Genomic DNA, 144179 nt, shown 5'->3' on the forward strand with positions numbered 1-144179 from the left:
CTGACTGTCCGAAAAACGTATCTCCCTACGGGACTCAAAGGGGAAAGGCAGACCTAAAAACGGCCTTATCCCTCCAGTAGAGGAGAGCGAGTCTTGCCTTCAACGCGGTTCGAAGAACGTACCCTGTCACCTATCAAGGTGTAGAGCGGTCAGCCAATTGCTATATGAACTTACCTCCCTGCGGGATACCACATGGAAATGTAAGCCTTAAGGTTGCCCTATCCCTATCCCACCCACGACGGAGTGCGGGTTAGTCCTCAACTACCCAAAATCAGAAAATGTACCTTCTTTGTAAGTGTCAACAGGCGGGAGCGGGTACAGTAACAAACTGCCCAAATAACTTACCTCCCTGTGGAATACAAGGCGAAAGGTTGGCCCAAAGGTAGCCTTATCCCCCTAGCGGAGGAGAGCGGGATTGGCTCTTGTGGTAACTCAAAAACTTACCCCGACCTCCACTACGAGTGAAGAGTGGATCTAGCACCAATCTGGCTCAAAATGTTACATTTCTCTGTAATATCAACGAGCGGGAGCCGGTCTAATAACAGACTGCCGAATGACTTACCTCCTTATAGGACTCAACAGGAAAAGGCTGGCCTAAATGAGGCCTTATCTCTCCCGCAAAGAAGAGCGGGTCCTGCCCTGAAGGTGGCTTGAAGGACTTACCCCAACTCCTATCATGGCAAAAGAGCAGACTGCCCCAATGGTAGCCCGAAGAAGTTACCTCCTTGTGGAACCAAAATGGGCTGGCTAATTTGAGGTAGCCTGACCTCTCCCCAATGGAGTGTGAGTTTTAGTCTCATGACTGCATGAAGTAAGAAAAATCTATAGAAAGGAAGAAAAGTATCACAAAAAGGCCGCACAAGCATCAGTAAGCAAGAAATAGATAGATTGAGGTTATAAACGCTCCAAATACCAAGACAAAATATGCCAGCAAGAGCAACAATGACATGCAGCGAAAGGCCATAAGAGTGGAACGTTGCAAAAAAAAAAAAAAGAAGCCTGACTTGAGATCGTGAAATGGTTAGGAATAATCTAAAAGATCCAAAAGACCTCATGTTCTCGGACCCAAAAAAATCAGTGTGCTTTAGACAACGATGGCCACTGCAACACCACAGCAACAAAAACACTTCTCCACTGCTACCAACTAGGTAGCGAGTTCGGTGTAGGCAGCGAGTGAGGAGAAGAGTTTTGAAGTCGAGCCCCGTAAGCAAAAGAGTAAGAACGAGTGAGACACAATAAGAAAAATGGCAAGAATGAGAACAAAGAGTCTGGGACCCCAACAACAAAGGGTTGGCAGTTCCATCCTCTGATCTTCCAACAGCGACTTGAGCGTCACCAGAGGACTTGTCGCCCACTAGAGTGTAAAGGATTATCGGAATCATGAAAGACAGAAGAAAATACAAAGGAACTTTGGAAGGAAAACGGAGGAAAACAAAGGAATTGGGAACTCGAGCGGTAAAGCAAAAGTCACAGAATAAAAAAATAAAAAAATAAAAAAAAATGGCAGAAGTGAGTATAATGAAATTTCTAACAGGGAGAAGGGCCCTTATATAGGCAACGAGGATGCTTGGCCTGCCAAGGCATCATAACTCCACGAATCATCGTGAGTCGCCATGCGTCTCCCGTAGAGAACTAGAATCCCTTGATTATTGCAACCGCTACAAAACATATTTACTGATACGACGTGCATAATTAATGACAGTAAAGAACAGAGCGATAACGTAGAAATCAAAGGGAGACCATTCAATGCAAAAACATAACTAGCACTGGGTTGCCACGTACGTAAAATACAAATGGTCACTCAGAATGCGACCAGGCAAGTCGGGAACTTGAAGGGACATAAATGAAGGAGGAGATAAGAAGAATTCTTCCCAGACACGTCCAGAAAGAATTAGCGGGGTAACTATAAAGGATTTATTCCCATTACTCAAAATCCGATGGGTTTCTAACCATTACCTAGCCCGAGGGTGCTGAGTAGTCAACAAGGCAGGTCGGCCTAACAATCTGTGACCGCTTTCAGAACAAAAAAATTTGCACAAAAATAAAAGTGAAGAGTAAGGAAGGAATGTCAAAATCAAACAATAGCGAGCAAAAATCAGTCGCAGCGGCTAAACGCTCCGGTTTGTCTCTTTAAAAACTTGTGTGAATTCTGTTTTACTAACGTAATTATTTTATGTGGTGCGAAAATCGACTAATTTCAATCGATAAAGTCAACTCCACTAAACAGGAACCCTATCAATAATTACCTCCTCGTGAGGCAAAAAAGGAAAGGTAGGCCTAAAAGGTTGTTTTATCCCTCTCGTGTAGGAGTGTGGGTCAGCCTTTGGCAACCCGAAAATATAATGTCCACTAACAAAATCTCTACCAACGAAATCTCCATTGAAGAAATCTTCACCAACAGAAACTAACACTCTGACTATGCAGGAAAAAGCAAACAGAAAGAAAAGCAGAAAAGAAAAAATTGAAGGAAGCCAGCAGGGTGGGCCGAGAAACTTAAATGTTAAAGCAGTCAACGGGGTCAAAAAGGTTAAACCGGATGCCAGCAGGGTAGGCCAGGAAACCTCAAAGGCACGATTGGACACAGTCGCTCGAATAACGGTTAAAATGATGGCCGTACTCCAGAGTGACTATCTATAGAGGATAAACAAGTGCAGCGTGACCGGCCAACGAGGTAGGTAGGAGCTCTACGAACCCCTTTACCATGGTCCCCCAGGCCGACCACAAAAAAAACAAAAGAAGAAAGGAAAAAGAGGCAAAGACGAGACATGACAAACAAGATATGTATATTAGTTAGTGTGTATATATATACAAACTGCTGGGCAACAAAATGCAGATGCATGTGTAAAAAGACAAAAAAAACAAAGTCTCAGCATCAGGAACATTGGTCTCTACTGCAATAGGAGCAAGGTTGGTCTGCTCAAAGACAACAGGAACAAAGTTGGCCGGTTCTACTAATGCTGGCATAGGTACGGAAGGACCAGGGAAAGCATTCGGCATCTTTTCTTTCCCAGTCTGCTGTTGGCTTCAAATGATGCCTCATCGGTGGGAATTTTGGCAAGAGCGAGCCGTTGAAGGTACTTGGTGAAAGATCTCAAACGTAGCTTCAGACTCCCCATCCCTTGTCGTGAAGTTTCAGGAACAACCTTAGATGTCCTTGTAAGGAGAGGGTGGCATTCTGAAGACTTCAGTTCAGCTGCTCCAACCATTCCCTCTCCACCCGAGTTTGGGATAAGTCGCATTGGAAACTTTGGTTCAGCTGCTTGAACCGATCCCTCTCCTCATGCTCCAACCGAGTTTGAGATAGGTCGCCTTGGAGACTTTGATTAAGTCGCTCCAGTTTGGTTCTCTCATTTCCCAATTCTGCTTGCTTTTCCTCTGACGACGCTCCAACTTCTTCACTCTCTTACGCTTACTCGATAGGTTGAGTCTTGTCCTCTCGAGTTCACGCTTCACCTATTCTCTCTCCTCCAAGTTTTCCTAAACGGATGCCTCCTGACCATTCGCAATGGAGGCCGCAAGATGAGAGGTGCCTTGGCGACAAAACGAAAAGACTAAGAAAAAGGAGAAGAGAAGAAAGTAAAAGGCAGAAAAGAAGCGGTCGAACCTCTTGAAAAAAGCCCGATAAGTTCTTAGCAACCCGACCAATGGCTTCCTTTTAGCTCCCCTCCAGGGCCAGTTGAAACAGAGAAGGAAGGGCCTCCGCAAGGCCTACAGATTTAGGCAATCCCGCTAAGACTTCAGCACGAGCAGATGGGTCACGGCTCGAAACCCCCAGGCAGGAGCCGATTGCAGCATCCAGAAGAAAGTCGTCCCCTGCTGGACACTCAACCCGAGCGAGGGGTTCATCACTCGGACCCTCACCGGCTACATCACCTACGGAGTCGCCACCTTCAGGGAACTCCACCTGGACAGATGGGTCGATGACTGGGCTCCCTAGACTCCCCCTTTCTGGGAATGCAGCCTGGAAAGAAAAATCCATAGCAGGACTCTTCAAGACCCCAAGGAATGTATAGATCGGGACTAGCCCACAGCTACCCGAAGAACATATCTATGCTAAAAGAGGATGCGGTGAACGCCGACCTCTTTAAACAAAGTCACTAAGGCCCCAGGAGAATGACTACACAATAAAGGCCAATGAAAGGGGCGCGAACAGGAAGGCCGCAGGCTGGTGAGGTCGTTAGGCCTGGACTGGGCACTGATGGGGTGGACTGTATCCTCGCGGCCAAACTCCCCAGGCCAGCCACACATAAAAAAATGACCGAAGAGACAATCGGATACAATCAACAGAGGGTAATATTATTAATCATTGAGAGCTACAAAGAACAAGTTACAACATAAAGCCACAAAGCTACAAGGAGCAAGTTACAACATAAAGCAACAGAGCTACAAGGAACAAGTTACAACGTGAGACTGTAGAGCAGCCGAGAGCCAGATACAACGCAAGGCGACTCCTCACAATTAAGCTCAATCAAATCATATTTCATGAAAGTGGCAGATAGAGATCTCCATCACTACGACCTATCGATAATGCCCGAGGTTACCTTTAAAAAAATAATAGGGATGTAATGAGGCAACTAATTGAGTCGTATGGTGATAGCAATCGTTCAGGAGCTGCCTGAGACCATCCGCCAGTCGAGGAGAGGTATAAGAAACTGTTGGAGGAGGTGAAGTTGACGGGTAGGAATGGCCTCGAAGGAGAGCTCAATAAACAAAAGGGCGAGAACGAGGAGACCTCAATAAGCAAAAAGGCAAGAACGAAGGGAGCTTAATAAGTAAAAGGACAAGAACGAGGGGAGCTCAATAAGTAAGATGGCGATAACTAGAAGTGGAAGTGGAGGTCTGGGACAACAACAACAGAGAAGAGCAAGAAGATCAACCCAGAAAAGCTGTGAAGGAAGAGCGCAGGGGCCAAAACTGCAGCGAAGAGCAAGAAGATCTACTTGAAAAAAGTCATGGAAAGGAGGCTTGGGACAACAACAGCAGAGAAGAGTAAGAAGCTCTGCCCGGAAAATCCGCCCTTAGTGGGCCGAATCATTCTTCGCAAGGTCATTACCGAGGGCGCTCGAAACTAGACCTTCTCGAGAAGAGAGAAGAGCACCTCGCTTCAGAGACTCCTGATGTGGAGGAAAGTCCCCCACACACAAGACCCTGAGGTCGAATTGGGGGTTCTAAAGAATGTGAGTCTTCATTTGCTCTAAGCCGTCATTATAACTGAAGCGCCACGTGTCATCACGAACACCACGGGCATATGATAACTCCTCCCGCAAACTATAGATGGTAGCCTCACAAGCTTTTAGAACCTGCTTGGTTTCTTCCTGGGCAGCCTCTGCTTCTCTCCTTCGCTACCTTTCCTCCTCCAGGGCTTTCCTCTTCTTTGTCAGAGACTCATCGACGCCTTTAACCATCTTCGTCAGCCACTTGTTTGTTCGGTTGTCAGAGTCTCGTTGTTGGTGCAACTCCCGGTTCTTGGCCTGCAGCCGCTCAAGCTCCAACTGGTAGGTGTCGAGAGATTGTTGCACCACCTGCCTCACCTTGGAAGCGAGTGAGGCCTTAATGCAAAGAGTGTCGACTTCGTGCTGGGATCTTTCTTATGCTTCCGCTCCTTCGCTGCACAGTCTAGGGCCAACTGCGCAAGTGAACGAAGTGCCCGGTTCACACTCATCACCTCATCTCAGTTGTCCACAATGAAGGCCACCAGACGCACCAACTCTTATCACGCAAGGCAGAATCAAGATCAAGAAAGAAACAAATGAAGAGTCCGAGAAGTTTGCAAGTTAAAATTTTACCCTTGCGAAGTCTCTTGAGCCTACTCTCCATCTCGTGGATTTGGTCGGTGTGGCCCGCTTGAGCCTATCATCCAAAGATCTGTTGAAACTTCCTCGACGACCTCCTCGCCTTCCCCCTCGTCAAGAAGCCCGGGTGTTATCGACTCCTTGGCCAAAATAGCAATCCCCACCACTTCAACATCGTCGGAGGAAACAACCTCGTCCACGGGAGTGGCTTGACAATGAAACCTTGGACTGGCGACATCTTCTTGGGCGACGATGGTTTAGGAGCCTTCGCTATCATCGCTATCTTCTTGGGCACCGACGGTTCAGGCTGGATAACGAGCGCCATTATGGACGGATCCCCGGGGAATAGGAACATTTTCAGAATCATATCTAACGGGAGAGACCCTCAGGGGCTTCTTTCCTTTCCCCTCTACTGGCAGGCTAGGGGAGAGACTACGGGCACGCGACATGATCGGGTTTATGGGGAAGCCCACGTTGGAGTGCAAGTTGGCTGGGGGAGCCAGGTATCGACGAAGTCTATCCTCGGTCAGCATAGCCTCTGAAGAAACGTCTTCTAGGTGCGCCTCCACCTAGGCTCGAACGATCTTGAGCCTAAGTGCCTCCTCCGAGGTCTACTTAGGACGACAGTTCATGTCCCTGTCGACGATGCCCTATATAGTGTATATAGGAAACCGGCGCTTGAGGGCCTGCTTGACCGGGAACTCCCATCCATTGCTCGACAAGAAGAAGAACTAGCGGCTGTATCCTTTCACAATGGCATGCCATGCCTCCAACTGAACCAACTCCTGGACCGGCTGGAAGCCATAGAGGTGTTGACCCTTCCATAGAATGTTGTGGGTAATGAAGAACTCGCGCGCTGTGAGGTCCAGGAAGTCTGACCCGGCCTCTTCTAATGCATGATGCCAAATGACACAACACGAAACAAGAATCCTCTACGAGCTGGGAGGAAGCTGGGCAAGTGCCAACTCGAAGAAGGCCAACACTTCTCACAACGGCTGGCAAAAGAGCAACCTAAGGCCGCAGGTGAACTTGGCAGGGTACACTGCGACCTTGGTGCCAAAGCTCTCAGAGTGCACCATCCCTTCGGTGGAGGAAGGCACCACGAACTCCAACTTTGAAGGGGCCCTGTAAGCCTTCTTCAATGACTCCATTTTGGTAGGAGTCACCACCGATTGCCACATAAGACCGGTGAATTCCTCTAGGGTGGCACCACCATGGCCAACAGTGGCCCAAGCATCGCCAGAACCCAACCTGTCCAGAAGGGTGTAAAGATTTCTTCGGAGCCATGAGTGATCAAGAGGAAAGTAAAGGAATTTCGGGAGAAATCTGAAAGAAAACTAAGGAACGAAGGACTAAGCAGCTAGCAAGGAACGCAGAGAACAAAACAAAAGAAAGAATGAGTGAAATGAACTTTCGTAAGGGAGGAAGGGCCCTTATATAGGCAGGATTGGCGTTTGAACTCCAAAGGCAACATAACTCCACATGTCCCCCAAAGTACCAGAATCCCTCGATTGTTGCGACTTCCACAGAGTGTATCTACTAACATGATGTGCTTAATAAATGACTACGTGACACAAGGTCATGATGAAAGAACTGAATGGACATCATTCAATGCGAAGTGTAACCATCACAATACAACCACATAAATTGAAGACAAATCGTTGCTCGGCTCAGAACAAAAAAGGTTGGGTAGTCTTGCAGAGCAAAGGTTAAAGGAATAAAGAAAAAATTCTCCTCGAACTTGTTCGAGAGGAATTAGTGAGGTAATTGTAAGGGAATTTTTCCCACTTCACAAAGCCCACTGGGCCTCGGCCCAATACCTGGCTCAAGAGTCACTAGGACTGTACAGGGAGCAAGGTGTCTACCAGGGAAATGAGTCGAATAACTGATAGGATAGGTCAGCTTGACAACCCACGGCCGCGTTCAGAACCTGGGGACTTGCATGGGACACAACGGGAAATGCGGAAGACCCTTAATCCATTGACATAAGAACATCTACGGCTCACAAGGGATAAAAACAAAGTTTGGAAACCACCAGCATTAATGGTGCCACTATCGAGCTCCATGCCACATTTATGGTGTCGTTATAGAGCCACGCCACATTAAAAGACTTTGACAGCAGAAACAATAGAAGGGGCACAAACTCTGTGGAGACAAACACGATCTGCATCTCTCCCAACTCATTGTATAAATAGCAAGTTCCAGGTACGAGAAAACTCGCTGATCCGGATACTCTTTCACTTATTTACAAATTCTCAAAAATATTTACTAACTTTGACATCGAAGACTCCCCGGCCCCAAGGCCGCCCTATCCTAGTTGTCTTCCCTCATATCTTTTGCAGGCCCATTTCAAAAGACCTGAGTTGTCGGAGTTTGAGCCAAATATATGCGAAACATAACGTTAACACCTTGTATTAAAAGATAAGAAATAAATTAAAGTAACATATGTAGAAAAATCAATAAGAGACTTAAGGCTTGTCTCTTAAGTTTCAATAAGAGACTTAAGGCTTGTAATGATTAGATGAAAAAATTGAAGATTTGAAATTAAAAAAATATTTTTTTGTTTGAGTGATGCTTGTAAAGGAAATATTCGAGAATATTTTTTTACACAAACAAGGCCTTAAAAAATGCTACAAATGAGTAGAATTGTTTGCTCGAATGTAGATATGAATATCCAGCTATACCAAGAGCTGTTTTAAAATGCACAATGCTGTCCTAATATTGCCCGAGCTAGTTAGACTCTACCCAATGCAGATGTTGATCATATCCGGTATCGTCAACAACTTATGAAAGCCTAGATTAGGCAGCCCAAAGGGTACTTGAAATGGCGAAATTGTGAGTAGACCGACCTTAGCCACACCCACAAGCCATCCTTTCGAGGATGGCCTCTTCGTCTTCGTATTTTTGTTTTTTTAGATTTAGAAGAGGTTTGGATAATGAGTTAAGTTGAGATAATATACGATAAAAGTTGAATAAAATATTATTAAAATATTTTTTTTTAATATTATTTTTGTTTTGAGATTTGAAAATGTTAAATTGTTTATTATATTTTGTTTGAAAGTTTAGAAAAATTGTAATGATTAGATGAGATTAGATTAGAGTATTTAGATTGGAGTTTAATTTTTCTACTTTTATTTTTATTTTCATTTTTCTTTTCAAAAAGTAGCAAATAGCTAGCCCGCTAACCTGATCAGTTATCACCTGGGTGAAGGGGTGGGAGACAAATTTGGTTATCAGGCCCTACTAGGTAGCCGATTATCCGACCTTGATGTCCGGATTCCCAATATGGATTGGATAAAATTTGGCTGGCATGCAGAGTCTTACAAATGGTCAATATTGTTAAGTGCTGAAGTTTGTATGTAGGAGATGTAACTTGATCCCATATATAATAAAATGACATCAAGACTTCAAATTATCTAGGATGTTTGCTCGACCGAATCTCGAGCAAGTATCCTCAGAGGGACTCCCAACAGCAGAAAAGGACCCACGTAAGAAACGTATTGAGGCAATGTCATGCCCTGCTGTCGAGAACCACCATTTCTTGGCTTTTCCTTTCATTTGTGACCCAACCCAAAAAGGGGACTTATAAGCCATCCATCAAAAAAGCCGGCCGACCCAAGGCCGGAGAGAAAAGAAGTCATCTTCTTCCTTGGAAGGGCCAAACTTCCACCAGTACACCTGCACACACAACATCACAGACGGACTCATAATAGGTTGCACCAAATATGAAACTTTCTTGATTACTTCATCGTGGCTTATCTCGGCTCTCAAATGATTGGTTCCTTCAATTATAGGTGAAGCCCACGAAACTGTCTGATAAGAAAGGAATTTTTGTGGCCAAACCTAAGATCAAACTGTGACTAATAGCAATAACAAACCAGTCACCTCCAGCTCAGCTCCACCATGTCATGCAACTCAGCAACAACCCAAGATCATCTCCAGCTCAGCTCATAATGCTGAAAATGACTTTGTGTCTAAATCTGTAAATAAACCTTTGTGAGTTGTTTTTGTCTTATTGTAAAAAGGAATCTCTGTAACTGCTCCTCTGGTATAGCTGGCTCTAATGCGCTAATGCACGATAGGTGTTTGTTATACTGCCCGAATGTTCTGGGTCCTTCTCTGTAGTCTATATATACGACACTGTATTGAACAATTAATATATGAAAGAAAAGGAAGGAAGAAAGTTCTCCTGTTTTTACTTTATTTTAGCATGGTATCAAGAGCCACTCTAAAGACTAACGTCTATCCTCATGACCAAAGAAATGCCTAAGCAACAATCGTCTTCTTCCTCCCCTCCTCTTCCCAATCTTTCTCACCTGATCACAGTCAAACTTACTCATGAAAATTTTCTTCTTTGGCGTACCCAGATGGTGCCTTATCTTCGGGGTCAATGTCTTTTTCATTTTGTCGATGGTTCAACCTCCCCTCCCCCTCGTTTTCTTTCCGATAAAACCACCATCAACCCAGACTTTAAAACCTGGACTCAGACTGATCAAATGATCCTCATTGTCCTCATCTCTTCACTCTCAGAAAATCTTATAGCTCAAGTTGTTGGTTATTCCACCTCCCAGGAGGTCTGGTCTGCCATTAACAAATTATTCACATCTCAATCTCATTCTCGAGTGATTCAACTCAGATATCAGTTAGCTACCATCTGAAAAGGTGCTAGCTCTATTTCTGAGTATTTTCGAAAACTCAAACACTTATCTGATACCATTGGTGCTGCTGGCACACCGTTATCTTCCGAAGAATTCCTCTCTTACTTGCTTGCTAGTCTTAGCAGTGACTATGACCCTCTGGTTGCCTCTGTGACAGCTAGAATCGAGCCCATGGCTCCTGAAGAACTCTATAGCTTGCTACTTACTCATGAAAGCCGTTTGGCACATACCAATCATCTGCCTGCAACAACCCATCTCTTAGCCAACCTAAGCACTTCTACTCCTTTTCATGGTCGTGGTTCCTACCGAGGCAATTATCGTGGCAGTCATCGTGGTCGTGGCCGAGGTCGTGCCTTTCCACCTTCTCCCACTTTTCATACTAATCATTCACCCTCTTCTCAGTCTCCCTCTCTCCCTCACTCAAAACCCACTTGTCAAGTCTGTGGGAAGGTTGGCCATAGTGCTATTAAGTGTTACTACTGCTTCGATCATGCATATCAAAATGACCCTCCTCATTCCATCACTGTTAACTACTGCAGCTCCTTACCCTCCCCTGATTAGTCTTGGTATCCTGACACTGCAGCAACAAACCACATTACCTCAGATCTGGGTAACCTCAACATCACTTCAGGACCATATGGTGGTAGTGAACAAATACGAATTGGTGATGGCAGTGAGCTACCTATTGCCAATATTGGTGACTCTAAGTTCTCTGTTTCTTCACACTCATTTCTTCTTAAAAATCTTTTACATGTTCCTTCCATAACCAAAAATTTAATTTCTGTTCAGAAATTTTGTCTTGATAACTCTGTTGTTTTTGAATTTCACAGTACTCATTTTCTTGTGAAGGATGCAATAACAGGAACCCTACTTTGTCATGGTCCCATGCATAATGGGCTCTACTCCTCCAAGCTTTCAACTCCTTCAGCTCAGGCCTTTGTTGGTGAACGTATAACTCCTTCCCAATGGCACTCACGTCTTGGTCATCCATCTCTTCAGCTTGTGTCTCGGATTATCTCGGCTCATCATCTTCCAGTCTCCACTTAATCCTCGTCTTCAATTTGTCCAGCATGTCGTGTAGCAAAAAGCACTCATTTACCTTTTAATACCTCTCATTGCCACTCCACTAAACCTTTGCACTTAGTTTACTCAGATGTATGGGGCCCTGCCCCTGTTCTTTCACGAGAAGGTTTCAAGTATTATGTATCTTTTTTGGATGATTTTACTCGATACACTTGGTGGTACCCATTAGTGCAAAAATCAGATGTTATGTCCACTTTTATCAAATTTCAAACTCATGTTGAACGTCTTTTTAATTCCAAAATCATTTCTATCCAAAGTGATTGGGGTGGTGAATATCGTCCTTTACACAATTTACTTGAATCACAAGGAATTTTGCATCGAGTATCTTGTCCACACACGCATCAACAAAACGGGGCCTTGGAAAGGAAACATCGACACATTGTCGAAACGGGCCTTGCCCTCCTTGCCCATGCCTCCTTACCACAACTCTATTAAGCCGATGCATTTCACACAACCATTTTTCTCATAAATCGACTTCCTTCTCCAGTTCTACACAACATTTCTCCTTATGAAAAATTATTTCACTGACCACCAAATTACACTTTTCTAAAAGTTTTTGGCACTGCTTGTTGGCCTCATCTCCGTGCCTACAATCACCACAAACTTGATTTCAGATCTACTAAGTGCACTTTTATTGGTTACAGTGAATCCCATAAAGGATATTGTTGTCTTCATCTTCCTACTCAACGTCTCTACATCTCGCGTGATGTAGTATTTGATGAAAAAAAATTTCCCTTTGCAAAATCCCAGTCCACTTCTGAATCTCTATGTTCAACTCTTCCTTCTATCTTGGACCCACCACCCAACTCTACCTCACAAAATAATTGTTCTCCCTGGCCCACTAGTCCAGTACCACCTTCTGAGTCATTAAGTCTTCCCTTACCTAACCCAAGCCTAGTCAACTCCAGCTCAGCTTCTTCAGCAGAACCTTCTTCCTCATCCCGACAGATACCTTCATCCTCTATGCCTTCCATTGTTACTTGTTCTAAAACAAACTCTCTCAAATCTCGCCAATATAACGATGGCACGGTACTTTGGGCACCACCTCGAAGTTATTTGACCACTACATCCATTATTCCTGAAGAACCTACCTGCTACATTGAAGCTGTCAAACACCAGGAATGGCGCACGGCCATGGCAAACGAATTTCAAGCTCTCCTTCAAACAAATACCTGGACACTTGTTCCAGCTTCTGATAGCACTAATCTAGTTGGTTGTAAATGGGTTTTAAGGACTAAGCGTCTCTCGGATGGAACTGTTGAACGCCGAAAGGCACGCTTGGTGGCAAAAGGTTTCCACCAACAAGCTGGAGTAGACTACTTTGAGACCTTCAGTCCAGTTGTAAAACCTACAACCATTCGGACTATACTCTCCATTGCCGTTACTGAACATTGGTCCCTCAGACAGCTCGATATCAGTAATGCTTTCTTACATAGGGATCTCCATGAACAGGTTTATATGGCTCAACCCACTGGTTTCACAAATCCAAACTTTCCTCATCATGTGTGCAAATTGAACAAAGCTATCTACGGTTTAAAACAAGCCCCACGGGCTTGGTTTTCCAAGTTGAGCAATCGGCTGATGGAGCTTGGCTTCACCCCCTCAGGGTCTGACTCTTCTCTTTTTATATATCATCATGCCTCTATTACATTATTTTTTCTAGTGTACGTAGATGATATAATCCTCACTAGTTCTGACACTGATGCCATTACATGTATTCTGCAAGCTCTCAACCGTACCTTCCCTGTGAAAGATCTTGGACCACTTAAATTTTTTCTTGGACTTGAAATTCAAATACTTGCTTCTGGACTTCATCTTTCCCAGAACAAATACATCTGTGATCTTCTGAAGAAAACAAACATGGATCTTGCCAAGCCTGTGACTTCTCCTATGTCTGCCTCAGTTAAATTAACACTTGCAGATGGTCCTGATTTTGAGGACCCAACCTTTTATCGCAGCACGGTGGGAAGCCTCCAATACTTATCACTCACACGTCCGGATGTTGCCTATGCAGTCAACAAAGTGTGCCAGTTTATGCACACTCCCAAAGCTTCTCATTGGCAAGCTGTAAAGAGAATCCTCCGGTATCTCAAGCACACAGCACATCTGGGCCTTCACATTACGCCATCTTCAGATTACTCAATGCATGCCTTCACTGACGCCGACTAGGCAGGGTGCCCAGATGATCGTTGCTCAACGGGTGGCTTCTGTATATTTCTAGGTCCCAACCTTGTTTCATGGGGATCCAAGAAGCAAAGTACTATTGCACGTTCAAGTACAGAAGCTGAATACAAGGCGTTGGCTAACACCACAGCAGAACTTCTCTGGTTTCAATCTCTCCTCAAGGAACTTGGTGTTTTTCTTACCAAACCTCCAACCTTATGGTGTGATAATCTGGGGGCAACCTACCTCTCAGTCAGTCCTGTCATGCATTCTCGCACAAAGCACATCGAAATTGATTTTCATTTTGTGCGCTCTTTGGTTTCCTTTAAGTCTCTGCATGTTGCGTTTATCTCCTCCAAGGATCAAGTCGCAAATGTCTTTACAAAACCCTTGGTATCCACTCAGTTCCTTCTTCTACAATCGAGTCTCACCCTGATTCCCATGTTGGACTCGCGGGAGGCTAATAACAATAACAAACCAGTCACCTCTAGCTCAGCTCCACCATGTCATGCAACTCAGCAACAACCCGAGATCATCTCCAGCTCAGCTCATAATGCTGAAAATGACTGTGTCTAAATCTGTAAATAAACCTTTGTGATTTTTTGTCTTATTGTAAAAAGGAATCTCTGTAACTGCTCCTCTGGTATAGCTGGCTCTAATGCGCTAATGCACGATAAGTGTTTGTTATACTGCCCGAATGTTCTGGGTCCTTCTCTGTAGTCTATATATACGACACTGTATTGAACAATTAATATATGAAAGAAAAGGAAGTAAGAAAGTTCTCCTGTTTTTACTTTATTTTAGCAGTGACTAATCAACTCTCTTCATCATTTTCAAACAACCATTAATGATCAACTCTCTAAGCTCAAAGAACCTCGCTTATTGTGTTTTAAACTTTTAACCAAATGGTTTTTCATCCATTAGTAACCATATAAGAGGATACATGGATTAATATAAATTCCTACAAGGCTGGCAAGTGTTGTAAACCTCTTACATTATTTCTTGCTTCATTCCCCCCTTAAGAAACAAATCAGAAGTGGTAATTTTCTCTTGTAGTACTTCAAATGACAAATATATGTTGGTTTGAATGAAAATGTTTATCCACTGTGGAAGAAAACCAACGTAAAACATTCCATGGCACCCGAACACCACCATGCAACACACAATGCCACATGAAATCTTTGTTCTCATGTAAAAAACAATAATAAAAAAATAGGAAAATAGAATCTACTCTATTAATGCCAGATGGGGATGGGATTTCTGTTATATCATTTCTTGCTACGGAGAGTGGGGATGGGATTTCTGTTATATCATTTCTTGCTACGGAGAGTGGCGATGCCATATGTAAAAAGGAAGAGATTGTGGAAAGTGGGAATTGTGACGGGGTTGAGACCGGAACAGCAAGGGAGTAGTGGTTGGGGCGTTGTGCTGACAGGTTTATTTGTATAACCAATCCTTTCAAGCTGCACTTATCTATCTGTTAAGACTTGAAAAAATTAAATGAAGAAATATCTTTCAGCTCAAACTTTTCCTTGGTCCACAAGCCACGCTAGCCTTTTGTAATCCCAACAAATTGCTCTAAAAGGCGCTCAATGGTCTTCCTTGACGTAACCTTGTTAATCTCAAATGCTTGCATCTCATCTCTAAGACCTGCATAAGCACCGCGTGAAGATGGCTTAATTCTCTTCTGAATTGAAATTTTAATGACCCAAGGTACTCTAGATAAGCAGCATGCACGACATATAGGCTAGTGACAATTGGTTATTTTACTGTCATTTTTTTTTTTTTTTTTTAACAATTGATGGTGTTCCATTCAACTGAATAAAAAAGGAATCAGATTTTATGTGTTTGTGCACACACACACACATGACGTCTTCACACTCTTACCCTTTTGCAATATGATCTTCAACCTACAAATTTCGCACTTAACATCTCAACTAAAACAGTTGTGCTGTGCTCACTCAGATATGTATAGTTCTTGATGTTTTTGAACTATTACTCCCTTTAGTTCCTTTTGCAATTTGACCTCCAAGCTATCAATTTTAGCACTTTTTTTTTTGTAAGTAATTTTGGCACTTAACACCCAAACTTAAAACTGCAATTGTAATGTGTATCTCAAGGACCTGAAATGTTCAAATTGCCATTATATAAAAAAAGTCCAAGGGCCCTTGCTTTATTAGCTTTTTGGGCAAGGGAACTACAGATATTAGTTTAGATGAAGGGTAGTTCGGAAATTTCAAGACTTAAGAGGGTGTACGTTGCAAATGAAGTTTTGAATTGGGGTGCCAAGTGTTGAAACCAGTATTTTGGAGGTTACAGTGTAAAATAGGTGGTAGTTTGGCAGGTGGAGGGGGATTAAGTATTTCCCTTGGGAAATTAAATGCTCAAGCTGAGAGAACTTCCAGGCATGCCCAACCTATGACAGAAAAAATACTTACACCAGCTTGAACATGTCATTCATTATAGTGTAGTTCGGGGATAGACTAGGGCAAATCCAAAACTCCATCACACTTCTACTTCGGGGAAGATAATCCTAATGAGTCATAGTTGAGGATATTAACTTCGTCTAATCTCATTATCTCTTCTGTCATTTGAGCATCATTATTTAATAAATAGATCTAGAACTATGAAAAGCATGAAATAGTTCAATATACTAAAGCAGAAAAATTATCATGGATAATCATAATATATCTGCTGTGTACGAAGATAATTTGAGAACTTGTAGATGGGAAGCTTATCATAGGAAGTGGCTTTATGGAATGCTATTAGTTATTTGAATATTGGAGTAGATTGGAAGTACAAAAAGAATTTGATAACTTGTAGATCGGAAGCTTATCATAGGAGGTCGCTTTATGAATGTTTTTAGTATTTGAATATTGGGGTAGATTGGAAGATTATTTCTAGATTCCTGATAGAGATATCAATAATGACAAAGGGGCCTTGGGAAAAGTTCTGGGAAATCATGTGGGCAAAACATGTTTATGACAATGTTCATACTAATGCGCCTCTAACAGGTGTTTCATCATGCTACTGTGTTTATGACTATGTCACACTCTGAATGCAGCTAGTTACTAGGTTGCATGGCTGGGCTTGGCTTTAGTTAGGGCCAGGGCACTATGAATGCAGATAGTTATCGAAAGGGAGGCTACTATAATTCTTCTGACTAGTAACTCCATGAGTATGAAAGACATACTGTGACAAAAGACAAAAGTACCTTGGAGCGTGAAAGATGCAGTTGAAAAGATTGGGCATATTGTATAATTTTATGAGATGTGCACTGTAAACCATGAAGGTTTGAAGAATATATACTACTTTTTGCAAGATCATTGGCTTTTTATTCTTAATGAAAAACTGATTCTGTTTGGTGAAGGGAAAAACTTCAATGGAAATTATGAAATCTACACCCTTGGATATCTCTGATTACAAACCTCAATTCCTTATCATGCAACTCATTAAGGGCTAATATATACTTCAGCTTTTGCAAGATCATAGTGATTTATGAACCCTTAATGAGTTGCATGATATGGAATTGAGGCTTTTAATCAAAGATCTACAAGGGGCTAGAAAAAATAATTTCCATATAAGTTTTTACGTTACCAAAAAAAATCAGTTTTTCATTAAGAATAAAAAAATCCATCTATAGAAGGCTGACACTAAAAGTAGGTTCATTATGTACTTCTCTGAGTTAAGATGCAGTGTATTCTGATGCAAAATTTAGTTGACTTACAAGTGAACAGTTTACCAAGTTCCATGATATGAATAGCATTCCAACACAACTTACCTGGTTGATGGAGAACTTTGAGTGGCAGTTGGGAGGCAATTGAGTCGAAGAAAAGAATTAGGTTCCTCATAATCTCCATAGATTCAGCAGACACCAGGATCTCTCTCTAAATTACACCAGAGATTAACATGTGATGTTAGTATCTTCAAGATAAAACAGTGGTAACTACACAAACTTTAAAGGATCGAGACAACGATAGAAGTGTGTTGTTGGTAGGCATGACAAGTAAAGGACCAAAAATGTGACTCGCTGCCTGGATTGCACCCAAATATATATCAAAATATGTTCAGTGGATTGCATTACTGGGAGTGGGGGCTCGTATGTCATATTAAAAAAGAAGGGGGATAAGGAACCAGATAATGCCCATTGTTCATCCAAAGCTAAATTAAATTTCCATGCCCATGACTGAAAAGTAAATCAAATTTCCAGCCTAGCGGTGACATGATACTGCCAGTGTCAGCCCAGACATGAACAGAGAAAAACATGTGGAAAATAAGAACACATCCAAACCTTGAATTTCTTCTGTGAATCATAATACCCAGAAACAATCGTCAGTAGCCGAAGTTTCTCCAACTCTAAAATTTAGAGGAAACAAGGACAATTGTAAATGTCATTTCCAAAACTAAACTCCAAAAATTCATTCAGCCAGAAATACTGATGCAAATGATATAACCGAAAAGAAAAAGAAAACAAAAGAGAAATTTTAGCCTCAGTGAAACATGATTATATTTGTAATTAGAATTAATTTCTAGATCAATTGAGGGCTAGCAGATCATGACTACCATTATGTCAGAGATTATGTACACAGTATACTGAAAGGAGATGTGCAAGCAGAAAGCATAGGAGCAGAGAGCCTTTCAAAGGCTCTCCAGCAGATCCTCATCCTGTGTCTGCCACCACAGCTTTGCATCCCCAGAGAGACCATTGTTGCCATCGTGACTCGGTCTGTGTATTCTTTTTCTTTTAAAACTTTTTAAAAGCTGACAGCCAGCTAGATTTTCTGTGCAATTATAAAAAAAAAAAATTGTATGTGCAGTTCTTTTTTTGGTTTATTGAGGATCATACTTTTTTTCAGTTTAGAATGTAGGTTGATGAGCACCACAGACGATGAAATATATTTGGACAATCTACTTGAACCTATATAGGAAACTCTGAACAGTGACTAAGATGCTTAGGACTTGGTAGGGACGTACTTAAAGTTAGTTTAATGCAACAAAGAAATACTTTCCCAGTTCAAAGCCACCATGGAGAAAAACTGAAAAAAAATCGTGATACCGTCACAATTTGTTTGATTTCTTTGTGTGCTGATGGTATATATCTAAATTTGAATTTTTATATCTAATCAACTACTGACGCTGGAAACTTCTGATTTCTTGAAATGAGTAATCTTCACGAGTAAGAAGTTCGGCAATTGAAATTGCAATAGAACTCATCCCGATGTGTGACACCATCAGTCTTGACCCAGCAGCTTCTGGCTTTCCTGGAATTAAAATTTCTATGTCAATTAACTAAATTGAATAGCAGAATAAAGCTTCTATGTCTTGCACGAAAAGCATTTCATGCAATGCAGAATATGGATCGCATCAGTAACCTCAAGATACTAAATTTCCTTGAATTCAAATCGGTCTAAGCTAACAAAAGCTAAAAACAATAAAAGAGAGGTTCCAATTTCTATGGATTCTAACAGATCCAAGCTAAAGCAAACACATCAAAATATCTCTTAATCATATCTGTCCTTGTGCCATTAGGTGTATTCCTGATTTACAATGAGTAACATCCAAATATTTTGATTTAACACTACCTATCGTAACTTTATTTGATTCATAAGTAGAGTATATAAATAAGAACTTATCCAAATTACTAATTGACTAAATCTTACCAATGAACAATATGCACCACAGGAGCTTGTCCGTATTCTTGATTAGTGATTAAATAGCACAAAAAGATGGAAATTAATCAAGACCCTAGGATATGAACTAAATTTTGGCCTTCATATATACTTGACACAAGTTATTAGCTAATATTCTTCATATTATTTAAAGGAACGTGTGGTGTGTGTGAGTATTCTAGAATAGCTACATACCATTAGAAAAGCTCTTCTTCAACGAGTCTCGCAATATGAAAGCAATACTCTAACCGCTGAGTCAGGTAGGTCTCTGAAATAGTTTCTTGATGTAGATACATATGGGAAAGATCTTATCCATTTCATATTGATGTACAAACATATATATACACTACATACAATTGACACTTATACCCCACACACTTATACTAATTACAAACATGTCCTCTAACACTCTCCCTCAAGCTGGGGCATATATATCATATAAACCTAGCTTGAAACAAATAAGTTTTAACCGACTCCAACACAAAGACTTAAGTAAACACATCTGCGAGTTGATCGCTAGACTTCACAAAAGGTGTAGCAATGTCACCACTTAGTATCTTATCTCGAATGAAGTGGCAATCAAAATCAATCTCTATATGTTTAGTCCTCTCATGGAACACAGGATTAGAGGCAATATGCACTGCGGCTTGATTATCACAAAATAATTGAAGGGAGTAGGAGCTGGAAACCCCATCTCTTGAAGGAAGTGTTGCAACCATGTCAGCTCACTAATAGTGTGAGCCATTGCCCCATATTTAGCTTCTGCACTAGATCGTGCTACTACTGCTTGTTTCTTACTCTTCCATGTAATCAAGTTACCTCCTACAAAGGTACAATATCCAATAGTAGATCTTCTAGCTGAAGGGGATCCTGCCCAATCAGCATCTGAAAATGCTTCAACCCTAAGATGTCCATTTGGTCAATACAGTAATCCAAGGCCAAATGCTCGCTTTAGATAACAAAGAATATGAATTATTGCATCCCAATGTGAGACCCTAGGCGTTTGTAAAAATTGACTCAGTGCACTCACTGCATAAGAGATGTCTGGTCTAGTGATAGTGAGATAATTCAATTTCCCAACCAGTCTTTGATACCTACTTGGATCTCCAAACAACTCCCCTTCCTCTTTCAAGAATTTACGATTTGAGTCCATAGGGGTGTCAATAGGTTGTGCACCCAACATGCCGATTTCTTCCAGAAGATCAAGTACATATTTCCTCTGAGATAGGTTGATACCCTCTTTAGATCTACTGACTTCAATTCTAAGGAAATATCTAAGCTTACCCAAGTCTTTTGTCTGAAACTGATCATGTAAGCACTGTTTCATTCTAGCAATTCTAGCAGAGTCACTCCCAGTAATTACAATGTCGTCCACATATACAACCAACAAAATGTGACCTGCATCACTATGTAGGTGAAATACCGAATGATCTGTTTGGCATCTATGGAGACCAAATGCCAATACAACATCAGAAAACTTCCCAAACCATGCTCGAGGAGATTGTTTCAAACCATATAATGTTTTTTTTAACTTGCATACAGTACCTCGATACTCCCCCTGAGCAACAAACCCAGGTGGTTGCTCTATATAAACTTCTTCATGCAAGTTGCCATGCAGAAATGCATTCTTAACATCCAGTTGAAATAAGGGCCAATCTAAATTAGCAACAAGAGAGATCAACACTCGAACAGAGGAGATTTTGCAACTGGGGAGAAAGTCTCCTCGTGATCAATGGCATATGTTTGAGTGTAACCCTTAGCAACCAAGCAGGCTTTCAAACGTTCCACAAAACCATCAGGATGAAATTTGATTGTATATACCCATTTACAGCCAACAGGTTGCTTACCAAGTGGTAGTGGAACAAGATCCCATGTCTCATTATGGTGAAAGGCATCCATTTCATCTTTCATAGTTGTCCTCCATCCCAGATCAGATAAGGCATCCTGAACTGTCTTAGGAATAGAAAGTTTTGAAAGTTGGGAGGTAAAACATGAAAATGAAGGAGATAAGGCATGATATGAGACAAATTGATTAATCGGATGTTGAGTTACACAAGATCGAGTACCTTTGTGGAGAGCAATAGGTGGAGAGTCTGAAGTACTAGGTAACTCAGGATTCGAAGATGGAGACACGATTGGTGAAGGCATGGAAGCCGGTAGCCGCGAGCGACGTAAGTAAACCTGTAAAGGAACTGGGGGAGGGGGTGGAGGACTGGCGACCAAAGGGGAAAGTGTAAGATTAGGTAATGGTAGAGGATCACACTCAACACTCGAAGCTATGTCAAACAAATAGGGTATGGACTCAAAAAAGGTAACATCAGCACTCGTGAAGTAGCGTCTAAGAACGGGACTATAACAACAATATCCTTTTTGAGTCCAAGAATAACCAACAAAAAAACACTTGGTAGAACGTGGATCAAGTTTATCAAAACCTGGGCCAAGGTTATGAACATAGCAAACACACCCAAAATTTTTTTAAGGGTAAATGGTGGAGATGAAGGAAACAAGATGGAGAAATGAGAGGAACCATCGAGAACTGATGAAGGCATACGGTTAATAAGGTGACAAGCAGTAAGAACACCATCACTCCAAAATTGTTTAGGAACATGCATGTGCAGTAGAAGTGCTCGGGTTACATCTAACAAATGACGATTTTTGCGTTCAGCCACCCCATTCTGCTAGGGTGTATAAGAACATGAAGTTTGATGAACAATTCTTTTGCTACTTAAGTAAGTAGCAAAGGCACTAGATAGATATTCTCTAGCATTTATCAGAACGCAAAATCTGAACCCTTTTGTTAAATTGAGTTTTAATTTCTTTCCAAAACACTTTGAATATGGAAAGAAGTTCAGATCTTGCCTTCATCAAAAACACCCATATCACACGAGAGTAGTCATCAATAAATGTGACAAAATACTGAAATGTGTTTGATTCAATATTGATTGGTCCCCATATATCAGAGTGAACCAATTCAAAAGGACTTGAGGCTCATTTATCAACTTGAGGTATAAACGACACATGATGATGTTTACTAATTTGACATGCTTCACAAGGAAAGGGAGACACATTTCCTAGATTCTTAACCTGACGCTTTAAAAGGGAAAGAGGGGGATGACCAAGACGACAATGCCATTCATAAGCAGATGATGTGGATGTAAAGGCTCGAGTGGGTGACTGTTTAACATCAAGATAATACAGGCCATCAGCTTCATGCCATGTACCAATCTTGTTTCCCGTCTTGAGATCATGAAAGACACATGAAGAGGGATAAAATGTTACTGAACATTGAAGACTTTGAGTAATTTTACTGATGGACAGCAAACTAAAGGGACAACTAGGAGCATATAGAACAAATGACAAGGATATAAAGTCAGTGAGCTTAGTGGATCCAATGCCTGTAACTTTAGCAAAAGAACCATTAGTGAGGGTAACACTTTTTGGAGATGTTACAGTATCTAACTTAGATAAAACAAAGGACAAGCCAATCAGATGTTCATTAGCTCTTGAATCAATGATCCACGGATCTTGAGTGGATGAGGCAAGACATGCGGATGCTATACCTGAATGGGTAAGAGTAGCTGTGGAGGATGAAGCCCGTGTGTGACCCGAAAGCCACTCATACTCATCCTTCGATATACTAATCATACTTGAGTTAGTGCTAGTTGACTGTGATGTAGCATCTTGGCAAATGGCCTAATCAGCAGACCCAGATGATCTACCATATAGATCCCAACAATAGTCCACCGAATGGTTAGTGCGACCACAATGGATGCACTTACGAGGTTCTCGACCTCAAATGTGATTACCTTTGGCATCATGTTCCCCCCGTGCATCTCTACCACCTCGACTTCCATACCCACCAAGAGCATCATAAGAGGTAACTGCATCATATACTTGTGACTCAAATTTAGTTGTCATATTTGAGAAACTCCACACAATATTTGAGAAAAAACACAATTCAACTTGAAAAATCCGAGAAACACAATCTGAAAATGTAGATACTTAGCCCAAGTACCCGAAAAACAACTCGAATACCACAATTTCGTTCCTGTATCGGCCTGAATCAGTCTGTTTCGGATCTGAATTGGGATGTTTCGGGTTTGTATCGGGCTGAACCGGTATGAACCGGACTGTTTCGAGTCTGAACTGGGTTGTTTTGGGTCTGTATCGGTTGTGTTTTAGGTCTGGACCGGTACCGGTTTAAAACTAAGTTGAAATAGGAATAAGCTATCCTAAACAAGGATGAGAATACCGTATACGTGTTACCAAATAGGTGTTATCCGGATAGGAATACACTCTTACTCCAGGTTTTGGCTATTCAAACTCAAGGATTGGATAGCTTATACCTGCAACCAAACACTCCGGGTTTCAACCTTTTGCTGGCGACGGAGGCACTTCCCGGGGGCGACGACGATGCCGGTAACCACAGACAAGGCTGGGAAGTCCACCCCTGCTGCCTAGTACCAGAGAAGACGCCGGAGAATGGCCGAAAACCACCTCAAACACTTTTGGTCGCCGATGAAAAAGGGAACCACCGTATCGATTCTGGTGGCGGCGACGATGCCGGTAACCACAGACAAGGCCGGCGAGTCCACCCTTGGTGCCCAGTACTGGAGAAGACGTTGGAGAGTGGCCGAAAACCACTTCAAACACTTACGGTTGCTAACAACAAAGGGAACCACCGTATCGATTTGGGCGTGAACCACGATACACTACTGAGATCTATACAATGTACACTACGCTCTGATACCATGTAGATATATATGAGAAAGATCTTATCCATTTCATATTGATGCACAAACATATATATACACTACATGCAATTGACACTTATACCCTCACATACTTATACTAATTACAAACATGTCCTCTAACACTCCCCCTCAAGTCTAAACAGTAGACTGAAAGATGGTAATGCAGGGATCATTTGTAAGTTGGACATGGAGAAAGCATATGATCATGTTAACTGGGATTTCCTTCTTGACCTTCTTGGGAAGTGTGGTTTTGGGGAGAAATGGCGAGCTTGGATCCGTTGGTGTATATCTACGGTGAAATTTTCAGTCCTGATAAATGGTAGTCCAACAGGTTATTTCAATAGCTCACGAGGTCTAAGACAAGGAGATCCGCTGTCCCTTTTACTATTTGTTATTGTGATGGAGGCTTTGAGTCGGATGACCATAGCCTTGGTCACCAATGGGCGTGTGACTGGTTACTCGATCGGATCCTTGGGAGGGGAATTCATTAATATTTCTCATTTATTGTTTGTAGACGATACTCTTATATTTTGTGAGACAGACAATAATCAGGTGCGAGTATTGAAGGCTCTCTTACTGTGTTTTGAAGCGGCCTTGGGGTTGAAAGTGAACTTAGACAAGTCAGAGATGGTGCCTATTGGAGGGGTCCAGCATATCAGACAGCTGGCAAACACTCTGGGGTGTAAGATTGCCTCTCTCGCTTTGACATATCTTGGCCTTCCGTTGGGGGCTGCCTCGAGAGCGGTTTCTGTATGGGATACAGTCATTAAGAAAGTAGAGCGTCGTCTAGCAGGCTGCGGGATGGAAGAGAATGTACCTGTCAAAAGGTGGTAGGATTACCTTGATAAAGAGTATATTATCTAATCTACCGACCTATTTCTTGTCCTTGTTTCCCATTCCAGCAAGTGTGACGCTTCGTATTGAGAAACTACAGCGGGATTTCTTGTGGGGCGGAATTGGTTTAAATTCCACCTAGTCAAGTGGGAAAAGGTTTGTTGTCCTTTCCCTAATGGTGGTTTAGGCATTCGAAATCTGAGAATTTTTAATCGGGCATTGCTTGGTAAATGATTGTGGAGATACCATAAAGAATCAGAAGCTCTATGGAAGTTGGTGATTGAGAGCAAATATGGCGGTTTATGGGGGGATGGTGCACCAGTGAAGTGAGAGGGGCATATGGTGTGGGGTTGTGGAAACATATAAGAAGAGGATAAGGGGTCTTCTCGCGTCACTTACGATTATGCTTATGAGATAGGGCCAGGATCAAATTCTGGTATGATGCTTGGTGTGATAATGGTATTCTAAAGGATCTATTTCCTGATCTCTTCAGGGTTGCTAATGATACAGAGGTTTCAGTGGCGAATGTCATGGTGTTAGTAGGGGAACAAATCCAGTGGAACATCAATTTTAGCCGGGCGACAAATGATTGGGAAGTGGACAGCTTTGCAGCCTTTTTCAGACTTTTGTATTCTCTCAAACCGAATAACCAACATGCTGACTCATTGTGGTGGATATCTTCGGGTGGTGCGTTCTCGGTTCGCTCATTCTATAAATCCCTTTCACATGAGCTCCCTATTCAGTTTCCTTGGAAAAGAATTTGGAGACACAAGGCGCCTCTCAAAGTAGCTTTTTTTGTGTGGACAATTTCCTTGGGTAAGATCCTCACAACGAATAATTTGAGGAAACGAGGGGTGATCATCGTAGATTGGTGTTGCATGTGTAGGAATGGGGGCAAATCCTTGAACCATCTTCTACTACACTGTGAAGTAGCTTGAGGGTTATGGAACGAGGTTTTTAGAAGACTAGACTTGGGTTGGGTAATGCCCGAGTCAGTAATGGCGGTTTTGGCTAGTTGGACAGATCTAAGAGGAAATCAGTAGATCAAGGCTGTCTGGAAGTTGATTCCTATTTGCATCATGTGGAGTGTATGGCAGGAGCATAATGAACGGATGTTCAAAGACAAAGAGAGATCGATGGAGGAACTCATTGCTTTCTTTTTTAGAACCCTTTGTACTTGGGTCTCTTCCATTAATTTTAATGGACAAGATTTCCATGATTTCTAATGTCCCTACGTAGTTAGGGTTTTCTTTTGTACTACACATGGCTTTGCCTATTCTTTTATTAATATACTTTGATTACTTATAAAAAAAAACATGTCCTCTCACACTTGATAATCCGGATTTTAAAGCTTCATAATATGTAGTTAATTTATATTGATGAAATTTTAGTTCACACTTTAATCTGGACGTTAATTACTGCTACTAAAATAAAAGTTCCTGGATATCTCCATATTTTCATTAACATGCATTACTCCAGCAAATATAAGTCAAAACTGTTTAGTGATTGAGCTCAGATAACTTTAAAACTAGCTTCTATTTTTCTATTCCTATGAGAAATTGGTGAATAGGTGTGATCTGATCAATCTCGGGGTCACCTTTAAAACTGAAGAAGTTATTGTCATTGAAATATTGAAAAAACTTTATGGCAACATAAAAAATAACTCAGTACCATATTAGGTGGTAAAAACAAGGGTTAATACGAGTCCAGACCTACTCTTTTCCACTTTTTGAAATCCTTGCGCAAGATGTCAACTATTCTGAGATCAGACACATCATACATTTTGTATTTCACTGCAAATGATATATGTCGTTTCTTAGATAAGTTGTAGAAGATGTAATGAGAAAAATCTACAAATAAGTCCACTGAGATTATTAGGGGACAGCGAACATACATATGTAGTAGAGGCCTTTGCATCCAAAGTGACCAGCACCATGGAGTAATAGTGTAACCATGTACTTGTCTTTTGAGGTACAGTGAGGATGGGTAAGATTTCCAGTATCTGTGAGGATGCCAGCTAGCTACAGGTATATAGGAAGACCAGAAAAAATAAAATCCAAATTGAAGGAGAGTTAGGACCAAAATATAATTACTCTAGTTAGGCAAAAGGGTAAATAGAGAACTTAATTCAAAGCAATTGATCAGGGAAAATGTTGCTTGAAGTTGGTAAACACAATGAAATGAGAGAGTTAATTATCTGCAAACAGAATCTTGACTATATCACCAGAACAAAAGGAGAGAGAATAAACAAAAAGATAAGAAGTTGAGAGATAACATGGTACAATAAAAAAAGATGAAAAATATTTGGAAAACTTCAGAGCTAAATGGCACCCAGTACCAAAAGTCTACTGAATCCTTGTCCGGTCAAAATCTCAGGTGAAGTCAGTGCAAACTTCTCAGATATAAGCGTGCAGCATGAGCAATCCTGCATATAAATAAACAGAACGCCACCATACAATAGGGTTAAAAATACGGTATGAAGACGCTACTTTTTATATGCTAACCAGCATGCATCATCATATACAAATGTTTTTATGCATGTATTGAGGGTCAAGAGGCTACACACTCAACATCCGATTCCTAAACAAATACCTAAAATAAGGTTGTAATTCTTCCCCTCAAAAGCAATTTTGCATGGCTTGAATGTAGTCTACCCCAATCTTTCGCCTTATATACAGAAGAAACATACTCTTTCAGAAATGATGCTCCATATGTTTCTCTTGGAATAAATTGCCAAGAACAGGGATTGCAAAAGGTTGTTATTTTTTTCTGATGTTTGCATTTGATATTATACATGCAGTTATGGGGAAGATAGTTTATCAAATGCAACAGTGGGAAAATACAGTGAGAAAAAGTTTGTAGCAGTATCTGCCATGAAACTGTGGGAGCATGCTTGAGGTAGGTCCAAGTCTCCCAGGCGCCATCCCATCTCAAGCATAAAAAATGCATTTGGGGTAAGTATGCATAAGCTTCTTATTCCTTCCCGAATAGTCTTATGTCAGCTTCATGGTTCTTAAGAAACTAAATTGGGGTTGGAACCATATATCACATGGTTAATTTGTAGCTTCGATTATAAATAGATTATATCTGTTGTTTGCTATTTGCAAAATATTATAATAAAATAAAATTCATAAACATGGAGAGGGAAGCCTTATGGAAGATGGTGATTGATTTTAAATACGGGTGTGTGTGTGTGTGTGTGTGCCGGGGGGGGGGGGGGGGGGGGGGGGGGGGAGGAGTACTAGGGAGGTACAAGGGGTGAATGGAGTGGGAGTTTGGAAGCACATATGTAGAGGTTGGGAGGTGTTTGCTCGACACACTAGAATCGTGATGGGTAATGAATCTAGAATAGAATTCTGGCATGATTTATGATGTAGAGATTGAGCCCTTAAAGACACATTCCCTACAGTTTTTCAGGATTGCATGTGAACAGGAAGCATCAGTGGCGGATCTCATGGAGATGTTTGGTGGCTCAATCCACTGGAAGTGAACTTTATGGCCCATGATTGGGAAGTTGGCAGCTTTGCTCATTTTTTCAGAACCTTGTATGCCATGAGAGTGAGCACTCAAGGAATTGATAAGTTGTGGTGGTTGCCCGCTAGAAAAGGCACTTTTTCTGTCCTCTCTTTCTCTAAGACCCTCATCAATCCACAAAACAATAGCTTTCCATGGAAAAGTATTTGGACAAATAAGGCGCCTCTTAAGGCGTGGTTTTTTACTTGGACAGCTTTTCTGGGCAAGACTTTGACTATGGATAACTTACAGAAATGCCGGGTGATTGTTGCGGACTGGTGTTGTATGTGTAAAAAGAATAGTGAGACTATGGATCATATTCTACTGCATTGTGAGGTGGCTAGATCACTATGGGATGATGTCTTTAGAAGATTGGAGTTAGCTTGGATTATGCCCACTACGGTGGTTGAGCTCCTGGCCAATTGGAAGAATTTGGGTAAAATTCCACAAATCACAGCTGTGTGAAAGATGGTGCCTATATGCATTCTTTGGTGCCTATGGAAGGAACAAAATGATCGATCTTTTAAAGAGAATGAGACATTGGAGGAGATTAGATTGTTCTTTGTTAAAACTTTGTTTCTGAGGGCAAATGTTGTAGATTGCAATGACCTAGATTTTCATGATTTTCTTGTTTCTATATCTTCCTCTTAACTTGGTATAAACTCTTGTATACCCTCTGTGTATTTGGGCTACGCTTATTTTCATAAATTAGTCTGTTACTTATAAAAAAATAAAAAATAAATAAAGAGAGAGAGAGAGAGAGAGCCCAGAACGATTGGACCTAGCCATAATCCCACTCACGAAAGAGTAATATATCATCTACAAATAGAATATGGGAAAATTTGATAAAACCATTGTTTAAACATCCCACCGAAAATCCAGAGGAACCCCCTGCGCCCCCCCCCCCCCCCCCAAAGAAATAGTGGCCTCCACCATCCAACCAAGCGCATCTATCACAATAATAAAGACAAAAAGGGACAATGGGTCCCCTTGCCTCAATCCTCGTGAGCTATTAAAGAAGTCCACTAGGGTACCATTTACTGGAACAGAGAAACATGTTGTGGATACATAATGCTTAATCCACATACATCACATCTCCCAAGCAGATAAAAGAGGAGATTCCAATCCACATGATCATAAGCCTTCTCAATATCCAATTTGTATAGAATACCTCGTACTCCAGCTCTAATTCTACTCTCCAAACATTCATTGGCAATGAGTACCAAGTCTAGAATTTGCCTTCCTCTAAGAAAGGAATTTTGAGGCTTTGATATGATCTTCTCCATGACTATATTCAAATGATTGGCAAGGACCTTAGATATAATTTTATAAACCCCATTCACTAGACTAATAGGATGAAAATCTTTCACATCTGAGACCCATATTTTTTTTTCATAAGTACAAATATTATATATATTAATATCAATAGGAGTAACGAAGTACACTGAGTGTATACAAGAAACACCTAGCCTATACTAGAGAGCCCCTAATGACCGATAAGCTTGTGAAAATTAGAAATCTATCCAAAATACACCAAGCCTGAATGGGAACAGAACACACCTCCCCAATCCCAACCCCTTGTTTCCCGTAATACTAATACTCCACCTGAAACTCCCTGTACGACGAAATAATGCCCTCCCTTTAGTCTTCCCTCGACTTGAGCTACCTTCCTTAGTTTCGTAGTTGATTGCCAAGAAAGATGCTTTAACTCCTTGATTTTCTTAAATCTTGATTTGGTTTCAAGCGAGTGGCCCACCTCGATCGCAGTGTGTAGTACTGTAAATTGGTCATCACATCCTTCATATGAAATCCCCACACACTGTTGAATCTCGTTAACCTTATGCAGAACCGAATCCGATGATGAACCCGCTATATTGTTTATCAGAGGAAGAGATACTAGGGGAACAACATTTTCCCTAGACACAGCTCCCAACTGCACTCCCAACCCTAAACATTCCTCCTCACAAGTTTCTTCGGGATAAAAGCAATAATGTTGCATTAAGGCGTTTTTGGAACTTCCTGAAAGAATGGAATTCATGAAGTTAGCCATTTTACTCAACAAGTGAGTCTTCTTAGTTGAGAATATAGACCTCCCTCGAGTTGCACTTCCCTCATTCACATCATAATTTCTATTCTTTCGAACTTTCTGAAAGAATGGAAAGTTTTGCTTTATTTTCCCCTCTTTGGAATTACAGTTTTGGACGTTGAACATTTCTTGGGTTTGGTTTGAATTAGAAAATTCAATTTCATATTTTCATGAGTTAGCCTCGTTTGTTTTCGCAGATGAAATGAGATGAGTTGAGATGAAAGTTGAATAAAATATTGTTAAAATATATTTTTTTAATATTATATTTATTTTGGGATTTGAAAAAGTTGAATTGTTTATTTTATTTTATGTGTGAATTTGGAAAAGTTGTATTGATTAGATGAGATGAGATGAGTTAAGAATGGTTGTGAAAACAAACGAGGCTTAAATACATGTCAAAGGTGAAAATTGAAATTGAAATCTCTGAATTGGATCCGAATTGCAAGAATTTAAAGTTTGCATGGAATAAGTGATATAGGATCATGTTTTGAGGACAAAGAAGTTAATTTACCCATAATATTTTTAATCAATATTCCATAATAATGGATATCTAATATCTTTGTAAGTTTTATTAGATTTGTTTGCAGTTTCCTCTTCTTCTTTTTTCTATGTCAGTGGAAGTACCGTGGACGGGTCACTAGGTCTCCATATAATATAATACCAAAGTGGTTGCTATTTTCATAGCTTGTGGTGCAATGCTGGATATAGATAGCCTACATTACATCTACATTACATTGGATGCACCGAATGTGGCCATAAAGGCTTGGGTGCATTTTTTAGTTCAAAACAAATCCTATCGGCTTAACAATCATTATCGATAGCATCTGGGCATAGCCTATTTTTGTACATGCAATTAAGACCAACTTGAGGAATGAGGGCAACAAGCTGTGACAGCTCTAACCCTTTCCTCACTCTTTATCTACAAGTGGGGGTGGATTGTTCAAAGATGTTAGCTTTGACTTTAACATAAATCCTATTGGCCTAAGTCGCCAAGGGCACCTTATACCATATTCGGTTAAAAATTTCAACCTATCCCCCCCCCCCCCCCCCCCCGGGCCAAAAAAGAGTTATGCTCCATTGTACGCAAAAAAAAAATAGAATTTCCAATAATGTTTTTTTTTTTTTTTTGAAAAGTAAGAAGTAAGTTTCATTGATATGAATGAAAAATAGGCATAGCCCATGTACACAGGGAATATACAAAAGAAAACGCCTAAATACATTCTAAAAGTACTACATTAAAGATAAGAAATCATGCACATTGTTTCATTAAGGACAATAGCTGAAAACCATAGGAGTAAAGTGTGTAGAAAAAAATTATGAAGCTCCGCTATTGTTCACTCTCTATCTTTAAAGCACCTCGCGTTCCTCTCCATCCAAATTCACCACATAATGCATAAATGTATCATCATCCAAACTGCAACCACCTGGGGATAGCCTTGAATACCCTTCCAACAGGCAAGCATATCAGCCATCTTTGACGGCATAACCCAAGCAACATTCACTCTACTAAATATCCCATCTCACAGCTCTCTTGTCACCTCACAATGCAATAAAAGATGGTCTACTAATTCCCCGTGTTTTTTACACATATAACACCAATCCATCACAATGCGGCCCATCCTCCGTAAGTTGTCCGTGGTTAGAATATTCCCCAGGGCTGCAGTCCACACAAAGAAGGCCACTTTGAAGGGTACGCGAGACCTCCAAATGCTCTTTCACTGGAAAGGTACATTACCTTGTGAAGCCAGCATTTTATAATATGCCTTCACTGTGAACTTCTTGCTACTACTAGTTCTTCATTGTATTCTATCAACCTGTGCCATTGTCACTCCTGAGGAGTGTAGCAAGCTGAAAAATTCTGCAACGGTAGATAGCTCCCAGTCATGGTTATCCCAAGTGAATAGAATGTTCCATTGTAAGTACCATGAGCAAACATTGACACATCTGCCACCGCAGCCTCCCTATTAGCTGCAATGCTATAGAGAGCTAGGAAGGCCCTCTCCAAAGAGTGCTCACCACACCAAACATCTTATCAAAACCTGATTCTAGTACCTTGACCAAACGGATGTTGTTTTCGAAACATTGCCACCCCCCCCCCCCCCCCCCCAAATATATCTCCATAAACCCACGCCATATTGCCCCTCACTAAATTAGTGCACCAACACCCTAAGCACCTCCATGCCTAGAGTCAACAACTTCCTTCCACAATGACTCACCCTCCCAATGATACCTCCATAGCCATTTTCCCAATAATGCTTTGTTAAAAGTCCTTAGATTACACACTCCCAAACCTCCACTCGATATTGGAGAACAAACTTTATTCCAATTAACAAGATGAAATTTGTTTTCCTCCCCAAACCACCCCACAAGAAAGCCCGAAATAACTTCTCTATCCTATTCGCCACACCCCAGCAGGCAATGAAAATAAAGATAGGAAATAGAACGGGAGATTAGATAAAGTGTTTGTGATTAGTGTAATCCGCCCTCCCTTCGATAGATACAATCTTTTCCACCCAGCCAACCTTTTCTCTACTTTCTCAATAATCCCTTCCCAAATAGCTCTTGCTTTGAAAGTCGCCCCCAAGGGGAGGCCAAATATTTCATAGGCAGACAAGACACTTTACACCCGAAGAGATCTGCTAGGTTGCTGATTTGAGGCATCCCATCTACCACCACCATCTCAGATTTGCCAAAGTTGACTTTAAGCCCGACTCCGCTTCACAAAAAAGGAGTGTATCATCTGCAAATAAAATATGTGAGATCATAATAGAGCCATTTGTACCATTACCCACCGAAAATCCAGTTAAAAAACCACCCTCAACAGCAGCCTTCACCATCCGGCTAAGTGCCTCCATGACAATAACAAAAAGGAATAGAGACAAAGGGTCCTCTTGCCTCAATCCACGAGAATTGTTAAAGAAACCAGCAAGGGACCATTAACTAACACTGAGAATTCAGCAGTAGTAATACAATGATGAATCCATAAAATCCACCTATGACCAAAACCGCACCTTCCAAGAGAGTAAAGCCTCGTTTGTTTTCGTAGATAAGATGAAATGAGTTGAGATTATAGTTAAAAAGTTGAATAAAATATTGTTAGGACATATTTTTTAATATTATTTTTGTTTTGAGATTTGAAAAAGTTGAATTGTTTATTTTATTTTGTGTGAGAATTTGGGAAAGTTGTAATGATTAGATGAGATAAGTTAAAATGAACTTTGAAAACAAATGAGACCTAAAGGAGGAAATCCCAATTTACATGGTCATATGCTTTCTCCATATCAAGCTTACATAGGATGCCTGATGTGCTCTCCTTCAACCTGTGATCCAAGCACACATTGGCAATGAGAACTAAATCAAGCATCTACTGCCCCTATACAAAGGCATTTTGAGGTTTTGAAATAATTTGCTCCATCACCAAGCTTAACCGATTAGCAAGGACCTTCGAAATAATTTTGTAAACCCCACTCACCAGGCTTATAGGGTGGAAATCCTCCACTTCTATTGCCCCATGTTTCTTCGGTATGAGAGCTAAGAAGGTCGCATTAAGGCATTTCTCAAATTTTTTGAAGGCATGGAATTCAAGAAAAACCTGCATTACATCACCTTTCACAATCTCCCAACAATGTTGGGAGAAATCCATTGAAAAACCATCCGACCCAGGCACTTTGTCTTTAGTCATACTGCTGATAACCTTATACACCTCATCTTCTTCAAAAGATCTTTCCAGCCAATTCGCACTCTGTATGTCAATTGACTCAAAAGGCAAATCAAGCTTCGGCCTTCAACAAGTCGGTTCTGTGAGCAAGTTCTCATAGTAATTCACAATATGATCCTCTAGTTCAATAGGGGAAGAGAGAACTTGATTACCTATCTTGAGTGTCTCAATAGTGTTGTTGCACGCCTATGTGAGTTAGCCACTCTATGGAAGAACTTCGTATATTTATCCCTTTCTTTTAACCAAAGAGCCCTGGATTTTTGTCGCCACAAGATCTCTTCTATCAACAACACCCTCTCCAGTTCAATCTCTACCACATTTTCCTCAACAGTAACTCTTCGGAAGTATCTCCCATCAATACATGCCCCTCCAACTTCTGTAACTGTCATCTTCTGGTTGTCAATACTGCCAAAGACTTCCATGTTCCACCTCTTTAAATCTTGCTTTAAAGCCTTAAGCTTACCTGCAAGAATGAAGCTAGGGGTACCCGTGAGCTGATAAGAAGACCACTAAGAACGAACTTTCTCAACAAATCCTTCCACTGTTAACCACATATTTTCAAACTTGAAATACTAGCAGCCCCTATGAACTCCACCACAATCTAACAAGATAGGGAAATGATCCTAACAAACCCAGGCCAACTGCTTCTACCTCAGCTCCGAAAAGTGGGCTTCCCAAGAAGGAGAAATAATAAATCTATCAAGTCTCGACCATCCCCTGTACCATGTCAACTCACCCCCAATAGGGGGGAGATCCATAAGGTCCAAATCAAACATAAACTCTGAAAACTCCTCCATAGTTGTAGAAGTGCGAGAGTTACCTGATCTCTCACTCGGGATGTGAGTAATGTTGAAATCCCCACCCATATAGCACGACACATCCCATAGACAATATAAGCCCGCCAACTCCTCCCAAAGTCTTCTCCTCTCTCTATCCAAAGTAGGCCCATAAATGCCTACATAAGCCCATTCCCACCCATCTACTACATTTTTAAAAAGATTAGCAACCAAATAAGTCCCAATGCACTCCTCAGCCACCTCCACCACCCTTTTATCCCACATTAAGAGAACACCCCTAATCGCTCCTTCCGAAGGCAAATAAGACCAACCTACATACAAACACCCCTACAAGCTGCGAATAAGTCTTCTATCAATGATCCTCAAATTTGTTTCTTGAAAACACACCACATCAACCTTCCACGATCGCAGCAAAGATTTAATGCGGAGGCGCTTATTGCGATCATTAAGCCCCCGCACATTCCATGAGAGGATCTTAGGTATCATGGACAATAGCAACTCCCCTCCCTTTCATTCTATCCCTTCCGTCACTCCCCTCCTTCACATCATAATTTATAGAACATTTAAGCCTATTAAGTTCCCTATCTCTCTTAGTGGCGGACTTCGATCGGCTATCTTCAATGGCAACAATGAGAGCCTTGAATTGTTCTTCAAAACCTGGACAAGACACCCCAAGACAAGTTTGCAGGTCCTCCACTTTCTTAAACACCCAATTTGAAATGAACCGGTCTGAATTTGGATTTGGGGGAAGCATGCGTAAAGGTTTGGCGTCTCACCTATTAATCCACTCCCCTTCACAGATAGCTAACTGTAAATCTACCCCTTCTGGCTCCTTCACAGAAAGCTTATCATTTTTTTCATCATGTTCCACTACTCCGGATTCGACCATAACACCACTGTTTGAAGCCAAAAATTCTCCATATGCCACTTGTGAAGTCCACGACCTGTTTTGTGCAGGTCCCGTGGCGATGGGTGCTACAGAGGAAAACGACAAGGCCTTCCCAGTCAAAAAGTCACCATCCAACGTTGTCTATGTATGTCCAGGCACCGTTGTCGTTATCATCGGGGGGACAATAAAGGCAGTTGTCGTCGGAGAGAGAACAGAGACCGTCGTCGATTTGTTCTGTGTATGTCCTGTGACATTGGGGGCTACAGGAGCAACAGAACTACTCAACTCCACTCCCTTTTGCTCCGATACAACTTCAGCTGACAACAAGGCAACCGCCGCCACCTCCATGGCCTTTGGCGGGGTCGTCTGGGTCTTCGCCAACAACGGTGGCTTGGGTCTGTACTCCGATGGGCCCTCATTGTGCTAGGTCTTCTTGTGCCAGGAAAGGCCCGTCAACTTTGTCGTTCTCTTGGGTTGAAGCCCAGTTCCCCAGCCCACCACCTTTGCCTTACCTTTGGACTGAACCATAACTTGGGCTACAGGCCCACCCATCTGACCCTCCCACATTCTTTCCCGCATATGGGCCAGGGCCCTAGTCCATGCACCACTCCCCTTTAGAAAGTCCTTCAACGCAGCATTTCAACTTCACAAATTGATCAGACATGTCCTTCATCCTCCACTGCATATCGCGCAATCCCTTCAACACTCTTTCTACTTTATGCCCCAACCATGCTCTGTCATCTCCTTCACCATACTTATTTCCTACCGAAAGAAGGTTGCCGTCTAACTTTCATAAGTCTGTTTTCTCTGGTTTTCGCACGTCTCGAGACTACTCCAGAGCCTCCCTATACGACCGAGTTGGGGGTGGAAGGAAAGTTTTACCCCTTCACTGCCAACCTCCTGCAACACAACTGCAAGGTTTCTCCACCCCGCTTCATCCCTGTCCTCTGGGATAAAAATGAGATTGCGGCGGCCTCCCCACCGTACTCCACCAAAGCCATGTAAAAGCCACGAGAGTTTGAACACCGTTGTGCGATGAAAGCTCTGCCTCCTTCACAGTGAGCAGAGTAAAACTCCTTGCTTCCAGTTTTCGCGCATCCCTCCAGAGTTCTCGATAACCAACGGACAGTGTCTAAACCCAAGCTCAGGCTTTTCACCTTCTAGCCTTTCTCTGTGATAAGCACCTCACGTCCCTCTCTTCTCACTTGAAACACCTTCAATTCAATGACAATACTTTTCATGGAAGGCATCTTCTTACCAGCAGGAACACCGTCAAGAAGCCATAGCCACCATCTTAGACATGAAAATATTTTTGGAAGTTTTTACATACGGAGAGAAAAAAGGGAGGAGAGAGAATCCTCCAAAATTTCTCAGCAAACATGCTACAAAACTTTTCCAATAATGTTGAGGAGATAACCCATAAGATAAATAAATTCACTACGATTAGCTCATTAGAATAGTAAAAGCTATTATAACAACAAAGGACAATATTGCAAACCCAACAAAAAAAATTAGATTTTTGTCTTTGGTGTCATAGATAAGTTTTAGGCCTCATTTGAATAATCAGATGAGATGAGATGAAAAATCTGTAAATAGTAGTCAGATGGTTTGTGAATAGTAGTGAAATAGTTTGAGTTAAGATTTTTATTGGGTTTTGGTAAATGAGAGAAAAAGTTGAACAAAAATATTATAAAGTTAAAATATTGTTAGAATATAATTTTTATTTTGGAATTTGAAAAAGTTGAATTGTTTTTTGTGTTTTATATAGAAGTTTGAGAAAATTGTAATGATTAGATGAAAAAGGATTAAAGAGAAATTGAAAAGTGTTTGTGTTTGAGTAGTGTTTTGATGTTGAGAAGAGACCAACTGCTTATCCAAACGAGGCCTTAGTTGCTGATAAATAGTGGATGACTGAAAACAGAGATGCATTCACTACTTCCTGTGTACTTGGCTATGCCTACTCTTTTATCAATAAAATTTATGCTTTAAAAAAGAGAGAAACATATATGCATTCTAAATTACAAAATGATACCTGTCCCACAGTAACAGTCTCAACCCAAGGATATGTAGATTCACCCTGTGATAGAGAGATACAATCAATGAAACTAAACCCTCATTCTAAAGATGTTTAGAAGTACCAAGTTAAAAATGAGAAAGCCAACCATACTGAAGCAACAAAATATACCTTTCTGCAACTGAAGGTTTCAACTACCGCCTCCTTTAATGCCTGTTTCAGGAAGAAACTTACAAAATACCAATCATTTCCCACAGTTTGGAGTAAAAGTAAAAAGATATTCTAAGACATTACCTCTTGTTTAATTGAAAGCGTGTGGCTGTTTACTAGAACTAGCTTAAGACTCCCAAAAAGGTCATAATATGACAGGTCAATCTGCTCAATATTCAGCATTCAGGAACAAAGTTTCAGTCAAACATTGAGGCCAGATTTGAAAATAATAACTACAGGACCTTACTAGTCTTCACTGGTAGGAAAAAAGGGGAAAACTTACAGAATGAGTTAATCACCTTATTGAGACTTGAAAGAATCTGAGATTTATAACATAACTATCTATTTGAGGAAAAAACATTTACGGGGGATTTCACAGCAAAGGAATCAGTTTGCTAGGTCACAGACTGCTTGAGCTCAGGCAGTTGAAGATTATATATAACAGCTTCCATTTTTTTCTCTCAACTAATGCAATGAATAAGTTTAATTATTCTATTTAACAAATCAAATAGTTGCCCACCAAAAAAAAAAAAAAACAAAAAAAAGATCAAATAGTAACCACAAAAGTTGATCAAAATACATTAACAAACCACATTAGAACATGTAGCATGATTACTCCATGAAATACTTTAAAAGCTAAGGACTTAACGATATAGAACACACCTCATCTATAAAAAATAAGGATGACTGATCAATTTGGCATGATTCAATCAACCATTTAATTTCAGCGTGAGAACCCAGGTCTGCCCTCTTCATGTTGATGACAGGCACAGTGCACAACTGGTCGCTCTTGCATGTTTCATTCAAGTAGAAGGCATACATGATTGTTGAAGCAATTAGTCCAACATCTGTAAATAGTCAGACTATGTTAAATTAGACTGACATGATTTTTTATAATTGGTTCACATGGTGGTTTCCATTCTTGAAGAAATCATAAGGACCTTACAGCACATATATTCTTTATGTTTCATTTCTTTTCCTTTTCAGAACCTTTTTTTTTTTTTAACAAAATAGAATGAACTTGCATTTGTACTGATCCTGACTCCAGTATCTAGTATCAAGAACCTTAAGCCTTGTGACTGAGATCTTAGTAAAGTATCATACTCACTAATCTCAGGTAAAAAAGAAGCATCCTGTGTATTTAAGTAGCAAATTTCATAATAAAACTAATGATTTTCATCAAATGAAATTACTTGATTTTATGCAATGCTGAAAATTGTATTTATATATTTCAAAAGAAAATTTACGACAATTCTGGAATTTGTTAACTCAACTGTAAGAGCACTACATGCAATACTTTCTGCAAAAAAGGTTACCAGGATATTTGGGGCACAACTAGAAATGAGCAGGTATGTGGCAGGTTTTTGATTGGTAAATACAACTGATGCATCCATATGGATTTAACCCATGACCACACTAAAATACCCTGGATTGAATATAGGAAGGTGCCCATGTGGCTCGGGTACTCTTTCAGTTGTTCTACACGCCCTTTCTTTTAGACACAAAGAGATGCCAGTTGGTCCAAAACAAGGGCAGTCAATTCCTCTGGTCATACCACTTGGTCCAAAAACAATTGGCACACAACCTAGTGCTAGTCAATTTGTCCAGTAATGCCCGAAGTTTGAAATTTAATGCAAGTCTTGAATAGGTGTCAGTGCTTTGTGATTTGCGAACTTTTGGGAGTTATTTTACACATTCATGAAATAAAACATCATGCAAAAGCAGAATTAAAGCCTCAATGAATTATGAATTGATGGGAAAACACCACCTAAAATGAAATTTGTATCCTTATGTAATAGGCATGTCACTATGAAATGATTATCCAACACATAATTGAATGCCACTTCTCTGTTGGCCACACGCTACTTCAAGTAGTTAACCAAATATTGGGCATGACCTTTATGAAACATCCTAGCTGAGTATAATTACAATTTCTGAAATTTCAAGAGGTGAAATATAACACATAATTGTATTGCCTCATCACAAACACTATGCTGAAGGATAGTCACAGAAAAGCCCAGGATTGAATAAGAATATAAACTTTCAGACTCTGTGTATAAGCATATCCAACAATAGAAAGCAAGGCAGTTCAGCTTCATAATGAGTCACCATGACAAGTTAAATAAGAGTTGAAAAGGGGGATTACCAGATAGATCTTGCCCCATTACTGCATGTAAGAATTTTCCTGGCACACCAGCATTGACATCATCCCTTCTGGCTTTCAAATATATATTTAACAAATTGACACTTTCACATGATTCAACAATTTCCATTTCTGGTGAGGACCCATTATAAAACATAGCAGCAGACTGAGGAAGCGGAATCCTTGAGAGGTCTGGCTTCCTTTTTTCCATGCGGTATGATTTTTCAAATACTGGCCTTTCCAGATAATTTAAAGCATGGTACTCATCATTTCCTTCAAAGGTTGTAGGACTAGCATCAAGCATTGAATCATTTTGTACAGCCAGGTCAAAGTTTAACTCTGGTTGAACACTTGGGGGTACAAATGAAGTTGTTTTGAAATTATTTGACCTTGACCACCTCTCAGATGAAGGCTGATCAAACTTTTCAAGAATAATACCTGAGACTGAATTTTCTAGAGGTGAATCCATGACCTTCTCAGATATTCTTGAAACATTCCTTTTGTTTCTTGTGTCACCAATATCGGATATGGGCTGAGAAAAGCTCTGGCTGTCAGAACTTACTTGAAAGTCAAAGTCAAGGGGTCCAAGAATAATATCTGAGATTGAATCTTCGTATGGTGAGTCCATGACCTTTCCAGACATATTTGAAATGAGTCCATGTCTGAAGTCACCAATATCTGATGGGGACCGAGAAATGTTTCGGCTGCTGATACTCCCTTGAGAGTCAAAGGTAGCCAGATCATCTCCTTTTAACAGACCATTGAAATATGGGTTCTCTCGGGTCCGAACATATGGTTCCTAAAATCATAGGGAAAAGTAGAATAACTAAAGGGGGAAATTAAAAAAGAAAAAAAGAAAGGAAAAGTGACTAGAAAGAACTTCTTAAATCAACTAAATGCCATTTTACTACAATAAAAGAGATGATAAATATTGGGTCATTATTCAAGGAAAATGTAAGCAGAAGTATGAATGAGAAGTGATGATGGGACTGATATTGCTACCACTAACATGACAAGGAGAAGGATAACACAACCATAGGACTCATGCAAAATGGTGATAATAAATCAATGGGAATTTTCAATTCATATTAGCTCAAAGGGAGAAAAAGAAGTACAAGAAATAGGAGTCATTGCAGGTGTAAAAGCCACTATTCTGAAAAACTCATCGAGACTGTTAAATAACCAATTGTTTCAAAAGATTATGTTGAATGAAAAGCTGAATTTAATCATTAAAATTTATATTCTAAAAACTCCCTTATGGGTGGGCTAAACTCTCCCTTAACAAGTGAGTCCAACACATGAACATTTAATTGAAATGGGGAATCATAGTTCATACTCAGGATCACTGCACTAAAAGCATGTTCAATCACCGATTGCCTAAAAGTTCAGATTGATGGGGAAGATGTCAACTAAATTGTTTAGTTTGGGTTCTAACCAGGGGAAGCTAAGGTTTAAAATCAAATCCAAATACTAAAGATGGGAAAGCTGTCAAGTTTTGAAGTAATTACCAATGCTTCATGTCTTTTTCTCGTAAAGGCTAACATTCATTATTCTAATGGGATGAATAAATAACACTTTTTTTACGGTAAGTAACAACAGGAACAATTTTCTATAGACTTCTTTGTTTGTTTCTCTAAAATCTAAGCAAGTGAAGTTGAGGACTTGGCAATTGAATACTAAGGGAAGTGAAGATCTTATGATCATGCTCATTGGCATGACATGACTTTAAAAACCTAAATTCCAGTATTTCTAAACTGGAAAACCCATAATGATGTTGGAGCATCAACTCAAATTTTACTCCTATACCTTGGCCTCATAATTTGATGCAAAACCCATTGTTGTTAAAAGCAAGCTTATGTGTAAAACACAAAGTGCGAAGGGTAAAGCACTTTGCTCACCAAAATCCAAGTGCATTTACAAAAGGGCAATTTAAGCGCCTTTTTTTGCACTTTTACTAGTGGGCTTAAAGCGCAAAAAACACACTTTATAAGTTTCAAAGAAAAATTATACAAATTTTTTATACTTAAGAAAGAATACAATATATAAAATATCTGTTAGCATGGAAAACTGGAAGAGAAAAATTTCTCCTTAAATATATAAAGCTTCAATGGAAGAAGACAAAATCACTTTTCTCTAGAATACAGTTGCTAGAGTTGTTGGAGTTGAAGAAGAATGATTCAACATGAGATAACGAGTGAGGTCACTAGGGAAGGAGAATGGTTCAAATTATTGTTCACATGTACTCCTAATGAAGTTGAGGCTATTAATTTAGACGAAGTAGAAGAGGAAGATGACGAAAATTACAAATCCTCTAATGAAAATGATGATGGTTTTATGCTTAAGGTGTAACTAAGTCTGAGCAAAAATCCAACTCCGCACCGTTAGATTAGGATTTTTTTTTTAATTTTTCGTCAGAGTCGGCGGTGTCATCGGACTGACTCCGATATTATACATATGTTATAAAAATATGTATTATTTATATATTGATCATATAAAGTAGTTATATAGTTATATAACTAGAACTTATATAGTTAAATTCAATAATATACTAATATGAGCTAATTATTATAAAATAATATACTTATACTATAATATAAATAGACTAATAGTTTAGTATATGTAAACATCATAGTATTACAACCATACATAATCAAGTACATAAATAAGTCTAGTATAGAAATAAGTTATAAATAAAGTAGACACTAGTATAATATAATAATATGTATACTATAGTATAATAACATGTAATTAGTCACTATAGTATAAGTCTACTATAGAAATAAGTTAGACGCTACTATATAAATGAGTCTAATATAATAAGTTCATAATACATAATACTATAGAATAATAATATGTAATACTATAGTATAATAACACGTAATTAGACACTATAGTATAAGTATAGTATAAAAATAGGTTAGAGTTATGTATTTTTCTTAGGATGTGTTTTCTTATGATTTCTGGTGCTTAACTACGAGATTATCATGGGTTTCATGAAGCAAATTCCTATAGTATCTAAAGTTTCTGAACCGTCTGAGGAAGGTAGCTGATGGATTCGCATAATCGAGAGAAGTTGAAAGGTTACGAAAGCATTGGTCCTAGAGATGTTCACGGTGAACTAGTTCATTAGAGCCCTTGAGGAATGTTCACATGGTGATAAAAAGGGAGTTCTTTGCAAACTCAAGGGATGGTCATAGAAGTTACATTGCTCAGAGATGTTCCAATGCTCAAGGTCGATATATGGCGTTAGTGGGATATGGCAATGGTGGTAGACGGAATTTTGTTTTTATACCGGAAGAAATGGAGGGGAAAAGGGTGGAAAAAAATGGTGGTTGCACTGCAGGAAGCTTACGGCAACTTGGCAAAGGGTAGAAAGGTTGGGTTGTCGATGTCTCAAAACTCAAACCAAAAAGGGTCAATGAACACTCTGCCTAAGTCCTATGCAGAGGTGGTCCGGTCATCGAGACTTGTTGCCGACAATCAAGAAATGGTAATGAGTGCTTGAGGATGCAGTAGCAGTGACACCACGGGTGGAGGGTAATTCTGGGTATTCAAAAGTAAAGGAGATAGCCGTTGGGGGAGAAAGACGGAGATGTGCACCACATGCTCAAGTCTGCAGAAATAACATTGAAATCGTAAGAAGCTCTCTGACCGAGAGAGGACGCAAGGAGAAGGGAAGAAGATCTTTCCCTTCTCAGACAAGATATGCTACAGTTAAGAAGTTTGGTCAACAACATGATTCAACAAGTGGATAATAATTGACTGGGCTTGGGCCTAAGCCCATCAGCCTCAGGCTTGGGCAAAGGTGGGCTGAGTAAAAACAAGCTGGGTCAGGAGAGGCATTACACTCGGGCAAAGAAAGGCAAAGCTACAACCTAGCCCAAAAAACTTGCGGGCTAAACATCCAAGGCCTCTCGAAATGGGCCTTGTGCTTGTTAACAGCAATGACCTATCGAAGTCATCCAATCACCGGCCAGTGACCACACAGAACCTATCGTCGGATTTGATGCCATCGACAAAGATCGAAGACGAGATTGGTTGTTTTAGATGTACGAGGGGCCTGCGAGTAAAGAAAAAGAGACAGACCCATCATTGGGACCAGTCGACCTGGAAGGTGGGCCTCTGGTCAACCCATCGCTAGAGTTGACGCCGAAGACGAAGATCGAAGCCGAGACTGCTTGTTTCAGATGTACGAGGGGCTTGAGAGTAACGGAAAACAGACAAAACCCACCCCCTAGACCAGGCGACCTAGTGGGTAGGCCTCTGATCGACGGCGTACTAGAGTTGATGTCGCCAATGGTGTTAAAAGCCAAAAATGTCCATTTTGAATGTACGAAGGGTTCCCAAAGTTGACTTTGTCCATTGAAATTTGGGGCATCACATAAGATGAGGATGATTATATACTTCAGGATTGCATTGTGCTTTTTTGGTCATTTCCATTTAGGTGTATTTTGATTAAACCATGTACTTTTATTTTGATTATGGCTATCAAATATCATGGTTGTGTATATTTTGTAAACAACAGTAGAAGTATATAAAATGTTATGTGCGAATTTTATGTAATTAATTGATCACTTGATTGTCATGTCGCACAATAGGCTAAATATACTGCTATATTTCATTTTTAAAACATTTTTTATATTATATTTTATGGAAATTTTGTTATTTTACAACATTTTTAAAACCTACACTCAAGTCCATGCTTGCACTTGGGCTCCAGGTGGCTTATGCGCTTAAGTGCAGCTTTTGCACTTAAGTGCACATATCGCTTTCACCTACTTTGGAAAGGCAACAAACAATGGAGGTGAGATATTTGTTAGAACGCCAACTTGAATCACCAAACTTCCAACACAAATTTTTTTTTTTTTATGAGTAAAAGTATTATATATATATATATCAAGAGGAGTAACCAAGTACACTGGATGTATACGAGAAAATCCTAACCCAAAAATAATGGGATCTAAGGGAAACTTCCAACACAAATTGCTAACACAACATGATCAACTCTCAAGTGGTTGGTGGAAAGCTTTCTTCGACAACACCAAAATAAGGAAGCATACTTTGAAATTTGACACCCATCTCTATTCTGAACAATTTTCCTGGAGGCCCTAGTTGGATGGTCTTAGTTTGATTCTTTTGATAGAGAGGATGTGACGTGACTAGAAAGAAGATTTGAGGAGACAACCATGTTTGGTAATACTTTAGAATTTTGGGAATTTGTTTGAGATTAGGTTTTGGGAAATGAGAGAAATTTTGAATAAAAATCTTTTTTAAAATAAGTATAGTATTGGAGTTTGTGAAATTGGATATATAAAGTTGAAAAGTTGTTTGAATATAATATTTTTAAGATGAAATTTGTATTGATTTTTGTGTTTGAGTAATGATTAGATGAAAATTTGAAAATTTAAAATAGAAAAGTTTTTGTGTTTGAGTGTGAATGAAGTTATGAGAAAGGCTGAGAAGTGTTGAATTTTTTTTTTTAAACTACTTGGTTGCCAAACAAGGTTTGAGGTTTTGGGGGTGGTGAAAGCACTAAATGGTGACAAGGCCTCAGGCTTTGATGGTTTCTCATTAGGCTCTTTTTCGGACTTGTTGGGAGATTCTTAGAGCAGTTTTGATGAATGCGCTTCATGAGTTCAATGCTCGAGGCAAGTTCGAAGAGTCTTAACGCTGTCTTTACCACACATACCACAAGATAGCAAGGGCGGTGGAGATCAAGGACTTTCTTCCTATTAGCTTGGTAGGTTCTTCATACAATCATCTCTCCAAAGTTCTTGCAAATCAACTGAAACAAATGTTGTTGAAGATTATTTCTAGCTCCCATAATGTTTTCATGGCTTCATCACAGGCCAACAAAGTCTAGAATCGGTGCTTATAACTAACGAGTGTCAGGATAGTAGGATTAGATAAGGGATTTTGGACTTGGAGAAGGCGTATGGCCATATGAATTGGTGCTTCTTGTTGTATCCACTCATCAAAAGCAACCTCAACGAGAGATGGTGTGCATGGATAGAACGTTGTATCTCTGAAGTATGCAGCTCAATTTTGATAAAAAGTACATCTGCTGGTTTCTTTTATAGCTCTCATGAATTGCGACAAAGAGATCCTTTATCCCTAACTCCTTGTGGTGGTAATAGAGGCTTTGAGTAGAATGATGCCAACTACTATGAATAGGGAACTTTTATCAGGCTTCTTGATGGGGACTAGAAATAATGAAGAGTTTATCTTGTCTCATTTCTTGTCTGCTGATGATATGCTGATTTTTGTGAGGCTAAGCAGGAGCATTTCCATCATTTGTTGTAACGCCCCAATAGAATGTCCAAGCCACATAGCCTATACTCTTAAAGGACTAGTCAATGATACAATTAGAGCTCTATTAGAACCATTATAAAGAACAAGAATTTCTCCTTACCAAATAATGTTGGATCCTATACACCACCTACTATTATCACTTATTATATGGGTATCACAGTCTCCCCCCCTTAAATTACCAACATTCTCATCGGGCTAGTCTATTGTAGTTGGCATGACTCAAGTCCCACATTTCTGGTTGGGATAGGCTCTGATACCATTTGTAACGTTCCAACGGAAGACTCAAACTACATGGCCTATACTCTAAAAGGACTAGTCAATGACACAATTAGAGTCTCTCATTGGAACCATTATATAGAGCAAGAACATCTCCTTCCCAAGTAATGTAGGATCTAATATACCACCTACTCTTATCACTTATCATATAGGGTATCGCATCTGCATAGTATCTTCTTTTTTTTTTTTTTTTTTTTTTTGAAGCTGTCTTTGGACCAAAAAAATTTTTGATAGGTATCTCTGGATTAAAATTTCATTTGGGCAAGTATGAATTAGTATTAGTTGGTGTAGTGGACAGCATTGGTGGCTTGCCATGCATTCTTGGGTGTAGGGTGTCATCTCTGCCCATAAAGTATCTAGGTCTTCAGTTGGAGGTTCCCTTTAAGGAAAAATCAAATTGGGATGGTGTCTTGGAAACAATGGAACATCATTTAGCTAGGTGGAAGCGGCAATATTTATCTAAAGGTGGGAGGCCTACTTTGATCAAAAGTATCCTCTAAAATCTCCCAATTCATTTCTTGTCTCTTTTCCCCTCCCTGTTGGTCTAGGCTAGCATTTTGAAAAGCTTCAAAGGGATTTCCTATGGGGAGGAATTGGTGATGAGTTAAAAAACTCCCTAAACAATGCTGTCCTAGAACTTGATAAGCAAGTTCCAAACTCATCCTCCCCCCCCCCCCCCCCCCCACCAACTCAATCAATACTCTCTTTCCAAGTGTCTCGTAGCTCTCTAATCTATGTCTGATCTTTGCTCTCCATCACCATTGTTGTCTCCATCTCTCTCAAGTCTCCACTCTCTCTTGCCATAAGACCTATAAGTAGCTCAAAACTAGCTCTCTCTCCCTCTCTATCTCACCTGACGCGACTAAATATAATGGTTTATGGTTGGACTTGGATTATTATGGAGGTTGGGATTTGTTTGATTGGGTTTCGGTTTGAAACCATAAATCTTTTAATTCAAAACCCCAACATAATTTTGGGTTTCTAATCTAATACAATTAGGCTTATAGCCCATTCAGGGGGCAGGGTGACTGAGCGACTTGCGAGGCTGTCCACCTGCCCAACACTAGGATGGGGCCCACATATGTTGAGCCAATGCCAAGGTGCAAAGGCACTTTTGTGCCCTTTTGTGCATTCAATAAAATTGGATTACTTAAAAAAAAAAAAAAAAAAAAAAAAAAAAAAGATATTTGTTAGAAAGCAAACAAGATCCCCAGTTTGAACAGAAAGGAGCTAGTTCTTTCTTTTAATTAAAAGGGAATAACTTCTAGAGAATCCAAAATGAAGTTGTTTAATCACATAAATAAATTGTGTGCATTTTTTGTTGCTTTGGCAGCAAAAATGGCGTAGGATAACAGAATGACTTGAAAGGATAGGTTAGACTTTGGTTCTAGTTTGAAAACTTCACAACCTAAAGTATGCTATTGAGAAAGGTACAGGTAAAACCAAGAAAAATTGGCAGTTTTGACCTTTGACACAACAATGGTTTGCAAAAGGAATGCAACCAGATATTGATCCTTCAAAGTCTACTCTTAAGACATCAAGTTTTCTTTGTAAGCAATGAAACCTAGGAAAATAGGTCCTCTTAAGAAATTGCTAATGTTAATGTGAAGTAATATGGGGAGGATGTTGCTCAAATGAGGTACACAGTCCATATGGGATGGGTTTGTGGAAATATATTAGGAGACATTGGGAGATCTTCCGAAGACATGAGCATATTGTGGTGGGCACGGCTCTCGTGTCAGAATTTAGTATGACAAATGGTGTGATGAACGAAGTCTCCAAGACACCTTCCCTTCCATTTTTGAGCTCGCATGAGAAAAGGATGCAACGATAGCCGATCTCTTGGTCTTTTCCAGTGGCTCCCCTCAATGGAATGTTGATTTCATTAGGGCAGCCCAAGATTGGGAGTTGGAGACTATCATAGAGTTCTATGCGGCATTGTATTCCGTAAGCATAACAGAGGGAACCAGCGATAAGATGAACCGGAGCCCCTCCAAGAAAAGTAGATTCACTATCAAATCGTTTTCCAAGTTCTAACAAGGCCTAGAATGACCAGGTTCCCATGGAAGAGTATATGGCAAACAAAAGCTCCTTCAAAAGAAGCTTTTTTCGTATGAACAACATCATTGGACAAGATCCTCACTACAAATAATTTAAGGAAATATCGGGTAATGGTGTTGTATGTTTAAGAAGAATGATGAATCAGTAGATCATTTGCTTTTACATTACGAGGTGGTCAGGACCATGTGGGATGATTTTTTCGCGAGAATTGGATTGTCATGGGTCATTCCTCTTAGACTGGCGGACTTCCTTGCAAGCTGGAGAGGCCTTCAAGGTAACTCACAAGTGGCAGGAGAATGGTTCCTATATGTATGTGTTTGTGTATTTGGTGGGAGAGAAATAATATAAGGTTTAAAGATCACGAGAGAACAAGGGATGAGCTCAAAGTTTTTTTTTTTTTTAAATCATTGTTCTTATTGGCGGGGGCCATTGTTTGTAATGGGCTAAATGTCCATAATTTTCTCCTTTCAATTGTGAACTCTAATTAGGTACTTCTCATGTATACTCCATGTGTACTTGAGCTTTCTCTATTTCCATGAATAAAACTTCTTGATGACCTATCAAAAAAAATGTGAAGGAATAACCCCTAAGGGGTTGACTCAAGTGGTAAGAGCCTTGGTGTTGGTGGTATGCTCCCTCTAGATCTAAGGTTCAAATCCTTGGGCGCAAACTATTTCTAGGGGCCATCAGATTGGAAAATTTTCCCTTTGAATTACTTAATGTGCACTTGTAGAAAACTCATTGACCAGGGCCCATGAACCCTAAGGATTTAGTTGGGACTTCGTTCCGGACACCCAGTATCAATAAAAAAAATTGCAGGAATGACTCCACTAGCCAACAATTTTGTGTTTGTTTTAATCATGTTTGTTGGTTGGTTGTAAAAAATAAAACTACACTTTTGGGGAAAAAACACAAACTATAATGAAAGAAGAAACATGGGGAGATTACATGGGGAGTACTTCTTCAATGTAATCTCACATTATATGGTATATTGTTTGCCTTTTTGCCTTTTTTGGGTTTATATATAATAAAACACACACACACACACACACACACATTAACCTCTTCCATTACTAATTCCAGAAGATAATTGAAAGACTAGAAAACAACCGTAAGCTGTATCAGAGTAGTATGGCTGCAAAAACTAAAAAGAAAAGGAGAAATAACTAGTAGTCACCTGGTGGCCTTGCGCAACTGCTCTGGAAGGCCTCATGTTGAAGACGAGAATGAAGAGGTGGAAAAACCGAGAGACTCTGGCGATTTTGAGGGCATGCTCGGACGTCGGAGTCGAAGATAAAACCAGGTGGAAAGAACGACAGCACGGGAATCATTGGGGACTCCGCCATTCGTACAAGCGGACTCTTCGAAGTTCACATATGACCAACGACGAGCAGAGCAATGCAAGCCTCCCGAGTAGAAACAAATTATACTTATATGGCCGCGTTTTCAAGGATTTTAAAATTGGGGTCATCTTTGGTTGGTACCGGTTTTGAATAGTGAAAATATATGAGAAGTAATAGTATTGATAATATTTACGAATAATAATAGAAAAGTAATAATAAAATATTAAATAATAGTAAAAAGTATGTGAAAAATAATAAATAATAATAAATAGATAAAAAATAATAATAAAGTAAAGAATAGTAATAAGAGTACTTAAGATATTCTCACTTGTCAAACCTGGATTAGTTAAAGTTAAATGATATTTTTTTATCTAATGTGAGATCAATTTAGTTTGGCTATTTCAATCTCTAAATTGAAATAATTATTTTTTTATTATATAACAATAAAATAATATGAGATAAATTTAACTTTTAGCTATTTCATTCACATCAAATTTTTACATTAGATTATTCATTTATTTATTATATAGTAATAAAATAATATTATTTTTAAAAATATTTAATTTTTTTAATTATTAATTTTTTTAATTTTATCATATTTTATAATTCTACATATTATATGTAAATTAGTAATCATATTCTAATTAAATTAGTTTTGTTTCATATGAAGTAGATAAAAAAGAGGAAAGAGAAATAATTGATAAAATATGTATTTGATCTATCTACAGTAACCTTCAAATTCGAAAAATATTTTAAAAGTCACCGTAGCTAAAGTCCAATTATTTGGGATTTAGCTAATCCATTGTGATTATATTTTGTTCTCTAACAACTAAATATTCAATGAATTTACCTTTTAGCCAATCCATTGAAGATGCTTCTATCACTAGTAGAAAGTTTGGCAAAATTTTAATTAGGAAATTCCCTTTTATAAATTTAGTTAGTCTTTTTTTAACAATATTAAATAACAACTATTTAAATTTATCATTATTCTATTAAAGTATTGATTTTGATATTTTTATTTATTTTAATTTTAATTTTAATTATTATTCTATTAAAATAACAAACTCTTTAGTTTTCACTGTGATATATTTACCTTGCTCGATTCTTATTATATTCACCTCCAAATTTGTATACCTTATAGTGGGAACACTGGTTTGTGAATTATTTTTAGAATAGTTTGGATTTTTATACCCTACGGTGGGAACACTTGAATGGAAGAAGTAGACGTTTTTTTTTAAAATGGTGTGGATTTTTCTGCAGTTTTTGTTTGCTATGCGACGAAGATTTACTGAGAAGGAATATTTTATGTCTAAAATTTAATTTGGCTAACAACTTTGGTTGGCCAAACTTGGCCAGTAACTTTGGTGTTGGTTAAAAATATTATAGATTTATTGAGTTTGATGTAGATAAAATTTGTGCAACTTAGTTAAATTTTGGCCAAATTTTAACTATAGTCATCTTACTACTAGTGCTCTAAGATCATTAGCATTGGTGTAGGTAAAGGTAAAGGTAAAGATCACATTTGGTTAAAATCACATGTTTTGAATTTTATCTATTTCATTCAAGAGAAATTTTTATATTAGATTATCCATTTGTTAGCTAAAATAATAATAAAATATTATTAATTTAATAATAATAATAATTTTTTTCTTAATTTTTTTTCATATTTTGAAATTACACTGACTATATGTTAATTAATAATTTAATTTATAATTAAATTATTGTTTGTCAACTATCTTTTTTTGTCACCCTAATAATATTTTGGAGGAGAGAAGTAATTCATAAAATTTTTAATAGATGGGGAATAGTAACCCTCTAAATATGTAGATTTATTGTACTTTGTAAGAAAAAAAAAATGCATTTGCCTCTTTCAATATGTACAATTTAGTGGGATTGTTAGCAAAATCTTGATTTACATTTACATTTGCTTACACCAATGCTAGTACTCTTAAGAACTGATTTATAGTTTATACCCTGCACCACCTTCCCATAATTTTATCAATTTTATAATTAATTAAACCTCGATTTGGATATTTAGAATATCTCAATATATATGTGAGTAGTAGTAAAATGGTTTGAATTAAAGTATTTTATTGATTTTTAGAAAATAAGAAAGAAAAAGTTGAATAAAAATATTATAGTTATATTGTTTGAATATAATATTTTAGTATTATTTTTGTTTTGAAATTTGAAAAAATTATATTATTTTTTGTATTTTATTTGGGAGTTTGGATAAGTTATAATGATTAGATAAAAAAAGTTAAAGATTTGGAAATAAAATATTTGAGAATGCTTGAGATTTTGAGAATAGGTGTGTTCTTTCATGTTTAGCTTCATTAAAAGAAGAAAAAATTCTACTCATCATCCTCACACCACATACTACACATAATTTTTTATTATTTTTCTCTTACCAAATATATAGTGTATGAATGATGAGTAGAAGAGCTCAATCAATTTAGGAAGAATAAATAAAAAAAATTAAAAAAACTAAAAACAAATAAAAACAAATATAGTGTGTGGTGTGTGGAGGTGATGAGTAGCAAAATTCTTTATAGAGATCTTGTCTTCAATCACTCCTAGAACCATGCTGCCAGGGTCTTCTTTTCCTCCGAGACTTTTGTCTGCACATTCTCTCTTTTGTAGCTAAATTGTGACTTTCCATACGAGGATCTCTTCCATTTGGAGAATTGATAGTAGTAGGATATGAAAAGAATCCCCTATTTTACCAAAATTACTAGCTTGCTGAGTCTTCTCGAGGTGATCTACAGAATCAACACATACTGCATCCATCAAAGTTGCCTTTGACTGTGCATCAAAATGTGGTGATTGATCATTCTTTTGATTTGTGGTTTTGCTACTCTCTCTCCCTCATCGAAGCTACATTGCCTGCGAGTCTTTATTTGGGTATTTTTCAATCTACCTCCATATTTTATGCCTCCATGCACACTCAGATTGACTGAAGATGCTTGCAGCCACTGGCCATACTTTGATCAACCTGCCTCAATTGGTTGGTTTCTTTAGCTTTTTATTACATACACCCTCTCCTTATGCTCAAGGACACCACACTGAAAACAGAAAACTAGCGACCTTTTGTACTTGAAATCAATCCATAATTGCTTCCCTCCTATGTTTAATAGCCTCCGTCGTGTCGGTGGTTTTGTAATGTCAATATTAACTATGTTCCTTAAGAATCTACCCCCAACCAGTGCCTTCCCTGTCAACATCCACCGATACTACTTCACCATTAATGTCAAAGCCTATCCTTTCTCCAACTTCTTTTGTCATTACAGTCAATGACTTATTGTGAAATTGGACCCAAAAAGGTAAATTAATAAAAAGAATTTCTTTAGGAGGAGTACCATCTTCAAAACCACCCTTCTGGACTCCATATCTTTGACATAGAGGAACCGGAAGCTAGCTTCTTTGTTCACACCTTTTTCCACAATTATGAAATGCTAGTAGACATTGCTTTCCTCTGGTGATGGATTCTTTAACAAATTCTTCTGGTAGAGAGATCTCCACTCTCTGTTCTTCCGTGAGTTTGAGGCCTTCACAAGAGAGAGAGTTCTTCCGTCATATTGAACAATCACCTCTTCAAACAAATGTCTAAGCAAAAGACATACACCTTATCCTTTAGAGAAAGAAAGGACCCCGGAACCCAGCTATAAAACTATCTTAATTTTGGGTAGTTGGCTTCTTTTTATTTTTTAAATCTACTATTTATTTCAATAAGATTACAGGCCTCCTGCGAGTAGTTGCTAGATTCACGCTGAAATCATGTGTCTTTGAGTTTTAGTCGATATCTTCTTCTATAATCTTGTAGGAATATTTGTTGATTTTGTACAAATACATTATCATTTTTGACAAAATTACGAACTGCTACTGCTTTCATTTATTATATTGACTTCATCTTCTTCTAAATCTGAGTTTATAAATAACTGTAATATATAGCTTTTCTTTTGTTTCTTCATCACCATAAGTGATGCTTTAACCTTTTATCAATACGGTAAGATAATCCTGCCACAAACTTTTCTTCTCAGTAAATCTGCATGTTGTCATTTCTTACTAATACTTTGTGTGAGGGAGTAATCCCTAGACCTAGGCTGGACTGAACGGGCATGGCCAAAGCAGCACGAGTAACATGGGCCAAGACTAGGCCAAAGAGGAACAGGCCGACCTAGAAGGCCTATAGTAGGAAAAGGTAGTAGACACACCTTGCATGGGGTCTGGTCAGAAGTACGGGTTGCTCCTAACCACCCATGATAAGCCGTTAGGGTCAAATTAAGGTGTCAAAAATGACCCTAACACCCAAGCACTAAAAGCAGCGCAGACGGAGGCGCCAACAACTCAAGAGCAGGATGCCAGGAACAATCTTTGTACTCAAGTACTGACGGCGGGCTTGCCTGACCATGGCCAAGCCGTATTAAATGGAAGACAACACTAAGCACGACATGACACAGAATGAGGTGTCAGTGGTCACCACGATCAGGCGTGGGGCCCTACCACTTGACAAAAGGCTGACACAGAATGGGTCGGAGGGGATGCTGGCGACACCCCCATGATCCGGTTGACAAGCATGAAAGACACCTCCTCGAATCCCTACATTAGAAGATCACACTGCCCAGGTATATAAATACCCTCACACACCCTTTAAGGGCTCTCTCTCTCTCTGATTGAGCGTTTTTTCTCCTACACCCACTTTGTTACCCTCTCCTTATAACTAACTTAAGCATCGGAGGTACCACGGCGCCCTAAGCCCCTCATTCTCTATCTCAACAGGATCTAAACCGAGCTTAGCAGCGCTGAGTTGCCCAGACAGTGAAACACGACCTCAACACTCTTTGGATAAAAATACATCTTTATCCCATGTATTTTTATCCAAATTCATTATTATTAGCCCTTTTAGATGAATTACAAAGGCTTTTCAATCATCATACGGTAGGGACCTTGTCAAACTCATTTTATAATAATAGCACCAAGGAATAAAACCATTCATAAATAGTTGTTTTAATTTACCCCAATAACATTATATTAATTTAATAATAAATTACATTTGGGCCAGATTAAGGAAATGTTAGACAAACACAAACCCCTCAAAGTCAAAGATAGTTTTTATGTAAAAGATGGCTATAAACATGTGTTACAAGCCTAATTTTCAAAAACACCAAAATAATTAGTCAAATAATTGTTATTAAAAAAAATTTTAAAAATTTTCGGGCCACCCCTCGGTGGTTGCTAGGCAACTTGATTTGAGCTGTTCAACAATGGTCAGGGTCTCTAGCCGTCATGGGCAACTAAATCTGGGCCACTCCTACACTAACGGTGGTCCAAATCGAACCAACATGGTGAATAGTGGTAGCTTGCCATACACCGTACCCGGAGGTGAACCCTTTTAACAAAAATCTACAACTCTTAAGTAAATTTTGAACAAAAATCCTCAATAACCATTTGTCGCAAAAATCATTCCAAACAAAATAAACTAAACACTAACAAAATTTCTCTTAACTCAGACTAATCTACTTATTCCTCCTGTCATTTATCTTACTTTCTTCTTCAAACTTGTCACATATCATCTATTACAACTGTCACAATTATCAAAATCATCTAAGAAATAATAGAGATAAGTGGGTGTGTTATCAACAATTCAGTAAGCATAGAATCTGTACTAGTGTGTAAACATGATTCAGTTATAGAATACAATCTAAAAATAATATAGTGGTATTTCAGAAGCATTTAATTACAATAATAATTAGACAAAAGACCTTTGACATAAGCGTAGTTGAAATAACATCAAAAATTGAAATAAATGTCATGTTTATTCCCATGGCAAGATTGTGCATATCTACGGTTAACCAAACTAAACAGAAACATTTGTCTTCAAAATGAGTACACTCATAACAGAGGCCACATTTTATGCTCGTGGTAGTGCCAGTAACCAAAGCAAAATAGAATCCTATGCTTCAGGGTTTTAAATACACAAAGTGATAACAAAACAGTATACTGAACATATAATACCATATAATTAGATAAATATTTCAGACTTCATATTTATGTTTTATGTAATAGAGAAATAGAATATAAAAATGAAAATCGCTAGTATGCCACATGAGTTTGTCTCCTCATTTTGACCCATCATGTGTTTTTTTTAATTGTTAAGGAAGTGACTTTTAGTGTCTTGATGTGTTTTTTTATTATTTTTTTAAAATATTTAAAGATGTTTACAAAAATATGAAATAAATAAATAAATATGAAATTTGTATTAGTGGGCACGACCAGCCGTCAAAGTTGGGTGGCACACTAGCACCATTCTATAAAAATTGCTCGTCTATACCACTCATAACAAGATTTCACATTTCAATGTTAAGATACTGAAGAGGATGAAAATGAGCAGCGTGGGTACTATAGAGAGAGTAATGATATATACAGTTATAGAGTGTACAAGCGATGTGTAATTATTTTGAAAAAGAGTATAATATACTATTAAAATTAATTTTTTTATATAAATATTATATTTATTTATTTTTTTTAAATCGATTACGTGATGTTCGCGTACTTTATTATTAGAGATATAATTTTTCCTACGGAAAACGCAAAGGATGAAAGAGAGACGTAAGAGAGAACGCGAGAGAGACGTTGGGGGGCCGGTCCCAGAGGTTCAGAAGAAAAGGGAGTGAAACAAGGGATTTGATGAAATTGTGAATTTTGAACCTTCTTATAACAGGCGGGCTGGGCTTGTTTTCAGATCGGGCTTGGACCTAAAATAGGCGAGTTAATGACACAGCCACCACAGCTGGCTACTGCGATTTCCTCTTTCTTTTTTTTATTTTATTTTATTCTTTAATTTATTTTCTTAATAATTTATTATATCATTGAAAAGATACTTTAAACATCACCTAAAAAAATTTACAATTATTTACGAATACTTTTAAACTATTCATGAAACAGTCCAGTATCCAAACATCTTTAATATATGATATATCGATCTTAAGGTCACTTCCCAATAAAACAAGAAGAGCAAGCCATCTCACACAAATATGACTAGGGAATTCTTTTATGGAAGGTGTTTATAATAGAAAAATCTTGTCATCAAGTAGAAAAATTCCAAAAATCTTAATTTTTTTTTTTGGTCTTTGAGAATGAAGCTAGGTCACATCTCAATGATCTCCCTCTTGCCTTTGATTCGATTGAGTCTTAAAGATATGAATTTGATCCTCAATATGCCTCCTCCAAAACCGTTGCGATTGATGCAAAGCGTAAAAACTAATCAAGCCCAAAAGATTGCTTGGATTTGAACACAAGAACATTCGAAACTCCATCTAATTGGGACAACGAAATCATTATATGCATTCTCTTAAGTTCTACTACATTTTTAGGTGAGGTTTGGATGGTAAGATGATATAAGATATTTTTAGATGAAAGTTGAAAGTTGAATAAAATATTATTTTTTAATATTATTATTGTTTTGAGATTTAAAAAAGTTGAATTATTTATTATATTTTGTACGAGAATTTAAAAAAATTGTAATAATGAAATGAAATGATGAGATGGGTTTGAGTGATTCTTGAATCCAAACCATTTTTCAAAGTTGATGGTGCATTGTCATCCAAAATCTTCTCCAATTCTAGTTGGAACATAACATTTTTTTTTTTATTTTAAGGAAGAGCCGAAAGCCACCCACATAGCAGTCTTGTCCTAAGTTTATTAATAGCTATCACTTATGGCGGAAGAATACCGTGGTAACAAATAAGGCACTTGGGATCTACAAAAATAGAAAATAAAAATAAAAATCCCAAGTATAAAAAAACAACTAAAGCAAAAAATAACGAAACAAAAGCCGCAAAACATCTAACAGGCCTAGAATCAATCTAAACAGGCCTATAAAAAGGACAAAAGAGCATTAACAGATTCTGATATGAGGCATGCCACTCTGATCTGTACATAATAATCCTCTTAGAAGAAAAGGAATATTGCTTTGTGCATTCCAGTAACAATTGCAACTACTATTCCCTAATCTGGCAAGAAAGTCAAATGACTTAATACCTTCCATGTAGACATGTTGAACACAAAATTGTATACCCTTGAGCTAACTTTGTACGTCATCCCAATAGTCTTCCAAATACCAAAGACTACACATCCCATTATTCAACCAATTGACAACCAACAAAGAATCCAATTCAATGATAATATCATTAGGACCCAACTTCTTACATTTTTTTAATGCCTATCCGAATTGGCATAAGTTCTGCACAATTATTGATTCCCCAACCAGTAGTAAAAACCAAATTCTAGAGATCATCCCTCACCAGACCACCTGCTCCCATCTCACCAGGCACTTGGAACATAACATGCATCTTGATATGCCATATATTAAAGTCATTGCGATTAAACTTTCTATTTCAAATTTTAGTGTAACTATAGAGAAAAAGTCCCCAATAGAAAAGTTCTGGTCCCCAAATAGATATTTAAAGATCTCAAGAACGTAGAAAATTGGAAAAAAAAAAAAAAGAGCAATTAATTACATTCGACATAAAATGTAAGCGATTCAGCTTAATTAAAAGGGACTGGTTCTAGTACTAGAGGAGACAATACAATAAAAACCACTCATTAAAAGATATAATGACAAGAAAATGAGATAAAATCACTCAAAATCTCAAAATCTTAATACATCCACTTCATTAACCCCGAAAAAAAATTAAACAAATTTTGTGTCAACAAAATACTTCAAACTCTTTTTCTGAAGTGGGATTAAGCTCAATTTGGATTAAAAAATACTCCCAATTTATCTCATTTAATGATTACAATTTTCATAAATTCTAACATAAAATATAATACATAATTCAACTTTTTCACATTTCAAAATAAAAATAATATTAAAAAATAATATTTTATTTAATTTTAACTTTAATTTCCATTCATCTCATTTCCATTCACTAGGGGTGTAACCGGTCCGGTTCGGTTTTGGACAAAATTTAAGATTGAAACGGTATGTACCGATTTTATATTTTTCAAAACTGATTACGCCCCGGTTACCCTCCTAAACCGGTATCTCCGGTTTTACCGGTTTCCAGTCCGGCCCGGTCAGGTCCAATTTTTCCTTTTTTTAAAATGTAAAAATATATAATAAAGTGTTACCTCTTATGATAAAATGTTATTAATAATTTAATATATATTTTTTATGTTTAAAACATATGATCAATTAAATTTTCATCTTTAAGATTAAACTTTGATTTTATAAATTATCATAACATTATCGTATATATAATTATATTAATAAAATATAATCAAACAAATTATAAATGTTCATATTTAATATTAACATTTCATGTTATAATTTATAAATTATAATATTAAATTATTTTATATATGATATATAATTATATATAAAAATTTAATATATAATTATATATTATATATAAAACTTATATATATATATAATATTTTGTATAATATATAAAATTAATTTTTATATATATTTTTTAATCAGTTTGGTTTGGTCCGATCCGATCTCAGAAATTACAGAATCAAAACTGGAATGATTCCGACTGATTTTCAAAATATAAAAACCAATTTCACACCAGATCGGTTTAAAAATTGGACCAACCGATCTGATTCAATTCGATCATATCCAATTTTTCAGTTTACTAATTTAAATTTACATCCCTACCGTTCACTGTCTAAACTGCAATAAAAAGAAAAAGTTACATCCGAACCTAACTTAAATAAAACCCCTCTGGACATAAAGCAACCAATAGGATATTGTAGTACTCTTCTCGCCCTTCAATGAATGAATGGATGGCCGTGCTTCACTTTCCCTCAATCAATCAAAAGAAGTCCTTTCCTAATAAAAAGCAAAGAAGAACACGCAGTCAACCAAAGGACTCCAACAGCTTCGTTGGCACCTTCCTAGGTCGGGGAACACAAATATGACTAGGAAAAATTCTTCGTGGAAACATTGCACTGATAGCACATGTGAATCACTTGCCAAGTTAAAGAATTCTATAAAACAAAACTCACATTTTTTAATATTTTTTATGAAGGAAGCCAAGACATACCTCTATACATTTTTGTTTGCATAATAATATTTAGGGTAGAAAAGAAACTAATAAGTTTAATTTATTTTGAGAGTCTAATTTTTTTTTTAAACAAAACACATCATTTTTATATTATATTAAGGCTACGTTTAGATATTGAACTGAACTGAACTGAGTTCTTTATAAATAATAATGAATTGAATAGGTGAAGTGAGTTATATGGGGTCCATCTAAAATGAGTTTAGATATGTTTAGATGTTAAGATAAATTTAGTATTATTTATAAAAAAATTAAAAAAAATTGTAGGCCCCATGTATAAAGATGTGTTGTGTTGAAAAATATTGTGAGTCCCATGTGTAAGGAGATTTTGAGTTAAGATGAGTTAGTAATTTGAAAGTTTGGTGCTTGGATGTTAGACTCAAGTTAAAATTAAACTGAACTGAGTTGATCTCAGTTAAGTCTTGCAACCAAACGGGGCCTAAGAATCAACCAATATGTTGTTTATCATGTATTACAAGACTGTAAATACCCGTTGGCCTATCTTTCATTCATACCTGTTCTTCACTTATAGTAAGTGCTAACTTAGCAAGAGTATGAGCTGCTTTGTTACTTTCCCTATACGTATGTTGAATTTTCCAATCCTCTTTGTTATGAAGTATCCCTTTTATATCTTCAACTATTTGTCCATGCCACTCCCCCATAGCTTTGCCCTCCAAAACGCTTGGATCTTAGCAAGAATGGGGTTACAGACAAATTTCATAGGCTTGCACAGAGATGCCAACACTTCTCTCTCTGCATCTCTAATGACTACTCCAATCCCCATCCTCTTCTTCTTTGGGTCTAAAGTTGCATCCCAATTAACTTTCACAAAACCAACCCCTGGAGCTTTCCATCTAGCTTCCCTTCTTTCCTCTACCCTGACAGCTTGCTCCCTACTTGTGTCTTCTTGTGCTTGCTGAAAGTCAATTAGATTTTCCTGAGCTTGTTTAAAAACCTCAATAGGCCCCATGAACCTTCCCTAAAAAATGTAAGTGTTTCTTCTTAGCCACATATTCCTTAGGATTATTGTTGTTAGCTCTAGCTCTTCACGTTGTAGACTCGGTACCATCTTCTCCCATATAGAATAAAACTCCACTTATTCGAGACCATTTTTTAACTGGATTGGAATTTCTTTGCCCACACATCCGCAGCTGCACTACAACTCCATAACACATGACAGATAGATTCCTCCTCCATTCCACATGCTGAACAATATGGATTTTCTACCACCTTCCTTCTAGCAAGATTTTGTTTTGTTGGCAAACTGTTACTAACTGCTTTCCACATAAACGTTTTCACTACCTCTGGAATATTCAAACTCCACAACATCTTCCAACCATCCTTTCTAGCCTTGGTATTAGATGGGCCCCCTTTCCCCTTCTATTTCTGCACATTTCTAGATGATATTCACTCTTCGCACTATAAATCCCATCTTTAGTATGAGCACAAATCATTTTATCTTGGGAGTTTGCTTGACTAATGGGAAGTTCACAAACAATCTCTGCTTCCTCTTCCAAAAGTGTATCCCTTACCAACTTGTGATTCCAGTTGCCACTCTCAACATCAATCAGCTCCCTTACTTTTGCATCTGCATTAAAATCCTTTACTAGGGATTGAGTGCTAAATAATGAAGACTCTGGAATCCATTTGTCACTCCAGATCCTTATCTTCTTACCATTCTCAACCCTCCATACTAACCTCTCCTTTAATAACTCTAAAGAACCCTAGAGACTTCTCCAAATTTTTAATGGGCCTCCTCCAAGTTTTGCATTTGGAATCCCATTCTGCTTGAAGTATTTGTCCATAAGAGCCTTAGCTACAATAGAGTTAGGTGTAGTGAAGACTCTCCAACATTGTTTAGCTAGTAAAGCTTGATTGAAGCTCTCAAGCTCTTTGAATCCCAAACCCTCCAAACTTAGAAATCCCCATCTTTGTCCAGCTTTTCCAATGAATTTTCTTGTCATTATGTTTAAAACCCCACCAGAACCTGGCCATCAATGCTACTATCTCCTTGCATAACCTCTTAGATAATTTAAAAACATTCATATGATAGTGTGGAGATGACTTGTATGACTACTTTCAACAAAACTTCCTTCCTCGAGGGAGAGAGGAACTGGTTTTTCAAGTTATTGATTTTATTCCATACTATATCTTTGATTCCTCTAGAAGTATTATGTTGTGACCTCTTCACCATTATGGCTAGACCCAGGTATTTCTCACAATTAGTTTGCACCCCTGCTCTAACATCTTTCTCTATCTTATTTGTCTCAGCTCTACAAGTATTAGAACTAAAGAACACAGTTGTCTTTTGCTTATTTAAACTATGCCCTGAAGCTTGTTCATAAAGCTCAAGGAAACTCTTGATTCTTCTCCATTCCTCCCAATTATCCTTCCAAAAAATAATACAATTATCCGCAAAGAGAAGATGAGTGATTATGATTCCTCCTCTAGCCACTGAAATACCATTTATTTTCTCTCTAGCTTCAGCCTAATTTATCATTGTACTTAATTCCTTAGCACAAATAAAGAATAGATAAGGAGATAGTAGGTCCCCCTGCCTCAAACCCCTTGTAAGTAGAATTGTTTCTCCTAATTTCCTATTAACCATTATGGCATACGACACAAAAGTGTCACAGTCCATTATCAACTCCACTCATCTATCCCTAAATCCCATCTTCATCATTAATGCCTTTAGGTATCCCCACTCTACTTTATCATATGCTTTTGAGATGTTTAGCTTTAAGGCCATACTTCATGTTCTACCCTTATGCTTTGTTTTCATATAATGAAGTACTTCATAAGCAGCTATTATATTGTCAATGATGAGCCTCCAAGGAATAAAAGCACTTGATTTTTAGAAATGACTTCATTGAGCACCAGTTCTGGTTTGTTAGATAGAATCCTAGCAATAATTTTATAAGATCTATTGCACAAACTAATTAGCCTATAATCACCAACTAATCTAGGCACTTTAACTTAGGGGATCAACGCAACAAAAGTGTGGTTAATAGACTGTTTCATACCTCCTCCTCTCAAGAAGTTAAGGGCAACAGCACACACATCCTCTAGTAAGTTTGATAAAAACATGCCCCATAACCATCTGGCTCTGGAGATTTCAAAGGACCAATCTGACTTAGAGCAGCTTCCACTTCCCATCTTGTGAATTCTTTCTGTAAAGCCTCATTCATACCCCTTGTCACTCTAGGTTCCATAAATTGCAGACAAGACTCTCTATTCTCGAAGGTTTTGCTATCCTATACACTATTGAGTAATGTTCTTTAAAAGTATCTGCTATACCTCCTGAGTAGTGTATAGGACAGCAAAACCTTCGAGAATCAGATCCATTCAGTATCTCTACTTCATCTTCACACTTCCACATTAATGCTAGATCCCCTCGTTTCCCCATAGGGTCAACCACAAAACATCCATCCATCCCCATTCCACATTAATCCTTCCATCCTTCTTGCCTTTATCATAATTTCAATTGAAAGTACTAGCTTGGGCTTATTTTCCTTTACCAAAATGCAAAGGTCTTAAATTGTCCGAAGGTTCCCTAGCCTTCGGCAGTCTAGCTTAGAAGACTCATAATGTCTGGTAGGGCTGTCTAGCAACCTCTGCCATCCTCATCATCTCAACATACTCCACTCTCGTCCCCTTCCTTGCTTTTTTCTTCATGCCACCTATTGTGTTAACCCTTCTCCACTACCATATGCACGCTTTGATAATGAGAGAATAAGAGTTAACTCACCTTCACTGATTTTTCTTCCGGCTCTTATTTTCCAGCTCCCTGACCTCCCCTTCTTGATAACCACTTGGAATCTACTTCAGCTTCTAGTCCAGACTCTTTCACCATAATAATCTCCTCAGAAATTGAAACTGGCTTCCCATAAACTTTCCCAATGTTCAAAGACTCGATGCTGCTTGTTATAGGACTAATACCCTCTGATTCCCATTCACCACCCCTATTCTTGTCAATTAGACCAACCTTTTGCATCCCTCCCGTTTCTTGACTACTCATCCCCTCTGTTCTACACTTCACCACCCCTTCATCTTCACATGCAGGTCTCTCTGGATCTACTTCTCAAAATGCATCCCAATCCTCATCCATTGATGTATGTCCTTCCATAGCCTTTTCATACCCAATATCTACCGTTTGTTCAATTGACAATCTCTTTCCTTCACTTCTCCTTCTACTAGCGGACTTCGCTTTCAACCATGGGCCTATTTGGGACCCACTCTCAACATTTTGAGTACATCCCTGTTCTCCATGAATAATACACCCACACCGAAAATACATTTTCGGTAGTTTTTTATATTGTAAGGGCACCCACATCCTTTTTCCTTGCATATTAACCATCCTTCCTCTGGCTATTGCCTCCCTCAAGTCACATTCAATCTTCACTCATAAAAATCGACCCCAAGCTACATCTCCTTCCTGGACCACCACCTCCAAAACTTTCCCTATCGTGTTTTCAATTAGCTCTCTCATCTTTCAATTCATACAATCTAGAGGTAAATTAAACATCTGAACCCAAAAACTCTGATGAGCAAAATCCACTGAGTGCAACTGAGTGTTCCCTACATAAGGTTTCAAGACAAACAGATGGTTATCAAATAACCATGGACATCCCCCCAACACCTTGTTCTTATCATCCACATTAGCAAAGGTAATGAGGTAACAATTAAAGGCAATGTCCTAAAAGGACATCGGTCTACTAACCTTCCAAATCTTTTCCATTGTAGACCTAACAATGTCCTTCCCAATAATCTGATCAGAGAATACTTTGCTAATCAGACTCCTCTCCCCCTTCTTTCTTACCCCTTCCAGATCAATGGATTGTAGCTCGATCGGTATACTATTGGTGCAGGTTTATTAACGGGAAAAAAGAAGAAAGAATATTGTCATCTATATAATATATATATATATAAAGAGTAATAATATACTTACATTTTTTTATAATGTTTTATAGAATTATATTTTAAAGTGAATGTATTTTTATAAAATGATGCTATTTTATATATTTCATTTAAAACAAGATTGTATAAAGAATTTTAAAAAAATATATTTGTATGTAATCAAAGAGCAATTGGACTTCCAAAGTACCACGAAAAACATAAATTGAAGTGTGAAATCCCGTGGCAACAACGATCCAACAACATATAGCATGAATGATTATAATACATACATACATACATACATATATATATATATATATATCACCGTGCTTAATTTGATGATTGAATAAATTAACATTAGTAGGTTTCGGCCTTGTACTCTCATAAACTCTCCTTTAGTGGACACATGCACTTCTTTCACGTCCCCCTCCCTCCTTGCCTTCTCCCACATATCTGATATGATCCCCTCCTCTCACCTCTCCAAGCAATCATGTTGTCCGGCCCGACCAGCCCCATGTCTAATATGTGTGCATGGCAACTCAACGATCTTTCTTCGATAAAGAAAATTATTAAGTATTCTCAATATATATATATATATATATATATATCACTACAAGAAAGTTAGTCTATACCGGCGAGTTATTAGTCGCCGCAAAACAATTCGTTGGGAAAAGTATTATTTAGCGGCGAGTTAAAAACCACCACTAGTTTTTAAATGAAATACGACCGATGGTATACTGGGTCCATAGAAGATGGCTATTGCAACGATTTATGGTCTATAGGGGCGGTTAAAGTCGCTGGTAGAAAAATTTTCTGTAACAACGCTCTACCCCGCAACACATTGTCTGGGCGCCAAATCGACATCCAGGTTTGGGGTCTTAATTATTTTCCCCCCAAACACATTTCCCCCCAACACCCACCTTCTGCACTTCAACAAAGCCGGCGACTATTGCACCTGCTCCGCTGCCCTAACCAGTGTTTGCCCACGGCGTCAGCTCCTTCGCGTTCACCGAAAGCGGGTTTTCACTATCCCATTTTTCGACAATTTTCTCCCTTCCGTTGTTGGTTCTTGATTTTCAGCTAGTAAAATGAAAAAATCCACCCCCCTTCATTTCCACTAGTAACAAGCCGAATCCCTACGTTTCCTTCCCTTACAATATTCATTCTCTGCCTCCATTTCGTTTCCCAAGTTGAAGATTTACCGTAGTCAAGCATAATTGTTGGCGGCTCCAGGGAAGGGAACTACCGTATAGGTATCTGTCGTTGCTAATTTATCTGTTTTCCTCCTTTCAATGAAATCTAAAATTCATTTTTGTGCTTATTCCAAAATTCGTCATTTGCCAAATGCACTCTGATCATGTAATTAGTTTAGTCTTGACTATGTATTTGGTTGGAAATGGTTATTTCTCATGAACACTGGACATGCAAAATTTGTGTTTTTTTTTTTTTTGGTCAATACTTTTCTTTAACTTGCGAAACAAATGTGCATGTTCCTATGTAACTTGAATTTGGAGGAAGGCGGAGCGTTTACGTTCAGTGGGATTGAGGATATTCTCAAAGCTCTTTGAATCTGGTCAGCTTGCAACCCCTTATTCTCTATCTCTCTGATGTTTTTTTGTCGTCATTTTAGGGACTTACTTGTTCCTTGTTGGTTCAGTGGCTGGACTTGTTTTTGGTAATAAAACTCATGGGACCTGAGAATGTGATTTATGCCATTGATGGCATTGATTAATTACAGGTTATATGCACGGAATTAGTAGGATTTAACCTTATTATACGACACATTTGAGTTGTGCGTGCTAGATATTGCAACCCATTGCCAAACCTTAAGATGCGTATAGTGCAGTCGGTATATTCTGAACATGAATCACATAATGTGCTCTGTTTTCAAACAATAGCTTAATACGAGGCAAAGCAATTCTTGGAACAACGTTCAATCATGCAAGCTACATTAACTAGTTAAGCGCCCACAACAAATGTCCCTCCCTCTGAATTTTGGCTGCAACAAAGGAAAGTTGGGTTTTGCGCTAACTATGGATAGCGCAAAACATGGTTTGATGTTGTGTTTTGTAGTTGATTTTCCCTAAGTTAAGAGGATGTAAGGAAAGTGCTTTGTACTTGAAATTATATAGTTGGTAAAGGTCTTTGATATTGTGATTAAATCCTCTAGCTCCTACATTTTTTGGCTTTTATTAGTATATATATATATATTTTTTTTTTGTTTCTTGATTTTGTTTGTGTTATATTTTGGTATTGAGATTTGTTCTGAAAATTACTCGATACTGTTGGGTGCAGATTGTAAGGCGGACGTGTTGTGCTTTTGATTAAAAAACACTTGACTCAGACAACAAGCTTGTTGAGGAGCCATTTCACTCTTGTGTGAGCTGAAATTCCTTTAGTTGGGGATTGAAGGTAATAAATACCCATACACAGCTTCAAGACGATATTTTATCTATTTTGCTCATTCTCAAAACATAGATGGATGTTTTTTTTGTGAGTGTTATTATATATGCTAGACCTTCTGAGTTTGCATATTTTTATGGATTATGTTTAGATAATCACTCTAAGTCAAGTGTATTCTACTTACCAAACTCTCTTGTAATTGGTTTTTTGTTTTGGGTGATGTTGTTCATTTTCAAGTCTATATATATCATGTGTATATCTCAAGCATACCCACACACACACACATAATCCATATATATATATATATATACATGAGAGTGAAGGGGCTTAGACATGTAGTTGGTCATCGACGGTTATTACTGTCACAATCAAACATTATTGGTCCAGTATTGATAAATACATATATATAATATATATATATATATCAATACACATTACAACCTTAAGAGGGGACAACTAGGGACTACGTAGCTAGCGTCCTCATCGATACTTGGCTCACGTTAATTCATTTGATGAATCCCCCCGGTTTAAAATTTTTTTGGGACATATGGCATCATATGATGTCATAAACATTGTAGCTCCCAATAAAGTTTTGTTAGCCAATTATCCTTGAAAATTTGTGGGAGTTTAAACCTTCTGAGATGCCTAGCTAGCCAATCTCATAAATCATCTTCAATTTAAACATTTATTTTCCTATCTCAACATTTGGCCTATGGTGAGTTTTTCATCGAACTTATATATTTAAAGTCTCTGCTGACCTAACTTTCTTGCCCACCATGTCTTTGTTTAGATGGACAAAAGTTGGATTAATGACCCCGATAGGCTTGTATCACCTGCATACGCCGAAGGCGTTAAATATTTCCTCACACAAGCACGAAACCATGCAAGTGGAAGGGCTTGCATTCGGTGTCCATGTCGTGCATGCCTTAACAATCTGTGGCTGCCTATACCTGAGGTGGAAACCCATTTGTTTATTAAAGGGATCAACCCAAATTACACCCAGTGGATATTTCATGGGGAGGAGGAGACAACATTGTACGTCAGTGATGATGATCTTGATGACGATATCATCCAAGAAGACGATTACATACATGACATGCAGCATATGTTAGATGACATCCGGGCAGGCACCTTCGTTGATGTGCCTCAAGATAGCACTCCTATGCCAAACAGGCCATCAATACATGTAGATGGATCAACCCCATCTTTTGACCAGCTACTAGAGGATGCCCGACGTCCTCTTTTCGATGGGTGTACAGAATTTTCAAAGTTGTCATTCGTTGTGAAGTTGTTACACATCAAATCAATCGGTGGATGGTCAATTAAGTCGTTTGACATGCTCCTTGATTTGTTGAGGTCTGCCTTTCCTAATGCCCTATTGCCACAATCATATGAGGAGTCAAGGTCTTTGGAGCGCGGTTTGGGCTTCAAGTATCACAAAATCCATGCGTGCCCCAATGACTGTATCTTATATTGGAAGGAAAATGCTGCTCTTAATGAATGCCCTGTATGTAAGGCTTCGAGGTGGATACCAAATACAAACGGACCACGCGCGATACCTCAAAAAGTGTTGCGTCACTTTCCTTTGAAACCGAGATTGCAGCGTCTCTTCATGTCTGCCAAGATAGCAGGTGATATGCGATGGCACAAAGAGCAACAGACGAAAGAAGATACTTGTATGAGACATCCGGCCGACTCTGAGTGCTAGAAGAAATTTGATGAAGATCATGGTTGGTTCGCTTCAAATCCTCGCAATGTTAGGCTCGGTCTGGCAAGTGATGGCTTCACTCCATTCAACAACTTGGCTAAACCTCATAGCATTTGGCCAGTGATCCTTGTCCCCTATAACTTGCCACCATGGTCATGCATGAAAGACCAATTCTTCATGACATCTCTGATTATTCCTGGCCCAAGGTCACCAGGAAATGAGATTGATGTATACTTGCAGCCGTTGATCGATGAACTGCTTGAATTGTCGGAAGATGGGGTACCTACATATGATGCCTCAACTAAGGAGACGTTTATGTTGCATGCTGCCTTATTGTGGACGATCAATGATTTTCCTGCCTATGGGAATCTGTCTGGCTGGTCAACAAAGGGAAAATTGGCTTGTCCGTCTTGCAATGCAGACACAGACTCTAATTGGTTGAAATATGGCCGAAAACATTGTTACATGGGACATCGACGTTTCTTACCCCCAGATCACATATGGAGAAGGAGGAAAGGGTTGTTCAACGGTAGAGAAGATCATCGCATGCCACCAAGGGATGTAGGAGCTGAAGAGATTCAAAATCAATTGCAGATGATTGGGGATGTTCAGTTTGGCAAATCTCATACGAAGAAAAAACGCACTGCTGAAGAGTTGAACTGGACAAAGTGTAGCATATTCTTCGTGTTACCTTATTGGTCAACAGTTCGACTTCGGCATAATTTAGATATTATGCATATTGAGAAGAATATTGCCGACAACATCTTATTTACTTTAGTGAACAATCCAGGGAAAAGTAAGGATAACATCAATTCAAGGCGTGACTTAGAGCTTTTGGGCTATAGAAAAGAATTACACTTGAGGCGTGATGGTGATCGTGTAACAATACCACATGCACAGTACACATTAAACGTCGAGCAAAGGAATAAATTTTGTGAGTGGTTGTCTGATATCAAATTTTCAGATGGGTTCGCTTCCAATATCTCAAACTGTGTCTCTCAACGTGAGTGCAAAATCTCAAGGTTGAAAAGCCATGACTGTCACGTTTTCCTTCAAAGGCTACTCCCCATTGCTGCTGGGGGGTATTTAAGAAGTGATATTGGCTTGGCTTTGACTGAACTTGGTACTTTCTTCAAAGAGTTGTGCGCTCGAACACTTGATGTCAACCGCCTGGCCCAACTCCAAACTGATGTTGTCACCATTCTATGCAAACTGGAGATGATATTTTCTCCTTCCTTTTTCGATGTTACGGTCCACCTAGCTGTCCATTTACCCCATGAGGCCAGACTTGGGGGTCCTGTACAATATAGGTGGATGTACCCATTTGAGAGGTATCTCAGCAAATTCAAGCGGTATGTTAAGAATAAAGCCCGCCCAGAAGGTTCAATAGCCGAGGCCTACATTCACACCGAATGCTTGACATTTTGCTCCATGTACCTCAAAGACATTGAGACGAGGTTTAGTCGACCGGACCGCAACATTGATGCTGACGAAGAGGAAACGTTAGATGGGTTCAAAATTTTCAACCAGAAAGTCCGTCCCTTGGGCATGCCTTCTAACGTGCAATTAGAAGATAAACTATTTAGGGCAGCCATCTGGTACGTGCTCAATAATTGTGCGGAGATTGGACCTTATATAGAGTAAGCATTAACGAGTCTACTTAAAAATCATCTTTCATTCTATACAAGTTGTTATGAATCCAATACCATCTAACTTCAATATGTTGCTTCGCCTCGATGCACGAAATGCAGGGAACACTACGAGAAATGTAAGGTGCAACACCCAGATTGCATCGATCGCACGCACCAAACTGAGTTTCCAACTTGGTTTAAGCAACGTGTAAGTTCTTATCGATTCCTATCTAAGATGCGCTGCTATAGGTTTCATTTTATATGATTTGGATCTAATCGACAATAAACGTTACGAAATTTGGTTTTTTAAATATATAGATCCAGGAACATCGTACCTTGCATGCACTTGATGTGTCCGCTGATCTGTATGCGTTAGCTTGCGGGCCTGACCGTTGGGTTGCAACATATTCTGCTTGCATAATAAATGGAAAAAGGTTTCATACGAAACAACGTGAACTTCGCCGGCGTACACAAAATTTTGGAGTCGTGGTAACTGGTGATGAGGCCACAAATAACTTGGACTTCTATGGAGTTATTAATAATATTGTAGAGTTACGCTACATGGAATGGCATCAGGTGTACTTGTTTGAATGTGATTGGTTTGACGTTGGTGATCGAAAACGAGGGGTGCGGGTGGATGACCATATGATTAGTGTCAACATGAATAGGAATTGGTACAAGGATGAACCATTCGTGTTGGCGAGTCAGGTTGATCAATGCTTCTACATAAGAGATTTAAGGGCGAAAGGGAATTGGGGTGTTGTGCAGAACTATGCAAATAGGAATGTATACAACATTCCGCCACTCCCGAGAGTTCTTGAAGATATTGATGGGGAATCAAGTACTCCTGATGCCGATCAAGAAAACGAGCCATCATATTATTATGAACCATTGCAGTGTGATAACACAGATCAAGTGGCAACTCAACTGAATAGGCCTGATATACTACCTAGCCATGTAGATGCACGAGAAATCATGGATCCGGTTGGTCAATGCATAGATTCAACAGGCTTTATTAATGATGACATGATTACTTCTGATTCTGGAAATGCGGCCAGTGAGGGAGAATATTCAGATGAAGATGACCTATCAACAAATGAGGGGGTACATTCAGATGAGGATGTCCACTCAACATCTGATGAGTCTGGTAACCTATAAGTACAACCCAGGAACTTCGTTCATTTAAGGTTGAGATATTAGGTTTCTTGTTCGAAATTTCCATTTGTATATAGACATCTGACAATATGAGATTGACTTTGAAATTGGTATGTGTATATAGACAGTTCAATATGAGTTTGGCTGAAATATATGTTCTGATTTATTTCTTACCACCATGAAGAATTTCATTTTACCTGGCTCGAACTATTTTTTATGCAAGTAGCAAACAATCTTGAGAGTAGTATTCAAGATTTACAACATCCATACCTAAATTAAATAGTATCTAACATGTGATGTTTATTGCTTCAGGTTACGTTCAATACCGGGAGGCTGTGTGAGGAGCACTATGCATTATCAAGGTATATATACGGCCGACTCTCAGTTATTCGTTTCTCTATTTAAAGTCTCATAGTGTAAGGGTTAGTCTACCTAAAAGTAACTGAAAATGGTAGATAAATGACCTTGCTTACGAACCTGTCTGTGCATATTGAGATTATTTTGTATCAATTATGTTCTGAATTTTATCCCACTATGTTATTAACTTGTACTCGTGCAGGTACCCAGCCGGGGCCCAGTTCAAGAGGCGGAGGCAGACTTCGCGGTCTTCGAGGTGCAAGGCGTTATATCCCATACTCAGGTCGTCACATCCGACCCCGTGGTGCGAAATTATCTTCATATCACAGCACGGAGGAGTGTAATCAATCCTCCTCGGATGATTCGACACAGCCCTAAGTCCCCCACCATGCGTTGTGCCAAGTCACGCGCCAAAACCTATTCAAGAACCCCCACCAAATACAGTGGAACAATCACCTACACGAGAACAAACTGGTGAGTATTTTTCCAATACTTTAATTTTGAAAGCAACATCATGTTTGTATGTGTTATTAAGTGTGAATATTCCAATTGATGTTAAAAATACTAATATATTGCACCTTAAAATACAGCTGCAGATGCCCCAATGGAGACTGAAGGAACGACTCAACAGAGCTCAAGAACTCGTGGGCCATCTAGATGCATTTTCTTTGACAAGCTAAGGAAGAATGAGAAAGTGCAGTTGAAGATAAATGATGGTGAGACAGCCCCATGTTGTGAACACGCTTCTATGTTCACAACACGAGTATCGTGGATTGTTAAACAATACTGTGACATGAGTTACAAGCGTTGGTCGGATGTCCCACCAGCGATTAAAGAGGAGCTCATCGACCGTGTTCGGGTATATATACAAATTTGTTCTTGTGATTGTTTGGAAGTTGTTTATGTAGTATAATCATCACCTAAATAACGAGATGACACATTGATTGTTTGCATGCTGCCTTATGTAGAGTGACTTTGTGTTGGACTGGGATCGCGAAAACCACCGATTGACGGTGACAAAGGCCTTACGTAAGCGCTTCAACTCCTTCCACCACGACTTGCACAAGATTTATGAATCCTATGGAAGCCACGTAGAAGCGTTGGCTAATGGAACTAGTCTAGTGGACCCCATTGTATGGGTGAAGTTGTGTGAAAGGTGGGGCAGCGATGCCTTCAAGGTACAGATGATCTTTCTCACATACAACCATATAATATGCATCAATTTAATATGTCTAAATATTGTTGTGGCAAATATGTTTGTCTATTATAAGTAATTGTTCCCTAATGTGTATGACAGAAAATTTTAGCTCAAAATCGGGAGAACCGAAACAAGCAGGCCATTAACCACACATCAGGACGTAAATCATTCGTCCGATTACTTGAGCAAAATGTATGTCTAAGGGAAAACAATCTTTTCATTTCAATAGAATAGTGAAAATGCACTTTACTTGGAGATTTTAGTAACAATATTACATTACTATCACTAAAGGTGGTTACTCATAGCTTTTGTTGTTCAAATGTCACATGGTTCATCCACAGAATAACGTTTTCTTATATTAAATGAGTATTCTTATACTCATTTGTCACACATGACAGCGCAATGAGAATGGAAATTTGGTCGACTTTTACAAAGAGACGCGTTGGTCGAAGAAAAAGAATGCATTTGTCACAGAAGCTACAGAAAGTACTTATGTGAGTAGTGCAGAAACAGCCGTTGGGGTCTATGTTTCTTTCTATACGTGATAATTTTATTAACATAGCACTAGCTGATTATTTCTTTCTAATCGTTGCTTTGTCAATGTGCAGAAGGAGATGCAAGGTAGGTTGGATGGCCTAGGACCAGAGCAATGTAGTGATGAGGCAGCAGCGATTGTCTTTAGGGAGGTTCTTGGCCATCGACCTGGATATGCACGGGGACTTGGGGAAATGGTCATCCCCGAGTCAAGTAGACAACGTGACAAACTTCAAATGCAACAATACATGTCTGAGGCTGAAAAGCACAAGAAAGATTCTGAACAATATAGGAAGGATGCTGAACAATATAAGAAGGATGCTGAAGCTTACAAGAGTCAGCTGGATGAAATGAGGACATAGTTACGGGAGCTGAGGGAGCATCAGATACAAAATGACAATCTGATGCAGTCTTTCTTTAGGGCTTTCCCATCGTTCACTGAGTCAGTTCGACAGACTCAGTGTAACGATTCCCCCGGCCCATAAGGGGCTTCTCATAAAAGGGCACATTTTTTGGGTGGTTTTTTGTGACACCGGGGAGATATGAAGTTAGGGTGTCGACGTGTTGTGCTTTTGGGTGGTTTTTGGACTTAGTCTATACGACACTGGGTTATATATATATATATAGTATTATATATATATTTATATAAATCTTGGATCTATGTCTACACCGGGGATGTGCATGGATCTCTCATGGTTTGAAAATGGGGTTAGTATCATTTGGAGTTATCCACCATAAAATGTACTTGTACAAATGAAGTTCTCAAATATATTTCTAGCAACTTGGTTTCCCAAATAGAGCATATTAATGCTATTTTTGGTGTTTGCCACAGTTGCTCCTGTCGTCCTCTGTCGAGAAGAATATCTACGTACACTCAGCTAGTGGGATGTGACAGCTGCCTAAGGATCTTTTCTCAAAATATTCTATGGTGAGCCTCTTGCTGATTGTTTGCTTGTATCTTTTAAGTGTACTAGTTCGATATGGGTGATTTTATGGTTATTTGAGTCGACGATAGATTCCCAGTGTTTACTGATATGATTGGTGTTGTGACAATGAAAAGCTAGGCTAAAAACCTACGTAAGGATAAAGTTGGTTTAGTTAGAACTTGTCTCGCATACCACCTTTCACAAGAGTTATTGGTTGAAGCTGTTAGCTTAGGATGGGAAAATGTCTAGGGAGAGTGATCTTGATCCTTGGTTGCAGGCCCTGCTGGTTTTTCCGTCTTATTTGAACCATTAACTGGTTATGGTTGTGTTTAACGAAGAAAACTTAGTTTAGTTAGAAAGCTGAAAAGTCGGCATAAATGCCCTTTTTGCAAAGTGCTATGCCACACTATATACGGGCATCTATAGCACTCTGTTGTATTCTGGTGTGCATACTTTGAAACATGAATTTTTCATGTTTGCCAACTTTTCATGAATTTTTCTATACGTTTTACAAGTTGACAAACCTTTTACTTTGTTGTTTTGAATATGTTAGTTGATCTTATTTAGAGATTAGCCCAATGTCTGTAAATATAACTGAGCTCAAGAAAAATGAAGTTGGAAGGCAGCTGAAAGAGACACACATGAATAATCTGAAGTGGTCAATAATATAGTAGCAATCTCTTATTTGTGGAAGCGAAACCTTTAACTTTATGTAATGTTGAGGAGATTTATTAATCTGTGCATTGTGCCATAACCACTTCACCAAAAGTGTTCATCTTGTAATAAGGTGCAAAGCTTTTTTTGGTAAAAAAATCTGTAACATCAGTAGGAAACACCAACAGCTAATATGAACACTTGGATAACCACAATGCCAGACTCCATCTTGGACTTGTAAAATATACTTTCCCATTTTTCTTCTCTTGGATTGATCACAGCTCCAGAAATTGATAGCTTTTATAAATATAGGAACTAGATAAATTAATGGTTCAAATTGAGTTTGCAAAGGTATACTTCTTTGACGGTAAATTGAAATCACTTATAAAAGAATTGCAAAGAATATTGTATATTAATCTTTCTTATATCCATGGTGAGAAATTTTGACCATAGAGGTGGCACAATTAAATAATAAAGTTTCTGGAGGGAATATAAGATATATGTCAAAGATGAGGAAATAAATCATTTTTACGATCGAGGGGTCTTTCTCATTGAGAACAAGTTCAAATGATTAGGGGAATATCCTCTGATCCATCCATTAGAATTTTCTATTCACTCTTATATTTCTTATTCTATATTACATTTGCAAGGTCCTATTTGGCATGGACTATTACTTATGCTTTCTTTGGTGATTTATGCAGATGAGTTGAGGAAGTTGGTTAATTTTCCAGTCATTTTCAAGCTAAGCTAAGCCTAATTTGTTTTACAGACCACCTATATAATATATATTATTAGTCCCTGCCTATGGATATAAGGAGATATTAACTCTTAATTAAGTTCCAGAGCTGATGAAGGACTCATGGCGCCAATCCTCTAATACCATGATCATATAGCTAGCTAGCCAGATTTGCACCATTCTCTGCGAAATTATAAGAAATAATATTTTTCGTATAATTATATATACGATTAATGTTTCTAATTTGGTTATTCCAGAATTTAAACCTTCTGAGAATGAGACGTGATCCTACATTGGATATTCAGCATGCCTCTCACTGGGATAATTTACTTTTACAGGGAGGAAGAGGTGGGCATTATGACCGGAAACATTGTTTGAGGGTCTATTCGTTGGGATATCACAGGTATGCATGAGTTCAGGCCATGTGCAGTTGCATCTAATTTATTTGGGTTAAAATTTGCTTCCATAAACATAAGTAAAGAACACAAAAAGCTGCCCCATTTGGAGTGCAAAAACTGGTCTTAGTTGTAAGCTTGGTTTACTATTTATTCTTGTTAGCCATGCTCATTGGGAAAACCCAAGGGTACCCTAATTATCTTAAATGTTCTACTGCAGTCTGTTGCAACATATTTTCGGTCATGTTATGGCTGCAATTGGAGGAAACAGTGCTGGTCCAGGTATTTTGGTGCTTGAGTTCGATTTGTCTTCATAAGCTACCACCTATGTATTAGTTGGATGGGTTAGTACATGACATGGGACTGATGCCTTTCATTGTTTCTAATTTTTCCAAGGTGCCCCTATTAAGGTGAGGAGACCTAGTGCTTACAACCCATCCCGTGCTGCAACACTTGGTCCAAGCCAGCCCAATCCAGTACTGAACCTGGCCGTTGTTGGGTTAAAGTCGCAGGATCTGTACATGGGCATGAGGGCCCATATATATAGCATTTTTGTGGGGGGGGGGGGGGGGGCTTCCCTATTACTTTACAGAGACGACGCTTAGGGCTTTGTTTGATATTGGTAATTTTATTCTCAGTGGATAGTAGAGTTGAATACAAAATAAGAAATGACTGTGATGGTTATTTAATATGAATGGATATAGCTCAGTTTGTATATGAGAATACAATACACCACCCCATTGTAATACATATGAGTTTGGATTTGTTGATGGGCTTGGATGTTTGTTGATGGGATTTTATTTTGCATGTTATATCGATGTTCAACTCTCATTTCTTGGCAGCCATTAATTATGAATGTTGCATTTAGGAACAACTAAAAACCAGGCCTAGAAAGAAAATCAAGCCCAGGAAATTTAAGCACGAAACATCTTTTGCGGCGAATTAAAGCCTTCGCCGGCGACTAATTTATCGCCGCTAAATCACTTTCACTTTACTAAGTCTACACCAGCGATGTACATATCGCTACTATAACCTTATACCAGCGATATAACATTCGCCGCAAAAAAATTTAAATACAAATGACTAAATTACGGCGAAACTCAAAATCACTGTCTATAATTAAAAAGCGGCGATATTCACATCGCCGCTAAAGGGACATCTCCAATTAACGGCGATCAGAAAGTCGCCGTAAGTTATCATTTGGCAGCGATCTCGTGTTCGCTGGTAAAAGTGACATCTCCAATCTCAGCGATAAAAAAATTGCGGGTATTAATAAAACCCGGCGACTATTAATCGATGCCAAATGCACCTACACAGTTGAAGTTATATTACGGCGATTTTGATTGGTCGCTGGTAAATATAATTGGCAGCGATATTTTCACTTTTGGCGTCAAAAATTAGTCGCTGCTATATATCTTTCCCAGCGTTTAACAACTAAATCATATATTGAGTTTGCGGCGATTAAGTACATTAATCGGCGAATAAAATTTCGCCGGTAACAACAAAAATATGGCGGCGAGTTTTTGGTTCCGTTGGACTAGATCTAAAGTGGGGCTTTAATACCGGCGAAATAGCAGCGACTTATTTGTCGCTGGCATAGACGTACGCCAGCGATTTTGTGGGTATAGCCAGCGATACATAATCGCTGGTAAAAGTCTTTAACCTTGTAGTGTATATATATACACGAGTGACATGGTACTCTCTTTTTATCACAACATGTTATGTAATACTTAACATGCATGAATGTGAATTTTAAGTACGTATTTATACTTTGAAAATACTTAATAATTACTGATCCAATTATAACTCTCATCCACAATTTTACAAATTATACCAGTAGTACCCCAATTGCTAATTTGTTATTATTTCTTCTTGGCTGCTAGTAGTGCTTCTTGATATATATGTTACACACGATCTCCGGCCGATTGTATTCTTAAATCCTTCCAATGCCCGAATTGCAGGCCAATTTTTTCCGCTGCAATTTGGGTTAAAATCGCTACAAAAGGTATTTCCAAAAAGTTTCTGTTTGGAGGCTGCATCGACAAACAAATCGCCGAGATTATTGCGATTTTATTTCTGACAAACAAGAAATATCCACAACAGGCATCATTTCTTGTAGTGATTTTAACACCCTTTAAAATTCAAAATCGTCCTCTTGGATGTGTTACTTCATTATTCTCTTTTGTTAGTCTAGTACTTTTTTGTCCAAATCCAATGTTTAGGCCTCGTTTGGATTCAGAGATGAGTTAAGATAAATTGATATGGTTTTAGATGGGTTGAATAAAATATTATTAGAATATTATTTTTAATATTATTATTGTTTTGAGATTTGAAAAAATTGAATTGTTTCTTATATTTTACGTAAAAATTTGAAAAATTTATAATGATTAGATGAGATGAGTTAATGTGAATTTCGAATCCAAACAGGGCACAAGTTCCAAAATCCAGATCAATTCTTACTTACTATTCTCCAGCGGGCCGGGTACTAATTGTTTAATTGTTTACTATTTGTAAACTCCTGCATTAATTTCAACTCGTTTATTTTTTTTTTTAAAATTTCATAAAACATTTTAACTTTAACAATTTTTAATTAATTTCATCTCAATTCAAATATCTTATTACTATTCATAAATTATGGTCTTAATTTATTTTATATCAACTTCCCATCTAAACCAAACCTTAAATTATAAGTTCATCCATTCAGTTTTAGGTTCTTGTAATAGATAGAAATATTCCATTTCACCCTAAAAAAATAGAGATAGACAATTAAATATTGGGTGATATTCCGACCCAATAAATTATATGCACCTCCCCGGGCGGTATATAGTACTACTTCAGAATCTTTCACTTATCGACTGTTGCTGAGCATGCAGTTTTTGGGTACCGAATGGAGATTTAATTATTTTGGTACGTGCATTGATCATGTTGCTACTAAACAATTATATGTAGATACTTAATTATAATTAGACGTGAATATATAGTATTAATCACTTTTCATACAATCCATGCAGTTCCCTACGGGATAAACGTGATAAACAAATATATTATAACTAATCATCATCAATTAGGATAAAACTATATGTTTAAATATATAGTTTAGAGTGTTTTTTAAGTGATATTCTTAGCCCTTAATGGGTGTTAATTAAAGAGTTCTTTGAGTCAAATTGTACCGTTAATGTAAGGCTATCTATTAGCTACACTACTCGATCTTAGATAGATGCAATATGGGCAATGTCTAATTAAGCTTAATTAGAGAGAATAATGACTAATTGTATATAATAAGTTACTTACCATTAAAGGATTAATTTGGATCGCAAGAGTTTTTATCAAAATTCTATGAAGTAGGGCTACAATAATGAGAGAGCGATCGATAGCATGTAATATAATGCAAGAGAGCTAGATTTACGAGTATAGTAATCAATACGTATTGTGAGACTCCCCTTTTGTATCTATTGCCATTACAACAAATTTTATTTATTGTGACAGATGAAATCTTCACAAAAAATAAGAAAACCTTTACTTCAAATTTTGGTGATGGTTTGAAACCGTCCCCACAACCGTCACCGAAAAGGTGTCACGGAAAGTATTTTGTGATGATTTACTATACGACCGTCACTAATTTTTTTTTTTTTTTTTTTTTGTGACGGTTGGAAGTATGCCGTGAGATGCAACGTTCAAACGTATCAAATAACATTTGAATGTTAACCCGATCAATTAACATTCTAACGTTCGATATTTTTCATTCAAACGTTTGATTTTTATGTTCGAACGTACACACATTCGAACGTTAGTGATGAGGCATTTGAATTTTGCATTCGAATGTTATTGGGAAATTGTTCGAACATCAAAGATTAAATATTCAAATGGTTAATAAATATGTTCGAACATATATTTTTTAATAATTCGAACATTAAGAAATATTCGTTCGATCGTAATAAAATAAGTTCGAACATTTGTGGAGTATATACGCTCAAACGTATATATTGCATGCCTGTGAAATTATGTTCGAACGTAAAATCATGTTCGAACGTTCTTTGTTTACATTCGAACATACTGATTAGAATTAATAATTTCATAAAAACAAATTGTATCATATTATACCACAAATAGTATCATCTCATGAAAATATTTTAGAGAGTTGCAAAAATTAGATGACAAAAGTTTTGAACAATGATAAGGTTTATTTCTTCTTCTTTCCTCGCCCACCACGATCTTGCTGCAGTGACATAACACATTCCATTTGGACCAGCATCTCTATCTGTACTTGTTCTTGAACTTCAATGCTAATTTTTTTCTTCTGGTCTCTTTGTTGTTCCTGCAAACGTATCTCTAAATCAGACTATCGCGATAAAAGAGCCCCCAACTCCTGCTGTCTCGACTTCATCTACTCAATTTCTTGCGTGCGACTTCAAAATTCTTGGTAAGATTATTTACTTCTAAAGTTGAGGCCGTGAAGTATGAACTGACATGCTTGAAAAAAGGTCCCAAACCTCCTACCAAATCAGACTTGGTCCCAAGGACCTGCGTAAATATGTTCATGTCACTAGAAGAAGATTCCTCAGAGGCTGACTTTATCTCAATCATTTTTTCTTACAATTAGGGAAAAAACACACAATAAGTAACATATTAAAAGAAACAGTAACATGTTTTAGAGAGTTGCATAATTTCCATGCTTGTTTCACACAATAAGTAACATATTAAAAGAAATAGTAATATGTTTTAGAGAGTTGCATAATTTCCATGCTTGTTTCATAATCTCCCTCATCATCATATTCTTCTTTGTCTTCTTAATTGACTACTTCTTTAAATGAATGATCATTTAACACGAATGGGTCGAGATGTACGGGTGTGACGTCATCTCTAAATAAGGTGATTAGTTCGAGTGCACCAAGATCAATAAATTAATTAACATCCTCTCCATCTTCCTAGTAGGCATCTTTAATCGTAGTGTCATCTTCATCTCCACAATAATGGTCATCCACTACTAATCCTGCATCATAAATATTTCAAGGAACAAACTTCTGTACAACTCACCAAGTTATCTCTCCACAAGCTTCATCAGTCCATTTCATTGGATCAATAAAGTAATAGACTTGAGTTGCTTGAAAAGCCAATACGAACAGATCATTTTCGTACCATTTACATGTAGTATTGACACTCATAAAGCGACTATTCCTATGTATCGATACCTAACTACCGCCTAGATCCCACCAATCACATTTAAAATACATATGTCACATTCTCGCCCAAGTATTTTAGTTCGATAATGTCACGTATGGCATCATAGTAGTCAATATATTTTGTTCCATGACTTTCCTCGACAACCACACCATAGTTTTGCATTTTTCGATTACGTTCACGGTCCATAATATGAAACCTATAACCTCGAACCATACATGTAGTGTACCAAAGTGCTTGATTTGAAGGACCACGGACCAATGCATGCAATTCAGAAGAAACTGATTCAAGATTATGAACACGTTGCTCCAAAATCTAACAAGTGAAATGGTAACAAAATTATATAAAGTTACTATAAATTAAAATGATTTACAAATATTCTACTGTACGGGACATTTAAATGTATACGCATTGTTCAAACCATCCTGAAAATTTTTCTTCGTATCTCGCATCTATATATTCTCTATGTCTTATATCCTAAATTTGTCCATGTGCTTACTGTATAGAAGTAAAAAGAATAGAATATTTGAACACCTTGGATATAGTAGTACTTTAATATAATATATATTAATTATAATTATTCTAATTATAGATCGACATACCTAAAATAGTCATCAATCTCACCACAACTATTCAACACATACCATCGAGTTTTTTCTAACTCTCCACTGATTAAGTCGTATCCCATTTGTGCACCCAAGGGCCATACATTTTGAGAAAACACGGATAGCTCACAAGAGTAATGGGCAACAAAATCAGCATTCCGCTTTTCACGATTAAAGCATGTCTCAACCCCACGGAGATATAGAAAGAAAAATATCAACTATTCATCGTGTATATAAGCCTCTGCTATTGACCTCACAGCTCGGACTTTATTCCTAACAGTGCGTTTTAGTCTACCCAAAAATCTCTCAACCGGATAAATCCAACGAAACTACACTGGTCCACCTGACAGTACCTCTCGAGGTAAATGCATTGCTAAATGGACCATTACGTCAAAAAATGATGGTAGAAATATCTGCTCGAATTTAAATAGTATTATTGCAATGTCGTCTTCCATCTTCTGCAACACATCTCAATTTAGTACCCGAGAACACAAATCATTACAAACATGCATAGTTTAGTTATGGCAACACGTACATTAGAAATTAGCTTCCCACAAATTCCGACCGATAATAATTTCTGCAAAAATACGTGATAATCATGATTTTTTTTAATCCACTTATTTTTTATTCATCAAGGCTCAAGCATATACCGAGATTTGAAGCACAACCGTCTGAAAATTTCACACCTTTCAACTATTTGAAAAAGTTTATCCTCTCATCCATTGTCATCGTAAAAAATGCATGCGGCATAATTACCCATTGCCTTCCACCAGCAAATGAAGATTATGTTTAATTCTTATTCTCTCAAGATCTTTCATTGTCTTGATCGTGTCTTTCGTCTTTTTGTTAATGCTCATCAATGTCTCCAGTAGATTATCACAAATATTCTTCTATATATGCATTGCATCCAAACTATGTCGCAATATACATGACGACCAATATGGAAAGTCAAAAAAAATATTCCGCTTTGTCCAATTCAATTCCATTGCACCTCATTTTCACTTACTGTTTCCTCGACCTCTGCCAAAATTGTTCATTCCAAGTTCCATTAATTGTTCCACTATCTCATCCCAGACAACTCCTTTGGTGCAATTCTATCCTCCACTCTCCCATCAAATTTAGCACATTCCCTTCACCATTCATGATTTGCTGATAAATACCGTTGATGACCAATGAGACATATCTTCTGTGAATATTTTAGCCACTTACTTGCAGTTTCCTTATTACAAGTGAGACAAGCCAACTTCCCATTATTACTCTAACCCGAAAAATTATCATATCCTGAAAAATCATTTATCATCCATAATATTACAACATGCATTTGAAAAGATGTCGACGTGTATGCATCAAAATTTCCGAGCCATTTCTCCATAGATCTTTCAACTCTTCAATTAACGGCTACATGAATAAGTCAATATCATTCCCAGGTGATCTTGGGCCAGGGATAAACAAAGTTAACAAAAAGTTTGGCACCTTCATGCACTTCCATTGTGGAAGATTATATGGAATAAACACTACAGGTCACGTACTGTAACTTGTACTCATGTTACCAAATGGATTGAATCTATCTGTTGTTAGTCCTAGACGCACGTTATGAGCTTTGTTGCCAAAATCTGGATATTTATTATCAAAACAATGCCACGCAATTAAGTCAGCTAGGTGCCTTATATATTTGTCATCCTTAACTTGTTTTTCCTCGTGCCACCTCATATCTTGAGTTGTTTTGCTACACATATATTGCCTTTGCAATCTTGGTTTGAGAGGAAAATAACACAAAATTTTTATTGAAATATTTTTATTAACCTTTCATCTCGACTCTCCACATACGGGACAAGCCTGTTTTTCCTCATTCTCATTTCAAAACAACATACAATCATTCTTACATGTATGTATCGGTTGGTACTCAAACCCTAACCCATTTCTCAACTGTTTCGCTCCATAAAATTTTTTCAGCAATGAAGAACCTTCAGGGAGCACCTCATTAAATAAGTCTAATACTATGTTGATTGCTTTCGTCGATATCCCACACAACGACTTAATGTGCAGTAACATTACAATAAACGATATTTTGCTGTGTTTTGTATAGCCAAGATAAAGCTCACACTTTGCATCTTCCCACATTCTAGAAAAATTCTTTGACTCAGTCCCTCTACCACTGCAGACATCATCGTCAATTTCATTCATAAACATCATAACTCCAATGTCACCCAACATCTTCTCTATCTCATCCCACTCATTATCGTCATCCAAGTGCTTTATTTCAATGCCATCACCGAAGAGAATATCGACAGATTGTTCATATAGTTCACCATGCAATACCCATCGACTATATCCCAAATCCATAACATTCAGAAATATATGATTTTCTACTTCTTCCAATCCTAAAACACATATTTTTGCATCCTTGACATGGACATTTTATGTAACCTCAACTATCGGCAGAGACCCGAACAAAATCAATAAAGTTTCTCAATCCACATGCATATTAAACGTAATCTATTCCAAGTCTATTGTCAATACGCATCTAACTTTTATCCATTTCTAAAAAAAAACCTATGGATTAGTATAATGACAACTTATTTCACATATATCACATGCTCCAATTCAATTTCTCATGTTCTTTAGATAAAGGTAGTTGATCATATCCCATTCGAGATAGGATCATCCATATTGCACAAGTTTTGTCGCTCTTGTACTCTCCACGACAATAGAAATTTCGACAACACCTCTCCTTAGTTCTTCAAGTATACATAATCGTAGAGAGAGATTGTCACCCTGCGAATAATATACATGAAAAACAAATGAAGAAAACACTGAAATTCTCATCTTGAACATGTAAATAAAGAGTAATGAAAATGTGCAATATAGATAATATAATCTCAAACTGTCCACATTGGACAATTAAGAAATTAGTGAACACCTGAGTGTGTACACTAATTCTCAAACGGGTCTAAGATTATTCATGCAATGTCATACACACAAGCTATAACATATAAGTAATTTATATTCATACTAAAATTCTTTGAAACCCTCAGTAAAGAATCCATTGTTGGGTCTTCACTGAGAATTCTGAAGAAGCTTAGTATGCTTTGTCCTAAATAAAGAATGTAGAGTTGGTTATTTGTATTGTTACAATTTCCTAGCATTTTAAAGTTACCATTAATTAAATTAGATATAATTATTTGTCAATCTAAGATGAAGATTTAAATTAGATATGTAAGAACCGTCGCACTCAACCTTCAAATCCATCACACACCGGCATCAATCACCACCACAACCGTCACATAAAAGGTTAGTGTCCATCTTTCTCTCTTTTATTGGGTTTTTTTAAACATTTTTAGGGGGTTTCAGTAAATCCATTTGAGGCTGAATTTGTAACTTAATTTGTAAGCCAAATGGCCACTGTAGATAATCTACACTCAATATATACTTCATTTCTACGGTGACCATTACAAGATTAACGTTCTATTTGAAGAAATCAGAAATGGCTGAGTCTGGGTTTAAACGTCTAAATGTCCCATTGGCAACATTTGAATGATCATCTGTACTCTGAACGTATGTTAATCTATGTTCAAATGTAGTGTTACGTTCAAACGTTTATACCTAAAACGTTCGAATCTAATGTTTTCCTGACTGTTTGAATCCTAATGTTCGAACGTAACATTTCTATAGTTTGAATGTTTATATTTATATTCGAACTGTATACATCAAACGTTCGAATGTAAGGTCTCAAGGGATGTTTTAGTCCTAACGTTCGAACTTATACCTCTATAAGTTCAAACGTTAAGTTAAATACGTTCAAATGCACTCGCACGTTTGAACGTGATTACCTACACGTTCGTATGTCATCCTTTTATGTTTGAACATTTCTATGTTTGAATGTATTTCAAGACAGATTTAATTTGTTCCGCTTTATATATATATATATACTAATTTTTTTTTTGTTTTTGCAGAATATGTCTCATCCTTTGACAACTAGGAAACATGAGAGGGAGGGAAGCTAGGACACTTCTCAGATAGGCTGTAGAACTGTTATGGTCGAACACAAGGTGTATAACAATGAATTCGACAAGCTGACATGGGAGGAGAAGAGTCTGAGGTCCATCTTTATTTCCAGAGGTTGGACAAACATTTGTGTGCGTTGAGAAGGAGGATATACCTCTCTATAGTCCGCGAGTTTTACATGGAGATGTCGTCCATGCCTCAAGATGCATCATTTCACACCATAACTATACTAGGTGTTCAGTTCGAGGTTTGGCGGATGTCATTGCCGAGCTACTCGAGGTCCGTCACATATCTGAGGCATCGACTACAGTGGATGCTCAGGCTGAGGACACACCAGATGTAAGCACATCTGCATCATCTACTAACCCAGTCGAGTTTATGGCCATAGATGTAGATTGGTCGGAGGGCGACGGGACTGATCAACATTTGGATGACGACCGCGATAAGGATTTCTTCGACCTCACTAGGAGATACCGCACACCGTTCGATGAGAAGAACACGTTCTCCCAGACGTTGCTGCTACTATTTTTTTGCATGTTGCGTCTCATAGTTGCAACAAACATGGATTCTGTAACATATAAGGCCACCTTCAGTCGGACTCGCGCACAGTTCCTCGTACGAGTGGCACGTGTTAAACGCATTGACTTGCCACTGCGGATATTTGAGAGATCCGTTACGATGCGAGTATCATCTCCATTGACAACCTACCATATAGGGTGATCATTACTCGGCTATTACTGGACTAAAGAGTGTCACCCTAAGCGGAGGAGTGGTTGACTGAGCAGATGAACCCTCTAGACATGACCTCACATCTTCGGAGCATTGGATAAGGAAGGGGGTGTGCTTAGCGTGAGCCTAGGCCTACACCAAATCTTGTTCATTCGACCTAGTTTGGGGCTAATGTTGCACTCTATAGTGTGAGTACTAGTCAGCAACTGATGGGTACATCTGTAGGGGATGCGCACCTGCTTGGCTCGATACGCCCCCTGCTTGGATTGATACAATGGTCTCAAATATTATTGCACACATCGACCGACAGATCGCGGTAGTACAATAAAGTGTTACCAATGTTGGCCATCGTTTAGATATTCTGAAGGAAAAGGTCAACACATTGACTGAGAAATTTCATATATTTGTAAATGAGTGTTTTGCACTTTTATCGTATTTTGTATTTATATTTTAATATATTTTATGTAATGAATAATATCATTTAATATATCTAGTATTTTTGTATTTCAATTTTCAATCTTTTTTAATTTGAAATTCTATTTCTAATTTTAAAATAGTTCACGTTCGAACATTAATAATTATCGTTCAAGTGAATAACTTACACGTTCGAACGTAAGTGGGCTTATTGTTTGAACGTACATGAACCGTTCAAACGTAACATTTTATACGTTCGCACGTACTCATTCAAAAATGACATCGTTTGAGTAACGTTCGAACCTATAACCATTTCTCCTCCATCTTTAGTACTAACAGTTTCTTGAAACTGTCACCATCACAAAAAATGATTTTTAGTGACAATTTCAAGACTGTCACAAATTCAAAATCGCCACAAAAACTCAGTTGTGTTGTAGTGTGCTCTCCTACTCAAATCTCCCAATGCTTGAAAAGAAACACTAGGTATTTCTTGTATTAAACATGCAGCAAAATGTTATTAATTTTGTCCCTTTGATCATCTTTACCTCGCTGGCAAATATACCTCTATATAGCCAAGTGATCTAACTGTTCATGATATATATGCTCGTAGAGAGAAGGTGGTACTGATGAATATAGCCAAGTGATATATCTATCTGATCATGATCTTTACTACGTAGTAGTACTGATGAATACGTACCGTAAGTTGAGATTTATAGAATCCTCTTCTGATTCAAACAAGTTGATAATTTCATGCCACAAAAGCACTAATAAATAAATAGATGATCTCTTGAAAAAGAGATCAAAGAATAGAGAAAAGAAAATTTTACTTTGCTTGACCATGCCTCGAGAGGCTCCCCATCAACGCTTAAAAAAGCTAAAAACAACACATGCAGCGCGCGCATGTGGTCCAACTTTAAAGGAACAAAATTCAAAGATGAACACCATAGCATCACATCATGTGAAAAAAGAAAACATAATAATCAAACAAAAAGAGTGTACCTGCGATAAAGAAACTGGAAAAGGAAAAGAGACGAGCACAATATCGGCGTAAATTAATGGAGCTTGTGTTAGATGGATGACCATTGAAATCATGCATGCATGGGTCCTACGGACATGAAGTAAGGTATGCGCCTGCCTCATGTCTAAATTCAGATGTGTTTTAGAAGATAATTATGATAAGCATGCAGTGAGGAATGAAGCTATAATCATCACGACGTTGGTTGATATCTTTGACCCTAGAAAAATCGCCCTATGAAAGAGGTTTGTCTGCCACGTGAAACCCTTTGTACTTTGACACTTCGTCTGCCATATAAAAATGTACCAAGCCCTCAAATCTTGTCTACCAACCAGAGACTTAACCAGCAATATTGCTTTTTTATTTTTTATTTTTTTTTTGTCCGTCTTCAATAAAAACAAGCTGGTGCACCCCAACTATGTATGTGTATGTGTGTGTATATATATATATATATATATATAATATGTCATGTTATTTAGATTAAGATCATGATTGTCTCCAGTAAGAATATATAATATGGACCCAAATTGCCATGCCACGTATATGTATTAATACGAGGATCAAGTAATGTCTCTCATAAGCCAACCTTCCAACCATGTCATCTCTCTCTCTCTCGCTCTCCAAAACTAGAAAATATATGCCATTCTGATCATGAGCGAGTGCAACACCAAGTATTCTCACGTCTTAGCCTGAATATATACTATAGTTGCATGATAACAATATTTAAGTCATGATGTCTAGAATTATTAATTCAAATGGAGATTGTATGTGCAAATTTAGTCAATTTTATCTTTAAAATATTTTAAAATTACAATAATATATTTCTCAAAATGATTTTTTTTATTTAATAAAGAATTTGCACATATAATCTTTAATAGAGACTCTAAATAAAATTACTCCATATATTCACACATCATGTATATGTACGAAGAAACAGGAAAAGCAAAATAGTGGAGGCAAAAGGAGTTTGGTTCCTCCAAGAGTACCCGGAAACCTGAATCCAGGAGCGAAAAGCAATTGCTTTTTTCAGTGTGAAATGAAAGGCGCAGGGTATGAGAGAGGCCCATAAGGTGTCCATTCATTCAAACCTACTACTTAGCTGGGATAAAGAAAATACTGAGAGACACAGTCATGAGAGGCAGAGGGATCAGGCCGGCCCTAGCTAAGGGTTGATCTTTCTGTCATGAATAATCTAATTAGTTATTATTATCTCGAATATAAATGGCCATGGAAAATTAAAAGAAAAAACCAAATCAAGATGCATGTTATTATTATTTTATGTGATCGATAAGCAAAAGAAAATTAGAAAAAAAAATGATATTTACAGTATCAGATATATTAGCAGCGGTTGGTGTGGCGGTAATGGTGATAATTAGTGAAATATCACATTTATCGACAATTAAAATCACTTTTGAATATTCTACCATTAAATGTTTTGTGCTCCAAGGAAAGTGCGTTAAAATTGAATTTCTCTACATGGTAAGACAATCATCTCTAACTCTTTAAAAAGGAAAAACAAATTAGAATCTTCAAAGTTCCCTCCTATTTAAGGTCTAGACCTAATGAGCCTTCTAGGGTCAGTTCTAGTCTGTGAGTTTGCCCCCCTCCCCTTCTTTCTTTCTGAAGCTCTACATATAACGAATCTTTTACGGTCTCGTACAAAGTCAGTGATCTGTCTATGTCTCCCCCCTCCCCACCCTTTCCCCCTCTCCCTGCATTTCTTTTGTGATTACAATTTGTTCCCAGGCACTGGGTTGCAGTGCATACAAGAAGGTTTTGACGTTGATGAAGAAGAAGATGGAAAAGGTGAAAAATTAAATGGGTTATGCCTGGCTCCCTGTATGCCACAAGCATAAAACCGATCCGTATGCTGATTGTCTAATGCCGGTGGCGTGCGAGGAGCCAAGCATACCCTCTCTCTCTCTCTCTCTCTCTCTCTCTCTGTGTACTTTTGTTGGATTTTCTTCTTCTCCTCCTGCTAATAATTTATTGCTCGGCCAGTTGATAATATGAAGTTTTTTGTTACAAACTTTTTGGGGGTCTTGATTCTTGAATGTTTCATATCATGTGACATGAAAATCATGAAAGTACTGATCCTTTTCCACCCTCTCCTCGTTGCTGAAAGAAATCATGTATTGAAACCATGTACTGCAGCACTACTGCAACATAACCATATATATGGTTGTTGAGTCAAGCCTTTTGGTTGATTGAAAGTTGATCCCTGCCCTCCAGTCCCACAAGTTTAGAATTAGTTTGATCTGTTCTTTAGAACTAGTTTGATCTGTTTTTCTGTGAAAATAAGTGATCAGATGCTTGATCTCTGTGTATGAGTAATGTTTCTAAGCAAGGAACTGAATCAAGCAAAGATGATTTCTTCAACCACAGATCAGTTAATGTTTCCTTCTCATTTAAAAGTATTATAAAGGTATAAGATTTTCAATCCTCCATCGTAAATTTCTCGAAGTAATTTATATTATACGTTAAAAAGTATGATTGAGGATGACAAATCTGATGATATTTGCTAGCTCTAAGGTTTTTTGTTCTCCATCAATTAATTATCTCGACATTTATACTCTTGAGTATTGTTTACGTAGACTTCCTCCGTGAAACAAAAATTAATGGTACGTACTATATAATTAATATACATGTGTTTGATTTTCTATCAACAGTTACCCCTTCTACCTTTAGCATTAATAATTATGTATTTTTTTTTTACTATATAGTATAAGTATTTTATTTCCCTTTTAAGTGGACTAAAATCCCCTAGATTCCAAGGTAGATAGATTATCAAGAAATTAAATTATTTTTAGAAGTCAACCATTAACAATTTCAAATAAAAAAAGCTATGTTTTTATGCCAGTACTATTTATAAAATGTACTAAATACGATAAGAATATAGATAATTTAGAGTATGTGTATTTTTTTTACATGTATTCATTTTTTAAAATAAATTATACGAGATTTATATTTTCTAAAACTAAAATATTATTTGTCACGAAATAATTAAATATTAAAACAAAACAAGATTAGATTAGATTGGTAAAAGTAATTATAAATACTGCTGCTACTATATATATATATATATATATATAGCAATAGTATTCTTAATCATTTATGAGTAAAGTACTGCTTTTTGTGGATCCTGTCTGTGGATTTTTTGTTTTTTCCCCCCCTGAGATTTCGTTTGGTCGTGTTTGAAAAGGATGAAAGGGACTCATCTATCAAATAGGATGCTCAAACTTAGATTAGAATCTCAAAAATGTCTTGGCTGTGGCTATCTCATGTGTCTTTAAGATAATTCCCGTTCCGCGATTTCCGCAACCAAGAAAGACAAAATAACTTTTAATTATGTTTTAAAATTGCTACAGTTTTCTCTTTTTGACTAAATAGGACATTGACATTAGATTAGCTAAATGTCGTTAAAATTAAAATCTAGAATAAAGGTAAATATATTAATTGGTCTTATATTAATAATAATTATTATTCATTTCATGTTATTCAAAATATTTATAGCAGCAACTATAAATAAATTCGTATAAGAATTGAAGGGACCAAAAATAACAACACAATGCATTCTAATACAACACGTTATATAGATAAAAATTCTACTCATTATCTTCACATCACATACTATATAATTTTTTAATTTTTTTTCTCTTACAAAATATATGGTGTATGGATGATGAGTAGAAAAACTCAATTAGTTTAGAAAGAATAAAGGAAAAAAATTAAATAAAAAAATAAAAAATAAAAGTGGTATATAGTACTGTCTGAGGATAATGAATAGCAAAATTCTATATAGATAGTCTGAAGCCTGCCTCATGCATCAAACGAGTGAATTAAGTCTCGTATTCACTAAGAGCATGTTTGGAAGCCTAGAGAATATAATTGAAATGATTTGAGTAAAATTGTTTTATTGGAATTTGGAAAAGGCCAGAAACTAAAAGTTGAATGAATATAATTATAAAACTAAAAAATTGTATGAATATAATTTTTTAATATAATTTTTATTTTGATGTTTGTAAAAGTCTTATTGATTTTTATATTTAAATAATGATTAGGTGAAAATGTTGAAAATTTAAAATTAAAAATTGTTTTGTGTTAGAGTAGTGTTTCAGAATGAAATTATGAAAATTTTTTAAATTTTTTTAAAATTTTGAAAATTCTATAATTCTCATAGTATCCAAACATTCGTTCTAGTAAATTCATGCATTCCATAGATGCTTAACACTCATACGTAACCAAGCTAGGTCATTTAAAAAAAAAAGTAATTTTTTTTTTTAAATTTTAACTTAGAATATAGTGATTATCATCCGACCAGCCAATTCAAGATATCATTAAATTGCTCAAAAAAACGAAGATATCAATAAACCCGAATATATTTAAGGTATATATGTTTGGTTAAGAGAAATTTTGAGAATTTAATGCTTGGGAATTTTTGAGATTTTTTTACATGTATTGTTAATAGATTTTGTGATCAAATAGCTAGATAGAAAAGTCTGAATAAAAAATTCTTTTGAGATATGTGTTTTGTATTGAGATTTGTGAATGCGGATAAATAAAATTAAAAAGTTGTTTGAATATGATTTTTTATGAGTAGCTTTGTTATGGCCGTTTTTGTAACGTTTGTTTTCATTTTCATGTTCTTTACCTTTTTACCAAAATCAAGGAAACTAATTAGATTAAAAGTTGAAATATATTTTTTTTTTTACCAAATTCAAAATTCTGGCCCATCATTTTTGTCTAATGTATTAGAATAATTCTTTGAGTAAGAGAGAGATCTTTAATTAATTTCTATATGTTTAGACAACCCAGAAAATTCACCTAAATGAGTTCTACTTTTTAAGGTAATATTCTTGTTTTATTTGGTGACAAGGGCTAAGTGATCAAATTTATATATATATATATATATATATAAAATATAATATAATACGAATCATTGGGATCCTCTTTAATTTGTTATTCGAATTAAATGATCTAATTTCGAGAGGGAAAATGATAATCCTTTTAGAGGTATTTACATTGTTTTAAAATCCAAATGGTCCAAATTATAAACATCAATGTACGTACGTAGATGGTACATTTCTTAGTGGTTTCCTGACCACCAAAAATAAATTAAAACAATAGATCAAACCCAATTACGAATAGGGTTTATTGACACTAGCATCACTATAGGGAGGTATGTGGAGTGGGGAGGGACCTCGTTGGGGTTAGCCGCCCCCCCACCCCAGCTAGGGGTCTTCCATGTGGGGTAGTCCGCTCGCCCATTTGGGGGCAGGGTAGATGGGAGTGGGCCCCCGCTGTCCACCCCTACATCATTATGAATTTTCATAATTGCCTAATTACTTCAATGAGTTATCTTAATAAAAATGTTGGTTTTCCACATTTTTAATGGGCAAGGTTTTTCTATTTCTGATCAAGTTAGTTCTTGATCTGTTTCACATTTTATAATAATTCTCAAAGAATTAAGAAACTGAAGCAATAAATAATGATTTTTTTTCTATTGTCGTGATCTTCTAATTTTTTCTTCTTCTTCTTCTTCTTCTTTTTTTTTTTTTTTTTTTTTTTTTTTTTTTTTTTTTTTAATCTATCTATCTATCTATAGACTCATTCTCATCACAAATGCGATCATTTTTATTGTAAATTATTGATCATAAATATCAATTTTTCTTAGATCGACAAGCTTTAAAAACTTCCATCGATCCCCCACTGTGATTTTGCTCTCTTAATTTACAACTTTATAGAACTTAATTTCTTCGGAGTTTTTTTATTTTTTATTTATTTTTAATCAAGTAAGTTACAAAGGAATATTATTGGGTCTTGAACCCGTTGTCCCATTCTCCGGTAACTTATCGTGGTGACAGAAGCGTTCTTTATATTGCATCTTGCACAAACTAGTCTAAATTGATAATTTGGTATAAAAAAAGCAACTATATATAAGATAAAGTTTATTTGAGTTTGAAGTGCGTTTGCATTTTTTTAATAGAGAATGTTAAAAACTCTTGCCTCTTAAAACTTTTATCCATGGGTTGTCCTTAATTACCAGAAGAATTGCTATAAAATTAAGAAATATTTTAGTCATAGAGATATATTATAAAAATAAATTTATAAACTAACTAACATAACTTCATGCGTTATGTAAAATGCTAAATTGAAATTATTTTTATTATAAAATAAATTTATCATATTATATAATATCATGTCAATTTATAAATTTATTTTATATGATTGTTGTGTTAGTAACACTTTTAGATTAGGCTACTAAAATCTTGTCTAATTTTTAAAATGCCATGGGCTTATATGGAAAGAAAAATTTTACTTATTATTTATATATATATATATATATATTACATATTATATATAATTTTTTTTAATAAATATATCATATAGGGGGATGAAGAGTAGAAGAATACAGAATAAAAAAAATGGTGTGGAAAATGATGAATAACAAGGAAGATAAAGGAAGTTTAATCAAAGTCCAATCCTTCGCTCTGTAGCCTCTTGTCTGTCCTCGTGCAGAGAACGGGAAATGACGCTCTGTGTTCACTTTCAATTTTGCTTTACCTTTTGCTCGTTCCTTTTATTATCATTTTTGGTGTTTTACAGCATTAATCACGGCTAATCGTGTTTGGTTTAAAAATGAAATCAATTACAAGTAATTTAGCAAAAGTCATAAAAAATTATATAATAATATTTCATGTACTAATGAGATGTTTTTAATTCCCTAGTACTGCGCGCATGCATGCACTACTCCTGGATTAATCTTGCTAGGTATAAAACGTTAGAATATTGTTATACGACTAGATTCATTTTAGAGTGTATAAATTTTGTGGATATATTTTATTTAAAAAAAGTAGGATCTAATATTTAAAAAAATAATTTTATTTTATGTAAATCTTAAATTTATCTATTTTTTTTTTAAAAAGAGTTTAAGTATGAACTTGACTTACACATCGTAAATTGTAAATATCATTCATATTCTTGTTCCGTGAAATATGCATGGATGAATATAAATGAAATCAAGGTTTTGGTCATGATCATGATTAGAAAATCAATTAGCTAGGTCTGATCTACTCGTGTTAATCCAGTGAAAAATCCCAGTAAATATATCATGCGAGCAATGCTATACAACCTTCTCAACCTCCACACATCATATTTTTTTAAATTTTTAAATTTTTAAATATTTTTTTTGAGTTTATTCTTTTTAAATTATTTCAATTCTTCTATTCATTATTTATATACTATATATTTGATAAAAGAAAAAAAAAATTAAAAAAATATGATATGTAAAAATTATGTGAATAATAAAAAATTGTGTAGATTTTTTCATGCCCTCTAATTTCTAAATACGATAACATATATATATATATATATATATTTAGGGAAGTAATTTGCATGTGAGAAAAAGTTTCATGAAAACCCTAGCAACCCCTGATCAGGTTTTAACTTTGACTTTGACCGAGGAGATCCAATAGGAAAAAAAGGACACAGAAAATTTATGCAAGGGCAGGGCCTACGTACGTACGTACCATGGGTGTGTATAGTCCTAGAAGGAGTAGGACGTCTTATAATTTTGAGGATCACCATCTCCCACGTAGAAAAAAGCTACGTGCCTAGCTAGCTAGCTAGCTACCTAGTCTCTTACAAAAACAGTACAAGAGAAGGCCAGTTTCCTAAATAATTCGTAGATAGCCGCCTCTCCATCCCTTAATAGCTAGAAAACCTCAATAATACTTTCAATTTGCTTCCGTGGTGGTATATATATATATATATATATATATATATATATATATAGATAATTGCTGTAATTATAAGAGTAATTTTATATATAATAATGAAGTATATAAATGTCGCGTAATTATATTGAAGAAGAGTAAAATTTACTATTAAAAAATTAATTCTTTTCATATAGATTTTATGTTTTATTTATTTCTTTAAAATGATTATGCGACGATTGTACAATTCACAGTTATAAATATCTTTTTTCTAATTATATAAGAATTACATAAAAATAATCTCATAAATTGACGTGATTTCATGTGATCTATTAAATTTATTTTATAATAAAAATAATTTTATAATTTGATTAATTATATTAAGTTATATCAATTTAAGAAATTAACTTTGTATAATCTTTTTATTACTGAAGTATTTAGCATATAGATATAATGAAACCCTAACTAGCTCTTAGAGGATGCATGATCAATTCTAACCCTTCGAGGCAGTACTTGGAGTGGTACTCACTCCCCTTTTAATATGGATATCATGAAAATGATCTCTCAAGGACTCTGTGAAAACGAGACAAGGTCTCTTTAATTTTGACATAGCAGCTAGCTAGCTAGAGCAACCCAAGACAATTACTTAGTTAGCTAGGTAGTAATGGAGATAGATAGGCCGTACGTGTTTAGATCATAACCATATTAACACTAGGCTAGTGATCTTCTCTATCGGTGAGAAGTACACAAAGCTAATTATTAATTTATTTAAGTTGATTATATTAAGTTGTGTTTCTAATAGTAACTAGTGATGCGTATGTATTATAAAAAAAGACAAAATATTATATACATTAGAGATAAGAAGAGTATTTTACGTGCATCTGATATATTAATATCATCATGAGATTGTAAGTATCATTTGAAAAATTCACAAAAAACTTGTCTCGTAAATGATCAACTACATATGAGGCGGTTTCTCTTATGACCTATGGCCGGGTTCTTGTGATGAGAATTGCTAGAGCACTGGTCCTATATATATATATAAACAATATATATATATATATATATATTATATATATAGCTTTACAGATGCGGCGATTGTGTAAACTGCTTGTCCAAATCTGTATAAATAACAGTTTTTCAAACAAAAACAAAATCTGTATAAACAGTAGGGCCCAGATTGACCAACGTTTGGTTACACAAAACAAAACTATCTCATCTTATCTTATCTTATCTCATATAATCATTATAATTTTCTTAAACTCTCATATAAAATATAATAAATAATTCAACTTTTTCAAATCTTAAAACAAAAATTATTTTATAATAATATTTTATTCAACTTTAAATAAAACATACCGTATCTTTGTTTTTCAATTCTTTCAACAATTAATCCAGTTTTCAAATTAAAATCGTGATTATTAATATAGAGATATAGTCATCATTAAATATGACGTATACAATTAAGGGCGTGCTGCATAGTGCATGCATGCAATGCCTCACATTTTACCCTTCAACAGTACTACTCAAATATAAAATGGATCTAATAACACCTCTAAATCCAGAACATTTGGGCCAGTACTACTGGCGAAAGGGGACAAAATAGATATATGTCAAAGGAAAAGAACTTATAAATAAGGAGTACTTATAATACGTGTAATCTTTTTACAAAAAAGTAAGTGACGTGTTGATTTGGTCATAATAACGTCTCATGTTTTGATTAAGCAAAAAATTAAATAAAAACTCTAAGATCAGTGACTGACAAATCAGCTTGTAAGATCACTTTTATAAGATTTATGTGTAGACCAAATAATGTAGCACTAGACACTGAAAAGCAAGCAAGCAACCATGAGAAACACGTTCATTAGGGTTAGAATATAAATTAAATGATTAACTTAATCCCTTATTATCGGTTTTAAGTTTTGAGACAAATAATGATTTAATATGATATCAGAGAGATGATACTTAGTTTGAGTCCTGATTCCACATTTCATTCAATATATATAATTATATATTTTATACGTTCAATCTATTTATAACCGAAGAGAGAGTTTAGTTCACAAATAAGAGATAAAATAGAGTGTTAGAATATAAAATTAACGAGTCCTTTAGAAACTTATAATTATGATGATCAGTACTAGATATATCACTAGCTAGCTAGCTAGCTGTTACGTACTAAATACTTGTAACTTCTGTCTGAATAACGGTCGACTTGCATGGATGTTAGGAGCTGCCAAATCTAGAACATCATGTAGAGAAAAAAGCCTATGATCTATAATACGAAACTTAGCCGGCAATATTATTGTTGATATAATATTATTATAAAACTAGATATAATATAGTACTAACTAGCTTCGTTCCTTTGTCTCAGGAAAAGACACGACCATTTATGATGCTCTTGATCAATAATTTCTTCGATCGGCCTTCAGATCTCTAGCTAGGCATATTCATTAATTTGTAACTCCATTAATTATATGATCAATTATATATATAATGTGATTGACCTCGAACACTAGCTCATTTGGCAGGAAAAGCTCATCTTAAGAAGCAGTACTAGATATATAGGTCATGTACTTTAAGAAACAGAGGTTATTAAATGGTTTATTTTTTGTACTATTCTCTTGCCGGGACAATGCAGTAATTGCAGAAACCTTACTTTCAATAATATATCACGAACTTCGTACGTTAAACGATCGCCAGACATTGATGCATATCGAAGCCAACCTTAATGGACATGTCCCCAGCCCATGAAGCTTGGGTGCGCACGGCAACGAACAGCCCAAAACACATGATGAACATCTTACATGTCAAATCCTCAAAGAACCGATCGAGAGCTGTTCAGGTTTTGATATTTAAAATCAATCCTAGTTTAATTAGCTCTGTTGATTGATTTTCTATTTTTTTTTTCTCTGATCACATTCAACAAATTAGGCTTTGTATTCTACTCTTTTATATTTTTTCTTTTCTCTTAAGTACTTTTTTTTTAATTTAATTTTTCATTGTCACTGTTATTAAATAGGAATTATCTTCTGGGTCAGACACTACCATATATACCAAATACTGGATGGAGTTTCGGCTTTCTTCCCGACACAGCCGAACCAATAATGGATGGAATTTTGCTAAATGCATGTGGTCTGATTGATATAATTCTCAGCCTCCAAAATAGAGGTAGTTCGCAACCCCCCTCCCCCAATCAAAAATAAAAAAAATAACAGATGAAATTCTGGCAAGTGAAGAAAACCTTTTAATAAGGTTTTAGGAATTTATCACACATTTATAAATTCAATAATTCTATGGGCAACCAGGGTGCGTCCCCACCACGGCCCCACAGATGATGTGGCCGCCTTATTTTAATAATAATAATAATAATAAAAACAAAAGTGTAGAAACCACACAATCACAAAACAATAATCGATTTCAGAGATCAAAGCCCCTTTTCTTCTTCCTTCCGAACTTCATCTTCATGTTTTCTTCATCCCTCTTGAGCTTCATCTTCGAGTCGACCCACGAAGTAAACCTAGGGAAACCCCATCCCCACGAACACACAAGCCATCGTCTTCCCTCCATCTGCCCCGTTGTCTTCTCCCCATCAAAACCCCCATCTCGGTGTTTTCGTCTTCTCCCCATCGAAACCCCCATCTCGGCGTCTTCATCTTCTGCCATCGTCTTCGTCTTCTTCACTAAAGTCACCGCCCGAAATCCCTTCGTCTTCTCCACGAACCCACGAACACCCATAACAATATTGGTTCCAGCCCACGAAGTCCCTTCGTCTTCTCGACCAACCCACAAACACCCACGAAGCCCCTTCATCTTCTCCATGAACCCATGAACACCCACGAAGCCCCTTCGTCTTCTCCACGAAATCCTCTCTAGATTCTCCACCCAGATCTAAAATCCTCCTTTGTCTTCATATTCTATTGGTGCAAGGTAACCTAACTATTTCAAGTTGTTTCAATTGCTTTATTACTTGTGCTAACATTGCATGTGACTTGCAATGCTAGTATATGTTTGGTTTTGATCTTGATTCTGGTATGCATTTTGTAGAATTTGGGTAATTTGGATTAAGAGTTGTCATATGTTTCATATATAATGTTAAAATTTCTTATGTTGGCTATATAGAATTTCTTATGTTAAAAGATGATTGAGAGCCCCCATTGATGATCAATTCGGATATGCTGCAATTCATTTATTTCGACCATGATTTTAGAATGAGTCATAGAACATGTGCACTTTGATTAGTTTGTAAGCTTTTCAGTTTGTTGGTTTAAAAGAGGATGAGGGTTAGGTATACAAAATCTAATCATTTTATAGTGAAAACATTTACAAAAAAGAAAAAAAAAATGTAAATACTAAAAACTAACTGACATAAGAAAAGAAAATATTCAATTAAATAGATCCATGTCATTGAGAATAATAGAGAAGAAAAATAAAGAAAGACATTCCAATCCAAAGTAGCAAACCGGCATATAATATTTTGTTTATTATGAATATTTTTTGTATGATCTCCACAAAAGTATAGCGTAAGCTGTCCAAAGAAGAAATGGTGGTCCAAATAACATGCACGTATTAAATCTTTTACAATTAAATGAAGTAACTAATCACCAAACAAACTGCCATCTTTACAAAATGTCTTTTAAATATTTGTAAGCTTTTTAGTTTGTTGGTGCTAACTTGTAACAAAGACAAACACATACATGCTTGTAGATTCTAGACTTAATTGCTTTAATATTACTTGTGCTAAGTTTGCATGTGACCTGCAATGCTGGTATATGTATGGTTTTGATCTTGATTCTGGATTAGCTTATAGCTTTTGATTCTGGTATATGTATGTATGGTTTTGATCTTGATTCCTTTCATATTTTTAGACTTGATTTGGTATTTGCTATTGAAATTAGGAGCTGTCATATGTTTCATAGATGACCATCATGGAGAGAGGAGAGTTGGGTCTGGGGAAGGTTGATGAGTTATTGCTGGTTTGTTTCTAAATTTTTCTTAGAACTGGAGTTATCGTGGGCTTGACATGGTTGCACATAAGCAATTTTTTAGCGAGTTCCTTTTTGGCCTTTTTTGTTTTGCCATTATCATGTCTCATTCAATACAATAAGATAGATTACTTGTTTCCTAAAACCATTAGTACCATACTGCCCACACATGTAGAATGAGTCATATTACTAGACTAGTTCATTTAAAATAGGTTGAAGAGAGAGATGTGCAAATAGTTTTTACAACTTAAGAAGAGATACACAAAATTTATAGATTTTGTAGTATTAATATTATCTAAATAATCCATGTTGGTTTTCAGATTTCACATGTAACAAATTATAAAACATCATTTTAGAATGTCGTCATCATCAATGTCTTCTACATCACGTACTTTGGGACAATCATTCTACTTCTGTAAGGTCGAAGCTAAATTGAGATACTAAAATACTATAAGAAATCCAGGACAACCATTCTTAGGATGTCCAAAATACAACACAGAGATAACTACATCATTTTTATGTCTAACATTTTTAAATTATAGTAATTAATATGTTGTACATCTAATTCTTTTTTTATGGGTATAAAAATGATTGGGATTACCATATTGTGAGTTTTTCATGTGGGCATATAATAATCAAGAATTTAAGGCCCAACTTCGAGAAAAAAATAATGAATTGTTAAGGAATGAGAAAGAGCTCGAGCAGATACTCGACGATATTGAAAAGACGAAGACTAAGCTCCGTAAGAGAGCGGATGAAATTGAGAAGAGAGCGATGGTGGTATACAATAGAGAGATGGTGCTCTTGAAGCGCGAAACTGAAATAAGGCGTTCACACATAATACTTCGGATGTATTGGGCTTTTTTATTTGTAGTTGTGTTAGTTGGTAGTATGTAAGTAATTGCTGCCTAGTGTTTGTATTTAAGTATTGGACTTTGTATTTGATGTATATATTAAGTTCTTAGATTATGCCCAAATTTGGTGCTAACTTGTAAAATTTACTTCATTTTAGCCTTTGAGCAAATACTGACTGTAAATACCGATGTGTATGTTAACTTGTAAAATTTATTGACTGCATGTATTTAGTGTATCCTTTTCTATTTGCATGTGTTTTTATGAATTAAATTAGCAATAATTAGATGGTTCCTCTTGGACTTCGTTTATGACTAAAGCAAGTTGGCACTTGGCATTGATAATAAATTGCACCAGATAACACATAAGTTGTCGTTCTCAAAATCTTGCATGATACAAAGTAAGTTTTTTTTCCTAATATGTTGCATAGAAATCATTCTAGAATTCCCTTCAAACATGTAGAACTAGTGGAAACATATATCGGCAATGTATAATACAACAAACTTTTGGCATACTTCCCCCTAAATTATTTGACAAAATTACTCCCTCACATAGTTGAAATGATGAATAAATAAGTTAAAATTGGACTACCTCTAAAACTTACCTGGTACTGCGGATGATAGCTTCTAAAAGACAATACCATGAGATATCTAGGAAGGGCACCAATATATGCTTGATTTTTTTGAAACTTCTTGAGCAACAAAAAACATATTAAATCTACAAAAGTCCTTGAAATACACTCATCTCACAAAAAACACAAAGGCTACACAAATAAGTCATTGAAATACATCCATTCCATAAAAAATAAATTAAATCTATAAAAGTCCTTGAATACAACTTAGTCCCACAAAAAACACAAAAACTACACAAATAAGTCACTGGAATACATCTATCCCAGAAGCAAGTCCCTGGAATACATTCATTCCACAAACAATAAATTGCAACAAAGTCTACACAAATAAGTCCTTGGATTACACTCATCCACAAAACAATACATATAATCCACAAAAAACACATTAAATCTACAAAAGTCCTTGAAACACACTCATCCCACAAAAAACACAAAGGCTACACAAATAAGTCATTGGAATACATCAATTCCATAAAAAAATACATTAAATCCACAAAAAGTCCTCGAAATACATCCATTCCACAAAAAATATTTTAAATACATAAAACACAATACATCCTTTGAATCATATCATTGCAGCGGTTGTGATTCATCCAACCGAAATTGCATCTGTAAAAAATTAAACTCAAATATTATTGTCATGCCGATATTAACATTAAAATATAAAAAGAATCTTGAGATACACTTACACTTTCATGACTTGGAATCACTGTTCCTCGGATTTGGATTCCTCTAATGTCAAAGGTTGTGCTTTCTGGAACAACTTGGTGAGAAATACTCGTAAAATTACAACCAAACATTGGAATTTAAATATAAATATGTACTTATTAATATACTGCTGTCCAACATTGGATGCACCATCTCTGAATGGAAAAATAAAGGTCTCCGTGTGTCCAAGCACGTTGTATCTCCTCCATCCCACTAATAATCAAGTAACAAATAAGAACACAAAGTTGTCATATTTGCATTTATAAAATATAAATAAACATGTCATATATTAAATATTTGCACCTCTTTGCGTTTATCTTTTCCTGATGTTTTTTTCGCTTTGACTTTTCGCATGTCTTTCTCCATCCTGGATGCTCTCCTCAGTGATGGGGGTTTGTCTTTCCCTCGCACAACATGTGGTGGACTAAGTACTTTCTTAAAAGTACCAACTGTAGTAGTGTCATTTACCGTACAACCAACATTGGAACCCGTTTGGGTCATCGATGGGTGTTGTTGGTTGGCACGATACAACTCAATCATTGCATATAACTTAGTTTTTGCATCCTCAATATGCTCTTACAAACTCGCTGCATCAGTAATCATCTGATAACATATATTCTACAGCTCTAAATATCTATTAGAATCTGCCCGATGTTCTCATGCATCATAGCTACTGTAGATTAACTTGTATCGCTTTTTGATATTCTTCCTCCATCGATCTAAAATGTACCTATCTGGCAAAAGTTTTATCTTGTTACATTTGAACACGGCCAAAATGTGTCGACGCAATTGCCCCCTCATCTGGAATAATCCACAATAACACTTTGCAGCTGCATCTAGGGGTGTAACGGGTCCAGTCCGGTCCAATTTTAGACAAAATTTAGGACCGAATCGGTATGTACCGATTTTACATTTTTCAAAATCGATTACGCCCCGGTTACCCTCCTAAACCGGTATCTCCGGTTTTACCGGTTTCCTGTCCGGTCCGGTCCGGTCCGATTTTTCAATTTTTTTAAAATATAAAAATATATAATAAAGTGTTACCTCTTATGATAAAATGTTATTAATAATTTAATATATATATTTTTTATATTTAAAGCATATGATCAATTAAATTTTCATCTTTAAGATTAAACTTTTATTTTATAAATTATAATAACATTATCGTATATATAATTATATTAATAACATATAATCAAACAAATTACAAATGTTCATATTTAAGATTAACATTTCATGTTATAATTTATAAATTATAATATGAAATTATTTCATATATGATATATAATTATATATATTATATATAAAAATTTAATGTATAATTATATATTATATATAAAACTTATATATATAATATTTTGTATAATATATAAAATTAATTTTTATATATTTTTTTTCAACTGGTCCGGTCCGGTCCCGGAAACTACGGAACCGAAACCGGACCGATTCTGGCTGGTTTTCAAAATATAGGAACCGGTTCCGGACTGGACCGGTTCAAAAATAGGACCAACTGGTCAGGTCCGGTTTTCCGGTTTACCAGTTTAAATTTACACCCCTAGCTGCATCTTCCTCACTAAAGTCCACAGAATGTGTAACCAGCTTAGTGAACTTTTCCAAACGAACTTCATCCTCTATCAGATAGGTCTTTACTGTATCATTACTCTTATGTAACTTTGGATTCATATCGATGATGTCGGTAATTTGAAGCTGAACTTCCTTGAATTTAGCATTCGTGTACAAATCTTGGAACCTCTTCTCAATTGGAGATCTAGATATGTAAAGAATCGTGACACTAAACGAGTGGAAGTCTGCGGCATTTTCATTCTCAATTTTTTTTCAACGCGTTCTCAAACTGGTTAACAAACTCTTTTAGGTTCGTTTTAGCTTGAACATACCTGTCAAAAAAGGCATTGATGCTCTCATTTCGTTGCGTTGTACTCATTCCAGCCTAAAAGTACTCTTTCAAGAATGCTGGAACCCAATGCTCACGCTTAGCATATAAACTTTGCAACCACTCATTCTCATGTAAATTGTACTTGGCAATTAACTGATCCCAACACCTTTCAAACTCTTCAACACTTTAGGTGTCATACACACACTTCATCAACGCATTCTTCATCCCAATTTTATAGGAATCATAGGAGTCAAGCTTTTCGGGACTTTCTTCAGGATATGCCACAGGCAAAATCCATGTCGGGTCTCTGGGAAAACAATAACAATTGCATTTTTCATCGTTTTATCTTGATCAGTGATAATAGATTTCGGAGCTATGCCATCCATACACTACAACCAGATCTTGAATAACCACACAAAGGTCTCCGTATCCTCACTGGAAATCAAGTCTGCTCCCAACAACATTGACTGCTCATGGTGGTTTACACTAACAAATGGTGCAAACGGCATCCCATATCTATTCGTCAGGTATATAGTGTCGAATGTGACCACATCACTGAAATATTAGTAGGCTGCTCTATTATGAGAGTCTGCCCAAAAGATATTTTTTAACCTCCCATCATCATCTAAATCCATCAATATAAATAATCAAGGTTTTTTGTACTGTATCTTACAAAAATACTCTCGAAGCGTACCAGCACCACCATCGCCAAGTCGTAGATGTCTTGTCTTGTCGATGTAATTACGACCATCCTTTTCCAAAAATGGGAGCTTCTCGAATCCGCCTGTGCCAACAACAAGATATTCCAAGCTCTTATTCACTTAATTGTCAGCCAAATCATTTGTATCTAAAACTCTTTTTATGGAGTCACTCACTTCTCTATTACATCAAAAGAATCGAGATTTCTTTGGACTGAGGCCGTGGTTATGGATATTATGAACTGTAGTCAACCGAAGCTTTCCATCATATTTTAAGGCATTAATCTTTGCCTTACATTCTGTCTTTCCTGTCGGGCGTGGGTTTGCGACATTGAAAGTCCTATTACAGGCCTTCCACCACGAGCACAAGCAAGTGTGACATACCTAACTGACTTATCTTCTCCCATCTCAATCTTTTTTGTCATCACCCCAAACTCGTATTTCTTAGTATATTGCTTGTAATAACTCATTAAATCTTCAAAGGAATTAAACTCCATCCCCGAGTTTAGCTCCTCAATCATATCATCACCATCCATTTCAACATTCTGATATGTCCCCGCACTGCCATCCTCAATTTCTTGTGGAAGTGCTCTATCCTTAGTTTCCTTTGAAAGTGGTCTATCCTCATTACTTTCTTTAACTCTAGCAGATGTACATGGTGCTTTAGTTTCCCTACTATCGGGTCTATTATCCTCTGAATCAACTATTCTACTCGTAGTAGAGCTTGTATTGATGAGAAGAGTCGGGGGATATATGGCATGTGGAAATGGATAACCATCATTCTATAAAAGACACAAAGAAATCTGCAATTAAACTCCTAAATTGGAAAAAAGAACTTATTAAAAATAAATAATAACATATAATCATCATTTGTATGTTGATTGGATATTTGTGTGCATCTGGATATGGTAGAAATCCCGGTGACCACGCAGGCACTTCTCTATAGTAACAGTGCATGTGATTTGGGATGTTTGGACAAATTGATTATATGTCCTAACATGTTATTGGATTTGCGTTATTGATGTATTTTGAAAATAAATATCAACTCAATACATTCCAATGTTATTGATAGATTAAATTATATATCATACCGCGAATGGAGAATTTGAGCTAGATGATGTTAGTGTGGATGGGTGTTATTTGTCATTTCCCATGCTGAGAGGGAGCCAAAAGCAAATATTGGATCTGATGAGTAAAAATGCAAATAAGGGAGCTCAGATATATGGGCTATAGATATTCCTCTATACAAGTATAGAATGTGCAGAAACAACTCAATAATTGGCAGTTTATTAGTAGGCCTATGACCATACAGATTCGTCATTGTCCATCATATATTATGCACTTGTTTACTTAATTTACAGCCAAATAGTTGTCTAAACAGGAGAACTTTTACTTAATCTATGGTTGGTTTTTCTGCTTTTCAACAATACATACGAGATCTAAATCCTAGTTTCTTCGAGCATGTTGAAATGATCTACTAAACAGGAGAATTAATAGACCTTTAGGATATTATCTGATGTGAATGCAAGAATGGGTTTCAATTACAAACATGGCGTACAAGACATAATACAAACCCTAACAAGAAAATTTGCTAAAACAAAATCTGAAGAAATCTGAGGGAGTTGTGAATAAATTAGGCAAGAATGCACCAAAAATTTTCAGTTGGGTTTTGAAGAACCGAATCACATCAACCCCATCCAACGTGAACGCAAATCCGTCTCTCACCCATGACGACGAATGCAACTGAGAGATACTGACGATGACAGCGACATAATGCTTTCCCACTCTGGTTTCACTCCCACCCACTCCCACACAGAACTGGACGCACGCAGAAAGACAATGATAATTTAATCTATCGGGTCTATTGGTTGATGTGGGTTACCATTGTTTTCTCAGGAGAAGATGAAGCTTGAGACTTCGGGCCAAGATGAGGGAAAAGACGAAGCTCAGGAGCTCGGGATTCTGAAACTCGGGAAAATATGAAGCTCAGGCCAAAACTCATTTTCGTTACCGATGAAGCAAGCTCGAGATGATTTGCAGGCCAAAACGAGAGGGGAGAAGACGAAACTCAGGCTCAGGATTTTGCAAGTCGAAAATGAAAATGAGAGGAGAAGACGAATCTCGCTATTTTCATTTCCCGCTTTTGTGATTTTGTGGTTTCTGCACTTTCATTTTTTTTCTTTTTTTTTATTAAAATAAGGTGGATGATGTGGCATGCACCAAGTCATCCTCGAGGCTGCGGCAGGGACGCACCCCAGTTGCCTACATTGAAATAAATGACTCTATGCCACATTTTCACAAACAGAATGTGTGCACTCGGCATGACACTACAACAAGCAATGGAGGACAACTACAGAGCCATCGTGATTTACTTCAGCAGAGCACCACACATCAGAGCACTACACAAGCAAATACAAGTTCTAGAAACTAACAACAGAGGAATTTGTTACTGGTCCCTACGGTGCTTTTGTAACCAGCTCAATTGTTTTTTATTCTTTTACATCATGTATAAATATCGTCTGCTATAGACAAAATTCATCCAAAAAAACATAGAGTTTCCTGCACATATTTCTTCTTTCCAACATGGTATCGAGAGCCTTCAGACCATAGTCTCTCTCTCTCTCTCTCTCTCTCTCTCTTTTTCTTTTTTTCTTTTCCATGGCCTCTTCTTTTGAGCCTTCTCCTCGTCCTCGTCCTCCCCCTCCCACCTTATCCTCCTTCTCACACATCATCTCCACCAAACTTACCAATGATAATTATCTTATATGGAAGATACAAATTTCGGCTTATCTCAGAGGCCAAGACCTTTTTGGTTATGTCGATGGGTCTCTTTCCCCACCCCCAAAAACCATCACTGAATCCTCCAACCATACCCAAAGCCAACCCCTCTTTTCTTTATTGGAGGCGCACGGACCAACTTGCCCTTAGCATTCTATTCTCCTCTCTATCTGACTTTATTATTGGTCACGTTCTATCCTCTACCTCTGCCTAAGCTCTCTGGGTTCTTTTGGCTTCAATGTATGCCTCGCACTCCCAAGCAAAAGTGTTTCAATTGTTTTTTCAACTCACTAATCTTTCTAGAGGTGACCAACCGATTTTTGAATATTTTGGGAAGGTCTATCTTCTTGCTGATTCTCTCGTGGCCACTGGAACTCATTTTCCAAACAAAGAGATTGCTACATACTTGCTAAATGGCCTTGGACAATCTTATGAATCTTTTATCACTTTGGTAACAACCAGAGCAGAGCCTCTCTCGTCACTTGAGCTGTACCAACTTTTGCTCATACATGAGGTGCGAGCATCCCATCTAACCAGGAATACAATATCCTTTGTTGAACCCACTGTCAACTTTAGTGCCTCAAGCGGGCGTGACCAACGTGGCCGAGGCTTCTCTCGCGGTGGACACCAAGGTCGAGGGAGAGGTCGATTCAATTCCAACTTTCATGGTGGAAGAACCAACTCCTTCAATAATTCTGTAAATCCTGCACCTCAGTATATTGACCAGCGCCCTACATGTCAGGTTTGCAATAAATCTGGCCACGTTGCTCTTCAATGCCGATACAGGTTTGATCACTCCTATCAACTTGATGCTCTAAGATCCTTTTCTGCTAACTACATTGCCCCTGCATCCTTTTCTGATTCATGCTGGTATCCAGACTCAGTAGCTATGCATCATATAACTAATGACTTGAATAACTTGAATATTTCTTCTGAACAGTATAGTGGTGGTGATACAATATGGGTTGGAGATGGCAGTGGTCTTCCCATTCAACATTTTGGTGACTCTTCTTTCAAACCCATGCTTTCTTCTTCTTCGTTTTCACTTCGTAATTTGTTACATGTTCCCTCCATCACTAAGAATTTAGTCTCTATTCTTCAATTTTGTATTGATAATTCTTGCTACTTTGAGTTTCATTCCTCTCACTTTTCTGTGAAGGACAAACACACGGGGACTCTCCTCCTCACAGGGCCAGCGCATAATGGTTTCTAAGTCTTTCCTTCCACTGCCTCCTCATCTCCATCCACTCATCTTGGCGAAAGAACCACTTTGGAACAATGGCATCGCAGGCTGGGGCATCCTTCTCTAGCACTGGTTTCACGTGTTCTGCACACAAGATGCCTGCCTTTTTCTTCCAGCACTACAAATTTTAAATGCCCTGAATGTCCTCTTGCTAAAAGTCATCAGTTGCCCTTTTGTAATAGTCAGGCCAAATATTCCAGGCCCTTAGAACTCATTTGTGCTGACTTATAGGGCTCGACCCCTTATGTTTCATGACTTAGTTTTAAATACTATCTTTCTTTTGTTGATCATTAAACATGGTATACATGGTTCTTCCCACTCAAATTAAAATCAGATGTTACACAATTTTTCAATACCTTTTTGCCTTATCTTGAAAGATTATTCAACTCCAAACTTCTAATTTTACAAATAGATGGTGGAGGTGAATTTAAACCATTAACTCCAATTTGTCAAAAATTAGGCATCACTCATCGTCTCTCATGCCCTCACATGCACCAACAAAATGGTCTCGTTGAAAGAAAACACCAGTATATAATTGAAACCGGGCTTGCTTTATTGGCCCATTCCTCTCTACCCATTCTCCTATTGGGCCGATGCTTTTGAAACTGCGGTTTACTTTATTAATCTTCTCCTCTCACCCACTCTTAAAAATAAATCACCATATTCTCTAGTTTATAATTCTGAACTAGATTATAAATTTTTGAAAGTGTTTGGATGTGAATGTTGGCCCAATCTCAGACCCTATCTTTCAAATAAATTAAATTTTCATTCCGTTTGATGTCTTTTTCTGGGTTACAGTGCTTCTCATAAAGGCTATAAGTGCCTTAACTTAGTCACAAACCGTTTATACATCTCTCGGGATGTTAGTTTTAATGAGGCTCATTTCCACTTTCAAAATCTCAGCCCATTCATCCATCTCCTCCAGCCTAGTCAGAAACCGTGCCTCTGCCTTTACTGTCTCCATCTGTCCTTGGGCCCGGTCCAAGCCCAAACCCACACAACTCTATTTCTTCATCATCTACCTTGAGCCCTTCCACATCCTCTGTTCTGCCGACACCGAATTCTTCACCACTATCCTCTACTCCTATCCTTCGTTCTCCTCCAGTAATTCTACAACCACCTCAGTTTCCTATCATTACACGTGCCCAGACAAACTCATCTAGACCCAGGCAGTTCACAGATGGAACCATTCCCTACTCCACACGATTTTGTCTCACCACGACTTTGACTGTCCTAGACAAACCTTCTAGTTATTCAGCTGCTTCAAAATTTTCAGAATGGAGAGAGGCTATGGCCAAGGAATATGCTGCACTTCAACAAAACTACACCTAGTCCCTTGTACCTCCCACACCTGTAGCTAACATTCTAGGATGAAGGTGGGTGTTTCGCACCAAAACAAATGCTGATGGCTCTTTTCAACGAGAGAAAGCTTGTCTTGTGGTTAAAGGGTATCATCAACAGCATGACTTAGACTACAATGAGACTTTTTCCCTAGTGGTGAAACCTTCCACAATACGACTTATTTTATCCATTGTTGTTGTAACACCCCGTATTTCAGTGTATTTTTACTGAAGGATTATTTTTGATTGTTCAAAAATTTATCCTCTTATTTTAAAATTGGTTGGATTTTTAGTAAGTTTATTTCTATGATTTTAATTTGGTGAAAATTATTTTTTATGTGCTTTCCAAATATTTATTTATTGTTATGCATTTAAATTGCTTTTAATATTTAAATTAATTACCGTGGGATTTAATTATTTCAATTTGACTTTACCATTACGTTTAAATTATTTTATTTAACTTGTGGTTTTAAAATCGTCTCCGTTGGATCTTTTTTGTGACCCAAGTTATGAGGATTGGACCTCATTTCTTTTCCCTCCATTTTTCTTTCCTTCCTTTTTCTTTTCTTTCTTTTCTTTTTCTTCCTAATTTCTCTCCTCTCCCGCGCGATCTCTCTCTCTCCTCTCCTCCGCCCGTTTCCCTCGTCCCCTCCCAGCGCCGCCGTCACGCCGCTGTGCACGACACCGCCCAGCCGACCAGCTCCCCCTCCCTCCGGCGACCTCACCTCCCAAATCTCAGCCCCTACCTCGCCGCCGGTAGCCCACACGCCCCCCACGAAGCCGCGGGCCACCTTCACGCCAGCGCCGCCGTGAGCCGGCGGTGGCCCTCACCGCCCAGCCCGCTAGCTTCCCCAGCCGCCGGCGACCTCACCCCACCAACCTCACCTCCATCCGTGCCGCCGTTAACCACCAGTAGCTCTTCGAAGCGGCGGCACTCTTTCCGCCGTTGCGCCGCCGTCGCACCGCCATTGGCCACCATCTTCCTACCACTTCATCCCCGACCTCTTGGCAACCCATTGGACCCAACCCCACCTCCGATCCGTCACCGGTGAAGCTCCACCAACTACATTTCCGATTTGGGCATTTTGGTCTTCTACCGCCCATTCCGCCGCCACCCACGGCAAACCACCGCCACCATTGGCTTCACCGACCTCCCTAGGCCCTACCCTATCAATCTTGGGTCTTCGTTTGTCCTCGTTGAAAAGTGGGTATCTGTGACCCACGGCCACAGTGTATTTTACACTGTGGTGTTGCTCAGAAATCACCACTTGCAACTTCGAGATCCTCCGGAAATTATTATATTGCACTGTAAGTATTTTCCTTAAAGAACTTTCGTGATTTAAATATATTTTTGCACTAACACATATTATCTGTGAATTGGTTTGTATTGCCGGACTGAGTCTGAGGAGTTTCGGGGGTTGGATGGATTGTGGACGGAGTTGTGTGTTTGTTTGCATTATGAATTGTGGTTGTTGGTTGTTGGTTATGACTTGTTCACGTACATCGCATATTGCATGCATGATCATGTTTGTAAAGAAAACTGGGTTTTCGCATGATTGCATACATGTTCATGTGTTTATTGGAAATTGAATTTTCATATGAATAAATGGAAAAGAGACTGTAGGGATGGTGGTAAGCAGGGATGGTGGTTGTGTCCCGCCTGTGATTCCCACCTACAGTGCTCTGTTAAGTATGCATTGTGTGTAAAGGAACTGTAGGGATGGTGGTAAGCAGGGATGGTGGTAGAGTCCCGCCTGTGATTCCCGCCTACGGTGCACGCGTTAGGGATGGTGGTAAGCAGGGATGGTGGTTGTGTCCCGCCTGTGATTCCCGCCTACGGTGCACGCGGTAGGGATGGTGGTAAGCAGGGACGGTGGTAGAGTCCCGCCTGCGATTCCCGCCTACAGTGTCCGATAAATGGATTGTTTGTGTGAATCATTTTATGAGAAAATGTTTTACGGTTATTTTGGGCCAAAATGGAATTTTTGGCGTGTGTTGGAAATAATCATTTTTCTGGGAAAAAATGATATTTTATGGCTAAATGTATTTTGCTATATTGTTGGTTGCATTAATGTATTTTTATCCCGAGAGTTGTTTGGTTTATACTTACCTGTGGTACCATTTTTTGGTATCGCAGATTTTGATGTAGATGAGGATGACGAGCCTTAGCTTGGCTCCGTTGGAGGAGTGATCTGGGATTGCTCCTGTTTAGTGAGTTATGTGTTTTTATCAATTTATGTATTTACCTTTTGTATTATATTTGGGATGACTGTATATTTATTTTTTTTAAAGATAAATTGTGTTAAATATTTGTATTTAAATTCTGGTACTTATTTGACTATCCGTTGCGTTTTTTATTTGTATACTGTTGCATGTACACACACTGGCACTTCGTTGGGATGTGTGACCGTGTTGTCACCATCCTGACGTCACGATTCCCTTGTTTTTTTTTGTACGTGGGAGTCGGGGCGTCACAGTTGTCACTCGATCATAGCCCTTGCGCCAACTTGATATTGAAAATGCATTTTTGCATGGTTCATTAGCTGATGACGTGTTTATGCAGCAATCTCAGGGATTTGTAGATCCACCACATCCCACATATGTGTGCAAATTGCACAAGACTTTATACGATTTAAAACAAGCACCTTGTGCTTGGTTTTTCCAACTTAGCTCATGGTTACTTTCATATGATTTTACAGCTTCAAAGGTAAATCCTTCTTTGTTCATCTTGCAACATTCTGATGTTACTCTCTATCTTTTAGTGTATGTGGATGACTTAGTTGTCACAGGCTCAACTCCTCAGCCATTGATCTCCTCCTTTGTGACTTAGGCTCTGCTTTTCCAGTAAAAGACTTGGGCTAGCTTTCTTTTCTTCTTGGACTGGAAGTCGACTACACAGCCGCAGGCCTTTTGCTCACTCAACGAAAATACATCAAGAGCTTGCTTCTTCAAAGTCAAATGATCAATGCAAAACCAATCTCCCCTCCAATGGCAGCATCTCTCAAGTTATCCAAATTTGACTCTCCAGATTTTGATGACCTAACTCTATATAGAAGCATAGTTGGTGATTTGCAGTATCTCTCTCTCTCTCTCCAGCCAGACATCTCCTTTGCAGTGAATAAATCTGCCAATTCATGCACTCTCAAAAAATTTCTCATTGGAGTGCTGTTAAATGAGTCCTCAGGTACCTTAAAGCCATAATCAACTAGGGCTTACTCTTTAAAAGGCAATCCACTTTTACACTTCAGTCCTACTCGGACTCCGATTGGGGAGGATGTCCAGACGATCGACGATCAACTGGAGGATTTTGCGTCTACGTTGGAAATCATTTTATCTCTCGGAGCTCGAAGAAATAACGAACTATTGCACGATCAACTACAGAAGCCGGGTACAAATCACTCGCATCATCAGCTGCCGAGACTATATGGCTTCAAACAATTCTTAGAGAACTTGGTATTTCTCTTTCTAAGGCTCCAATCTTGTGGTGTGACAACATTGGAGCCACATATCTGTCTATCAACTCGATCTATCACTCCAAAACAAAACATATGGACATTGATTATCACTTTGTGAGGGATAGAGTTGCTGCTCGTGCACTACAAGTTCAATTTTGCGGCTCCAAAGAACAAATTGCAGATGTCCTAACAAAGCCACTAGTTGCGTAGAAATTTACATTTTTTAGAGCGAATCTCAACATGGTAGATACCCCTTTGAACTCGAGGGGACGTATTGAAATGAATGACTCTATGCCACCTTTTCACAAACAGAATGCGAGCACTCGGCATGACACTACAACAAGCAATGGAGGACAACTACAGAGCCATCGTGGTTTACATCAGCAGAGCACTACATAGCAGAGCACTACACAACCGAATAGAAGTTCTAGAAACTAACAGCTGAGAAATTTGTTATTGGTCCCTACGGTGCTTTTGTAACTAACTCAATTGTTTTTTATTCTTTTACATCATGTATAAATATCGTCTACTATAGACAAAATTCATCAATAAAAATACAGAGTTTCCGGCACACATTTCTTCTTTCCAACAGCCCATAGAATTATTGTTATAAATTCCCTATCTTCAGCTAGCTTCCGGCTTTAGCTGTCTCTTTCCGACTTTCATTGCCTATTTATTTATTTTATTAAAAAAAAAAAAAATGCCGACGGACCTCAGATAATCGCATACTGTTCAGAAATAGTCAGCTAGAATGACATAACATACTACTGTCCGGGTGGTGTCTCTCAACTGAAGAACTCCGACCGTAATTTCTTCCTTTAGAGGTCTTTCTTTGACTTCTTTGTCCCTTTCTCACACGTGTTAGCCTTTGTTTATTACGTGGGAAAAAAAAAAGCTTTTAGTACGTACTTTGTCACCATCCAGCCATGCACAACACAAAACAACCTTACATAATACATAACAATTTACAATATTCAATGTCATTAAATAATATTACAGCTGCTCTAACATTATTCCCTTCTATCTACAGTACTACTAGTACTGCCACACCATCAGACAAGTGGAACTATTTAAAATCATAAAACCCATTTCATTAAAAAATTAAAAAAAAAAACTAATATTTAACCCAAGATTATTCCCCTCCATCCACAGTGCAATATATATTTATATATATACCATCAGACAGAGACCATATTCTAAATCATCATATATATGACCCATTTTCATGATCATGCTATATATATATATATATATATATATTTTAACTAACCTAGCTAATGATTAAAGATCATGCCGACAGCGAATTAAAAATATGATTAGAGGTCTAACCACATATATAATTAAGAACCCATTAAGTTTTGGGGTCGAAAAAACATGTTAGAGCATAGTTATAATAAAGAACAAGACATAATTAATTAGCAGTACCAAACATTTGGTCCGACATGAATGCGTGGTGACAATGTCCTCATGCAATGAAGATTGTATCCTACCTACCGCTGAATTTGGAGGTGTCCCTACAATATGGCCTGGTGGTGGACGAAATTATTACGAGGTTCAGATTCGATTTAGCTTCTTTTCGGCTTAAAAATAAAAAAGAAAAGAAATTAAGGTGGTTTGAGACTCGTACTGCTTGTCAGGGGCATGCATGCACTTGGGCGTCGGTGATGGGCGAGGAAACCGGGACGAAGCTCGAAAGTGATCGTTCGTGCGTACGTGTGGAGGAGATCTAATGTCGATCGGGGGAAAAAAAAAAAAAAAGATAAGATAGATAACTGATGAACAGATAAAGAAATCAGATAAAGAAATAGGGACTGGATGACTAGAATTGAAGTACGGACCAAATAACTGGACTGAAATGTAAGTAAATAAACAAAAGAAATGTACATGTAAGCGAGATGAGATAACTGGAATTAATAAAATATTGAAAGCAAGGATAAGATGACTGGAGGTAGTGAAAATGAGAGTAATATAGGACCAGATAACTGGTAATAATGATAAATAAAAAATAAATAAAAGTACTTAGTAAGAGAAATAACGTTTATTCATATTGAAACAACTTACAAAATAAGTTTCTTAATAAACTCAAAGGCGTAAGGATTTTTTTGAGAAATTCAGGTAGTATCAAAGGGAGAGAGGATAAGTAGTTGCTAATAGAAGAAGAAGCTGTTCTTCCCCTACGACGAGGTTCTCCTTTTATTGGCGAATGAGAAGCCTTTAACAAAGTAAATAGTACAAAAAGTAAAAGCAAACAGTACAATAGTACAAGTAGCAGAAAGAATCTTGTCAGAAAAGCAGGCTACCAATTAGCCTTTTAGGGATGGTAGCCACTTGGTGCTTCTGAGTATTATGTTGGTTTCTGCTGACGGATTAGTCATCAGATAGTCTTGGAGTGTCTTCTAAATCATGTCCAAATATATTATTATAGAGATCAGTAACTGAAGCTTCAGAGGATGCTTCTGACTCAGTATCGAAATTATTCTTATTAGTTTTATCATTGTTCCGCAATTGCTTCTATAGTAGATAAATTAAATCTTTTTTTGTTAATCTTTGGATCAGATTCTTCTTTTCCTTGGATTTGGAAGATTTGTTGATTTATCAGATTTAACAGAAGTGGCAGTTTTAGCAATAGTAATGGCCTGAGTGTTTGGATATTCAAGTAGAGCAATCTGTTTAACAGGCAGAAATTCCTCAATACTCTTCAGGTCTAGAGCAATTTGAGTAAAGTCTCGAGCAACATTGGTAATAACATCTTGTGTGTGGGCAAATATGTCCCACTACTTGACAAACCAATATCGGACCAATAAATCACCATTCCGATCGTAGCTCCACTTTAATATCCAAGGCACTTTATATCTTTTGCAAAAATGGAGGAAGTAGGGAAATTTTTTATTATGCCAATCTATTTTAAAAATAGTGGCAAAATATCTGATGGCTTTATGAAATTTTTCATAAAGGATTTCGAGAATAGTGCCAAATTGATGCCACCACCGTAGAAACCAGAGGGGAGATTCAGTTTTGATTTTTTTGTCAAAATTCAGAAACCAAGAGTGTGACATCTCCAGAGTCTAGAACAACATGAATTTGAACCATGCATCAATATAATCGTAGTAACAATGTCAGTATTTGATAGCCTCTTCATTGTATAAGGATGGGATCCCCATTTTTCTACTGTGATAATATTTAATATACAAGTACTATGATAGATCAATTTATTCATATCAATCTTATCATAGATAGGTTTAATAACAAGAGAATCACTCTCTACTAGAATAGCAAAATAGTATTGGAGTTTTTTGCTAGATTCTTAGGAATGCAATGGAAACTTGGGGGGAAATAACTTGCAGCAGTTTTGAAGGAGTTTGTATATATGGACCTATTTGATTCAACATAAAAGTGGCTCTGGGAAAACATTTTTTTGAGGTACTCAGTTTTGGAAGTAGGGTAATACTGAGTAGAATTAACAAGTTTGGCGTAGGGATCATATGGCGTACTAAGAGCAGTTGAAAAAGAAACATGTTTAACTATGGGAATACTACCAAGAGTAGTATACCTGTTAGCAATATCAATTGGGGTGGCCAGAGTAGTAGGCTCATGTTTAACAATTCTATTATCAGGTATTGGGGGAGGAGTAGCAATCTTCTTCCCCTTGCTTTTTTTTTTTTTTTTTTTTTTTTTTTTTTTTTTTCTGCTCATGTTTTCTGTAGGAATTCATGGGTAAGAAAATCAGGAATGCAATTTTCAGATCCTTTAATATAATCAATATTAAAATCAAATACACTTAAAATAGCTTGACATATGGCAAATATATGCTTTGATGCAATGTTTTCAACATCTTTTTCTAAAACATATTTAGCACTTTTGCAATCAATGTGTAATAAAAATTTTTGGTTTAAAAAATCACTTTGAAACTTAGAAATACTTAGGTTGTGTTTGGATGTTGAAGTGAGTTGAGTTGAGATGATAAAATATTGTTAGAATATTATTTTTTAATATTATTATTATTTTAGAATTTGAAAAAGTTGAATTGTTTATTATATTTTGTGTTGAAATTTGAAAAAGTTGTACTGATGAGTTGAGAGGAGTTAAGGATCCAAACGAAGCCGTACGATGGATAATATCTCTTTCTTAATAGTACTATAGTTAAGCTGTGCAGTATTCCGGACTCTAGAATAGAAGCGAACAACTTGTTCAGATGAGCCTGGTGAAACTATTTATTTCAGAATGCCACCACCATAACCAATGTTAGAGGTATCTATTTCAACAATTTTAAAGGAACCAGAAGTAGGAATACCAAGATACAGAAGAGTTTTAATATGTGTCTTGATTTGTTTAATAAGATTAGTATGAATTTCAGTCCAATGGCGAGGGTTGAAATGTAGTCGCTTAAAGAGTGCATGATATTGTTTCCTCATATCCTTATAGAGTTCTACAATATAGTTGAGAGAATCAAGGAATCTCTGTAACTGGGTTTTATCAAGAATAACATTGAAAAATTTGTTAGCAAATTCAATAGCACAGCTAATAGGTCGAATTTTGCTTTTAAAAATATCATAACCAAGAAATTTAATCTTGGTTTGGAATAATTAGATTTTTTTAGCAGAGACAACAAGACTATTTTGTTTAAAGATATCTATAAACGAATTCAAATGTTTGCAGTGTTCATCAATAGACTTTGAGTAAATAAGGACATCATCAATGTAGACAATAGTGAAATAGATGAATGAATTGAAAATATCATTCATAATATTTTGAAATTCACTTGGGGCATTTTTCAGTCCAAAAGGCATTACATTCCACTCATAATGTCCAAATGGGATAGTAAAAACAGTGTTATATCTATCTGATTCACAAATTAGATTTGCTAAAATCCTGATTTCAGGTCAAACTTGGAGAACACTACAACATTACCAAGCCTATGAATCAAGTCATTCTTATTGGGGATAGGATACCTAATCCATTCTAAGACTTTGTTTAAAAGTTTGTAATTAGTAACAAGGTGGGGTGTTCTTCTCTTAATTTCTGCATTTTTCTAGACATAAAAAGTAGCACAAGACCAAGGAGACTTACTGTGCCTAATAATATTCTTAGCAAGCAAATCCTGTATTTCAGTTTTGCAAAATCCTAAAGTCTCACTATTCATTTGAATAGGTCAAGTTTTGGTGGAAATATTTTTTTTCAGAAAAATCTTTTATATAAGGTAAAGCAACAATATGTTTCTTCCTATTGCAGAAAGCATTTGAAAGATTAGAACAAGCATCATTGATCATATTTTTGTTAAAATTACTGATCTTTGACTGTAATAATTGGCCAGACAATTCTTCAGCAATCTTTTATATTTGATTTCTTGTTGCAGGAAATTCAAATGTTTTGTTTTAGCAGAAAGTAAAGATTCCAAACTTTTTTCAATATCAATATCAATTTTTGAAGCAAATTTAAATTTTACTTTCTGACCTAAATGATTATTAAGAATGCCATAATTTTCTGAAAGGAATGGGTATAAAGAAGAAATGAAAGGAATGTCTACTATGACTTTGTCAGTGATATTTTTTAAAAGGACTGAATGAATTTTGAAATAAACATTATTCTGGCAAACATGAGCAGTATTGAGCTCATACTTGATCTTCATTTGAGATCCATTAGCCGAGAATAATCTTTCAGTAGATTTTTCATAATACTTACTAGGTATTATTCATTCCTGAATACAATTCATATATGAACCAGAATCAATCATAGTAATCACAGTAAATTCATATTCATGTCAGACAATAATACTAACTTTAGAAAACCACTTGGGAGAAATAGTATGATGAATCAAACAAACTTGATTTTGTTAAGAAGGAGAAGATTTTTCTTCTTTTTGACTTGGATCTGAATTATTTATTTGCTCATCATTATCAGAAGGAATATCTTGATCAAACTATTTATCAATTTTTAAACATAATAACTCTTGTTTAAAAGCATCATTTTCAGATTTGAGACTGTTAATCTCAGTTTTAAGTTCAACAATTTATTTTTTAATAAAAACAACTTCACATTGTAAATCAATAGTAGAGATTTCTTTCGGATTTTTCCTTTCAAATCTTCCCAATGTTTCTTGAAAACTAATTTTTGCTTTAGAAGTTTCAAGTTCTCGGGAAACCATCGTCTTCTTGAGCTTATGATGATATTCTTCTTTGACCTCGAGATTAGTAATTTGACTAATCAAGGTTAACAAAAGATTTTCGTATTCTTCAACTTTGGTTAAGACAGATTGTTTTACCCAAAGGTTTGTAACAAGAATCATTACAACCAAACTTAATGTTTGGAGAATCAGAAGAGTATGTTTCTAAGTGATACTTTAAATCACTTGAACTGAATTCATTAATGTCAGATGATGCAGAGGATTTTATTTCTAAGAGACGAAATAGATCATCTTGATCTTTATCGTTAAAGTTTAACTCATTAAATTTGTTTTTAAACTTATTGGACTTTTTGGTACATTTATTGGCAAAATGTCTAGACTTGCCACAATTAAAATATTTTCCTTTCGGAGGGTTCTAAAAACCTTTTTTCTTACCAAATGATTTTTGCTTGTAAAAATTACCAGGTTTTTTTTTTTTTATAAAAGTCATCATGGTTATGAATTCTTTTCCTAGCATGAGGTTAGGTAAATTTATCAGAGTGTTTGTGCTTCTGTTTAGAAGGAGCAATAGGAGAAAGGCCAAATTATTTACAAAGATTTCTCATTTCATATTTGGTTTTCTTACCATTCTTCTTGTGTTGACGAAATAATTTTTTATCATTACACATACTAATACCAAGTTTCTTAATTGTACTTATAATATCACCATAAGTGTAATTATCCGAATTAAGGAGCCCTGAGGTATCAAAAAGTTCATGCTTAACTTTATGAGTAAATAAATGTGGTAATACATCAATATATTTTTTTTTCCAGTAAGGTTTATGGCTATCGTCTCTAAGCATGACTCTAGAGATAAAAACATCTTGATACCATCTATAATCAGACATTTGACGGCATCTCAAATTATTTCAATAATCGCTAATACGACTAGTAATGTTAGAGGGAGTTTCAAAAAAATGTTTAAGAATAGTATAAATCAAAGTATTAACACCATTAAGGATGTCTCTTCCTATGGTTGTGTAAAAAATAGGTAAACCTTCATCATCATGCTTAACAACATTTGAATGGTTTCCTTTGCTTCATTTGGTAGATGCTTATCCTACCAAAGTCGAGGCATACTAGAAAATCCTGTAGTTAATAAATTAACTGTCTCAGCTTGACTAAGACTATTGTTATTAACATAAGCATTTGCAACCGTGGACATTTTATTCATGGTATTGAGAATTTCTTGTTCAGATAATACACAAATATTTCATTCATAAAGTTTTTCAAAAGAAACAGAAAACTGTGTTCGAAAAAATATTTTTTCAAGCTGTAAATCAGGTGGAGTTGGTCTGGGATACCAATTCTTCGTTAGACTCATTGGGTTGGGCCTTTTTGAAGAAAATCTTTTAATTCCAGCTTTTTCCAAATCAATCTCTTTAAAATTCTTTTCAAGTAAAACAAGATCTTTATCTGAGGAATCAGTATCAGATGATTCTTCTATAGAAAAATGAGAAATTTTTGGGACCTTGCCAACTCTCAAGTAAAATAATCAAAGATTTTTCAATAGGTTTCCCCAATTTGGGAGTCGAAGCAGAAACAAAACTTCCAACATTCTCTTCGATGCGGTCCAATTGCTGACTTATGACATGAGGAGTTTGATTGACAAAGTTTTTTTGTTCAATAATATTTTTTGTTTCAGTAAATTTGGGATCAAAATTGGGTACTTTAAAGGGAGAAGCATTTAATTTGGGATCAAAATTGGGTACTTTAAAGGGAAATAACAATTGTCTGTAAAGGAGGGTGACTAGATTTAACCACTATCATTCCTTATTGCTTGACAAAATTGGTTTTGAAAACATTTAAAGTAAATTTAGAAACATAATAATTTTCAAGGAAATCAAAGAAAAGTATATGCTTTTGTAAAGCATTCATTTTTTTTTCCATTTCCTTTTAACGCATGATTTTTCAGAATTAGAAAAAGTAGCATGATAAGATTTTTTCTTATCATTATTTTTAGCAAAGCTATACTCATTATATAAAACGATTAAATCAATTTCAAAAGATCTATTAATCACAGTAAGCTGTATGTGATGAATAGACGCAACAATATCTGAAGTTGTTGGGGATAAAGATGAAGCATCTTCTTCTTCTTTATCAGCTTATTCCTTTATGGCTTTACCTTTAGATACGTCAGTATCCTTGGTGGTGTAATAAGCGCAAGTAACTTGAGAGGCAGTGGAGACGCCTTTCAGTTTTAAATCAGGTTTAACAATTTTTACTAAATCTTTCAGAAGATTTCTAAGATTTTGATCTCTTCTTTCCGGGTTATCAGCAATAGATCCGGCAAAGGAACTTCTAGTTGCAGCAAAAGAATTTCTCCTTTCATTGTTAACCAAAGGTTAATCAAAACTAATTTTAGCAGTGCCGCTCAAATATTGCCGAATATAATCAAGGTTAATTTCATTAGAAATAATTTTGGCAGGAGGAACTCCATGTTCCAAAATCCATTCCTCAGGGAGAGTAATATCTTTCCACTGAATCATTTTTGAAACCTGAATATTAGCATTAGGAGTATAACTCTGAATTAACAAAGTTTTATTTCCTGAAGTTTTTAAAATAGCTTTAGGATTTAAATAAGTTTTTAGTGTACGATAATAAATACGATAAACTATGGCAAGAGGTTTGCTACCTTCTTCCATATCATACCCATATGTCAAAATATTTAAAGTCAAAGCTTTAAGAATGTTAGGATCATCCAAAGTAAGAGTTAAATAACGGAAACAATCAAGGTGGACAGAACCACTATACAGAGAAGATTGAATCATACCAAGAATGCTAGTCTCAAATTTCTTGAAACTAGCATCACGCAAACAAAGAAGTATCGAAGCATTGATGTCTTTTCTTGTGAGAGGTTTAATATCAACTTGAACAAAACCAATATGTAGAAATTTGTAACCTTTTACCATAAAATCTTGAATCGATCTTCTGTTAAACAGGCAACATTTCTCATAAGTTTTAGAAATAACATAGGTTTGTTCAATAGTTTTGACATTGAACTCAATCTTAAAAGCAGACTAAACCCAACTAGTTTTGTAAATGGATTTAACATCAATTTTTGGAATACTTCATTTATTGAAATCAATATTATCAGTTTCTTCAGTAGAAAAGTCCTCCTCATTAATGATATCAGGGGGCATACTTGATCTAGAACTAATAAACGAATTAGATCTAAACATTTTATTTATCATGAAATCAACCAAAACTAAACTTAACACTCACTAATCCTATCGTCACTCATATCTCTATTGCATTTCATAACACATACCCTGAGGTCAACCATCTACCCATTTATGCCCTAAATGCTTTTCTTAGCAAAACGGGTCTTATAGACACAGTATTTGGGATTCCTTACAACCGGGGTGGCACCAACAGAAATAGGAATTGAATAAGATGAAGAAAGTATGAAGTAAATGATGAGGGACAACACAATAGATAAGATGAGCATATATAAATCACCTACCAGAAGCTAGATAAGATGGCTCTGATCCGTTGGCAAAAATCATGTCTAAATACTTAGAAGCACCAAGTGACTACCGTCCCTAAAAGACTAATTGGTCGCCTACTTTTCTGACAAGATTCTTTCTGCTGCTTGTATTATTGTATTGTTTGCTTTTACTACTTGTACTGTTTGCTTTGTTAAAGGCTCCTCATTTGCCTATAAAACTAAAAGGGATGAGCCTTTAACAAAATAAACAATACAAATAGTAAAAGCAAACAGTGTAAAAGCAAACAGTACAACATTACAAGTAGTAGAAAGAATCTTGTTAGAAAAGCAGGCGACCAATCAGTCTTTTAGGGACGGTAGTCATCAGATAGTCTTGAAATGTCTTCTTAATCATGTCCAAATATATTACTTTAGGGATTAGTAACTGAAGTTTCAAAGGATGCTTATATATATATATATATATATATATATATATATATATATGATCATCCGTATGTTTTGACCTATTTCCTACTTTAGTTTCCCTCCTAACTCGGAATTTTGAAGTATCAAATCCTGGAATTTTTATGATTCTAATTATCCTTAAGTTTCTTATTTAAGAGTTTGAGTTGAAGAATTACAAAGAAACTTGTAATCGGTATGAAAGTTAAAATAATACATGCTCTTTGACTATTTTCTAATGACCTGATATATATATATATATATATATATATATATATATATATATATATATAGCAAAACTAATTTAAGCATTGAGTAATGCTAGGGACAGTCCTAAATGCACAAGTATTGTATAAGTATTTTGTAAAAAAGTAGGTCCCACCAAGTCTTAGTGGGGTCAACTTTTTTGTAAAAGGTCTACACGAAATTTGTATATTTGAAGCTTGTACACATCATTATGGTTTAAGTATTAGGCTTTTACGTCACTACAACATGACAATTAAGTTTTTATGTTAGTTTTGAATTTATGACAATCCTGAAACCATCACCAAAAATAATTTTCTGTGACGGTTTCAAGAAACCATTACTAAAAGTGGACGAGAAATGGTTATACGTTTGAACTATATTAATGTTTTGTTCGAACATTAGTCAGACGATGTTGTTTTGGAATGAGTACATGCGAACATATAAAATGTTACGTTCGAACGGTTCATGTACGTTCGAACATTAAGCCCACTTATGTGTAGAAGTGAAAGTTATTCATTCGAACGTTCAAACAATAGTCATTAATGTTCGAACGTGAACTGTTTTCAAATTAAAAATAGATTTTCAAATTAAAAAAAATTGAGAATCGAAATACAAAAATACTAGATATATTAAATGATATTGTTCATTACATAAAGTATAGAAAAAGAAATATATTAAAATATAAATACAAAATACGATAAAAGTGCAAAACATTCAGAACGAGTTGTTTACAAATGTATGAAATTCCTTAGTCAATGTATTGACCTTTTCGTTTAGGATATCTAAACAATGGCCAACCTCGATGACATTTTGTTGAACTGATGCGATCTGTCGGTCGATGTGCGCAGTAATATCTGAGACCATTGTATCAACCCAATTAGGGCGCGCACTGAGCCAAGTAGGGCGTGCATCCCGGCCTGCAGATGTACCCATCGGCTGCTGACTAGTACTCCCACTATGGGAAGCAACACTGGCCCAGACTGGGTCGGGGGAACAAGATCTGGTGTAGGCCCAGGCTCACATCGAGCACGCCCCCTTTCTTGTCCAATGCTTTGACGATGTGAGGTCATGTTTAGGGGGTTCATTTACTCAGTCAACCACTCCTTTGCTTGGGGTGACACTCTTTGGTCCAATAATAGCTGAGTAATGATCACCTCATACTGTAGGTTGTCAGTGGAGATGATGCTCACCTTGTAACAGATCCTCTTAAATATCTGTAGTGTCAAGTCGATGGACTCTCCATGTGCCACTCGTATGAGGAAGTGTGTGCGAGTCTAACTAAATGTGGCTTATGTGTCACAAGATCCACGTTTGTTGCAACAATGAGATGTAACATGCGGAAAATGGTAGCAGCAATGTTTGGAAGAACACGTTCATCTTATTGAACGGTGTGCGGTATCTCCCAATGATGATGAAGAAATTCTTATCACGGTCGTCATCTTGAGGCGAATCAGTCCCCTCGCCCTCCAACTTGTCTACATCTTTGTTCATAGACTCGATTGTGCCAATAGATGATGTAGATGTGCCTACATCTGGTGCGTTCTCAGCCTGAGCATCCATTGTATTTGATGCCTCAGATACGAGATGGACCTCGAGTAGCTCGATGATGACATTCGCCGAAATCTCAAACTGAACAACGTGTATAGTTACGGTGTGAGATGATGCATTCTGAGGCATGGACATCTTCATGTAAAACTTGTGGACCATGGATGGGTATATCCTCCCCCTCAATGCGTAGATATTGGTCCAAACTCTGTAAATAAAGACTGATCTAAGACTCTTCTCCTCCCATGTTAGCTCGTCGAACTTGTTGATATACATTTCGCGTTTGGCCATAACAGTTCTACACCCTATCCAAGAAGTGTCTTGGGTTCCTTCCCTCCCCCGTTTCCTAGTTGTCAAAGGATGAACCATATTCTTCAAAAAGAAAAAAATATTAGTATACATCTATATAAAAGGGAGCAAATTAAATCTATTTTGAAATACGTTCGAATGTTAAGTACGGAGAACTTAACGTTCGAACGTAAAGGACAACATTCAAATGTGTAGGTAATCACGTTCAAACTTTTCATGTAAATACGTTCGAATGTGTGAATTCGAATGTATTTAACTTAATGTTTGAACTTATGCAGGTATACGTTTGAACGTTAGGACTAAAACGTCCCACAAGACCTTACATTCGAACGTTTGTTGTATACAGTTCAAACATAAACATAAACGTTCAAACTATAGAAATATTTCGTTCGAATGTTTCAGAGGGCCAGCAAAACATTACATTCGAATGTTTTAGTGTATAAACGTTCAAACGTAGATTAACATATGTTTGAAGTACGTATGATCATTCGAACGTTATCAGTGGGACGTTTGGACGTTTAAACACATAAATGGCTGAGTCGACTCAGCTATTTCCGATTTCCTCAAATAAAACGTTAGTCTTGTAATAACTATCGTAGAAATGAAGTATACACTCACTGAATATAGACTATCTATGGTGACCGTTTGGCCATTGGCCACTCATGGTGGCCGGAAAATTAAGTTACAAATTTGACTCCAAATGGGTTTTAGTTCAAACTCCCTAAAAACGTTTAAAATGACACAATAAAAGGGAGAGAGATGGATACTAACCTTTTATGTAACGGTTGTGGTGGCGATTTACAGCAGCGTGTGATGGATTCGATGGCCAAGTGCGACAGTTCAAATTTTGTATGTGAGTGAAAATGTCACTTGACATTTGGACGCAAAACATATATACAAGTAACATGTGAACGTTACAACTAATATGTTCGAACGTTATGCTATTTTCCGCACCGTATGAATGTGTGTTGTAAATGTTCGAACGTAAATTGAATTATTTTATATATAGTATATTTATGTTTATATTTAAATATTATATATAGTATATTTTCTCAAATATAGATCGATTGGGAAAATACAATATGGAGTTAGTATATATAGTAATGTAGTAATATATACAATATATATTGTTTTAATATAGTAATACAATATATAGTAATATGTATACTAACATAATATATATATATATATTACTATGTATATTACTATAGTAATACTATATAGTTATAATATAGCAACTATATAGATGATTATAATATACTATATAGTTTACTATACTAACTATATAGATTACTATACTGACTATATACTATATAATTCAATATAGTAACTATATGAGATTTTTCTTAATGCCTTCCTTTATTTATAAACTTCATTTTATAGACACTAGAATAGTAACTTCTTACATAGTAATCAATAATGGACGCCCTAAAGTTTTGTCTTTATGCGCCGGCGGATAGTGGAACCAATTAGGGTTGTACCGATGGGTTCGGTGTCGATTTCAGCGCAAAACCGATACACCATCGAAGTCTGCCATGGCTCTATGGAATCGGCCGAAACTATGGGTTTGGGGAGAGAAAACCGATCATATCGGTCTCGACGTGCGTCAGTGTGGTCTTCGGTCCACCGTCAACGTCTTCTCTGAAGGAGGAGAAATTGAGGAAGAAGCCTCGCGCCATCGCTGCCATGGAATAAGAAGAGAGTTGCAGAGAGGAAGAAGACGACGCGGGGAAGAAGAAGAGGGGTGGAGGGTGTTATTAAGTCATTTTGAAATGGCGCTGTTTAGCTTTTAAGCCAAACGGCGCCGTTCTATTATTTTTTTTTTTTAACTTTCAACCTCTAAAATTACGCCGTTTTACTCATTTAAGTTAAATGGCACCATTTTATATACATATATTCAAAAAAAAAAAAAAGACCGGATCGGTCGGTTCAGGGGTTCGAACCGGCTCCGAACCGCCGATATCAGTTTTCCCTCAATTCCTCTCGACTGCTGACCGGTTCTTTGCCGGTTCCGTGCTCCAACGGTCGGTCTGATCGGTTGACAGCCGGTTCCGGCGATTCCTGTACACCCCTAGAACCAATAGTGCTGCTAGATGAGTGGAATTGAATAGTAATTTGATAATGTCTAAAGTTGCATGTCTTTATGTGTTGATGGATCTGAAGAGATAATGCTTCTGACAGTAATAAATAGTGCTTATGCTTTTTATTTTAAAGTGACTGTCATGTTGAATAATTGGAAAATCAACAATCTTCTTGAATCACATAATAATTTGAGGGTCATAATTTGCAAGTTCTAGATCTAATGGATCTTGAAAGTCCATTAGATGTACTGAATAGTAAGATGAGTTGGCATGAGAATGAGAGACCTGTTGAGTTTGAGAAGGAGAGACCTGTTGAACTGGTATACTATACATATTATTTATATAGATTACTATATACTATATACTATATAGGTTAATATATTTACTATATATACTAGATTACTATAGTATAGTATACATACCAAATACTAGATTACCAATATATACTATATACTATATAGATTACTATATACTATATAATCGTGGAAGTGCTACTATATGCATTACTATATATACTATATAATTAATAATCTATTCTATATAGATATAGATTACTATACTATATTATATATAATATATACTATATACATTACTATACTATATAATTCTATTATATATACTACATAGATATGGACATAATGCATAATACATACGGACATCAGCTAATTTGGCCTAGTCCACGCATGGCCAATCACTTTTGAATGTTAGAGTTTACAATGTTCATAGGTACATAGCATCAACAAATCTTTTTTATTATCATCAAATTAGTTTTTGTATCACGTAAATTAGTTAATTTCATGGTAACTGCATTTACTTGTATCTTATTTTCGTTTCAAGAAAATTAGAATTTAAATATTTCACATTATATTATATCTCTTATTGAATTTGTAATTATTTGGGTGGAGTATATTTAATGACCCATGTTCGTTGGGTATGTAATTGCCCAACTCATAAACTTGTTTTAATATATGTTATCACTATACATTATTTAGAAAAATTCAAAACTTAATTAGTTTATCATTGACATATAATAATTACCTCTTTTAGTAGCAATACGTGAAAAGGTACTAGTTATACATAAAATTACAAATATCTTTGGAAGAATGTGATTTCAAAATTTATTTTCTTCTTATTATTTTTACTCACTTATATTGTTATATTTATCACCTGCTAATGTATTCCTAAAAAGTCCTATATAGTTCATTTTTTTTTATGCAGTTATTATAATGGGGTTTTTGTATGTGGCACTTGTGTAATATCAATTAGTACTTATAACAACATATATATATATATATATATCAATTATTACTTATATATATAAAATCTTTAGATCTAATAATATATAAATGCCTACTATATATGAAAAAAAAAAAAATTTCACAGGTCATGATGATCTATCAACGTGAGATTTTGGGATCTTAGAGTTTCTACGACGTGGATGTGTATGCATTAATAGAATTGTTGTGATTTATTAGATTATATTGTAAATTGTAGGATTATATTGTGATTTGTGGGATTATATTGTGATTATGTTATGATTTTTATGATTATATTGTGATTATATTGTTACTTGTGATTTTTGTGATTATATTGTGATTTTTGAGATTATATTGTGTTTATGTGGTGATTCATTTTTTGATAGGAAATGATAGGAATAATTAAATTACATAAATTAATTTTTTGAATAAAGAGATTTTGAATAATTAGAATACATAATTTCTTAGATTCTGAATAAGAATAACATACTAAGATTAAAACAAATAACTAATTAATAATGTATACAAAGATTAAAATAAATAAGTAATTAATAATCTATAATAAGATTAAAACAAATAACTAATTAATAATCTTTACTAAGATTAAAACAAATAAGTAATTAATAATATAAAGCACAACTTACATATCTAATTTAAATCTATATCTTAGATTGATAAATAACTATATCAATTTAATTAATGGTAATCTTAAATTGCTAGGAAATTAAAACAATAACCAATAAAACAAATAACTAACTCCACATACTATACTTAGGACAAAACGAACTGAACTTCTTCGAATCCCTCAGTTAAAACCCAATAATGGAATCTTTATTGAAGGTTTTGAAGAAGTTCAGTATGAATATACATTATTTAAATTTATAACATTATTTATTTGGAATCAAATATACATTAAACACACCTTACATATCTAATTTAAATCTACATATTAGATTGATAAAAAATTATATCTAATTTAATTAATGATAACTTTAAAATACTAGGAAATTGTAACAATAACAAATAACTAATTCCACATACTATATTTAGGACAAAGTATACTAAACTTCTTCGAAATCCTCCGTTAAGACACAACAATAGATTTTATACTAAGACTTATGTTTTATAGCTTGTGTGTTAGAGCTATATGTTATATGTTATAGCTTGTGTGTAACATTGCATGAATAACCTTAGACTCGTTTGGGAATCAGTGTACACTCAGGTGTTCACTAATTCCTGAATTGTCTAGTTTGGACAATTTGAGATTATATTTTCTATATTGCACATTTTCATTACTCTTTCTTTACACGTTCAAGATGGAATTTTGGTGTCTTCTTCATTTGTTCTTTGAGTATATTGTTCGCAGGGCGACAATCACTCTCTATGACTATATATATTTGGAGAACTATGGGGAGGTACTGCTGAAATTTCTACTAACGTAGAGAGTATATACAAGAGTGATGAAACTTATTCAATATGGATGATATAATCTCGAATGTGGTAGGACCAACTACCTTTAACTAAAGAATATGGGGAATTGAATTGGAGCATGTGATGCATGTGAAATTAGTTTTCATTGTACTAATCTATAGGTTTTTTCTGAAATGGACAAAAGCTGGATTCGTCTTGGCGATAGACTTGGAAGAGACTACGTTTTGTATATACTTGGAGTGAAAAACTTTATTGATTTTACTCGGGCCTCTGCTGATAGTTGAGGTTACGTAAAGTGTTCATGTCGAAGGTGTAAAAATCTGTGCACTATAAGATTAGATGAAGTAGAAAGTCATATATTTGTGAATGATATGGATTTGGGATATACTCAATGTGTATTGCATGGTGAGCCATATGAAAAATTTGTCAATATTCCGTTCAGTGATGGTATTGAAATGAGGCACCTAAATGATGATAATTAGCGGAATGAGATGGATAAGATGTTAGGTGACATTGGAGTTGGGATGTTTATGGATGAAATTGACGAAGATGCCTCGAGTGAACAAGGGACTGAGTCAAAGAATTTCTCTAGAATGTGGGAAGATGCAAAGTGTGAGTTTTATCCTGGTTGTACAAAACATAGCAAAATGTCATTTATAGTGCGGCCACTGCACATTAAGTCATTGTGTGGGATGTCGATGAAAGCAATAAACATGGTATTGAACTTATTTAATGAGCTGCTCCCTAAAGATTCTGCATTTTTTAAGAATTTTTATGAAGCCAAACAGTTGAGAAAGGGTTAGGATTTGAGTACAAGTCAATACATACATGTAGAAATGATTGTGTGTTGTTTTGGAAGGAAAATGAGGAAAAACAAGCTTATCTTGTATATGGAGAGCCTTGGTGGAAGGGTAAGAAAAATATTCCGATAAAAATTTTAAGTTATTTTCTGCTCAAACAAATATTGCAAAGGCTACATATCATGTGTAGCAAAACAGCTCAAGATATAAGGTTGCACGAGGAGAAAAAAGTTAATGATGACAAATATATGAGGCACCCAGCTGACTCAATTGTGTGACAATGTTTTGATAATAAATATCCAGATTTTGGCAACGAAACTCATAACGTGCGCTTAGGACTAACAACGGATGGATTCAATCCGTTTGGTAATATGAGTACAAGTTACAGCACGTGACCTGTAGTATTGATTCCATATAATCTTTCACCATGGAAGTGCATGAAAGCTCCATACTTTCTGTTAACTTTGCTATTCCCGGCCTAAGATCACCTGGGAATGATGTTGAAGTATTCATGCAACCGTTAATTGAAAAGTTGAAAGATCTATGGGAAAATGGCATCCAAACTTTTGATGCATACATGTCGACATCTTTTCATATGCATGTTGCAGTATTATGGACAATAAATGATTTTTGAGCATATGACAATCTTTCGGGTTGGAGTACTAAAGGGAAGTTTGCATGTCCCATGTGTATTAAGGAAACAGCAAGTGAATGGCTATAATATTCGTAGAAGATGTTTCATAGCCGATCATTGACGGTATTTGTTAGCAAATTATGAATGGTGAAGAGAAGACATTAAATTTGATGGGAGAGTGGAGAGCAAAATTGCACCAAAAGGAGGCGTCTGGGGATGAGATAGTGGAACAATTAATGAAACGTAGAGCGAACAGTTTTGGCAAAGTTCGAGGAAAGAACAAGAGAAAAGGAGGTGCAACGGAACTGAATTGGACAAAGCTGAGTATTTTTTTATTTTTCATATTGGTCTTCATGCATGTTGCGACATAATTTGGATGTAATGCATATAGAGAATAATTTTTGTGATAATATACTGGGGACAATGATGAGCATTAACAAAAAGATAAAGGATACGATTAAGATGACGAAAGATCTTGAGAGAATGAGAATTAAACATAATTCTCATTTGCGGGTTGAAGACAATAGGGCGGTTATGCCATATGCATGTTTTACGATGACAATGGATGAGATGATGAACTTTTGCAAATGGCTATAAGGTGTGAAGTTGTTAAATGGTTATTCTTCAAATCTTGGTAGATGCGTAAGCCCTGATGAATGAAAAATAAGTGGATTGAAAAGTTATGATTGTCACGTATTTTTGTAGAAATTGTTACCGATAGGAATTCGTGGGAAGCTGACTTCTAATATACTTGTCGCCATAATTGAACTGTGCATATTTTTCAATGATTTGTGCTCTTTGATAGTAAATCGAGATGTGTCGTGGAAGATGGAAGACGACATTACAATAATACTATGGAAATTCGAGTAGATTTTTCCACATAATTTTTTGACGTAATGGTTTATTTAGCAATGCATTTACCTCGAGAGATACTGTTAGGCGGACTGGTGCAATTTCGTTAGATGTATCGAGTTGAGAATTTTTGGGTAGACTAAAGTGCATTGTTGGGAATAAAGCCCGAGCTGAAGGATTAGTAGCAAAGACTTATATACACGATAAATGATTGACATTTTACTCTCTATATCTCCGTGGGGTTGAGACACACTTTAATTGTTAAGAGCAGAATGCTGATTTTGTTGCCTCTCACCCTCATGAGCTATCTATGTTTTTCCAGAATGTATGGTCATTGGGTGCACAAACAGGAAACGACTTAATTGGTGGAGTGTTAGGAAAAGCTCGGTAGTACGTGTTGAATAATCGTCATGAGATTGATGATTATCTCAGGTATGTCGATCCATAATTAGAATAATTCTAATTAATATATATTCTATTAAAGTTCTACTATATCGAATGTGTTCAAATATTCTAATCTTTTTACTTCTATACTGTGAGCACATGGATAAACTTATGACATTAGGCATAGAGAATATAGAGGCGAGTCACGAAGAAAAATTTTCAAGATGGTTTGAACAACTCGTATGCATTTAAATGACCCGTATTATAGAATATTTGTAAACTATTTTAATTTAGAGTAACTTTGTATAATTTTGTTAATATTTCACTTGTTAGATTTTGGAACAACATGCTCATGATCCAAAATTAGTTTCTTCTAAATTGTATGCATTGGCTCATGGTCTTTCAAGTAGAGCACTTCGATTCATTGAATGCATAGTTCAAAGTTATAGGTTCCATACTATGGACAGTAAACATAATTGAAAGACACAAAAATGTGGTGTGTTGGTCGAGTGAAGTCATGGAATAGAGGATATTAACCACTATGGTGTCATACGTAACATTATTAGACTGAAATATCTAGGTGAGATTGTATCATATGTATTTAAATGTGATTGGTGGGATCTATGCGGTAGTTGGGTGTTGATACATAGGTATTGTCACTTTATGAGTGTCAATACCGCATGTAAATAGTACGAATATGATCCGTTCGTATTGACTTGTCAAGTAACCCAAGTCTATTACTTGATTGAACTAATAAAAGGGGCCAATGAAGCTAGTAGAGAGATAACTTGGCGAGTCATACAGAAGTTTGTTCATTAGAATATTTATGATTCAGGATTAGTAGTGGATCACAATTATAGTGGAGATAAAAATGACACTCCGATTCTAAAGGCTTGCCACGAAAATGGAGAGGGTATTAATTTGTTTGTTGACTTTGGTGCACTCGAACTAATCTTTTTATGTAGAGATGATGTCTTACCCATACATCTTGACCCATCCGTATTAAATGATCATTCAGTTGAAGATTTTGACGAATCAGAAGAATCAAAACAAGGAGGAGAAGAAGAAGAAGAAGAGTTAGAAGAAGAAGTCACAGAAGAAGACGAAGAAGATGATGATGATGAAAAAGGAGATTACGAAAATGTTATTGAAAGATATTTTGAAACAAGTATGGAAAATATATCTAGAGATGAAAAATAAAAGTACTAAATATTTTATTTAAATAGATTAGGCTATTGCATTTTTCATAATTATTTCTAAACTAGTTCATTGAAAATAATAATGCTTTTTAAGGATGCTACCAAAACCACAACGAAGAAATGTGCATCCTTTGCCATGTTCCGAATCGGTTGAGGACTCTGCTTCTTATCAAGTTGATACACAAGAGGTAGATGGCCAGTCCACACCTACCTATAAGTAAATTCTTCTTGTGAATTAATTATATTTGAGTACTTGGAGAGACTGATTTTAATAATTCTAAATATATTAGCAGATGACTTGTCACGTTGCCGCCGTGGCTTAACACGTGGCCTGACTCTGGCAAAAATAGAAGGTACGAAAAAATCAAGGTCAACATCCCAATAACTCCACTGGTGGTGTGGATGATAGTGCGGCATTGCTTTTCTCATAAGTCGGAACAGTTATTCGAGCTTATGCTCTATTTTATGTGTGGTCATGGCAAGATGTTTCGAATAAGGTTAAGGATCACATTTAGAGTCGTGTACTGGTAAGTTTATATACCCTAATTTTTTTAGAGATGTTTTATTTCATATTTTTGACACAATTCACTTCTTAGGTTGAACTCGACCTAAATTTTGGTTGTTGTGAGGAAGTCCGAACTATGAATGAGTTGATGGCTACATTATTTCAGTCCCCTTTTCAAAAAATAAAGTTAGAAGATTGGAGGAAGTGTTGTGATTGTTTCGCAAACCCATATTATCAGGTATTTTAGATTTTTTTTCCCTATAACTTATTTACATCTATACTGGTTTTATAGGTTATATTTAATATTGTTAGTTTCTCCTACAGCACTTAAATTCTATCAATGCATAGAATAGAACGTCTTTGACAATCCACCATCACGCCAGTTCAAGATCATTCCAACATCTTGCTGATAAAATGGTAATTACTTATTAAAATTCAGTTATTTTATCATATTCTTTATTTAAGTACTAACATGATTTTTTAATATTACTACCGTGACTTCGTTAGAAACGCGATGATCCTGAAAATTTCTTCCGCATTCATGTCTATGTTTCTACTCACACCGATACACACAACGAGTGGATTGATTATGTCGCCAAAGATAATTATCTAAGTGAGGTCATTTGTTGTGAATAAATTATGCCAACATGTGAATAGATATTATGTTTTCTTACTATTTCTTTTAATATGTTACTTATTGTGTGTTTTCTTCCTAATTGTAGGAAAAAATTATTGAGATGCAGTCAACCTCTGAGGAATCTTCTCCTAGTGACATGGACATATTTACGCAGGTCCTCGGGACCAAGTCTGCTTTGGGAAGAGGTTTGAGGCATTCTTTCAAGTGTGTTAGTTCATCCTCCATAGCCTCGACTTCAAAAGTTAATAATCTTGTCAAGGATTTGGATGCCGCACAGAAAGAACTTGAGTAAATGAAGTCAAGATAATAGGAGTTGGAGGCTCTCTTATCGCACCTGTCTGATTTAGAGATGTGTTTGCAGAAGCGACAAAAAGACCAAGAGGAAAGAATACGCATTGAAGTTCAAGAACAAGTACAGAGGGGATGTTGCTTCAGATGAAACGTGTTATGTCATTGTGACAGGATCACGGTGGGCAAGGAAAGAAAAAGAAATAAACCCTATCATTGTTCAAAATTTTTGTCGTCTAATTTTGCAACTCGCTAAAACATTTTCATGAGATGATACTATTTGTGGTGTAATATGATACAATTTGTATGTTTTTTAATTTTATAAAATTATTAGTTCTGATCAATACATTCAAATGTAAATAAAGAACGCTCAAACATGGCTTTACATTCAACTTAACATTCGAACATAATTACACAGACGTGCGATATATATGTTCGAACATAAGGTATTACATTCGAACATATATACTTCACAAACATTTGAACTTATTCAATTACGATCGAATCAATATTTCTTAATGTTCGAATGATTAAAAAAGTTATGTTCGAATGTATTTATTAACCACCCGAACGTTTAATCTTTGACGTTCGAACAATTACCTAATAACGTGCAAATGCAAAATTCAAACGTCACATCACAAACATTTCAATGTGTGTACGTTCGAATGTAAAAATCAAATGTTTGAATGAAAAATATCGAATGTTAGATATTTATCGTTCAAATGCTAATCAGTCAAATAAATGTTTGAATGTTATTTGATATGTTCGAACGTAATTTCTATGACAAAATTCGACTGTTACAAAATATCTTCACATTCGAACGTTGCATTTCACGACAGACTTCCAACCGTCACAAAAAAAACTTTTAGTGACGATCGTACAGTAAATCGTTACAAAATACTTTATGTGACGCCTTTTTGGTGACGGTTGTGGGAATGGTTTCAAACTGTCATACAAAAGTTTTTACCATAGTTTTCTTATTTTTTGTGACGGTTTCGTCGGTCACTACTAATGAAATCTGTTGTAGTACATGTACTCAGCGGTTCCAAAATTCTGTGTGTCTTATAACAAGAGTTTTATAGGAGACATGCAGATTTGGCTTTGTCGTTTAAAAATAGTGAGATCATTATTTATAATTAAGCTAGGATAACATTTACACAATTAAGATGAAATGAAGATGGAGAGTCGACGATCCCTCTACCAAAACCCTGATGGTCAAGTCGTGATGGTTGAATATTATAGAAAAAAATTTATTTACAAGTCCGGTTATTGATCATATATATAACAAAGTACATGCACTTCCACCAAATGTGGGAACTACATCAAATCATGGCATAAAAAAATATTCGTTGGCATTGATGTATGATCAGCTGTAGCCAAGGCGCCCCAAGAGGGAAAAAAAATCCCAAGCATTTCATGGTGACTGGAAGGAAGGACCACTTTTAATAGCTAGCCATAAGACGCATTTTCTTCATGACTCTCATAGATTTTATCAGGTGGAATCATTATATATGGACGGATGGTTCTATCTCAAAAAGCTGTTGACGGTGAAATCAATCACTCAAGAACCACTTTCAATATGCCATCAATGATTTTGGAGATAAGATTATAATTCCCATGGTTTTTCCTCATCGATCTGTAGCACTGCACAACTGATCTTAATCCGATCTCCTCGATCTGCATGCAGCAGCAATGTCACAGCTAAGCCAAGCTTGTTAAGCAGTTTGGTAGAGAGTTCATTTGGTACGTACGGGTCCCTGGACAACTGTAATTGACAATACCAACTCCTAGATATCATTTATTTGGTAGTTTAAATGTACGAAATTCGAAGAGATCTGCCCATTTATTTTGTCTGATATTTGGTTGTGGCTGACTACTGACCAGTACTTGTACTAGCAATAAATACAGAAAAAAGAAAAGAAGAGAAGAAGATATTTGAACAACCGTCCGTCAGTCAAATTTCATAAACTCTTTGCGAAAGAGAAAATCAAAGTCTTTGCCTTTGTACTCACCAAAACCCACAGCATCTTGCGAGGTCCTACAAAGATTTTCTCCCTTACAGCTTTCTCCTGTTACAAGTTTTTGAGTGACGCCATTGAAAGGTCACATTTACCTTTCACTTTCGTAACCAACAAATATTGGATGCTCTTATTCATCGAAAATGAGTCGAATGTTGCATCAGCAATGAGTGTTGGAGATTGGGTTCCATTGATACATCTATATTCATCTGCTCATGAAGAGGAGGAAAACCTTGTTTTCATTCTAGTTTACCTCCTTGTACAATAAGAGTAGTAATAACGGCAATATCCCTAGTTTTTAATTTTTACGAAGAGAGATGTTTCAGCCAAATATGAATTTCACAAAAATAAATTTATAAATTGATCACATGATTTGATTGGTTTTGTATATTTACTTTTATTTTAATATAACTATAATATATCACATAAAATCAAGTTAGGATGTAAGTTTATTTTTGTAAAATCTTTATGATTATAGCATTTATCTTTTGTGAATTATTTTTTAGATCGACTTTAAAAAAGTATTAAAATAGTTTCTAGGTTTTGCACTATTTTCTTTTTGCTTCTTAGGTTTTCAATTTTATTGTTTTAATCCTTAAGTTTATAAAAAATCTCAATTAAAACATTCTATCCATATTCCATTAATACTATATTGACCACAAGCTTGCCATGAACAAAATACATAATGTTTTATACTAAATATAATGATCTTCTTCATTTCACTTGAAATAAAACTATATATTTAGCATAAACCATAGGATCGATATTTAGTTATTATATTTCCATAAATGATCAGATGGATTGGTGAAATGAACAAAACACGCACGTGATCTTGTTTGGTATTAAATAAATATTATATATTTTAAGTGAAATTAAAATAATAATCCTCTTCCAATAGTAAATTTGTGTATATATAGTTTCCTGAAGACAAACCGCTTGTCAAGGGGGGAGAGCTTGGGGTTGTGATTCGTGAATATGTGATATTGTCTAGTCCCCTCCTCTTCCTTTTCTTCTCCTTCTACTCTCCACAACTCTAAACCTACTTCTTCTCTCTTTCTAAAATTTTCTTTCGTTTGGTTCATTTTTATTTTTTTTATTGATTCCAAGAGTGAACAAGGCTAATATTTGTCTTTGAGATATATTTCAACAAAAAAAATACATATTTATAACGAGTTAAATGACTATTTGTGACGAGAATAGACTTATTTTAATAACAAATAATTAACAATAAATAAATAATTTTTTTTTTTAATAAAAAATCTCCTGATGCCTCAATGCAAAGATTTACATGACTTTGTGAATGTTAAAGATGAATGCGCGTGAGTGTCCCGAGCGTCATCTAGGCCGCGCATGAGGCTCAATTGCCTCCACGGATCCAACACGTACGTCGCCTACATGCACTTGCTGCAGTACAAATAACTTTTTCCTAGCCTTGGATCTTCAAGATCTGATGTCTGCACTTCATTATCACTGTGCGTAGGTCCCATGAACTTGTAAAATGAGAAGAGGATCTTGGATGCCACCAAACTTTGGATCTCGATCATTTTTCTTACTCAACTATCTTCTTCATGTTTTCCTATAAGCCTGTAGTCGATCTACTCCTCTGCCATAAGAGTTGAAGAATCACAACGATCCATTTCAACCTAATTAATTACTGCACCGCTGCTGCAGCAAAAGTTGCAACACATTACTACGTACACTAAATACGCGCGTTGCGGCTACTACTCATCCAACAGTGCAACGGCCAGAAGTCTTTTACCACCCGGCCATTCTATACATACATTTACATATATATATATATATATATATATATATATATATATAATACTAGGATCAATCACTATTTATTTTTATATGACTCTATACCTCTAGTTTTTTTATAAGATATGAGGGTTAAATTTTTATAGGGTGTGAATATATTTTTTATAGGATGTGAGGTGTTGAATAGTAATTAATAAGAAAAATTTATATATATATATATATCATGGCTTTAAACACAATTCATCCTATCCAGAAACTCTTGATAATCCTTTCAAGAAATAAATTAATAACCTGACTTTAAGTAATTGATTTATATCCTATAAGTATGAATTGCACTAGTATGAATTGTTTTGATTTATATACATACATACGCGCTACAAGAAAATTATTTATTTGTGATTAGTTATTTCTTACAAAAATGATTATTTATTATCAAAATAAATCTGTTTTCATCATAAATAATCATTGATCTCGTTGTAAATAATTGATCACAAATACTCGTTTTTCTCAAATTTGCTTATTTAATTCGGAGCCAATAAAGTAATACTTCTATATAAGCAAGTTCTGTTGGTTCAATAATTCTTGAATTACGCTCGAGCGGTTTGATGCGTGCTGGGTCATGAGTTTGAATCCAGATTTAAATTCACCTTAGAGTACTTTTAGTAATAATTACCTAAGCATTCATTGAATTTTCAAGCAGAGTACTCTAAACTATGACTTAAACCAAATTTGAGGGAGTGCCAGCTTCCTGCCATAGGTTCTTCCTGTCTGGTTATTAGCGGGTAGGGTTATATTATGGTCATGCTGGGTAGGGAAGCCATATTGCTTTGATTGCCACCCCTGACCACCCTCTTCTATCATTTTAATCCAGCCAAAAAAAAAAAAAAAAATCCCACCCTGAAACATCGATCTCATGTTTTCGACTGTACTTGATATTATTTGTTCTTTGGTGGAAAGATAATTACAACGCCACATAAAAAATTCGTTGTTAGGGGAGGGAAAATTCTCTAGATTTTTAAATGTACGTATTTTCTTTTCATGCATATATGTGTAAAAATAGTACGACCCTTGTAAAATATGTTTGATAAGAAAAAGTTCTTTAGATCTTTTCAAGAGAAAACATCATGTAAGAGTGGTTATATGTGATACGATCCGTGAATTTAATACAAACATGACATAATATTAGCAGATTTGAGTTTGATGTTAACAAATTTGGATAAAAATGGGTTGATCCTTTAAGACATGATTTATAAACGGATTAATAACGAGTCAACTTGGTTAACACGAAATCAATCCGTTTTGATCTGTTTAGAGTTTATTTCAAAATTAAAGTTTTATAATTATTAATGTATAATATTAGTATTTCTCGGTATGCTTATGTTCTTATTGTTGGAATTGTAATTTTAGACCTATATGCTCATATATATTTATTATTGTATGATTTGTAATATTGCTTTTATTATATATTAAAATTTGAAAAATATTGATATATATTTTTTAAGTTATGTGGTTATTATAAATAAATATAAATTCTAACATTTATGTGAAATTATGTTAATCACGTCAAATGAGTTGTGCATTTTGGTTCAACCAATTTATATGAAACAAATGAGTTTAAATGAGTCGCGTCTTGTTAACATATTTCTAATTAATTATAAAACAGGTCAAAACAGGTGATACGTCACGACACGACCAATTATTTAAATGGAATGGGTTAGCATTTGGAAGTTTGACACGTTTAGTTTAATAGGTTGTATTCAAATTGACCTATATAATAAAATGTTCATGACTTGACACAAACATGACTTGAAAACATGATTTGCCACCAAGGTTTTGAATACCGTGTCGGAACAGAAATCGGCACAGGGGAGATAGGTGTTTTGTACTAGGTCAAATACTGGCCATTGCATTTCGGTGCGTGCTTTTCAATCAATACTGACCAATTTTCAGTGTACCGGCCAAAATTTTATATTTTTGTATTTTCGTAATTTTCACTCTAATTTTCACGTATGAAATACTATTTTCTTAATTTATTTTAATCTCATTTTTTCAAGGACTGAAATTCAAATCCCCACTCCACTTTTCGTGATGAAGATGAGTGATAATTTTTTTTAATAGTTGGATTAAGAACTTAAAAGTATTATTAAGTTTTATAAATACTTGTCTTAATTTTTTAAAACTTGTATTGATATTATTTTAAAATATAATTTATACATATATAATTAATTTATCTATTTATATGCTATTATAAAATGATATCAATACTTAAATATCTCGTTCCAATATTTTAACCGAAACGACACCAATACCATATTCAAAACTTTGTTTGCCACCCCTGCACGGCAGTCGCTTTTCAACTTGCTCCTTAGAAAAATTAATATTAAAGAACACACGCAAACACAGTGACCCCCGAAAAAACTCCGCGCGTACAAAACCTCCTACACTTCGATCAGCACCTATATAATTCAGTTCCAGTGGCTCCCCATTTCCGTCGCCATACCTCTCTCTCTCTATCTCGCTCTTCAAAATTGAAAAGAAATGGCGGCACTAGTTTCTGCATCCCCCATGCTTGATCTCGACGTTGATAAACTCACCTACGAAATCTTCTCCCTTCTTGAAAACAAGTTCCTCTTTGGCTATGAGAATCACCATCCCAATTCCAATCCCAAGCTTTCTCACTCCCTCTCGCTTTCTCGAGACTCCTTCAAGTCCTCCACCAAACACAACCCACCCGCCTCCAAAGTCAGGATCCTCTCCATCGACGGACGCGGTTCCACCGATGGAATCCTCGCCGCCACCTCCCTCGCTCGCCTCGAGTCCTTTCTCCGCAGCAAATCCGGCAACCCAGATGCTCGCATTGCCGACTTTTTTGACGTCGTGGCCGGCTCCGGCGCCGGTGGTATCCTCGCTGCCCTTCTCTTCACTCGCGGCAGAGACGGCGCCCCCATGTTCACTGCCGAC

General features: G+C 36.6%; 4 protein-coding genes and 1 long non-coding RNA gene across 7 annotated transcripts in view; 4 read left to right on the top strand and 1 right to left on the bottom strand.

Annotated features, from left to right (window-relative positions):
• Positions 1 to 14986: 14986 nt before the first annotated feature.
• LOC121265038 (exopolyphosphatase PRUNE1-like) lies at positions 14987 to 50401 on the bottom strand. 3 transcript variants are annotated; one of them, XM_041168477.1, is made up of 13 exons: positions 50150 to 50400; positions 40327 to 41122; positions 38844 to 39028; positions 38265 to 38345; positions 38142 to 38183; positions 37989 to 38033; positions 27292 to 27378; positions 26848 to 26974; positions 26666 to 26746; positions 18832 to 18957; positions 17988 to 18052; positions 17478 to 17583; positions 14987 to 15346 (listed from the first exon to the last, which is right to left on the bottom strand). In XM_041168477.1, exons 1-13 carry the CDS (start codon positions 50183 to 50185, stop codon positions 15246 to 15248), a joined length of 1878 nt encoding a protein of 625 aa, XP_041024411.1. In that variant the 5' UTR covers positions 50186 to 50400; the 3' UTR covers positions 14987 to 15245. The 3 variants fall into 3 exon arrangements, 1 of the variants encoding a protein (XP_041024411.1); XR_005940598.1 differs by lacking the exon at positions 14987 to 15346 and having other exon boundaries at positions 17500 to 17583; positions 17988 to 18957; positions 26670 to 26746; positions 50150 to 50401; XR_005940597.1 differs by lacking the exons at positions 14987 to 15346; positions 17478 to 17583 and having other exon boundaries at positions 26670 to 26746; positions 50150 to 50401.
• Positions 50402 to 69569: 19168 nt separating this feature from the next.
• Positions 69570 to 71709, top strand: LOC121265747. Its single transcript, XM_041169421.1, has 4 exons — positions 69570 to 71032; positions 71144 to 71231; positions 71342 to 71599; positions 71692 to 71709. The coding sequence occupies exons 1-4, from the start codon at positions 69570 to 69572 to the stop codon at positions 71707 to 71709; spliced, it is 1827 nt and encodes a 608-aa protein (XP_041025355.1).
• A 46-nt stretch (positions 71710 to 71755) lies between these two features.
• LOC121265977 lies at positions 71756 to 72904 on the top strand. Its single transcript, XR_005940720.1, has 3 exons — positions 71756 to 72210; positions 72491 to 72540; positions 72738 to 72904. It is a non-coding gene; the product is annotated as an uncharacterized LOC121265977 (long non-coding RNA).
• A 275-nt stretch (positions 72905 to 73179) lies between these two features.
• Positions 73180 to 74629, top strand: LOC121265961. The gene is made up of 5 exons (XM_041169641.1): positions 73180 to 73394; positions 73504 to 73713; positions 73833 to 73925; positions 74132 to 74227; positions 74342 to 74629. Exons 1-5 carry the CDS (start codon positions 73284 to 73286, stop codon positions 74627 to 74629), a joined length of 798 nt encoding a protein of 265 aa, XP_041025575.1. The 5' UTR covers positions 73180 to 73283.
• A 68994-nt stretch (positions 74630 to 143623) lies between these two features.
• The window catches only part of LOC121266456 (patatin-like protein 3), a 2136-nt gene continuing 1580 nt past the window's right edge, over positions 143624 to 144179 (top strand). The window contains exon 1 of the mRNA XM_041170274.1: positions 143624 to 144179. This exon is cut by the window's right edge and continues 519 nt beyond it. Within this exon, the coding sequence (XP_041026208.1) occupies positions 143757 to 144179 (423 nt within the window). The 5' untranslated portion in view covers positions 143624 to 143756.

Source organism: Juglans microcarpa x Juglans regia, chromosome 5D (assembly GCF_004785595.1).
Source record: "Juglans microcarpa x Juglans regia isolate MS1-56 chromosome 5D, Jm3101_v1.0, whole genome shotgun sequence".
Classification (NCBI taxonomy): Eukaryota; Viridiplantae; Streptophyta; class Magnoliopsida; order Fagales; family Juglandaceae; genus Juglans; species Juglans microcarpa x Juglans regia.

Excerpts from the sequence above, each read along its gene's own strand:
- LOC121265038 (XM_041168477.1), bottom strand. The coding sequence starts at position 50,185 with ATGAGGCCTTCCAGAGCAGTTGCGCAAGGCCACCAG. Across the intron at positions 41,123-50,149 it reads CAGTTGCGCAAGGCCACCAG|GAACCATATGTTCGGACCCG; the intron begins GTGACTACTAGT and ends CTATGATTTTAG. Across the intron at positions 18,053-18,831 it reads AGAAATCAGAAGTTTCCAGC|AGTTGGAGAAACTTCGGCTA; the intron begins GTCAGTAGTTGA and ends TCTAAATTTTAG.
- LOC121265747 (XM_041169421.1), top strand. The coding sequence starts at position 69,570 with ATGACATCTCTGATTATTCCTGGCCCAAGGTCACCAGGAAATGAGATT. Across the intron at positions 71,033-71,143 it reads GAGATTGGACCTTATATAGA|GGAACACTACGAGAAATGTA; the intron begins GTAAGCATTAAC and ends CACGAAATGCAG. Across the intron at positions 71,232-71,341 it reads CAACTTGGTTTAAGCAACGT|ATCCAGGAACATCGTACCTT; the intron begins GTAAGTTCTTAT and ends TTAAATATATAG.
- LOC121265961 (XM_041169641.1), top strand. The coding sequence starts at position 73,284 with ATGTTCACAACACGAGTATCGTGGATTGTTAAACAATACTGTGACATG. Across the intron at positions 73,926-74,131 it reads TCCGATTACTTGAGCAAAAT|CGCAATGAGAATGGAAATTT; the intron begins GTATGTCTAAGG and ends CACACATGACAG. Across the intron at positions 74,228-74,341 it reads AAGCTACAGAAAGTACTTAT|AAGGAGATGCAAGGTAGGTT; the intron begins GTGAGTAGTGCA and ends GTCAATGTGCAG.